Source organism: Euleptes europaea, chromosome 5, assembly GCF_029931775.1.
Source record: "Euleptes europaea isolate rEulEur1 chromosome 5, rEulEur1.hap1, whole genome shotgun sequence".
Lineage (NCBI taxonomy): Eukaryota > Metazoa > Chordata > Lepidosauria > Squamata > Sphaerodactylidae > Euleptes > Euleptes europaea.
The window spans coordinates 102,169,399-102,292,044 of record NC_079316.1 but is presented as its reverse complement, the minus strand read 5'-3'; the positions used below and the strand labels follow the sequence as shown (position 1 = coordinate 102,292,044).

The 122,646-nt window shown below is 45.1% G+C and overlaps 2 protein-coding genes across 2 annotated transcripts; one reads left to right on the top strand and one right to left on the bottom strand.

Moving 5' to 3' along the window:
- The first annotated feature begins 36,693 nt into the window (after positions 1 to 36,693).
- LOC130478385 (synaptotagmin-15-like) lies at positions 36,694 to 62,938 on the top strand. The gene is made up of 8 exons (XM_056850527.1): positions 36,694 to 36,832; positions 49,234 to 49,444; positions 51,511 to 51,653; positions 53,160 to 53,455; positions 54,326 to 54,496; positions 57,009 to 57,129; positions 60,578 to 60,757; positions 62,802 to 62,938. Exons 1-8 carry the CDS (start codon positions 36,694 to 36,696, stop codon positions 62,936 to 62,938), a joined length of 1,398 nt encoding a protein of 465 aa, XP_056706505.1.
- Positions 62,939 to 69,262: 6,324 nt separating this feature from the next.
- SHLD2 (shieldin complex subunit 2) lies at positions 69,263 to 96,974 on the bottom strand. Its single transcript, XM_056849949.1, is given in 9 exon segments — positions 69,263 to 69,507; positions 71,494 to 71,609; positions 80,351 to 80,585; positions 83,317 to 83,523; positions 89,038 to 89,172; positions 90,978 to 91,172; positions 92,163 to 92,270; positions 95,400 to 96,923; positions 96,926 to 96,974. Coding segments are annotated over 9 exon segments (2,742 nt in total). The 3' UTR covers positions 69,263 to 69,334.
- Between the last annotated feature and the right edge of the window lie 25,672 nt (positions 96,975 to 122,646).

Sequence of the window (122,646 nt, the reverse complement as noted above, 5' to 3'; positions counted from 1 at the left end):
GTTGCCAGCTCCGGGTTGGGAAATACCTGGAAATTTTGGGGGGCAGAGCCTGAGGAGGGCAGGGTTTGGGGAGGGGAGGGACTTCAATGCCATAGAGTCCAACTGCCAAAGCGGCCATTTTGTCCAGGTGAACTGATCTCTATTGGATGGAGATCAGTTGTAATACCAGGAGATCTCCAGCTAGTACCTGGAGGTTAAGCAAAACAAACAACCTGTGCTGTAATAGGTAACCTTAGGAAATTGGCAGCACGAAGGCTCCACAAAGAACACTGTGTTCTTTGTGGAGACTTCGTGCTGCCAAGTACCTGGAGGTTGGCAACCCTATGTTTGCTAGACCCAGGTTTATAGGAATGCCAGGTTGTTGGATTTGACAGAGTAGCAGGAACAAATATTGGGGACTGGGGTGCAATTGCATGATATTGTAATGTCACTTCCAGTTGTGCAACACACTCGGATTTCCCCAAATTTTTATGGTTTTTACCGTAGATATAGTAGAATTCCTAGAACATTTGCCCAATGCTGTTATATCACCTCTGGATATGTAACTGGAAGTGATGTCACAGCATCACACAATGCTGGTTCACACAGCCTCCACCCCCACAATGCTCCTGAGGGTTGCCAGCAGAGGGCTAGTAACCCAGGTTTATCACCTTCTTTGTTGAAAGAAATAGTCCATTACTGAATAAGAGAATAACAACAGCAATATTAATTTATACTTAATTAGATCAATTGCAGAGGGGAGCCTTCTGTCTAGAGGAATGCTGCATTGGATCCAAGCCACAATGTTGGCATATGGCTGCCAGAAATGTCCACAGTATTTTATCAAATGCTTTTTCAGCATCAAATGAAAGAATGAAAGGTTATCTTTAAATAACTAAAGATGAGCAATGGAAAAAAGACTGGGTAATCAAAAGTACACATTCTCTATATGTAAAGATGGATATATCATAAATTATATTTCCTCTAACAAGGTCCATCTGTCTGTCTGTCTGTCTGTCTGTCTGTCTGTCTGTCTGTCTATCTATCTATCTATCGCTGCTCATACAACTATAGCCTTTGGCAGAAAATAAAGGAATAAACATGCCTTACTTAGTGTTATTCTTTTTGGTATTTAATTATTGCCCCTATAAATTTTGCCACAGAGAGAATAACAGAATCATTTATATCTGATAATAGCCACGTCACCTGCACCCTCATACTGTCAGAACCCTTGCTGGTAATTTCCATATTTTTAAATAAAGGAGTAATTAAGCTGGCCCTCAGCTCATTAAATATAGGACACTCCATGACCATACGTTTGATAGTTTCAACTTTGTCATGTGAGCAAACATTTATATGTTCTCTTTGAGTATGGCACTTTTTTATATCTGCCCTCCAAAACTGCTGAAGGAAGGGCATTCATTCTTGCCAAAGTAAAAGGTCTTCTGAACTATCTATCAAAAATGGTTGGTGGGTGAAAAGCCAGAAACTAAGTATCAGCAAGTGATAATAGAAGCAAGGTGTTGTTTTTTTAAAAGTAAATAAAAACCTACTAATTAGAGGCCAGTAAAATATGTTAAACGTTTCAAAACTAAGCACATGCTTCCTTCAAATAGAACAGGGGTCTCAAAACTGCGGCTCGAGAGCCGCATGCGGCTCTTTGGTCCATTGAGTGCGGCTCTCCGAACTTGGTTCGGAGCCCCTGCTCTTGCGCCCACTTGCGCCAGCAGCCGGGCTGCGGAGCCGGCGCTCCTGAGAGAGAGAGTGGGCGAGCGGGCGCACTGTCTCTCCCCGCCTGCCGTGTAGAATGGCTGGGTCCCCCTTTCCCTTGCCCTCAATGGTTGGGAGGCTAAAGCCTCCCCTCCCCTCTAGCTGCGCAATTGCTGGGCTGGCGGCTCGGCGGTTCCTGGCCCCCCCCGCCTATCAGCTATTGGGCAAGGCGGGCTTCCTTTGGTAGACCTGGCCTCCGGCTGAGTCCCATTGGGAGGCCATGTCTACCCACTGGCTTTCTTGGCGGTAGACCTGAACTCCGAGGAGGGGGAAAAGTCCCCCTTCAGAGGCCAGGTGTACCAATTGGCTTCTATGGGCCTCCAGAGGCCAGGTCTACTGCCAATAAAGCCAATGGGTAGACCTGGCCTCCCAATGGGACTCAGCCGAAGGCCAGGTCTACCAATATGCTTTTATGGTGGTAGACCAGGCCTCCAGATGAGGACTCCGGACAAGGAGGGGGAAATAGCAGGGACTTACAATTTAATTTTTATCAATAAATAAGATCACTATTAAGTATGATATCAAGTTTTATTCAGTGTACCTATAGTTTAATTAAGACTTAAAACTTTAATTAAAGTTGATTAAGTTAATAAACAGTGTCCCTACCTATATAATTAAAGTTTAAGAAATTTGGCTCTCAAAAGAAATCTCAATCGTTGTACTGTTGATATTTGACTCTTTTGACTAATGAGTTTGCCGACCCCTGAAATAGAAAACTGGTCATGTTTTCAGGAGAAGACAGGAAAGTTTCAGACATGGAGATAGCTCTTAGTTGGGAAATACCTGGAGATTTGGGGAGCAGAGCTGGGGAGGGTGGGGACTTCGTTGGGGACCTCAGCAGGGTACATTTTCTCCAGGGGAACTGATCTCAGTCATCTGGAGATCAATTGTAATAGCAGGAGATCTCCAGGTGCTACCTGGAGGTTGGCAACCCTAGGGAGAAGGCATGACCTTCTAAATACAAGTCAAGGAACCACAGGAAGGGAGAACAACTAGGAAATCCCACAACACCCATAAAAGTCGCTGCCTTCAGAATTCTTTAGGCTCTCAGGGCACTGAAAGGTTGAGTCCTCCCCGTTGTCTTTTAATTGGCACTCGCGTGTTCTCAGCGTTTCACTCCTTTTTGAACCATATTCAGCCTTCTTAGGAGTTTCTTGTATCATCCCTTTATCTTTCAGTTATCTGTCAAGGTTATATTTTTCAACCCAACACAGGCTTGCCAACGCTTGGCTGGGGGAATTTCTGCAGATTTGAGGGCAGAGCCAGGGGGAGAGCAGAGTTTGGGGAGCAGAGGGAGCTAGGGCTGCCAGGTCCCTCTTCGCCACCGGTGGGAGGTTTTGGGGGCGGAGCCTGAGGAGGGCAGGGTTTGGGGAGGGGAGGGACTTCAATGTCATAGAGTCCAATTGCCAAAGCAGCCATACAGTCCACCCTCCAAAGCTGCAATTTTCTCCAGGGGAACTGGTCTCTGTTGTCTGGACTCGGAGATCAGCTGTAATTCTGGGAGATCTCTAGGTTGGCAGCCCTAACCAAACACAGGGAAGAGGTCCTCCAAATGAGAAAAAGGAAACAAAAATTATAATTTTCTACATACTCGAGAAGTCTCCCATGTAGGTAGAGGCATCTATTTTATCCAGTGGCTCCACTGGACTGTTTTCATCATCTGCAGAAAGGCCAGCCACTGGATATACTGATACTAAGGGGGGGGGGAGCTACAGGGGATGGGGGGCATTCCTGGGTATTTATACATGTATCCATGGAACTGAGTGGAGGACTTTTATGGGGGGGGAAAGAAAACAGAAAATGGAGCACACAGTCGAGCGGAGCTGAATCCCGCTCCGTCCCCTCCCTGCCACCTTACTCCACTTCATCATTTTTAAATGTATTTAATTCATTTATAACCCACCTTTCTCCCCAATGGGGGACCCAAGGTGGCTTATCTGATTCTCCTCCCATCCTTTCCCACCTCACAACAACCCTGTGAGGTAGGTTAAGCCGAGAGAGTGTGACCAGCCCAAGGTCACCCAGCGAGCTTCCATGGCCTGAGTGGGGATTCGAACCTGGGTCTCCCAGATACTAGTGAGGCATTTTTCTCCCAGTTTCCCAACAATGGAACACAGTGAGGTGGAGGCAGAGTTTTTCTCCCCCCACCCACAACTTACATGCTCAGTTTCCTATAAAATGAGAACATCCTCTTGTTGTTTTAGACATGAATGAAGCAATAATAAATACAGCCCCCCCCGCAACATGTCTACTTTTACCCTAACTGACCTAAGAAGTATCTTTATGTATTGTTTTTTAGCAGCTTTTGATAGGATTAACTTGAGATATTTAAAGATTTGGAACAGAAATGTTGATAGATGCATGTTTATTTTTATCAAAAGCCTTCGCCTAGAGAGATCCAAGAGAGCAAGAGGGAGAATGGACAGGGGGAGTTCACTGATAATCTCCTCTTCCAGGAGCGTGCTCCAGGGTTTCCTCTTCTTAGTCCTTTCCTGATTTAATTTGAATGTTAATGTTATCCGTCCAGAACATCGATAAGCCGTGCATTTTGCTGAATTGGTTTTATCACTAGGGTTGCCAACCTCCAGGTACTCAATATAAACAAAACAAAAGCACTCCCGTGCCTATACCATATGGTTTGGAAATTAGCACGGGTGACAGGTACACAAATGCACAGAGCCAAGTAGCAAAAATGCAAATGTTAATAAGTGCAAAACATCAAAGACAGCAGTGTGAGACAAATAGACCTAACAGCAGTGACTACACAATGTACACTAACAGCAGTGACTACACAATGTACAATATATACATGGATTATAGAATAACCAGGCAAAAAAGTCCTCTTCTTAAGTCTATCAAAGTTGGTTGGTTCCAATTGTATAATATGTTCATCTGGTATGAATCCAGTGAATATAAATCCAAAGATGGGGGACGGCCGTTTCACCTTGGTTACTTCAGCCCCATATTATCTCCTTATCTTCGTGTTTCATATAAAGCATACGGTAGTTTTCACCCAGTAAGGGCTTCTGTGATAGAGTATATACGGTAACTCAGGAAGGAGATGCACCCTGGAGCCAGAGTTCAACACCTGTTTTGTATTTAATTGGAAGCAAAGATTGAAGGTTTTTACTAAGCTAGTATCCCACTTGGGAACCTGTGGACATTGCTGTGGCTTAATAGTATACCTTTGTTATATTCTGGAATTACCATTACATGGATGTAAGTATATAATAATTTTATATTATATGTACCAATGTGAATATAGATATGATAATATTTTTAATATAAGTATTTATATATAGGAGATAATATGGGGCTGAAGTAACCAAGGTGAAACGGCCGTCCCCCATCTTTGGATTTATATTCACTGGATTCATACCAGATGAACATATTATACAATTGGAACCAACCAACTTTGATAGACTTAAGAAGAGGACTTTTTTGCCTGGTTATTCTATAATCCATGTATATATTGTACATTGTGTAGTCACTGCTGTTAGTGTACATTGTGTAGTCACTGCTGTTAGGTCTATTTGTCTCACACTGCTGTCTTTGATGTTTTGCACTTATTAACATTTGCATTTTTGCTACTTGGCTCTGTGCATTTGTGTACCTGTCACCTGTGCTAATTTCCAAACCTCCAGGTACTAGCTGGAGATCTCCTGCTATTTCAACTGATCTCCAGCCAATCGAGATCAGTTCCCCTGGAGAAAATGGCTGCTTTGCCAATTGGACTCTATGGCATTGGAGTCCCTCCCCTCCCCAAACCCCGCCCTCCTCAGGCTCCACCTCTAAAACGTCCTACCCTGTGGCGAAGAGGGACCTGGCAACCCTATTTTATCACAAAGGTACCATTTTGTTGTTGTTGTTATTGTACACACTCAATGGTGGTGGTAAGTGCCGTCGTGCCACCACCGACTGGTGGCAGCTCCGTTAGAGTGGCCAGCTCCAGAAATACCTGGAAATTTTGGGGGTGCAGCCTGAAGACAGCAAGGTTTGGTGAGGGGAGGGACTTCAATGGGGGTATAATGCCACAGAGTCCTGTCTTCCAAAAGTGGCCATTTTCTCCAGGTGAATCGATCTCTGTTGCCTGGAGATCAGTTGTAATGGCAGGAGATCTCCAATATGGAGGTTGGCAACCATAGACCCCGTAGGGTTTTCAAGGCAAGAGATGTTCAGAGGTGGTTGGCCATTGCCCGCCTCTGTGTAGTGACCCTGAACTTCCTTGGTAGTCGCCCATCCAAGTTCTAACCAGGACCAACCCTGCTTAGCTTCTAAGGTCTGATGAAATTGGGATTGCCTGGGCCATCCAGGTTAGAGAACAAACTCACCCCGTTTACTGTTATCTAAACAAGTGGGTTCAGGTGACCCCCCCCACACACACACACACACACCGGAGGTTTGTGCAACAGCTTGCCAAAAGAATATATTTTAACTTTAAAAAAAGTTTACTGAAATGTTTTTGTTAATATTGTATTATAGGACAAAACTAACAAACCTAGATTAGTACCACCCTTGGATTTTCCCAGCCCCCCAACCCCTAACAAAATTTTCTTTTATTTACTTTGTATATACTCAAAGTGGCTTAAAACATTCTCCCTGTCTCCATTCTATCCTCACAACAACGCTGTGAGGTAGTTCAGGCCATGAGAGCATGGCTGGCTCAAGGACACCCAAGCAAGCTTCCATGGCAGAGTGGGGATTCGAACCTGGGTCTCTCAGATCCTAGAATGACACTCTAATCGCTGCACAACGCTGGCTCCAAAAGCTATCCTAAGATAAAGACAGAGTCAGGGGGCGACCCAGGCAGAGCTCTTAAAATTTTATTCTTTGGAATTTCCTGATGATACCTGGGTTAAACCCCATATTTCTGCTTAGTGAGTAGTTTGTGGAAGCGCTTTGCCTGCATACATGAAGAGGGCGTTAAGATGGCTAGAGCGAGTTTGGCAGTGAATTCATGACGAAGCCTCGAGAACACATTATAGAGCCCAGCTAAGAGCCCACGAAGAGGCTAAGAAATCTTTCTTTTCTGTTTCTATTGCATCCGCTAGCTCACGGCCAGCACAATTATTTAGGGTAGCTCAACAGTTGGGAGAATCTCAAAATAATAGAGATTCGACTATTCGCGGTGACTCTTTTTTTGCGCATCAAATCTCGAATCTCCTCCTGGACCTCTATTCCAACAGTAATGCAAGTAATTCACTGGAGGCTCCATTGCCAGTATCTGGTCCTTTTTTGGACCACGTCTGCTTGCTCTTATTGTCAGATGTGGACAGAGCTCTGAGAGCTGTGAGGGCCACAACCTGCCCCTTGGATCCCTGCCCAGCATGACTGGCGAAATCTTGCTGGGATTATAAATTTCTCTCTCAGGGTAACTTCCCTAGCTCCTTGAAGGAAGGAAGGTTGGCATCCTCCAGAAGGGGCCTGGAGTTCTCCCAGAATTACCACTGATCTCCAGACCACAGAATTCAGTTCCTCTGGAGCATATGGCAGCTCCACAGGGCAGACTCTATGGCAGCTGAGTGCCATCCTCTCCCCAAACTCCATCCTCCCTAAGCACCACCCCAAAATCTCCAGGGATTTCCCAACTCAGAGCTAGGGTTGCCAACTCTGGACTGGGGAACTGCTGGAGATCTAGAGGCACAGCCTGGGTAGGGTGGAGTTTTTGGAAAGGAAGGCAGCTCAGCAGGGATGTGATGCCATAGAGTCCACCCTCTGAAGCTGCCCTGGAACTGATCTTTGTAGTCTGAAGATCAGCTGTAATTCTCAGAAAACTTCGGTCCCCAGCTGTGCTTTGGTACACTGGACTCAGCTTGCACACCTCCCCTGTCCCTAACTGATGGCCCTTTTTGTCACAGTTTCCTTTCCCCCGCCTCTGCATAACGGCCAACAAAATGGCTCTAGCCAAGCTGTACAACTATGGCTTCTTGTAGACAAGAAAGGAACCAAAGACAGGGAAAGCATCCCACCAAAATATCTTAATGCTCTATCATGTCTCCCCTTAACCCCCTTCTTTCCAAGGTAAACAGCCCTTAACGCTTTAACCACTCCTCATAGAGCAGTTCCCAATTGCATGGGGCGGGGAATTACCTAGCTACATTCACAAATTCACTGAGGTCTGAAGAACTGAGTCTTTCTGTTACTGCAGGTGTTTTTCTTGAACGGAAGACATTGGCAGTCTCCCTTTTTATAACACACACACACACACACACACACACAAACCCACTGATTCTGACTGGCTTGTTCTGGGGCTTTTCTGCATTCTCATTTTCCTCGCTTCCAAGTTCCTGTTTCTTAGGGGGTGGGTTTCAGTTCTGTATGCATTTTGCTTCCTCTTGTGGTCGATTTGATATCACACAGGATTAAGCCCAGCATAAATACCTCCAGTTTAAATCTGCAGAGAGATACACTGGATTTAAACCTGTGTTATATGAACATTGACCACTAGAGGGAGCAAAACACAGAACTGAACGTACACACCCCACACCTCGAAGAAACAGGAACATAGAAGTGAGGAAAATGAGAATGCGGAAAAGCCCCTTATTTCCTTTCCCTAGATTTAACAGCCACTAGCTATCCATCAACCACTTCACACTTTAAAAAGGGGAAATTTAATTTAATTTTTCCTTGACACTATAAAGAGAAAAGCTGCCATATCTCTCACGCAATTGACCGATCTACTTGACAGCAGATAACACAGTATCCGCTTCTCAGAAAGCGTCTTTAGCTGTTTTATCCAGGGAGTGATATATTTATTTTGTGCAATATTATTTTGTGGACATGCTAAAACAATGTGGGCTAGGGAGTCTATTTGATCCGGACAAAATGGGCATTTTCGTTCTTCTTCAGTAATTTTAGTGTATCGCCCTTGGGTCTCGGCTGAGTCTAGGGCATTACAGCTCGCCAATAAGAAAGCTCGCCTAAACTTATGAATTTCTAATCAGTGGAAATAGTCTGGCAAGGAGAAAGTTCTGTTGAAGGATATCTGGAAGAAGCGAGGTGAACATTTACGATTTGCGTCCTTAAACACTAAGGACCAATCATCATTTAAGATCTTATTTTGTAATTGTTTACAGCTTGCTTTCTGAGTACTATTCCTTGCAGTTTTCAGTCGCTCTATTGGAAGGGAAAATCTTTTGTCTAACCTACTAGTCTAGGTGGACACAGAGATATCTGAGATTAACACCTGAAACATGTCAGGAGCTGTTGATGGCTCAAAGAGGGAGTATCGAAATTTAATGACAGGTTGATAAATAATAGATTATAGGTTTGGGAGCCCCAGTTCTAACCGTAAAGTGGAGGAGGAGATACCCTTATTGTGGAGCAGCCTCAGAAGTATTTTCAGTCTGGGGCTTCTTGAGTTTTAGGACATTTTCAATCTGGGGATTCTCAAATTTTAGGACATTTTCACACACTCTGAATAATCCACTTTCAATGCACTTTAGTGATCATTTGTGAGTGGATTTTGCCATTTCACACAGTAAAAACCAGTTGCAAAGTGCCCTGAAAGCTTGTTCATAAGAAATACTGCTGTAGAAATACACTTTTGGGGGGGGGGATTATCACTCCCCCACACACTATCATCCACATGATAAACCCCAAAGCTCCCTTTCTTTCATCAATCCCATAGATGAAATTTTGACTTAATCTTTCAATGTAGACATTTAAAGCTACAGTCTTACTTCTTTTTATGCTCACAAATATATATGCAGTGGAGGCAACAGCTGCCGGCACTTGTTATCAGCTAGGTAAATTCTGAAACTGTAGAATACATGAAGTAGCAGTAACCACCTGTGTTGATATTCCACTACTGCGCATCCCAAGAGTCACCTTGATGTAACGGTTAGAACGTTGGCCTAGAATCGGGAAGAGGTGGGTTCGAATCCCCACTCTACCATGGAAACTCACTGGGGGTGATCTCGGGCCAGTCACTCTCTCTCAGCCTAACCAACTTCACAGGGTTGTTATGAAGATAAAATGGAGCAGGGAGAAGAAGAAGAAGAGCTGGTTTTTATATGCCCACTTGCTCTACCTTTTAAGGAGAATCAAACCGTCTTACAATCTCCTTCCTCTCTCCACAACAGACACCTTGTGAGGTAGGTGGGGCTGAGAGAGTTCAGAAAGAACTGTGACTAGCCCAAGGTCACCCAGCTGGCTTCATGTGTAGGAGTGGGGAAACCAACCCGGTTTACCAGATTAGAGTCTGCCGCTCATGTGGAGGAGCAGGGAATCAAACCCAGTTCTCCAGATTAGAGTCCATCGCTCTTAACCATTACACCACGCTGGCTCTCAACGACGACGGGAGAAAAGCGAGGTAAAACTATCTAAATAAATAAAAATAATAAATAAGCGCCATCCTTCCATAGTCACTGTGAGTTCTGGCACTAGAAACTGGTCTGCACTGACAGAAGTACTGTCCATCAGCAATGTGATACCAGCATTCGAAAAAAGCCCTGATTTCCTGGAGCACCTTTCTTAAGAAATTGACATTTTAAGAATGTTAAAAGGCAGGGCTTTTCAAATACTCCATAATGCAAAAGGCTATGCCTATATTAAGATGGCTACGGATAAATATAACAGCAACCTGACATTCTGAGAATATCACTTTCATTGTTTTCTTTAAAGGCAAGTTTCTAGTCCATACTGGATCCAAGAAAAATTTGAAGCCATGTAAGAAATCTCAGAAGCTGGAGGGGAAGGCTCAGAGGGATTTCCAGCAGCCAAGAGGTCAAGGTTGCTTTGCGCTCTTTTCCTTCTCCCGAGATTAGTGGAAGTAGAATAAAAGAATGCAAAACCAGCCACTAAAAGCATGATTATTTAACTAACACAGACTGTAAATTTAGCTTTTCTCAGCAAAGCATTTTGATGACCTGGGTTTAGAACTGGGGGTGAGGGTAGATTAGAGCACATTCAGTCTACCTAGAGCAGTGGTTCCCAACCTTTTTTTGACCAGGGACCACTAGGACTTTTTTGTTCGGTGCAGGGACCCCAAGGTTCAAAATTAAAATTCCGGGAATTTGAAAATAAACTTTAATCATAACTGTTAGTTAAACATTAAACTTAGAATTATATTTGAATATATATATTTTATAATAGAGAACTTTTAATTGGAAATATTAATTTATTATGGGTTTATAACTTTGTTTCGTGGACCTTAATTTAGTTCTCGTGGACCCCTGGGGGTCCATGGACCCCTGGTTGGGAACCAGTGACCTAGAGGCAGATTTGCCCCCACACACACACACACAAACACACTTGAACACATGACACTGCCTTATACTGAATCAGAGTCTTGGTCCATCAAAGTCAGTATTGTCTACGCAGACTAGCAGCAGCTCTCCAGGGTCTCAGGCTGAGGTCTTTCACATTTTCTCCAGGGGAACTGATCTTTATCAGCTGGAGATCATAAGAACATAAGAAAAGCTATGCTGGATCAGACCAAGCAAGGCCCATCAAGTTTAGCAGTCTGTTCACCCAGTTGCTAACCAGGTGCTTCTAGGAAGCCCACGAACAAGACGACTGCAGTAGCATTATCCTGCCTGTGTTCCATAGCACCTAATACAATAGGCATGCTCCTCTAATCCTGGAGAGAATAGGTATGCATCATGACATGACTAGTATCCATTTTTACTAGTAGCTATGAATACCCTTCTCCATCATGAACATGTCCACTTCCCTCTTCAAGCCTTCCAAGTTGGCAGCCATCACCACATCCTGGGGCAGGGAGTTCCACAATTTAACTATGTGTTATGTGAAGAAATACTACCTTTTATCTGTTTAGAATCTCTCACCCTCCATCTTCAGCAGATGACCCCGCATTCTAGTATTATGGGAGAGGGAGAAAAGCTTCTCTCTCTCCATGCCATGCATAATTTTATAGACCTCTATCATGTCTCCCCTTAACCGCCTCATAGGGCAGTTGCTCTAGTCTGCTGATCATTATGGTTGCTCTTTTCTGCACCTTCTCAAGCTCTGCAGGATCCTTTTTTAGGTGTGGTGACCAGTATTCCAAGTGAGATCTCACCATAGATTTATACAAGGGCAATATGATAGCAGCAGTTTTATTCTCTATTCCTCGTCTAATTATGGCCAGCATGGAATTTGCCTTTTTCACAGCAGCAGCACACTGGATTGACATCTTCATCTAGCGATCAGTTGTAATAGCGGGAGCTCTCCAGCTAGTACCTGGAGGCTGGCAACCTGAGATGGGACTGCATTGCAAAAATGAGAATGGTAAACTATAAAGGAATTAAATTACTAAATAAAATACAGCTGAGTGATTGTGTGTATTAAGCGCCATCAAGTCGCTTCTGACTTACGGCCACTGTATGAATTAATGACCTCCAAACATCCTGCGATTAACAGCCTTGCTCAGGGCTTGCAAACTGAAGGCCGTGGCTTCCCTAACTGAGTCAATCCATCCCATGTTGGCTCTTCCTCTTTTCCTGCTGCATTCAGCTTTTCCTAATATTATTGCCTTTTCCGGTGAGTCTTGTCTTTTCATAATGTGACCAAAGTACGATAGTCTCAGTTTAGTCATTTTATCTTCTAGGGAGAATTCAGGCTGGATTTTTTGTAAACTGTGAATGGTGGTTGAAAGTGCTGCCAAGTTGCAGCCGACTTATGGCAACTCTGTTTTCAAGGCAAGAGACGATCTTCCTTGGTGGTCTCCTATTGCCATGGGGCAGTCCCTGGAGAATGGATCCTCCTCAGAGGAGGAACTCTACCAGAAGAATTCAGCCCCAATGGAGCGGCCTCCTACCTCGCAGCCTGAAGTGGGGCCTGACTCAGCACAGCTTGGCGAGGAGGCTGACAGCCCTGAAGCTGGTGACTCTCCAGAGCAGGCACAGGACTTGCAGCCAGAGGTCATGGCAGAACCAACCCTGTCCTGCTCAGAGCCTAAACCCAGTGGCCCAGCTGTGAGCCCTCAAGCTACTAAGGCAGCAAAGGCTGACTGGTGGAGGCAGTAGCAGAGAAAGGCACTGGTGGCTAAAAGACATTGTGCCCGGCTGGAAGCCTACAGCTGGAACAGCAGCAGAATGGTGAGTCCTCACAGGAGGAGGACTGACAGAGAAGCCAGATGCCAGAAAAGCCTCAGCTGAACAGCCCAGGGTTGAGGAAGCAATGCAGTGCATACCTGAGCAACCTGCTGCCTTCCACACCTGAACAACTCTCCGTGCCTTTAGACATTGGACTGGCTATTTGGACCTCTGACTCTCCATGACCCCCGACCTTGGACCGGCTACCTGGACTACGAACTGCAACTCTGATTTGGCAAGTACTGGACTCTGATCTCTGGCTTTGACAAACAGACTTGTTCTTTGGACTCTGCTTTACCCTCCCCCCCCTGTTGCCAACATCCTGGAGCAGTATCTCAGAGACACTGCAAATGGAGACCTGGGCATTGGCAGTTAGCCAGCACACCTATCCAAGTGCTAACCAGGGCTGATCCTGCTTAGCTTACGAAATCTGATGGGATGGGGCTGGCCTGGGCTGCAGCATTTAGAAAAAAACATATAAATTATTTACTTTGGGGGGGGGGTTTATGCAGTGGTGGCCATAGGGAAAAAAAAACCCTGCAGCATCTCATACAGCTTTGCCATAGAATTTTCAGCAGTTCCTAGAGCTACCTATGTCACTTCCTGTAAAGAAACCAGACGTGGCACCAAAGCCACAGATACCCCCCCATATCCCTGCCCGCAACACACACACACCCACTGTTTGCCACACATTGAGTTCGATCTGTCCTGCTTTGTATAAATATCCCCTATCCCTTTAAATTCCCGAGCACCACCTCATTAGTCTCGCTCGTGATTGGATGTCAGATTGCTATAAAATTTCTTTAACTTCCTGTTGTTCTTACCGCCTACATGAAGATATATGTGCTTTTGAATTCCACATAGACGCATTCTCTAGGTAGGCTTATAATTTCTTTATTTCTCTATTTCGCTATCCCCTTCTTCTAAAATAATGAATATCATGTGTGACATATATGACTTTTTGTTTATTTCACAGCTGACGGTCACCGGAACATCCGATTGATTTTGTGTGATGTTATCAAAGCCCACGGGCTAATGGACAATGACTCTTTTTATTTAGAAAACACTTGGAGCTGAAGAAAGCCTTTGAAACGTGAAACAACGACTAGCCACACGTTCTCCCTTTCATTTCTCTCCTTTGGTTGTGTATTCTTTGGACCTTGCTATTTTATTTATTTGGACTTTGCTACATTGGACGGGAGACTTCCGCCCAACTTGAGGACTTATTTGTTTTGTATCTTTTGATGTTGCACGTCAAGAAGTGCTTTGGTGATTTTCACCTGTATTGCTTGCATGACTCAATGCTTTAATTTATTTCCCAACTTGAGGATATATCTGTTCTTTTTGTTATGATTTTTGTGATGACTTTATGTTGTACGTTAAGAAGCACTTGGGTGATGTTTAATTGCCTGCATGAATTTGTGCTTCATTTAAGTTGATTATTCTTGACCTTATTCCAGTGTGGTGTTATATACTTGAGCCTTCGTGCCGCCAACCTCCAGATAGTAGCTGGAGATCTCCCACTATTACAACTGATCTCCAGCTGATAGAGTTCAGTTCCCCTGGAGAAAATGGCTGCTGTGACCGTTGGACTCTATGGCATTGAAGTCCCTCCCCTCCCCACACCCTGCCCTTTCCGCCCCAAAGATATCCAGGTATTTCCCAACCCAGAGCTGGCAACCCTAGCCATGCTGTTCTTGTCAGAGCGAAGTGGGAGACAGGGAAACTCTGAAGCGTCTCTAGATGGCAATGCAGGTGTAAAGTGCTGGATGTGCAAAGTCGTCTAACGGGAGATACTCTTTGATTTGCTGGTGGCAGCAGTTACAACCCGGTTTGTTTTGGGTACCCCCCACCCCCAAGAGAAAGGGGCAGTGGAGAAAATGGCCGCTTTGGCAACTGGACTCCATGGCGCTGAAGTTCCTCCCCTCCTCAAACCCCACCCTCCTCAGGCTCCACCCAAAAAATCTCCAGGTATTTCCCAACCCAGAGCTAGCAACCTTACCCCATGCCCTGTTCCCATGCTAGGGTTGCCAACTCTGGGTTGGGAAGTTCCTGGAGACTTGGGGGTGGAGTCTGGCAAGGGTGGAGTTTGGGGAGGGGGGGACCTCAATGTCATATAATGCCATAGAGTCCACCCTCCAAAGCAAACATTGTCTTCCATGGAACTGATCACTGCAATATGGAGCATGCATAGTCCAACCGAAGACCAGAAGTTATTGGGGGGTGATGGCAAGTGAAACAGGTATGCATAAAAGACCTATGTCACATTCCTTATAATGACATAAAGAGCTCCCACCAGGGGGGCACCATCTCAGTTACCTGGGCCACAGTCCGCTTTAACTGGAATTAAGCAGGCCACCCTGTGAACATATGATGTCATCAGACTCCACCCCCATGATATCATCAGACTCTTCTTCAGTCACATATTGCAGGTCGATACATCCTCAGTTTACCTTGGGGTGGTGCAGGGATGGGAGAGGGGAGTTAACCCTTTAACCTCCACTCAGTTTCAGTATTCAAAACCTCGTTCTGTGTGTTGTTGCTGGCATTTTAAAGGGGAAATGGTACACAGGGTCTACGTCTCTTGCAAGCTTGCCTGAGAGTTGCATCCAATCTCTTGAGGCACTGCTTTATTGACACCCAGATGCCCCGGCAGTACTGAGTCAGCCCTCGCTCACAGCCTGTCAGGGACACAGAGTCCAGTAATATCTGCTGAGTCACCAATTTGATAGGGGGGAGAAGCCAGCATGCATCAGAGGGCCACATACTGTGCATGCCTAGACCACAGTTTGGAACTAGTTAAATCAATATTATGTAAATGTGGTATCAACTCAAATTGCAGTTGGTCCAGATGTGTTCTTTATGGTCATTTATGCATGGGAGCCGAGGGGGATGAGCAACCAGGCCCATCGCGCCCCCTTCCAGCAGGACCAGGCCAGTCCCAAAGCCCCGAGGAGACCCTGGAACGATGGGCTGGCGAACCAACATTTCTGCGGGCTCAGGTGGAGGATGCTTCTCTGGCTGCCTGCCGGAACCTGGTAGCAGTGAGTAATGGGGTCGTCCTCAACTCGCAGGGAGGCTTCCCCAAGGTGCCCAGGGGATGAGGTATGTCACCTGGGTGGGGAACCACTGGAGCTAACGGAGGGGGAGCTGCCCTGGCGGCCTGACCCCGACTCGACTGATCGGCCCCTGGTAGACGAGGGGTTGTCCCCTCAACAGAGACAGCAAATACGAGAGCTGTTGCGGCAACTACCGCTGGTGTTTTCACAACCCCCAGGACAGATGTCCTGGGTGGAACATGCCATCTGGACCTCCCCTGGCCAGGTTGCCCGCACCCCTCGGCATCCTCTCCCAAGACAATGGTGGGAGGTGGTTCAGTGCGAGGTAGTGAAGATGCTGGCCATGGACGTCATATAGCCCTCGCATAGCGCCTGGCGCAGCCCTATAGTGTTGGTGCCCAAGCAAGATCGACATGTGAGATTCTGCGTGGATTACCGGGAAGTCAATAAGATGGCTCAATTCGATGCATATCCCATGCCCCGCGCTGACCTCTTAATCGACCAGCTAGGAGCCACCCAGTACCTATCAGCCATCGACCTAACCAAAGGCTACTGGCAGATTCCCATATAACTGGGGGATGATGAAAAGATGGCTTTTGCGACTCCCACCGTCCTTTTCCAGTTTAAGGTCATGCCTTTCGGGTTGCACAGGGCAGTGGCAACCTTCCAGAGGCTGGTGGACTGGGCCCTAGCACAGTGTCAGGGCTTCTCGTTGGCCTACATTGACGACATAATCATATTTAGCCCCAACTGGGACACAGATTTACAGCATATTAGACAAGTCCACGCCTTGCATGAGGCCGGCCTTAAGGCCAACCCATCCAAAAGCCGCCTAGGGTTTCGCGAGCTAAAATATCTCGGGTATATAGTGGGGAACGGCCAGCTGCGGCTGCTCCCAGAGAAAGTGACCACCTTGGAGGAGGCCCCACAACCCCGGACCAAGAAGCATCTCCAGTGATTCCTGGGGCTTGTGGGATATTATAGCTGGTTCATCCCACACTTCGCCACCCAGGCGAGCCCCTTGATGGACTGCCTGAAAAAGCATCAGCCAAACGTTATCCAGTGGAAAGAACCAACAGAAAGCCTTCCAAGATCTTCAGAGGGCCCTCTCTGAGGATCCAGTCTTATGCCACCCGGATTTCAACTGGCCATTCGTAGTTGAGACAGATGTGTCCGTCTCCGGCCTGGGTGCTGTCCTTGTCCAGGAATTTGAGGGGACTGAACATCCCATTATGTTCCTTAGTCGTAAGCTTCAACCGGCAGAAAGGAAATATGCCACAGTGGAGCGAGAAGCCTTAGCTGTCAAGTGGGCTGTAGGGGCTCTCCAATATTACCTGATTAATAACCCCTTCATTTTGGTGACAAGACCACGCCCCGCTCTTATGGATGTCGTGAATGAAAGATCACAATGCCCGAGCGTTAAGATGGTATATTTCTCTGCTTCCCTTCAGCTTCACCGTCAGACATCGTCCCAGAGCTCAACTGGTCACAGCCGACTACCTGTCGTGGTTCTTCGAGGAGGTCGACGCCTCCGACAACTATCCTCTAAGGGGAGGGGTGTGTCCTGGGTCTGGGCCCAACCCTCCTGCCGACCCAGGCCTCCACATTCCACGGGCACTTACCTCGGCATGGCTGCCGGCCGTGGGAGGCGGGGCCAGCGGGGAGGCGTCAGGGAAAAATGCCAGCGCCCAAGCCAGCGGGGCATGGCTCAGAGGCCCGCCCAGACCAGCTCCAGTCTGCTCCCCGAGCCCCAGCCTCAGGAAGGCTGGCAAAGCCAGGGAGATGCTCCTGGGCAACGGGGACACCCATCAAGTGACTGGCTTGGCTGAGAATGGTGTCACCCTGCCCGGAGGGGTGGGGCAGGAGCAGCTCAGGCGGCAGTGACCAGCAGGCCAGCGGGGAGGCCGGGCAGAGCCGTGGGAAAGCCAGCCGCAGGCGTGACTCTGGCGGCCAGGACGGGCTGCGCAGCTGCACTAACCCCAGCCGCTGCACAGCTGACAGGCGGGGGGGGGGGGCAATGGCATGCTCCCAGGTCAGGAGGCCGGGAGAGCAACGGGAAAAAGGGGGGATGGCCCGACCCGATGGCCCTATATAGGCTTGGGGGAAGGGCCGGGGGGCGGAGCCCATTGATTGGGGGGCGGGACAGGGAAGGCTGGGTGGGGATAAAGGGCGAAGCTGAGCCGAGGCCGAGGAGGAGAGCAGTGGTAGCCACGGGTGCTGGAACAAACAGATGGCAAACTGGCTGCTACCGACGGGGAGGATAGTTCAGACTCCCCGTCCTACTGGTCTGAGGCCGAGAAAGCTCTTCTGAGCCGACCAGGCGTAGGGCCAATGGGCCGGGAAACAGGCCTCAACAAGGCCCCACCCCACACTCATCAAGATCATTTATAAAAAATATTGAAAAAGTACCGGACCCAGAACCGAACCCTGTGGCACCCCACTGGACACCTCTCTCCATTCAGATGAAATGCCATTGACAACCACTCTTTGAGTATGGTTCTCCAACCAGTTCCCTATCCACCTAACAATCCTAAAGTCCAGTCCACAGTCGTCTAGTTTACCCATCAGAATATCATGGGGAACCCTGTCAAAAGCCTTATTGAAATCCAGGTAAACAACATCAACCACATTCCCTTGATCCAGTAAATCTTGTCACTTGGTCAAAGAAGGAAACGAGGTTAAGTCTTGCAGGACCTGTTGGGGACAAATCCATGCTGACTTCCCCAGATCACCAAGTTGTCCTTCAGATGCTCGCAGATTGATCTCTTTAATATCTGCTCCAGTATCTTCCCTGGGATAGAGGTCAAACTGACTGGCCTGTAGTTTCCTGGGTTGTCCCACTTCACTTTTTTGAAAATAGGGATAACATTCGCCCTCCTCCAGTCTTGTGGCACATCTCTCATCCTCCAAGAGGTTTGGAAGATGATGGACAAAGGCTCTGCAAGCTCCCTAGAAAGTTCTTTGAACACTCTCAGGTGCATACCATCTGGCCCGGGGGATTTGTATTTATTTGTTTATTATTTCCATTTGTTACCCCGCTCTTCCCGGCCAAAGCCAGACTCATCCAGTGCAGCCAGGTGCTTCTCAACTGCCTCTCTGTTCATGGCAACCAGCAGCCTGGACTCCGTGCCTTGCCTACTGTTATCTCTAGATGAGTCCGTTCTCTTTTTCAGGGAGAAAACTGGGGCAAAATAGGCATTGAGCCTTTCTGCTTTCTCTCTGTCCTCTGTCAGACTTTCTTCATTTTCACCCAACAGTGGACCCATGGCCTCTTTTCCCTTGTGTTTGCTCTTCACATATCTAAATAAACTTTTTTTGTTGTAGTGAGCCTCCATGGCCAGCCTTAGCTCACTTTGGCCTCTCTGATGGCTATCAATATAAACGAGTAACATTTGATATAGCAGCCAGACAGGAATAACCCTATCTCATTAACAAGCCAAAGAAATATATTTTTGGCTTCATCTATACATGCTAAAAGCTTCATTTGATTGTATTTCTTTCTTTTTTTAACAGCGGGGGAAATTAATTCCACGGTCAATAGAACGAGCAAAAGTATGACTGAGTGAGGTTGCTTATGTTTTCTGTGCTCACTATAGGGTTTCCAGGTCCCCCCGGCCACTGGCAAGGGATGGGAAGGTACAGTTGCCAGATCCTGGTTGGGAAACTCCTGGAGATTTGGGGGTGGAGCCTGGGGAGGACAGGGGCCTCAGTGGGGTACATTGCCACAGAGCCCGCCCTCCAAAGCATCCCTTTTCTCCAGGGGAACTGATCTCTGTCTGGAGATGAGCTGTGATTCCGGGGTATCCCCAGGTCCCCCCTGGAGGCTGGCATCCCTAGTTCCCTAATGGAATGTGATTAATCATGTTTTTATGCAGCAAGGTGGCTACCTAAGCAAATCATTGTGTTAATGCAGCGATCTTGAGCACACAGACTTGGAAATGTTCCACTGAATTCAACTAAATTTGTGTTCGTAAAGGACGGTCAAGTCACAGCCGACTTACTGCGACCCCGGCAAGGGGCTTTCAAGGCAAGCGAGAAGCAGAGGGGGTTTGCCATCGCCTTCCTCTGCAAAGCCTTCCTTGGTGGCCTCCCATCCAAGCACCAACCCTGATTAGCATCCCAGATTTGACAAGATTGGGCTATACCAGGGGTGGGTAACCTTTTTCCTGCCAAGGGCCATTTGCACAGTTATAACATCATTCGGGGGCCATACCAGGTGTAGATCTCCTGGTGGGGGGGAGAGGCTAGGGTTGCCAGGTCTCCGGCCACCACCTGGAGGTTGGCAACCCCAGGGGAGGCCATGCAAAGAAGGCCTGGAGGGTGCCCCGCTTCCCCCCCCCAGGCGGGAGGGCAGCCAGCGGTGGGCCCGAGCAAACAAGGCGCCAGGGGGGCGCAGCCTGCAGTCGATCAGCAAGGGAGGAAGGAAGGAAAACAGAGAAAGAAGAAAAGGGAGAAAGAAATGGAAAGAGGGGGAGAAAGAAAAGGACGGAGGGAGACAGACAAAGAAAGAGACAGAAAGTGAAGGAGAGAGAAAAGCCTCCCCCCCCCCCACACACACACACACGCCAGCCCCACGCGACCTGGCCCCAGGCTCCATGCCCTCCCACCCCCAGAGTCCACAAAAGGTCCCCCGAAGCCTGATCGGCTCCTGCGCACATGCTCTGCCGTGGGCCTCTTTCCCCCCCTCCCGCAGCAAGAGGGGCTTACAGTGTGCCCCGGCTTTCCTGCATGCTGCGGCTATAGGGGGCAGCCCTGGGGGAAGCATCCCTCCCCCTCCTCTCGGCGACCAACAGCCATCAGTCGGCGAGAGGAGGTCCAAAGGGCGCCGCAGCGCCCCTGCAAGCCGTGGCCCCAGGAACACCCTCAGGGAGGGCTGCCCTGTGCTGCGCCTCCGTGGCAGGGCCCTGGAGCTCCTGAGGGCCACAAAAAATGTCCTCGGGGGCTGCATACGGCCCCCGGGCCTGAGGTTCCCCATCCCTGGGCTATACCATGCCACCTTCCCTCCCCAATTCAATTAATTTACAGGTAAATATACTGAGAATCAGAAACATAATACAGAAGCCTGTGTAAGTTTTTTAAATGAATGATGTACATGTTCTAGCAAGGAATGTATAGGAAAATGAGCACGATCTTTTTGCAAGCTGTTGTCGAGTCCAGAAACCATAGCTACAATTCTCCGGAGGGAGAAGCTTCCTATACCTTTAATAGATGTGTAAGAGAAGGAACTTTGGCTGTGTAGCCTAGCCTGATCTCATCAGTTCTCAGAAGCTAAGCAGGGTCAGCCCTTGTTAGTAGTTGGATGGGAGACCAGCAAGGAAGTCCAGGGTTGCCACACAGAGGCAGGCAATGGCACACCACCTCTAAACATCTCTTGCCTTGAAAACTCTACAGGGCCGTCGTACGTTGGATGTAACTTGATGGCACTTTCTATCAAAAGCAGTCCCCACCTCTGTATGCCAAGGTTCAGGAATTGTACACCATTAAAAGATACGGAACTCCTGAACTTCCTGTACTGGGTTGGTCGAATCCTGCCTGGAATAAAGATTCCTGGCAGTAACACATTTACAGAAGATAACGTGTGAAAAAATGCCCTGACCTGGATGTCCCAAGCTAGCCTAACCTTGTCAGATCTCAGAAGTTAAGCAGGGTCGGCCCTGGTTAGTGCTTGGGTTGGAGACCACCAAGGAAGCCCAGTGTTGCTATTCAGAGGAAGGCAATGGCAAACTGACTTCTGAACGTCTCTTGCCTTGAAAAGTCTATGGGGTCGCCCTAAGTCGGCTGCCACTTGCTGGCACTTTATGCGCACACAACGTGTTAAAAGTAGCTATTTAATACATACCCATTCGATTCCCTTTATATAAGCCTTCACTACCAAAAAAACCAAATCAGCGGGTTCTAGATCAAATCAAGCCTGAACTGACCCTAGAAGCTAAAACGACTACACTGAGGCTGTCGTACTTCTGGTCACATTATGAGAAGACAAGAGTCACTGGAAAAGACAGTCATGCTAGGAAAAGTGGAAGGCAGCAGGAAAAGAGGAAGACCCAACAAGAGATGGGTCGGCTCTATAAAGGAAACCACGGCCCTCACTTTGCAAGACCTGAGCAAGGCTGTTAAAGATAGGACATTGATTCATAAGGTTGCCATGAGTCGGAAGAGACTTGACGGCACTTAACACACACACACACACACACACGCAGTGCAAGATCTTCTTAACTATATGCTTGCATAAGCCACATCTCCCAAAACAGTGGCGAGATGTGATGGGGAAATGATTCACACTTCAGTCTCTCTGAAACCTCAGCAGTCTGTTTCCCTGCTGCTTCACCTTGTCACATTTACTACACTTATTCTGCCCTGTCAATCATTGTTTCACCAGGGCCATTTCCCTCAAGAAAATATGCTGATTTTCTCATTAGCCTCTTTTCAATGAGCGTCTCACAGACAGCAGGCTCTTGTTACTATATCTTTATGTGCAAGTCTTCTCACAGCCGCCTGCGGGGTTACCAACCTTTTCCCCACAGCCTGCCCCTGTGCCTTAACAGCAGCCTGATATGAAAATAAAATTAAGCGAGTTTCTACCCACCCCTTAGTTTTATCCCCAAATCAGGGGGGAAAGCGTAATTTCTTCATGTCAGGCTGCTGTTAAAACTAGAGGACCAATCCCAGAAAAGAAAAGAAAAGAAAAGAAAAGAAAAAGTTTGTAACTTTGTATCTGTGAGTGTGTAGATGCATTTCCAGAATTTCAAATTTTCCCTTGAACTCAGTCCCTTGAAATAAGTAACGCCTCTTCAAAATCTATAATGCCCTCAGGTGCAGGGAGTGAGATTTCCAATTATATGCCACAGTGAGTCTTAATTTCGTACAAAAAAAATATACTCAACACCTCCCTTTCCCCACCTATCTAATTTAATAGCAAGGAATAAAACACATGAGGTGAATACTCTCCCCCCCCACCGCAAAAGTTAAGCATATCTAAAACATGACAGAGTAGAAACGTTATTCGGAAATATTTTTAAAACATGCCAGAGGGAAGACTTTCAGCGACAGGCCTCCGAGATCCGCTCCAGAAGGGAACAGCTCAGCCCCGGGGCCTATTTTCAGAACCAGTCCTCTACATAGGAATAACAAAGCACCTCTGAGCTTGTGCAAAGCGCACCTGCCCTCCCTTGCAAACAACAGTTCATTGATCCTACTTCAGGTAAAGCGGCAGGGCTACCAAGGCCAGAGAATGCCGGTCTGCAGAAAATAGCCGCGGCGGCCCCTCTCTTGTTAGAAACCTCTCCCTTTCCCAGACAGGCAGGGAACAAACCTAGCAAAAGCTCACAGGTATCTTGCAAGGGAAAAGGGAAAGACTTTCCGGCCCCAACGGAAGCTGCTGGGTCGCCCAGCACCTTAACAGCTTCCTTTCGGAGCTTTTCCCTGGTGCTTTCTTGGCGGGGATTAAAACCCCGCACCGTTGTGTAGTCACCGGAGGTCTCCCGGCTGTCATTCTCCTCTCTGGATAAGCTCTTTTCCCATCTGTATGAGAGGCGATGGGCGAAAAGGCACGGTCGCTTGAGCCTCCTTTCTTCCCTGTTCCAGCCAGGATTCGGCCAGGATCGAACGCACGGCCGTGCGTTCGATCCTGGCCGAATCCTGGCTGGAACAGGGAAGAAAGGAGGCTCAAGCGACCGTGCTTATTCCCCGGGACGAGCTTCAAAAAATGAAAATGCAAGAGCCAAAGCCAACAGGGCTGGCAGGCGGCGGGTGCCCTCCTTTGGCAGTGCTTACCTTCCCTCCGCGCACGGAAAGAGACTTCTCACCCGGAGGTGCCAGGCCAGGATGCCTTGCAAAGATGCTCAGAGATCAAAGCAGACAGCCAGGTAGCGCCTAAGAGCTTCGCCGCCTCCTGGTCGTGGCCACCAGGTAACGGAGGCTGAGAGCGGAAAGCCCAAACAGCCGCCAAAGCCAGAAGGGGAGAGGGTCTACAGGTGGACCCCCCCCTCCTTGACACTACTAGAGTGCCTTCCTCCCCCCTCCCAAGCCGGAGAGGGAACAAAATGGAGACAGGCAGCGAGGGACAGAGATAATCCGGCTGCTTCATCTGATTAGAGAATCTGGGCCTGTGCAGAGCCAAGGGGATCAAGGGGAGGAGAGAGGGAGGACGCCAGGGAGGAAGGGTCGGAAAGGAGAGAAAAACGGAACAGGGGTGGCTGGCAAAAGAGGGAAGGAGTGCCGGGGTGGGGGGCTCCAGGTGAGAGCAGTGCGGGGAGGAAAGGGAGGGCCAGGTGCAAAGGAGGTCACGGCGTCTGCCCCTGGGACCCATACCTGAGGAAGGGAGCGTTGCCTCTCCAGCGCTTACACCCTGCAGATTTTGTTGGTCTCTAAGGTGCTACTGGACTCGGGGCTAGCTATTCTGCCGCAGACCCACACGGCTACCCTCTGAATCGGTCCCTGCAGGTAGGGTTGCCAGCCTCCAGGTACTAGCGATGTAAAGAAGGTGTACTGATTTATAATTGTGTAACCCTAAGGAAATAATCTCAGGACACTGCCACAAATTGTTCTCTTTTAAATATATATATTTTTAAGTGTTTCCTTCTCCAAGTATCCTCTTTAAATTTTTAACTTGTCATAACCACATGTACAACAACAAAATTATAAGTTCTGAATGCAGTTAATTTTACCATGAAACTTCACTATACATATTACTTATCAGAATCTTTTAACGTTGATGAGAACCCCTCGGGAAAATCCAAACGCCGGCAGCAACGTCCTTTACTCAAAAGTAGGCAGTATTGTGGGGATCGCTGTAGGGGAAGCAAGCGAATAAACCATCAATCACTGACTGGAGAGATAAAATATGGATGTATACGAGGATGGCCAAATTAACGGAATTCCTACATGGAAAAGATATGGAAGAATTTTTAAAAACATGGTCTAAGGCCGCCTCATATTGGGATAATTTGGCAAAAATGGATTTTATATTATCAATTAACGAGATATAGAAATTAGTTTTAATAATACTGTAATTTTTGTATAACAAGTATAATAAATACTGTTCAGACACTTCTTCGGAAGTCGGGTGAAGGGTCACTTTTTCTTTGGTGGGTGGAGGGGGAAGGGGTATCTTTTTGAATATCAATTAAGTAATAATGATTGTAATAATGAATAATCAAGATAAGATACTCTTCTGTATTATGTTTTCTTTTTCTGTATTATTTGTTTTTTATGTTATGTTGTAAAAATCAATAAAAATTTATTTAAAAAAAACAACCTTTCCTCATAGGACTTGGTCTCCAGACCCCTCACCATCTTTGTTGCCCTTCTGTGGACACGTTCCAGCGTGTCTACATCCTTCTTAAATTGTGGTGCCCAAAACTGAACACAGTACACTAGGTGAGGTCTAACCAGAGCAGAGTAAAGTGATTCCATCATTTCATGTGATCTGGACACTATACTTCTGTTGATACAACCCAAGATCGCATTTGCCTTTTTAGCTACCACATCACACTGCTGACTCATGTTCAGTGTTTGGTCTACTAAGACCCCAAGATCCTTTTCACACACACTACTGCTAAGACAAGTCTCCCCCATTCTATAATTATGCATTTGATTTTCCCCACCTAAATACAGAACTTTACATTTATCTCTGTTGAAATGCATTTTATTGGTTTTAGCCCAATTCTCCAGCTTGTCAAGATCATCCTGTATCCTGGCTCTGTCTTCTACCGTATTTGCTACCCCTCCCAGTTTAGTATCATCTGCAATTGTAATAAGCATCCCCTCTATACCCTCCCACAATGCTGAGCAAACCCTGGACGCCAAGTACAGTTACCAACTCTAAGCTGGGAGCTTTCTGCAGATTTAAGGGTAGAGACTGGGGAGTGGAGGGTTTGGGGAGGGGATGGACCTCAGTATGGATGTGATGCCATAGAGTCTACTCTCCAAAGCAACCATTTTCCCCAGGGGAACTGATCTTTGTAATGTGGAGATCAGCTGTACTTCTGGAAGAACCAGGACCCACCCGGAGGATGGTAACTCTAACTGAGGTGAGGCACAGCAAGGTCCTTTTTGCACTTCTGTCGTGACACAATGAAGGGGAACGGGCTGAGGCAGGGTGGTGACACCAGCAAGCAGTGTGGCGACAGGTCGTGTCTGGATGCCCCCAAACTTCTACCCCACTTGCTCTTGTTTTCACAGCTGCGGTGACATTTCCTGCTCATATGTGAGAACAACCTTTCTTAATTTCATGGGGTAACTCTTGGCCTGTGTAAGCTCTAGCCCTGCGGCAAACCCATAAACAGATTTCAGCAGACGGCAAATCCACGAAAGCAGTTTTATTGGTTAGAATCGACAGGTTTCAGAAGCCATATTCAAAAGGACACTAGTAAGGGGCAAAGTCAAGGTACATAGCATATATGGAAAAGCAAAAGGAGATAACTGGAAACCCAGGCAACCCCCCTCCCAGAGGCAGGAAGGAGTGCTTGGCAATTTCCACAGTATGGGAATCTATGAAGACTAAACACGGGGCATAGACTGGCCTTGGGCAGAATAGCACAACAGCACCTGGAAGCAGCACAATCGCACTACCGCATACCATCCTCATGGCCTGCTCCTGACATTTTGCCCCCCAAAGACCCCCCCACCTTCCCACCGTGGGTTTGTGAGGGTAGGCGGCATAATTCTTGTACTAAGCGGGGGGCGGAGACATCACAGGGGCGCACCCATTCATCCTGGGCGGGACTAAAATGTTTCCAGCGGATCAGGTACTGAAGGGCACCGTAGCGAATGCGAGAATCCAGTATTTTAGCCACTTCAAAATGCTCCCCCCCCCACCATTTCAGGCACTTCGGGTTGTGGTTCAGGATGCCATTTTTGGGAAGGAATAAACGGTTTTAAAAGACTGACATGGAACACAGGATGGATTCTTCGTAGGGACTTGGGCAAGGAGAGTTCCACAGCCACTGGATTAATAATCCGGGAAATGGGGAATGGACCCACATACTTGGCACTGAGTTTATCACACGGGCGGGTGGATCGTAGGTTCTTGGTGGACAGATAGATGAGATCCCCCACTTTGCATTCCATACTGGAGCGATGTTTGTCAGCCTGAGCCTTGTAACGCCGTTTGGCCCGCTCTAGATTTTTAACCAGCCATGGCCAGGTTGTTTGAATTGAACATACCCATCCATCCACGTCAGCTCCTCCCTCCTCCTCAGAAACATCAACATGACCAGAGGGGCCAAACTCTTTACCATGGACAACCTGGAAAGGGCTGAACCCTGTGGATTGGTGAACTGCATTATTATAAGCATGTTCAGCAAAAGGCAACAGGTCTACCCGATCATCCTGATGGTAATTAACGTAACAGCATAAATAGCATTCCAACACCGCATTCACCCGTTCGGTTTGACCATCCGTTTGGGGATGGAAGGCACTGGACAGTCCTTGTTCTACTCCGACCAACCTGAGAAAAGCCTTCCAAAATTTGGCCACGAAATTTGAACCCCTGTCCATCACTATTTTGCGCGGAAAGGAATGGAGATGGAAGACATGTGACACAAAGAGGTGGGCCAATTTTGGGGTGGAAGGGATACCTGCACAGGGTACAAGATGCACCTGTTTCGAAAACAAATCAGTAATCACCCAAAGAACTGTCTTTCCCCCACTAGGGGGTAGGTCCGTCATGAAGTCCATTGCAATTACTTCCCATGGTTTCGAGGGAGTCTCTAACGGTTGTAAAAGTCCGGGCGGCTTGCCCTGAGATCGTTTGGCTGCTGCACATATGGGGCAGCTGCGGATGAAGGAGTCCACATCTGACCGCATGCCCGCCCACCAAAACTGTCTCCGTAGCAAATGCAATGTCTTGAGAAATCCGAAATGTCTGGCGGTCTTGGCGCCATGAACCAAACACCAAACCTCCCCCCGCAACACTTTTGGAACATACAATTTAGAATCCTTGAACCAAAACTCTCCGCGTTTAATTAGAGTAGCTGGAAGGGTCTGTGAGGACAGTTCCGCTTGATAACTGCGAAGGAGAGTCTCCTTAAAGCAGTGGTTCCCAACCTTTTTTTTGACCAGGGACCACTAGCACTTTTTTGTTCGGTGCAGGGACCCCAAGGTTCAAAATAAAAATTCAGAGAATTTGAAAATAAACTTTAATCATAACTGTTAGTTAAACATTAGAATAATATTTGAATATATTTTTATTATAGAGAACTTTTAATTGAAAATATTAATTTATTATGGGTTTATAACTTTGTTTCGCGGACCTTAATTTAGTTCTCGCGGACCCCTGGGGGTCCATGGACCCCTGGTTGGGAACCAGTGCCTTAAAGGAATCAGACAGTCCACCCCCTCCGGATAGGAGTCGGCGGGCAGCTTTACCGGGGTCGGAGCCCACGCAGGTGCAGGGAGCGACTGAACGGGGCGCTCGGGCCCCCGCACCTCGGGAACCGTGGCTGTCAGTCGCTCGGGGGGAGGAGGAAGCAAGGCAGGTGGTGCTGCCGGCTCAGCCAGGCATGGGGCTTCCCCCCCATCGAAAGCGGCGGCGGTGGGGATCAGGTCTGAGAACGGGTTTGTACGGCCAAAGTGGGCAACAGACCTCGTTGGGCAGGGGTGAAGAGTGACTCTGTGGGCTGATCAACCTTGGTGGGATATTGGGGGAGTCTGGATAAAGCGTCAGCCAGAAGGTTTTACTTCCCTGGTACATATTTTAGGATGAATCGAAATTGGGCAAAGAAGTCTGCCGAGCATACGTGCTGCGCGGAGAGCTTGCAAGCCCCCGTTAGGGCCTCTAGGTTTTTGTGATCGGACCATACTTCAAAGGGCACCTTGGAACCTTCTAAAAATTGCCTCCACACTGTCAGGGCATGCTTTACCACAGCGGCTTCCTTTTCCCAAACGGCCCAATTGAGTTCGGATTGAGTGAAATTTTAGAAAAATAAGCGCACGGATGCAGGTGCCCATCCTCCCCCCGCTGCAGGAGCGCACCCCCATCACTACGTCGGAAGAGTCTACATGCACTCCCCACAACAGACACCATGTGAGGTAGGTGAGGCTGAGAGAGTTCGGAGAGAACTGTGACTAGCCCAGGGTCACCCAGCAGGCTTCATGTGGAGGAGTGGGGAAACCAACCCGGTTCACCAGATTAGAGTCCACCGCTCTTAACCACTACACCATGCTGGAAACCTCCATCACAGGCTGTCAGGAGCAGGCCATGAGGATGGTGTGCGGTAGTGCGATTGTGCTGCTTCCAGGTGCTGTTTAAGACTATCGAAGGCGGCTTGGCACTGGGGGGTCCACTCCACCCGGGCGTTGGGTAAGGTGAACCTTTCCGGGATCCATCTCAAGCCCCTGTTGCAACACAATATAATCCAAAGTTATAGACGGTTGATGGAAGTCGCACTTGGACACTTTCGCATACAGTTTATGAGCATGCAACCGTTTCAAAACTTCTTTGACCAGGGCCACATGTTCGTCCATAGTTTTCGTGTAAATTAAAATGTCATCTAAAAAAACAATCACTCCTCGGAATAGCAAGTCATGAAACACCTCATTAATCATTTGCATGAACACACTAGGTGCCCCCGTTAATCTGAATGGCATTACTAAGTACTCAAACATCCCAAAACAACTAGAGAAGGCGGTTTTATGTTTGTCCCCCTCCCTAATCCTGATACGATGGTAAGCTTCCTCCAAGTCCAAGTCTATTTAGTTGATATTCTCATTTACTCTAAAACCATGGATGAGCATGTTGCCTTGATTTGAGAAGTGTTGCAACGTCTCAGAGACAATCAGCTGTATGCTGAAGTGTCACCCCTGCCCAACGAGGTCTGTTGCCCACTTTGGCCGTACAAACCCGTTCTCGGACCCGATCCCCACCACTGCCGCTTTTGATGGGGGGGAAGCCCCACGCCCGGCTGAGCCGGCAGCGCCGCCTGCCCCGCTTCCTCCTCCCCCCGAGCGATTGACAGCCACGGTTCCCAAGGTGCGGGGGCCCGAGCGCCCCGTTCAGTCGCTCCCTGCACCTGTGTCGGCTCCCAGTCGGGGGAAAAGGTCGGTAATAAAGTCCATGACAATGACTTCCCAGGGAACAGACAGAACTTCTATAGGCTTGAGGAGTCCAGGGGGCTTCCCCATGAGTTTTTTTGAGGTTGCGCAGGTGGGACAACTGCGCACAAACAGATCCACATCCGCCCTCATTCCCGGCCACCAAAACTGACGCCATCTTGACTCCAGGGTGTGTGTTGGAAAGCTTTTACCATTCATGTTACCGTCCAAAGCCATTTAAGCTAGTTGAATGGCACCCGTGCCCCTTAATGACAGCTTAAAGGCACACTTAAAAATCTGATGAATGCAGCAAAAATAACTCATCCCTCTGGACAAGAGATACTGCTTGGAGGGCAGCGTTCCTCTCACGCTTAAATGCCATCTGCCACAATAAATTTGAATCAAGTCCTAAATGCCCATATTGAAAGGATGGTAAATAAAACACGTTTGCATTATTCTTAAAGGGTTATATTGGCTTGATTTAAAAAAACAAAACACTACAATTTGGGACTTCACGGTACAAGTTAAGGGTGTTTTGAGATGGCTTCACCACGCCCCCCTTCCCGCCCCTGGCATTAACTACATTAACTGAATCTATACGTTTGACATCCATAAAACCACTTGGGGATTCTGCTAATTCTCAAGCTGAAGCTTGTAAATCCTATGCACAGATGGGTGTTGTTGTCTTGTGCCAGTTCATGGCTCACTCCTGCAACGGCTTTAATTAAAGTTTGCCAACCCACACTGAGAGATTCTTTCCCTATTTAAACCTGCCTCTGGCATGTTCCTCTATCCTTTCCAGGAAGACAAAAATATATATGCATTTGTGTACACTCGTCTACGGCATTTAAATTCCACCTTTTGTCCAGGAACTCAAGGGCCCTGCATAGTTCCTCCCTCCATTTTACTCTTTACGACAACCCTGTCAGGTAGGTTAGGCTGAAAGTGTGTGAGTAGCCCATAGTCACCTATGGTTGCCAACCTCCAAGTACTAGCTGGAGATCTTCTGCTATTACACCTGATCTCCAGGCTACAGAGATCAGTTCCCCTGGAGAAAATGGCTGCTTTGGAAGGTGGACTCTATGGCATTATACCCCACTGAAGTCCCTCCCCAAATCCAGCCCTCCTCATATTCCACCCTAGGTTTGCCAACCTCCAGGTGGTGACTGAAGATCTCCTGCTATGACAACTGATCTCCAGCCGATAGAGATCAGTTCCCCTGGAGAAAATGGTCGCTTTGGCAATTGAACTCTACGGCATTGAAGTCTTTCCCTTCCCCAGACCCCTCCCTCCTCAGGCTCCACCCCAAAAACCTACCGCCGATGGCGAAGAGGGACCCGGCAACCCTAAGGATAAGCTCAATGTTTTGCTAGTCAGTCAGTTGGTAGGGAGAAAACCAAAGCTCCATCCGTTCCACCCCCCATGCCATTCAAGACCCCTTGGATTTTATCCGAAAGACTCAAGAAGCAAGTGGAAGCCAGTGTTACAGGAAACTCCTCGGCACTCCTCCTGGGCCACATGTTGCACCAACCGCTACACCAGTCTATAGCAGGGATCTGCAACATGGACACCACGGTGCCAGCCGACACCTTTTTTTAGGAGGTGGGTGGGCCCCATGTGGGGTTTTCCCTAGCAGGGCTTCTGCCTGGCTATTGGAGATTTGATTGGATGTGCAGCTTTTTAAAAAATGTTGCTGCCACCACAGCACAGAGAGTCAGTGAGGTGTACTGGTTAAAAGTGGTGGACTCTAATCTGGAGAACTGGGTTTGATTCCCCCACTCCTCCACATGAATAGCGGACGCTAATCTGGTGAACCGGGTTGGTTTCCCCACTCCTCAATGTGAAACCTGCTGGGTGACCCTGGGCCAGTCACAGTTCTCTCTGAACTCTCTCAGCCCCACCTACCTCATAAGGTGTCTGTTGTGGGGAGTGGGGGGAAGGAGATTGTAAGCCGCTTTGAGACTCCTTAAAAAAGGTAGAGAAAATCGGGGTATAAAAATCAACTCTTCTTCTCCTCCTTCTCCTCCAAGATCTCCACTGTGTTACTAAAGTTAAGCTGTGGCAATCATTTTGTGCTTCTCCTGTATATCCCATCATCTTGTGTGTGTTTATGTGCGTGTATCCCCTACCAACAGTTGTAATTAGCAGGGATATAAGTGTGATTCATAGGGTTGCCAACCTCCAGGCAAAAAAATCCACCAATCACCCTGTATTCTGCAAAGAAAGGATGTACAATTTTTAATAATCCTAACAGGAGCCTTGTCTCCCGATATTAGAACGGTGTGCTGATGAAGCCGCTTGCGCGGCGGTGAAAACGTTAAAGTTAATCCGGACTGCGTTTCACACTATCCGTTTTTTTTTTCTTCCCACCGTCCTTCTTATGGACTTTGCTTGTTGAAGCCTTTTGGACTTTAGTAAGAACTTCAGTGAAGATTGTTGAAGATTCCGTGAGACTCTTTGAGAGCCATGTATTTTTCCTGCTTGTAATGTTTGTTGTTTGTTCACTGGGCACTTTTTCACTGTACTAAACATAGGTTGCATTTACGTTGTGTTGGTACTTATTTTCTCCCAACCTCCAGGTGGTGGCTGGAGATCACCCGCTATTACAATTGATCTCCAGGTAACAGAGATCAGCTCCCCTCGAGAAAATGGCTGCATTGGCAATTGGACTCTATGGCATTGAAGTCCCTTCCACTCTCCAAACCCGGCCTTCCTCAGGCTCCACCCCCAAAATATCCATGTATTTCCCAGCTTGGAGCTGACAACCCTAGTGATTTGTGATGTACTGGAGAGGGATGGACCAAGATGTGGCTAGGGTTGTGTCAGGCTTCAGCAAATGCACGGCGTTTCAGGCAATAGAACTCAAATCCAGGCAGAGCAGCGATTCAAGGATTTATTCCGAAAGTCAGTGATTTCTGTAAAGAGACAAGCAAGGCTGGAATACATGACTGGGGGAGAGAGGATACATATATAGGGCTGATACAATAGGGTTACAGGAACAAAGAGACAATGTAGTCGTTTCCTGCCGGTAACGACTTAAGTAAAACTGAAACAGAAACAATTATGAGCAATCAGTGGAGGAGATGGCCGAGCTCCCGGCTTTGTGTGCGGGACCCGATATCAGATCGGAGATTTACACGGGCGGGTCCCAATACAATTGTAAATCCCTGGCCGGAGCTCGTGTGCAAAACGGGGGTGGGGGGTGGGGGAAGGAGTGCACGGAGAACTCCACCTTGTTCGGGGGGGAAACCATCTTGTTTGGGAACGGAGCTGTCAGAAGTCCTATCTGACAGGTTGCCAGTTCCAGGTTGGGAAATACCTCGGGATTTTGCAGGTGGAGCCTGAGAAGGGTAGTGTTTGGGGATGGGAGGGACTTCAACGGGGTATAATGTCATAGAGTCCACTTTCCAAAGTGGCCATTTTCTCCAGGTTAACTGAACTCTGTTACCTGGAGATCAGTTGTAATAGCGGAAGAGCTCCAGCCACCCACTGGAGGTTGGCAACCCTACAACTAATAATGAAGCTCAAGGCAATGCATTCTCCTGGATTGGATAGGGACCTGGGGTTCCTGCCTCATAACCAATGTTGATTTCTCCATGCCTACTACCCTTCTGCATATCACACCTGATCCAATCATGCCAACTAATGTCATTTCTATTTACATGCCACTGACATTGGTTGTCTGAATTCAATATTCTCTACTTAAGGATAGATGGACTCACATTCTAGCTGTATCTGAGCTGTGAGCTGTGAGCTGTGACTCACGAAAGCTCATACCCTGCCAGAAATAGTGTTAGTCTTTAAGGTGCTACTGGACTCTTGTTTTTTTCTACTGCTACAGACAAACACAGCTACCCATTGCGATCTATACGTCAAGTGAAAGTGGTGCTAGTCTTAGACTCTGCTACATGTGAGAGAAGAGGCAGGTAACAGGGAGACGGCAGGGAGGCAGGTCTCTGCACATTCTTATTTAACTGCAGTTAAAACTGGCCTGAAGGCATCCCCAGCCTTACCTGCCCTTTCCATCATGTGTGTGGAAAGTGACATCCATCCACAGCTGACTCATTGCAATTCCATAGGGTTGACAGGTCCCTCTTCGCCACCGGCAGGAGGTTTTTGGGGTGAAGCCTGAGGAGGGCATGGTTTGGGGAGGGGAGGGACTTCAATGATGAAGAAGAAGAGTTGGTTTTTATATGCCGACTTTCTCTACCACTTAAGGGAGACTCAAACCGGCTTACAATCACCTTCCCCTCCCCACAACAGACACCTTGTGAAGTAGGTGAAGCTGAGATAGCTCTAACAGAGGTGTACATTGCCCAAGGTCACCCAGCTGGCTTCGAGTGTAGGAGTAGGGAAACAAATTCACCAGATTAGCCTCCACCGCTCATGTGGAGGAGTGGGGAATCAAACCCAGTTCTCCAGATCAGAGTCCACCACTCCAAATCACCAGATCAAAGTCCACCGCTCCAAACCACCGCTCTTAACCACTACACCATGCTGGCTCTCATAGAGAGAGTCCAATTGCCAAAGCGGCCATTTTCTCCAGGTGAACCGATCTCTATTGGCTGGAGATCCCTTGTAATAGCAGGAGATCTTCCAGCTAGTACCTGGAGGTTGGCAACCCTACAACTCCAGCTAGGGGCTTTCAAGGCAAGTGAGAAGCAGAGGTGGTTTGCCATCGCCTTCTTTCACGGAGGCTACCTTGGTGAACATAAGAAAGGCCCTACTGGATCAGACCAAGGCCCATCAAGTCCAGCAGTCTGTTCACACAGTGGTGGATTCCCTTCCAAGTACTGGCCCTGCTTAGCTTCTGAGATCTGACAAAACTGGGCTACACCATGTTGCCTTCCTTCCCACCTTCTCTATTGCCACTACAAAATGGTGTTGGTCCAGTTCATAGGGTGGTTGTAAGGATTTCTGAGAAGTGTATGAAGCGCTTTGAAAACTCTAAACGCCACAAATGAAAACGGTCAATTCATACTTTGGCTGTGGACTCACCTGACAGACAAGTTATTTTCTTCCAAGCATAAATAAAATGGGAACAAATTCACTACCTCTTGTGTGGACAAACCTGATAATAAGTTTAAAATCTTTGAAGCATTGTATATATTGGTGTTTTATGCATGGGAATTTTACCTTGGGTTCGACGCTCCCTTAACCCACACTTTTCTGATCTGAATTCTCAAAATCCTATGCATGGAGGTTGTTTGCCCTGAAGAAAGTCCTGGAGTGTATCAGGAGTAGGTTTTTGTGCTGCAATACCATCAATTATCGACAACTCCAATCATCTTCATAGACACCATTAGAACAACATTGCCACCCACTGGCTATTTAGGATACAATCCAGTAAAAACCAGTTGTAAATATGGCCCTCTGACAGCAAGCAATGCATTGGGGCTCTGGCCAGGCTCCCTCGAATCGTGATGATTTTGCATGCCGTGCCTTCCGTGTGTACGCTGAAGATTGTCTTCAGTGCGCATCTGCAAACATAAAGTGTGAATTTAGTTGCTGATTGTGCATTTCCTCCAAAGATCTTAGGCTGGCATACACAACTCTCATTCCCACAACAGCCTTGTGAGGTAGGTTAACTTGGGAGAGAGAATGAATTATTCCCGAGATGACCCACCAAGCATCATGCCTGACAACTATTTCTACTTTTATCTGTTACTTACACAGCAGCAACAACCAATGTATTAATAAAGCGAAATAGGTAAACAAGCAGGAAGCTGCCCCCAGGAGCTTACAATTGAAAAGTGAAGAAGACCAGAGGAGAAAGCCAGAGTCTGAACAAATGTATTTGCATGTATTTAGACTTCATTTCAGTAGGGGATGAAAGCTGATGTCTGACTCACACATTCAGCGGAAGTAGGGTTGCCATCCTCCAGGTACTGGGGAGAAAAATGGCACCTCTGTACTCGTACCAAAAGGTTTAGAAAAACAGTACAGGAAACTATATACACAAAGTGCAAATATTTATAAGCTACTGAGGTGAAACATAGATCATATATGTGACATATACACAACACAATTATATACAATATGTACAGTTCAAACAAAAAATGTAGAGAAATTTCCAAAGGTCTCAACTGAGTACCAAAAATATATAGAGGAAGTTCCAAAGGTCTCAACTGAGTACCAAATGAATGCTAATATTGTAATCCTTGTGTAAAGTTCATATAGAGCCACAATCATCGATGGATAGGGCCGTTTCAGATCCACAGCAATCAATGATTGTGGCTCTATATGAACTTTACACAAGGATTACAATATTAGCATTCATTTGGTACTCAGTTGAGACCTTTGGAACTTCCTCTATATATTTTTGGTACTCAGTTGAGACCTTTGGAAATTTCTCTACATTTTTTGTGCGAACTGTACTTATTGTATATAATTGTGTTGTGTATATGTCATGTATATGGTCTCTATCCTCCAGGTACTAGCTGGAGATCTCCTGCAATTACAACTGATCTCCAGTTGATAGAGATCAGTTCCAATGGAGAAAATGGCGGCTTTGGCAATTGGGCTCTATGGCATTGAAGTCCCTCCCCTCCCCAAACCCCACCTTCCTCAGGCTCCGTCCAAAAACCTCCCGCCGGTGGCAAAGAGGGACCTGGCAACCCTAAGTGGCATAGACCTGAGGTGGCAGAATGGACATCAGACTGAAAGAGGAAGATCATCCTTTTGGATGTTCTCCCTGCAAACCGCAAACTGGCAAACCAAGCCAAAGAGAGGGGATGGAACCTTTCTACTTGCTGGCTTTCTATTGGCATGAACATTTTAACGTGACAGAACATCCAAAGTTGTAATCCACCATGTTCAGTTGGAAGTCGTGTAATCCAATCATCTTCAGCCCTTTCGAGACCTGGGACCTGCTAAGCATAGGAACTGTGGAGCTGCAAGCATGTGGCAGGATGTTATTTGACATCACAGTCATGTGCAAGGAAGAACGAGGTCGGTGTTATGACTTCCCTGGAATCAAGGCCGGGACGATAAGGAGACCCAAGAGAGCTGGGGGCAGGAAGTGGACTGAGTCAAGGGTCTGGACCACAGAGGAATCCTCTCCAGTTACTGAGTGACCTTCCCTTGGGGTTGCAACCACCCAAAAAAGGAAAAGAGAAGAGGTCCTTGCAGCAAGGAAGAAAGAAACACAAAGTCAGGATGCAAGGAGAATATAATGCAAGGAGAATATAAACAAATATACAGTTAATCACGTAATTATTTCTAGTAGGGTTGCCAGGTCCCTCTTCGCCACCAGCAGGAGGTTTTTGGGGTGGAGCCATAGGAGGGCGGGGTTTGGGGAGAGGAGGGACTTCAATGCCATAGAGTCCAATTGCCAAAGCGGCCATTTTCTCCAGGTGAACTAATCTCTATTGGCTGGAGATCAGTGGTAATAGAGGGAGATCTCCAGCTAGTACCTGGAGGTTGGCAACCCTAATTTCTAGTATAGGATAATACTTGTGCCCCCCCCACACACACATACACACATATTAGTATAAAAATACACTTGACACTATAGTTCCAAAAGTAAAAATGTATACTACATATGGCAAAAATCATCTAATTCAAACTATGCAAAAAGCATGAACACTATATCACAGAATTAAAAAAAATAGCAACCTGTGCTATATTTGGCAATGGTATATCCACAGCTGTACAACCTTCTACAAAAGGCATAAATGCCACAAATTGTTCAAAAGTTGTGGCATTTATGCCTTTTGTAGAAGGTACCGCTTCCAGCAATGATTCGTCTTGATGCTAGTTCTTCAGTATGGCGGGAGAAAAGTAAAGTAAAAAAAATCCCTGTCCCCTCAATGGTGTTACATCACTTCTGGGGGAAACCTGGAAGTGATGACACACCTCTCTAGGAATCACCAGAAACTCTATGGCCCTCTGTAATGTCTCGCCCCCCTTCCCTGTCTCCCTGCAGCTCCTCTCATCATGCATGCAAAGATGCAGGAGGAGGGCCGGATGAAGACATGCTGAGGTCCTAAATTCTGTCGAATTACCCCAAAAAAGGAGAGGAATACATGCAAAAAACAGCAGCAGCAGCACAATCTTCCACCTTCTGTCTTTAAAAAAATGCATTCTGAGAACAAAGCATCCATTCTACGGTATGAGGGGAGGCCATAAAGAAGGGATAAGATCTTATTTCTTCTGCGGATTTCATAAAGCCATTAATGACTAAGACGTTCAGCTTCCCCCAGTATAAGACTGTTACACCGGTTGGTTGTTTTTGTTGTTATTGTTACCGTCAATTCACAGCGGACTCATGGCGACTATATAAGGTTTTCAAGGAAAGAGACAATCAGAGGTGGTTTGCCATCGCTCGGTGATAATGTACTTGCATGATGTTCAATTTGCCTCGTTCAGCTTTCACTGGCGGAGCGTTGATTGTTAATGCAACTTCCATTGTGCAATGGATAGGATGGTATTATGATGCTATTTGAAACGCCGTTGTTGACTCTCGCCCGCGATAATCTGCGGGGTCGCCTCTGCAGCAGATTGAAGTGGAGTAATGGCATTTATACAACCAAATCTTGCTGTAATCTATGAGTTTTATATAACTTCCCCTTATGATCATAAAGGGGATTAATATATGAATTTTTTTTTTTAAAAGCGCCTCTTTGCTCTTCTTTACTAAATAAAGTACATCCCTGAGAACTGGAGGGAAGGATAATAATGGATTTAAGGGGTATTAGATCTTACCTCTAATGGAAACAGAAGAGAGATGTAAACTGTAATTGTGCAGTGGATCGCCATTCTTCCCCCTAAACCACTGGTTCCCAACCAGGGGTCCATGGACCCCCAGGGGTCCGCGAGAACTAAATTAAGGTCCGCGAAACAAAGGTATAAACCCATAATAAATTAATATTTTCAATTAAAAGTTCTCTATTATAAAATATATATATTCAAATATAATTCTAAGTTTAATGTTTAACTAACAGTTATGATTAAAGTTTATTTTCAAATTCCTGGAATTTTTATTTTGAACCTTGGGGTCCCTGCACCGAACAAAAAAGTCCTAGTGGTCCCTGGTCAAAAAAAGGTTGGGAACCACTGCCCTAAACGAACCCAGATATTGGATACTGATAAAGTATTCTACCCTGACCTAAATGGCCCAGGCTAGCCTGATCTTGTCTGATGTTGAAAGCTAAGCCGGGTGGTACCTGGTTAGTATTTGGATGGGACATAGGGTTGCCAGCCTCCAGCTACCAGCTGGAGATCTCCTGCCATTACCACTGACCTCCAGCCGCTAGAGATCAGTTCCCCTGGAGAAAATGGCCGCGTTGGCAATTGGACTCTATGGCATTGAAGCCCCTCCCCTCCTCAGGCTCCGCCCCCAAAACCTCCTGCCGGTGGCAAAGAGGGGCCTGGCAACCCTAATGGGACACCGCTAGAGATGTGGCCTGCGAAAACCACCACCCCCCCATTTTTCCTGGGGCCTTCAGGCCTGCACTTTCACCTCATGCAAATATGAGCAGACTGGGCATAAAAAGATTGGTTTCCGTGTAATCTTAAAGCATGCACGGCATTATCCTTCCCCACGCTGGAATAATTCTCATTTAGTTGCAGACAGCAAGGAAGGAGGGCACGCTCCTGTTTTTTTTTAGAGGGTGGTGCAGTATTTCCGTTTGACAGGAGGTGGGGGTCTTGCCGTCTTTTTCTTTCCAAATGTACCTGCCTACTGCAGCACTTTTCAAATGATCCCTCTTAAGGGTGCTCCATACATGCCTTGCCTGTCAAGAAAGCCCCGTCCCTATTTCCTGAGGAACCTCTGTGCATTACTGAGGACTCTGGGGGATGTTCTCAGCAATGCATTTTATTGGAGGCCCGTTTTGCGGAAGGAACATGGTGGTGAAAGGCCAAGGACCTCATTCCCCTCAGAAGTCCCCTCAGTGTCCTTCTGTGACTGGGGGAGTGGAGGGGCACACACTCCCTGATGTAGGGTTCCCAACTTCCAAGGGGAGCCTGGAGATCTCCCACAATTATAAATGATCTCCACGTAGGTGAAGGAAGTGTAGAATTTCAATTTATTTGATTTAATCCTAGCATGTTAGTCATTCACAAGATATATAAAGAATATGGGAGCACCAAAAGTATTATTCTATAAAGGCACAAGTGTATTAAAATAATATTTGTAAGCTGTAGTTATCTATATAAGCCAGTAGGGAGCAGTATAGCCTAACAAATGTTTACTTCTGCTAAAGGTTTTGAACAGGTGTCCACTCTTAAGAATGATGTCAGTGACCGGTGCAGAATCAACAAGTTAGTAAATTGAGCTCATGGGGTGGACACATTATACTGCATCATGAAATCTGAGAGGACAAAAGGCTTTGAAACTGTATAAAAACTGAGATGGGAGGCGTGGACATTTTGAAAGAGTCCTATTTTCCAGCCACGAGGCAAGCTCTTTCCTTGCTAGCAAAATAAATTACCCTCTTGCTTCTAAAAACCCGAGTTGTCTCAGTTCTTGGTTGAATCTGGCCAAAGAACGAGTGGCTTTTTGCATCCTACATAGGGTTGCCAGCTCCGGGTTGGGAAATACCTGGAGATTTTGGGGGTGGAGCCTGAGGAGGGCGGGGTTTGGAGAGGGGAGGGACTTCCGTGCCATAGAGTCCAATTGCCAAAGCAGCCATTTTTTCCAGGGGAACTGATTTCTGTTGCCTGGAGAACAGTTGTAATAGCTGGAGATCTCCAGCCACCACCTGGAGGTTGGCGACCCTATCCCCACACTATAGGGCTCAGTTCCCCTGGAGAAAATGGCTGCTTGGGAAGGTGGGCTCTATAGCATTACCCTCAGCTGAGGTCCCTCCCCTCCTCAAACCCCACCCTCCCTAGCCTCCACCCCCAAATCTCCAGCCCTGGGGTTGGCAACCCTACTAGAGGGCCAGCTTTGGCACAGGAACCACCAGTTCCTGATCGAGGGCCAGAAAATGAGTTGACACAGTGTATTTGCCAGGCCTATTTATCCTCATACCTTCTGGGGACATAAATAAAAAAACTACAGAACAAAGTCAGCATTCTCGGGTTGCTGTGAGAAGTGGGTGGCCCGGGATGCCCGTGATCTTTCTAATGGGTGCTTCCCCCCCACCCCACCCCATTTCCCTCTGTCTTTCTCCCCACACCTCCCATCCCCACTTTGTTGAGGCAAACAAAGAAAATGGTATAAAATAAAATATGTCAGTGAATTTGCGAATTCTACCTCCCCACCCAACTTCCCTCCAAGAAGTTTCATTGTTTGAATGCAAATTACATGCATTTACTGTTGTTCACTTTCAGCTCTCACCCCGCTCAAATTGAGGAAGGCGCTGCGAGAAAGAACCTTGGGGGGGATGGGAAACAGAGGAGACTGGAAAAGAAAGCAGCTTTTCCCACCCTGACTTCTACGCACACAAATCACAAGATGCATCAAGCAAATCCTCGGCCAGTAAATACAGCTCCACACATAAGTGTGGGGGAGGAGAATTGTGAACAGTAGGGTTAAAACATCATAAACTGGAAAAGGTACTGTTTTAGGTTTGCCAACTTCGAGATGGTGGCTGGAGATCTCCCGCTATTGCCACTGATCTCCAGGCGATAAGAGATCAGTTCCCCTGGAGAAAATGGCCACTTTGGCAATTGGACTCTATGGCATTGAAGCCCCACCCCTCCCCAAACCCTGCCTTCCACAGGCTCCACCCCCCAAAATCTCCCTGCCCCAGGATGTAGTGATGGCTGCCAACTTGGAAGGCTTGAAGAGGGGAGTGGACATATTTATGGAGGATAGGGCTATCCATGGCTACTAGTAAAAATGGATACCAGTCATGATGCATACCTATTCTCTCTAGTATCAGAGGATCGTGCCTATTATATTAGGTGCTGTGGAACACAGGCAGGATGGTGCTGCTGCAGTTGTTTTGTTTGTGGGCTTCCTAGAGGCACCTGGTTGGCCCCTGTGTGAACAGACTGCTGGACTTGATGGGCCTGGGTCTGATCCAGCAGGGCTTTTTGTATGTTCTTATGTTCTTATTTTCTTCAAGGGAACAGGTCTCTAGTCTGGAGAGCAGTTGTAATTCTGGGAGCTCTACAGGTAGGGTTGACAGCTCCAGGTTGGGAAATACCTGGATTTGGGGGATGGAGGCTAAGGAGGGTGGGGTTTGGAGAGGGGAGGGACTTCAATGCCATAGAGCCCAACTGCCAAAGCGGCCACTTTCTCCAGGGGAACTGATTTCTATTGCCTGGAGATCAGTTGTAATAGCGGGAGATCTGCAGGCCCCACCTGGAGGTTGGCAGCACTATCTCCAGGCCCCACCTGGAGGTTGGCAACCCTTCTAATGTGGTTCTCACTCCTCTTATACCTATTGCTGATTTTGTACACTCAAAGCTGATGGTGCAAAATCATTCTCTGAGACAGTGTGTTCTTTGCATGCACACACCGCCATTATCCTTAGCAAGAATTTACTCTTGGTTTACCTAAAAAATTGGAATTTCTTTTTGTTTTATGAGATGCCTCCTTTTTTTCTTTCTAAAGCACCAAATTGCAAAAATCTGTATCTGAGACAGGCTTCTCTCGGGGAAGTGAACATGTAGGGTTGCCACTCTCCAGGTAGTGTTGAAGGAAAATAACAAGCACTGATGGCTACTGGAAACATCAATAAGACTTTTTATAACTCAGTCATAAAAATCAAACCTTATACAGTGAAACAGAAGCAAACAAAGTTCCGTGGTGAAAATAAATTCCGCCGGGTGAGGTCTCCCAGTTGCCAAGTTCCAGGTGAAGGCTGGAGATCCGTTCACTGGGGCGGCACTAGCGGCATGCCGAGCTGCAGATGAAACAGGTACTGCAGGCAAAAGTAGTTGCAGATCGATGTTGGCTGTATGTAGCCGAAGAATTTTGAGCCAAAACTTGATTTTAAAGTATATTGTAACAAGAATTGGGGCTAAATTGCCCGTTACTTTGAGGAGAATTTCCTTAGAATATTTTAAGCCCGAAATAGGATTCCGGTATTTTCCTATTTCGCTGATGCTTTGTCCATCGGGCTTAAGGTGGCTTGAGCTAGTATATTTGACTCAAATGCCAGTGAATAATATCACATCTGTCATGAGGAAGGCATGTACCGTTCTTGATCTCCAGGTAGTGGCTGGAGATCTCTCGGAATTACAACTAGTCTCCAGGATACAGAGATCAGTTACCCTGGAGAAAATGGATGCTTTGGAGGGTGGACTTTATGACATTATACCCCACTGAGGTCCCTTCCCTCTTGCCCTTCCCTGGATCCACCCCCCAAAATATCCATGTATTTCCCAACCCAGAGCTGGCAACCATATGAACAGGGAATCTTTTGCATGATGTCTGTTTGCACAAACAATTCCCCACCTGCCTAGGGAAATGCCTGCTTCCACGAGCTCATAATCTGCCCTTAGCTGGCTCCGTTGGGTATTAAAAACAGAAGAACATAAAGCCTTGCTGGATCAGACCAAGGTCCATCACGTCCAGCAGTCTGTTCACACAGGGGCCAACCAGGGGCCTCTGGGAAGCCCACAAACAAAACTACTGCAGCAGCATCCTCCTGCCTGTGTTCCACAGCACCTAATAGAAAAGGCATGCTCCGTTGATCCTGGAGAGAATAGGTATGCATCATGACTAGTATCCATTTTTACTAGTAGCCATGAATAGCCCTCTCCTCCATGCACATGTCCACTTCCCTCTTCAAGCCTTCCATGTTGGCAGCCATCACCATATCTTGGGGCAGGGAGTTCCACAATTTAACTATTTGTTGTGTGAAGAAATACTTCCTTTTATCTGTTTTGAATCTCTCACTGAGCAATCAGAATTTCTCTAGCGAGAAATGTTCTACCGAGCAATCAGAGAAATATTTTGGCTTATTTAATGAAATGAACAATCTTTGCGAAGGCTTTGGAGACTTTACCGTTTGACTCTGTGAGAACAATGCCCCTCCTTCAGGAAATCTCCACACTTGTCAGGAAGGAAAGGGTGGCAACTGGCAAGACCACTTATACTGTTCCTTCCCCAGATTGCCGGAGTTGGCAGGGCCCAGCAGTCTGCGAAGTATTCCAGATCTTGTCTGTGACCAGAAGGAGGAGCCGCTACAGCGGCCAACGGGGAAGACAAGAAAGAGCAGGTAGAAAGGGTTGAACTCCAGCCCTTCCTGCCTCCGTGTGTGTGACCTCGGGCTGTCAGGTACACGAGAGATCCAGGGGGGTGGGAGTTGCCAGCTGGCACCTGAGGTCACCAGGCAAGGAGAAGTCTTGGCTGTTGCTCCCACGCCCGTCGCCCACCCTGAACGCTGGCCGGAGAAAGAGCCAGGGGGGAGAAAGAACAGCTGCTGAGGTGAAAGGAGGCACAGAGCTGGATCCCTGCAGGGGAAAGATGGGGCTGAGGATCTAACAGCACAGCTGGAATATTGGCACAGGCTCCAGTTCTGTATCTCCAGAGGACCCATGCCTGGTAAGGACTTGCGCTTGGAACTGTCGGCAAGAACTGGCGCTATCTGTCGTTTGGGAAAAGCTGCTCTGTCTGTCTGTGCGTGCGACATACATTCCTTTAGTCAGCGCCTACAACCTGTGTGGTCCCAGTTTGGGGCAAAGATGTTATATGGACTTGGAGTAGGGTTGCCAGGTCCCTCCTGGCCACTGGCAGGGGATGTGGGGGTAGGTTTGCTAGATCCAGGCTGGGAAACTCCTGGAGATCTGGGGATGGATCCTGGGGAGCAGAGGGACCTCAGTGGGGTACATTGCCACAGAGCCCGCCCTCCAAAGCGTCCCTTTTCTCCAGAGGAATGGATCTCTGTAGTCTGGAGAAGAGCTGTCATTCCGGGGGATCCCCAGGTCCCACCTGGAGGCTGGCATCCCTAACTTGGAGTGAGTGGGGCAAGGCAGGTGATATCTGTTCTTGTCCACACAATGGGCCTTCCCAAGTGGGCACCCAAGTGCCCCTAATCTCTGCCAATATCTCCACTTTAATGTTCGTCCGGTGGATAAATTGGGTGGGTGGGGATTTCCCACAGCAACTTGCAGCGGAAAGGATATTTCCCTTACACCGGCTACACCCGTGGATGTCGCTTGGTGAAGCCGACTTGTTTTCTCTAACACTGGTGTAGAGTTACTCCAGTCGACGCTCGTTGAAATAGGCTTTGGGACCGGAGCTGTTTTGCATAGGATCGCACTGTAATGGTCCTGTCTAAGCCACATTGTTGAAATAACCTATGTAAGATTTGTGGCAACCACTCTGTCAAGGAAACTGGAGTTCCTCAATCTGGGATAATCAAGTAGAAGGAGGGATTTTGGCTAAGTCATCTTTTCCCCCCACCTTTGTATGAATGCCTGTGATCCCAGGGGGATTTGTGGCTGTTTCTAAGAACATTAACCGAAATCGACACCCTTGGTCTTCAGTATCCATGCTCTGTCTGTTCGGGGATAGGGTGCAGGGGTTGGAATGGGATCTGGGAAGCCAGGCTTCAGCTCTTTTATAGAGCCTCGGTTTCCACATCTGTAAAATGGGAGCATTGACGGCCTACCACAAAGAGGGATGAGGGGCTAGAAGTACTAGAGAGCGAAACCAGACTGCTGAATTTCTGAGCACACCTACTGGGAAACAGGTCCTCTTGCACTCCGCAGGACTTACTTCTGAGTAAACATGCTGAGGGCCAGGCTGAGCCTTTGTGCACACCGTTCATTTCTTCCCACCTCCAGGTAGGGTCACCAACAGACCTGGAGAAAAAATGTTCTGTCCCTTGAACAGAAGGCTTCATGTGTGGATAGGGGCAGCTGAAGGTTTTCATGGATTGGAGGTAAAGAACATCCCCCTGGTACATGACATCCCATTAAGCCTCTATTAAAGGGACTGGTCATTCTCCCGGCACGGGGCAACCCAAGCTCCAGAACCCCAATGAAAATGGGAATGTAGACAACCTTCCTACAGAGCTTGCTGCTAATAATGAGTTAACAGTTTCTCCTTTTGATTACTTATTAGAGGAGGAGGCTCTTGCTTGCATGTAACCAGTTTTATTTGATTTGGATTGCCTGTTGAATACAAGATGTATATCTTTTGAGTGCTAATGTTGCCTGTAGAATGACTGCAGAGTATTTTAAATGTTCTAGTTTCTTCCGTACCTTTGGGGTGGGGTTTGTGTTAAGGACGGGTCATACTTTGTTTATTTAGATTTTTATACCATGCTATTCTCCCCAACGGGGACCCAAAGCAGTTTATATCATTCTCCCCTCTCCTGTGTTATCTTCACAACAACTCTGGGAGGTAGGTTAGGTTAAGGCAGAGTGAATGGCCCAGGGTCACCCAGCAAGCTTCCATGATGGAGTGAGGATTTAAACCTGGTTTAGGGCAACCTTCTGCCACCCCATGGAAGTGACATCACGGTGTCACACAATGTGCTAAGAATTTCCCAAACCTCTATGGTAAAAACCATTGAGATTTGGGAAATTCCTAGAGTGTCACCAATGCTGTGACATCTCTTCCAGGCCTGAAACCAGAAGTTATGTCACAGCGTCTCCAATTTTGAAGTCTCTAGTGCTCCAACTTCTTAGTCAGAAACTCAAACAACTTTGCCACACTGGAGATGTAAATGAAGATATAATATTTCATCCTGTTGTCTTTGAATGGTTGGATAGCAATTGCAGAACATGTTTATTTCAAAATCTAATTCTTTGCCTGGTGGTTGCCGTGAAAAGGAATTCTGAATGTTCTGGGAGGGGTGGAATAAAACTGGACAGGGGAACTCCTCATTAGGGTCTAGTGACTTAGGACCTGAGCCAGGTGAGTAAATTCCCCATGCCCCAGGGTAGAACAATGGGCCTGCAGGACTCAGCATGGCGCACTTTTTTGGTCTTCTGAACAAGGTTTCTTGAGAATTGATTGGCTACGTCATGCTGCTGTGCTTAGACCAGGTATGATGAAACATACTTTTCAAAACCAGTGAACCAAAAAAAGTGGCTTTAATTTCCACCGATCTAAATCCTGACCCGTTCTATTTGAGCTCAGCATAATGATGGGAATTACACCAGCTGGAATGAAAAGGCGGCTTGGCTCCATGCCGGCTGGGGAGGGGCAAATGTGTTTAAGAATGTGATTAAACTGTTGGTGAAGCATTCCTCACGTCGCAGTTGTGTAAATGTCAGCTCTTGATTCTCTTGGGGTGTGCGTGAGCACTTAGCACAAATTGTGGTATGTTACACAGAAGCACCTTTTCAGTTTGATAGGGGAAAAACATACCCATGGAGGAGATGGCCAGGCATGATTCCCAGTTCTACCTATCTTTCCACTTAAGAGACAGCATGAACACATGAACACATGAAACTGCTTTATACTGAATCAGACCCTTGGTCCATCGAAGTCAGTACTGTCTACTCAGACTGGCAGTGGCTCTCCAGGGACTCAGGCAAAGGTCTTTCACATCACCTCCTTGCCTAGTTCCTTTAATTGGAGATGCTGGGGATTGAACCTGGGACCTTCTGCATGCCAAGCAGATGCTCAACCACTGAGCCACGGCCCCTCTGAGCCACGGTGTAGTGGTTAAGAACGGTGGTTTGGAGTGGTGGACTCTGATCTGGAGAACCAGGTTGGTTTCCCCACTCCTACACACGAAGCCAGCTGGGTGACCTTGGGCTAGTCACAGCTCTCTTAGAGCTCTCTCAGCCCCACCTACCTCACAGGGTGTCTGTTGTGGGGAACCTCTAATCCTGGGGAAGCTTGGAGTCAGCAATGGGCTGGATGAGGGTGAATAATGTAGGCCCAGGTCACAGATACTGCCGGGAGGGTGCTTTTTTTACCTTTGCCAAATTAGGCAGCTGGTCCCCTACCTGTCTCGCCCTGATCTAGCCACAGTGTTCCATGCAACGGTCACCTCCAGGCTAGACCGCTGTAACTCACCATATGCAGGGCTACCCTTGAGACTACTCCAGAAGCTACAACTGGTCCAGAATGCGGCGGCGCAGATCTGAAGCGGGTCTGTGCCTTTCAAGTGTCTAGGCTCTTAGAATAGACCACTTCCCAAGAAGTGATATGTTATCCCATTCAGCCAGTCACCTACTAAGCAGGACTCAACTACTTTACCTACTTTAAAAAAGCAAGTCTTTTTATTGATGTACTTCCAGTAAAAATGTATATGTAAGTTACAAAGTCTTCACATTCAGTTACAATGTATTCAGTAAAAGCAAGCAAGTTCTACATACTATTCAGTTTTAAAATCCAACTCTTAAAATATAAGTCAAATAAGTCTGATTTAGTTCAAAGTATCTAATTCACAATATCTAGAATAATACGAAGCCATACATACCGATACACCTTCTTCTGAGACACTCTGAAAGAGGTCTGAAGTCTAGCCCATTCCTTGCCTGTATTTACACTGTTTCAATCACCTTGACAAGGAGTTGAAAAAATCCTAAGAAATTTTTATGAGGGTTACACTGTAGCCCTGTTTTAGGAATGTTCTTAGTTGCTCTATTTTAGAAGACCATATTTGGACATCCACTCCCTTTAGGCTAAGCATAGTATTTCTCAAATAGTCAGTGTTGAGTTTTGTTTATACATTTTATAACCAATTTTATCATCATTCTCATCTTCATAACCATACGATGAGTTTAAATCCATTAATTAACTTCTAGCTTTCTGTTTTCATGTTTAAATAATAAAATGCAATATATTGTTTTCATTACATCATGTCATCATGAGTCAGCATTGAATATCCTTGAAGTTCAGAGGAAAAATATTTCTGCTCCTGAAGTCATTGAAAAGGCAGGAGGGCAGTACATGCTGTTCTGTAGCTGAAAAATTAGGAAAAGGGCTACCAGGGATTCTGCTCTTCTCCACTGAAATGGCTGGGGAAGGTCCGGAAAAAATAGGAAAAGTGCAGCACTGTATACCAGCACTGACACTGAAATATCTGCCAGTATAATTCAGAAACATAAGCCTCTGGTTTAATATATCCAGGCTTTCTTTCCTTTTATAAAGTTAATTAAAACCCCTGCTATATTGTTTGCAGTTTATATATATAGTTTGGGTTTTACAGTGAATATTTCTGCATATGTACAACACAAAAATCATAGTATGTGCTGTAATATATCAGAGCCTATAACAGGTCCTTTCAGGAACCCCGTGTAGAGCGCATATTCAACCTGTGCTCTGCCAGCTGCACTGGCTCCAGGTTGAGTAACGAATCAGTGAAGCCAGTGAGGCTGGTGTGTTGAGGAGGAGGAAGGTGGGAAGGAACCAGAGCTCCTTGCTTAACCTCCACTGGCTTAAAAAAAATATTAAATCAATAATGATGATCATTCCCAAGGACATGAAGAGTAGCCAACTCAGTGTTCACTTATTGGCCAATGTGCTTTTGTGTACTCAGAACAGGTAGCTGCCGTGGTCGGAGGCGTGGTCGGTGGAATTCTCTTATTGGTCCTTATTGGGATTGCAGCCTACCTCTTGTGGAAGAAGGTGTACCTGCGGGCTTCTTACGAAGAACTCATCAGCCCTTCCTCCCCTGTTGAGAAATCACCTGGTCTGCCGGAACCAGCTGTGGCCCTATCATCATCTTCAGTTCAGCCTCAAAATTTAAGGTGAATTGGCGTGAGAGCCAGCGTGGTGTAGTGGTTAAAAGCGGTGGTTTGGAGCGGTGGACTCTGGAGAACCGGGTTTGATTCCCCACTCCTCCACATGAGCGGCGGAGGCTAATCTGGTGAACTGGATTTGTTTCCCCACTCCTACGCATGAAGCCAGTTGGGTGACCTTGGGCAAGTCACACTCTCTCAGCCCCACCTACCTCACAGGGTGTCTGTTGTGGGGAGGGGAAGGGAAGGTGATCGTAAGCCGGTTTGAGTCTCGCTTAAGTGGTAGAGAAAGTCGGCATATAAAAACCAACTCTTCTTCTTCTTCTACACATTATGGTATGGAATGAGGCGGGGGTGGGGTGGAGACCAAAATGTCAGCGTTCTGTGCTGGGCTGCCCTTGAAATACACATGAACAAATAAAGATGCCTTATACTGAACCAGACCCTTGGTCCATTGTGGTGAGAATTTTTATATTAAATATTAGTTTGGCTTAAGAAGAACCATCTTTATACCTTAATATATTCTAACCTGTAGTTTAGAAGCCACATGAAGGCCTGACTAAGGCCTCTAGCTGACCCAAGCTTCCAACTAGGCCCCTGACCTTAAAGGGTACAGGAGATTGCATTTTTAGGAGTTAGTCAACCAAAACACATTAGATGCCCCAAATGATGTTTAGGGATAGCAAGGTCATTTAGGCCGGCAGCAAGTTGTCTGCTTACCGCATGGGGGGAATTGTTTTTGTACACGGGCTGACGGAGGAACAAACAGTTGTCAGGGACCCTGGATATGGGAAACTTATTTTGGAACAGGATATTTTCCAAACAAGATTAGCCATGATTTGTGAAAACCCATCTCCTGAAGAATTTGAAAGGAGGTGTCCGGTTGGGACCCCCTTCTCACGGTTTAACCTATAAAAGGCTAGTCCAGCTGCCCAGTCCTTTGTCCTTTTAAGCTAAATAACAATACGTTTTTAATTTAGGGTTGCCAACCTCCAGGCACTAGCTGGAGATCTCCCGCTATTACAACTGATCTCCAGCCGATAGAGATCAATTCAACTGGAGAAAATGGCCGCTTTGGCCATTGGACTCTGTGGCATTGAAGTCCCTCCCCTCCCCAAACCCCGGCCTCCTCAGGTTCCGCCCCAAAAACCTCCCACCAGTGGCAAAGAGGGAGCTTGCAACACTATTTTAAGTAGACCTTTTCCAGAACACCTTTGTATGAGCTGAATTGTTGATCTGGGGAGGGGCTGTGGCTCAGTGGTAGAGCATAATCTTGGAATGCAGAAGGTCCCAGGTTCAATCCCTGGCATCTCCAGTTTAAGGGACTAGGCAAGTAGGTGATGTGAAAGACCTCTGCCTGAGACCCTGGAGAGCCGCTGCTGGTCTGAGTAGACAATCCTGATTGTGATAGATCAGTGGTCTGATTCAGTATAAGGCAGCTTCATGTGTCCATGTGACTGCATGCAGTGATTTTGGGACTGATTAATAATTTCCACTTCTGGCTCAAGTATCAACTAATAACAATTATGCTGTTATTATTATTAATAATAATACTATAACACTTTCAAGTGTTTAGACCTTCCATATATCGTCTAATCTCCCTAATCATCTGTACGTGAATGATAAATTTAAGCATCCCTTTTATTGTTCCTATAAGGAATGGCTAGCATCCTGGATTGCGGACGGTGGAATAAAAATGTTATAGATAAGTAGGGTTGCCAGGTCCCTCTTCACCAGTGGGAGGTTTTGGGGCGGAGACTGAGGAGGGTGGGATTTGGGGAGGGGAGGGACTTCAATGTCATAGAGTCCAATTGCCAAAGAGGCCATTTTCTCCAGGTGAACAGATATCTATCAGCGGGAGATCAGTTGTAATAGCAGGAGATCTCCAGCCACCACCTGGAGGTTGGCAACCCTATAGATAAGCGATTTTACAGAGCAGTATTATTGCACTATAAATCTCTCCTGCGTTTCAAAGTGCTCAGTTTTAGCTAACTTATTTCTAAAGAAAGTACAACAGTCTCTTGACTCCTTTTTGTGTTCCAAATTTGACTGAAAACTGTGGTTGTCTTTGGCAGAACAGGAAGCGTCCCTTTCATTGTTCCACCAAAATTTCATAAGCAAGCTTGGATTGATATGACAAACGGAGAACAAATTCAAGATGACAGTGATCCTTATGTTACCCCTGACTCTGGGCCTCGGTCTTCTTTCCATTCCTTAGGTAGGTCGACGCTGACCAGATGAGTAAAACTTTTTAGGAACTGGAGTACGTGTTGTATCGACAATATACATTGTTTTAGGGAATCTTCCATGCATCATTTGTATAACAAAGAGGGTTGGTACTTTCTTTTCTTGGTCACACTGGGTTTCCAGTGTTGAATGGAGTGTAGCAAACGCAACAGTGCAATCTTATATTGAGTTTCTCCGCTTTGTTGAAACCAATGTGTTTACCATGGGGTAACTGCATAGGATTGCATAGTAAGGGTGTATATTGTTTTGAAGGAAGGGTTTTCAATTCTCGTGCCACCTGTTGTCCCAGGGGCTTCACCTTGCAATGGTCCCCAGTTGGCCAGAACGGCAGACGGGTCATCTGTGGGATCGTTGAAAGCTCTGATAGCTACACAACTGCATTTACAATGTTCGTATGAGGAATCTTTTTAGAAGAAAAAGCTCCAGTTTTTTCCCTGGGGAAAGTTACTGCTTTCTTCTTCTTCTTCTGGTCACTCTTCTCTTTCCATGGCCTCTTGTTGTGCTTCTGCACTGCCTGTAAATGAAGGTCTGTCCTGAAGGTTGTTTTCTGCTACTGGAATGCCAACATTTATCTCTCTTTTTTTTGGCTGTTGTTGCCATAGACTTCATAGAATGCAACTCAGGATGGGTGGGACTGATTTGGTTTTCTAGCTCTGCTAACCTTACCTACAGTGTGGCAAAGTGCCCTGCCAACGGGCCTTAAGTTCCATAGTCTGCAGAGTAGCCTCTTCACACAGGTATATGTGTCACCTGAAGATCACTCTCTTGATGACCCTCAGTCAATTGTATGAACAGGCTCCACTGAACAGTATTGCTCTTAAGACGTAACGGGAGGTGACGTGAACATTCCCTCGGGCATGCTGGAGATATTTTTGCACATTCACACATGCAAGTTGCCACTGCAGCCATCAAACAGTAAATACACCTATGTGTGATTTTTTTTGTTTTGCTGTCAAGTCACAGCTGATTTATGGCGACTTTGTAGCGTTTTCAAGGCAAGAGATGTTTGGAGGTAGTTTGCCATTGCCTTCCTCCACATCAAGACCCTGGTATTCCTTGGAGGTCTCCCATCCAAATACTTGCCAGGGTCGAGGCTGAGTGTATGTGACTGGCCCAAGGTCACCCAGCAAGTTTCCTTGGCAGAGTGGGGATTTGAACCTGGGTGTTCCAGGTCCTAGTCCTACACCTTAACCACTAAATTTTTATGTTTTTATTTATCTCGCACTTCTGTCCCTAGTGAGAACCCCAAGGGGTTATCACATTCTCTTCCACTCAATCCTCTCGACAACAACTTTACAAGGTAGGTTAGATTAAAAGAACATGATGGGTTCAAAATCTCCCATTAAAGCCTGAAGAACTTCCCTCTGTCTGCCTGCCTGCCTGCCTGCCTGTCTGTTTCTCTCTCTCTCTCTCTCTCTCTCCAGTATGTTTGGTGCATTTGGTAACTTGCTGTGTTGATTTCTTCCCTATTGTGAAGCTGGAGCATACCAGGTAGGAACCATCAACCCAGAGCTGTATAAGTTCCCCGAGGACAAAAGCGAGACAGACTTCCCCGAGGGCTGCATTGGCCGGCTGTGGTTCTCCGTGGAATACGAGCAGGAGTCGGAAAAGCTCCTTGTCTCCTTGACCAAAGCCCGGAAGTTGCAGCCTCCTTCTAACTCCTGTAGCCCCTTTGTGAAAATCTACCTGCTGCCGGACGAGAGACGCTATTTGCAGTCTAAGATCAAGCGCAAAACTCTCAATCCTCAGTTCGATGAGGATTTTATTTTCCAGGTACGCACTTCTTGCAGTGACATGTTGAGTGGATATGTGATGTTGAATTATTTCCTAGGCATCTGATAGGTGAGAATCAAATGACATGTTACAGGCAACTTGTGTGCAGTGGAAGCCTGGTGACCCTTTGGTTTTTTGGCATACCAAGAAATACTTTGGGAGGGGGTGACTGGGGGCGCAGAAGTAGCTGGAAAAATTGGCACTTAACCCTTTCCCTGCCTACCATTTCCCTGCTCCAAATATCCCTCTTTTTGACCCCGAGGCTTTTTTCTCAACTAAAACCAGAGTTTTCATTTTAAAGGGTGTTAAGTAGGGTTGTGCACATCAATATACCCGAATGGAAAATAAACCCGAAATTAGCCATTTCAGCAATATTCAGGTTTGGGTTTTACTGAATACTACAACCTGGAAATCTGCCCGAAGCCAAATAGGTGATTCTTGAAAAAGCCGAATAATTATGCCTCCACAGGAGCTTCAAAAAAATCCCCATAGACTATAATGGACCCGAATTTTTTCGGTAAACCGAGAAATAAAGCCAAAATACCCCTTTACTGTTATGGGTATTTGGCTTAATCTGGGCTTACCCAAAAAAAAATCATGCCCAATAGGCCCGAAATTTACTGATTTTTTTTTGCATGACTAGTATTAAGAGTCAAAATTGCTCACCTCTGATGTTTCAGCATGAGTTATTGCTCTGCACCTGTCTCCTGACTAGAAGGAATTCTTGCCCAGAGCAGTGACTCATACAGTTATGCAGTGTGCATCCTCTTCTGGAGATATGTAATTCCACTGTGGCAACCTTTCCCCAAAAATCTATGTTTAGAAAACTCCTTGTTTTTAACTTGCAATGTTCTGCTTGCTACTCTTCAGGTTTCCAGTAACACCTTATACCAGAGGACACTGAAGTTTTGTGTCTACCATGTGGACAAACAAAAGAAGCACATTCTCTTAGGCCAAGTAATGGTCCCTCTAAAAAATGAAACCTTAAGCGGTGACAACAAAGTTGTCATCTGGAGAGACTTGGAAGCAGAAACCCTGGAGGTAGGCAACTAATTAAAGGTTAAGTTCATTAGAGAAATGCCAGAGTGGTTTGTTTTTCATTCAGAACTCTCCCACCTTGTCAGTGGGTGGTGGAATTCTAGAGAATCCAACACGCATCGTACAATCGGATGAGATGGAAGGAAAGCAAATTCAAAGAATGTATAGTTTAGGATGGTGATCATGTACATAAAGTAGAAGGTATCTGGAATGTATGACTGGGACAATTAGTCATATTATGGAGTAATCTGTTCCCTGTGATTGTATTGTTTCGGTTTGCTCAGAATACAGTTTAAAAAAAAGTTGTTATTTTTGCCATCAAGTCATAGCTGACTTTTGGTAACCCTGTAGGGTTTTCAAGGCAAGAGATGTTCAGAAGTGTTTTTCAAGCACTTGCCTCCACTTCACGCCCCGGGTATTCCTTGGAGGTCTCCCATCCAAATAGTTGCCAGTGTCAAGGCTGAGAGTGTGTGACTGGCCCAAGGTCACCCAGAAAATTTCCATAGCAGAGTGGGGATTTGAACTTGGGTTTCCCAGATACTAGTCCGACACTTTAACCACTACACCACGCTGGCTCTCACAGTTCAAAATACGGACATTGAATAGGTTGGCATGGAGGTAACATGATCCAGCTAAAGTTAAGCAAGCCCAGATCACACCGACAAGCATTCCCCCTTCTGAGGTGCTTCCTGCCTCTCTTCCAGACAACCAGTCTTGACACAGGTACACGTGGTTATTAAGTCCTTTCACTTAACAAATTTGATCCATGGGGTGGGTTGCAGGTGCTGCAAAACCAGTAACATGGAAAAGACTCCTCATAAACCAGAGACTAGTGGCTAGAGGTCATTTGTTTTTTTCTATTCTGACCCATATAGTGTTGTTGTGTGCAGAGGGACACCGCCTTAAGAATGCTGAGACACTGAGGTCATTTATGCATGGGAGCATGAGGTTTGTCGCTTGCTGGACCCACACTTGCCTGTTGGGAATCTATGCACCAGCAGTCTCCATGCTCAAATCAAGTCCCCTTCCCTTTAAATGCTGCTTTGTAATTAGCTTACTTTGTAGAGCTTACAGTGAGAGAAAATCCCCCCCGCCCGAAACCCAATTGATGCATAAAAAACCATTTTAAGAACAAAAAAACAAAAAACAGAGCAGTCTGAAAGGGGTGGGGGGAAGAAATCCAAGTCTCAGTTTTAAAAAAGCCTTTCTTCTGCTCAGAAAGCGCTCCCAGGAAGCATTGGAATCCCCGCCTCTTTACATGCTGCTTTGTAATTGGCTGTGAGAGAAACCAAGCTTGCATGCCCTGCGCTTTGCCTCATGCACAGGGATTTCACCTGGGCTGAGCTCAGAGGAGAGGGGAAAATTGGGTTAACAGAGGGACGGGAAGGTCCAGGATTTGTGAGGGCTGGCAGCGAGGTCATCTCTAATGGACAGAAAACTCATAACTCCAAGGAACAGCCGAGACAGACAGATGGGCAAATTTGAGTCCAAGTACCCATAAATGACCTGAGACGGCAGTGGAAAGACAGGGAACAGAATACATGCCCCTTTGTGTGATTTTGGGGGTGAAGGGCAAGAAAAACACACATACGCCAAGTAGGATAGATGTGCATGCTGATTCTGTCACTGGATCTAGGTATGCTCGAACGCCCGCTGGTTTGGCTCACACCCCGTTTGCCGGTTGTGAACAGGAGGCTGATTTTTCATTGGACTGTTTGTTCGTTGACCCATCTGTGGTTGTTTGGCAGGTTGCTTTACCCTCCTCGTTTCTACCACCGCAGTACAGCACAATTGACTTTTCACATATGCATGTTCTGACCCAATCAATTGACTTCTGCTCTCCCCATCCTCTCTGCTCTGCCGCTCCGCTCAGCGGGAAGTCGTTTTAATGAGACAGTTTAATCAATCACAAATAGTACAAATTAATCATAAATATGTGCAGTTTTTTTTAAAAAATCCTACTGTTCAGTGTTTTCTAAGTAGTCGTAAGGGATGTTAATGGCTGCCAATCTGTTTAAATCCTCAGTGTGTTTTCACATATATGCAGATTTGGAAAAAACAAACTTGTTTGGCAGACATTAAAGTAATTTGGTGCCAGACCAAACAGACCTGGTGGTTGGTTCGCATTTTCACAGTCAAGCACACTAAGTTTGAACGTCAAAACACTCTTCAGCATTCCTTGTTTAGCTGCTATCTGCTCAACGAAGCTAGAGACAGATTGATAAAACCTTTTATCTGGGAATCTGTCTGTGAATTGGATAATTTGAGGGTTCTTTTAGCAGGGGTGGATTTTAATGCTACATTGGCAGTTGCCAAGTCCCCCCCCCCCGGTCAATTAAGATAATAAGATTTATTATTACGGCATTCGCCAGAAAATATACAAACCTTATCAATAAAACCCATTACATGATAAAATAATCACTTTATAAAAATACAGATAAAATTTAATCAATTAAAATTAAAATGAAATAATGTTTTGATGAAGCTATTGACCAATGTTCTTCTCCATATAAAGCCTCCTTCCGAACATGGTGACATACAATTTTCCCTCAGCTATAATGACTACCTGGGCCGCCTCACGGTGGTGGTGCTGAGAGCCAGAGGCCTGAGATTCCAGAACGACAGACAGGCTGCCGGTAAGTGTTGTGAGAAGTTTAAAGATTCATCGTGTTTTTGAGCAACATTTTTTAAAAGGTGATTTTTTGGGTGCTTGCCTCCTTGAACGGCCCTAATTGGGTGGAAAGGTGGCATATGAATTCTTTCAATAAATTAATTAAATGTGGATTTGATTTTGAAAAACAAACCGTAGCGGAGTGCTTTAGAATAATTGCCAAAATTATATATGTGTGTGTGTGTGTGTGTGTGTGTGTGTGTGTGTGTGTGTGTGTAAAGAGCTGTCAAGATGCAGCTGACTTATGGTGACCTCATAGGGTTTTCAAGACAGGTGATTAAGCAGAGATGGTTTGCCATTTCCTTCCTCTGCAGAGTCTTCCTTGGCACTCTCCCATCCAAGTACTGACCCTGCTTAGCTTCTGAGATCTGACAAGATCGAGGGCTATACTATACTATTCCACACCCCCAAAATGATATATATATATGCCTGCTTCCGCCTCTAGTATTGCTTGGAGGTCTCCCATCCAAATACTTGTCAGGGTTGAGGCTGAGAGTGTGTGACCAGCCCAAGGTCACCCAGCAAGTTTCCATGGCAGAGCAGGGATTCGAACCTGGGTTTCCCAGATCCTAGTCCGACACTTTAACCACTACACCTCTCTCTCTCTCTCTCTCTCTCTCTCTCTCTTTCCACACACATACATGTAGCATTATGGGATGTTATGATTTAACTGTCTCTTTATTATCTTATGTACCCCAACTAAAAAAGAAAAAGAAGAGTTGATTTTTATGTGCCGACTTTCTCTGCTTTCTCTTTCTCTTTAAGGAGAATCAAACCGGTTTACAATCTCCTTCCCTTCCACTCCCCACAACAGACACCCTGCGAGGTAGGTGGGGCTGAGAGAGTTCGGAGAGAACTGTGACTAGCCCAAGGTCATCCAGCTGGCTTCATGTAGAGGAGTGGGGAAACCAACCTGGTTCACCAGATTAGAGTCCGCCAGGCTTAACCACTACTCCACACTGGTTCTCATTAGAGTTTGAGGTTGAGCTATATTCTGAGCCAAATGATCTTTTCCAAAGGTCACCAGCTGGTGGGCAGTAGCCCATATGGGGGTGATTTTGTGATCTTTGGTGGGTTGCATCATTGAGTTGCATCCAACCAGCTTTTCTACTTACGAAAAAGGGAGAAGGAGACCCCTTTGACCACTTAAAAGCCCATACTGGGGACCATGGGACCTGCATGGACAAAAGGCAGGTGGGACGGAGGCTGTTGTGCAGAAAGGAATTGGATGAGATTGAGTGAAAAAGCTGGCTGGATCCAACCCATTGAACCATATTTGTTTTTGTTCTACTCTTTTTAAAGAGAAGAGGAAGATGTAATAGTACTAGTACTAGTACAGACCAGCTTGTTCTGCTCTTCTTACATTTTGTGACATTTATTGCATATATACCGATTTAATACTAATACTTCTGAAGCACAGCAATAAAAAGAATTTAACTAATTCAAATAGATTGCCTCATTACTTGGGGTGGCTATTTTTAATAAGGAAACATACCTTTCAATGAGGTATAAATCCTATAATTTTAGTCACTGATAACAGTAATTGAGCGTATTCAGATATGTGTTGGGGGGACAGATATCTATGGTAAAAATCTAATGTGACTCTGCTCACACTATGTAGGACCCAAGCCAGTGATATTTAGGGCACCAGCCAGCCCCTGCTGTGCCCTGGATAGCCCCAGGCTAGCCCGATCTCGTCAAATCTCGGAAACTAAGCAGGGTCGGCCCTGGCAAGAATTTGGATGGGAGACCTCCAAGGATTACCAGAGTCGTGATGCAGAGGCAGGCAATGAGAAACCACCTCTGTTCATCTCTTGCCTTGAAAACCCTATGTGGTCGCCATAAGTAAGCTGTGACTTGAAGGTGCGCGCACACACACAAAAGCTAGCCCCACCATCAGTACAGTGTTGCATGTTCAGAGCATGCAATAGGCTGTTTCAAGGGAAAGGAGGATCAAGGAACAACAATTTGCTGGTGGTCCCTGACCCATGGAGTGTGCGGCTGTCCTTGACAAGGGCCAGGGCTTTTTCGGCCCTGGCCCCAGCCTTGTGAAGCAGTCTACCAAGTAACATCAGGGCCCTGCAGGACCTAAAGGAGTTTCGCAGGGCCTGCAAAACAGAACGTTTCCACCAGGCCTATACTTGAAGGCAGCCACAAGTCTTTCCATTATCATCAACTGCTGGCCTCCCCATTCCCCCCCCCCAACTTGGTTTGGGGGTCCACTACTGACCTGGCCTATCTAGTGCTTAGCTTTGAAATCTGACAAAATTGGGCTATACCAGGCCACCTTCCCTCCCATCATGCCCTTCATATGTTGTGATATTTAGGTTACCTGACAGTGCTTGATGGCTAACATACAATGGGATTCAGTCATCTGACAGCATATAATAGCTAACGACGCATTTCCTCTGTGACAGATGTGCCCAAACTATTAAGAGATGCACATGAATCTTGAACACCTCCAAATTAATATTGTTTGATCATTCTTTTCTTCACATGAAGCAGATAAATACATAAAGCAGTCCAATTGTGAGATAAAAAATTCACATCTGAATTTCAAATTCAAAATCTGAGCGGCAGAATAGGTTAATGTGGGACGTGATGAGTACTTGTGACTATATATGAGGCAGCGTAGTATAGTGTTAAGAGCCGTGGTTTGGAGCGGTGGACTCTGATCTGGAGAACCGGGTTTGATTCCTCACTCCTCCACATGAGTGGTGGAGGCTAATCTGGCGAACTTCCCCACTCCTCCACATGAAGCCAGCTGGGTAGGGTTGCCAACTGCCAGGTAGTAGCAGGAGATCTCCTGCTAATTCAACTGATCTCGAGCTGATAGAGATCAGATCACCTGGAGAAAAATGGCCGCTATGGCATTGAAGTCCCTCCCCTCCCCAAATCCCACCCTCCTCAGGCTCCGCCCCAAAAATCTCCTGCCAGTGGCAAAGAGGGACCTGGCAACCCTACAGCTGGGTGACCTTGGGCTAGTCACACTCTCTCTGTCCCTCTTACCTCACAGGGTGTCTGTTGCGGGGATTGTAAGGTGATTGTAAGCCAGTTTGATTCTTCTTTAAATCGTAGAGAAAGTTGGCATATAAAAACCAACTCATCTTCCTCCTCCTCCTCCTCCTCCTCCTCTTCTTCTTCCTCTTCTTCTTCCTCTTCTTCTTCTTCTTCCATCTCTGTCAACTAGATCGACCTTAGGTTTCATGAAAACAGCCTGCCCATTTGTCTGGGCTTCTGTTTGGCGGTTCAGATAACGGAGGGTGCACTCGACGGTAACGAATGCGCAGCGCAATTCGCCTTCTGGAAAGTGCTGGGGTTCTTAAAAAACAAAATCAAAATGGAAACAAAACATTGTTTTCTATTGAACCCTTCCAGCCTGTTTGGTTTTCAGTCTTACCTTTTCGTTGCAGGCGTGTTTGTCAAAGTGTCACTCATGAACCATAATCAGTTCATCAAAAGCAAGAGGACCTTGACTGTCCTGGGATCCCCCGATCCTTTGTTCAATGAGACGTTCAGCTTCAAGATTGACCAGATGGAGCTGGACACAGCAAGCCTGAGTTTGTTTGCAATCCAGAATGGCGAGGGAAATGGTAAGGTGCAACTTGTAATCCATGGCATTTTGGGGTATCCTGGTCTCTCTTGCTAAATTGTTATCTTTCTAGAAGGATATTAAGTGTGATTTCTAATATTCAGTTTGCAGGATTTATGTCAGGTTTATAGGAAGGTCCCCCTAGGAGACTGTAACAGCAGAATACATGGAGAGCCAGCTTGGTGTGATGGTTAAGAGCAGTGGAGTCTGATCTGCAGAATCGGGTTTGATTCCTCACTCCTCCACAGGAGTGGCGGACTCTAATCTGGTGAATTGGATTTGTATCCCCACTCCTACACATGAAGCCAGCCTGGGCTAGTCACAGCTCTCTCAGCCCCATCTACCTTACAGGGTGTCTGTTGTGGGGAGGGGAGGGGAAGGTGATTGTAAGCTGGTTTGATTCTTCCTTAAGTGGAAGAGAAAGTTGGCATATAAAAACCAACTCCTTCTCTTCTTCTACACCCCCACACACAAATTAACTCTTAATCTATCAAAGAAGCATCCTTTAACCCTTACTAATATTTCCTCGCCATGAAGTCAAGAACGGTGCCCAGTGCTTCTGTAAGATGGAACTCTGTATGGCAGAGTTCCTCAACGTGGTTCCCATGGGTGCCATGGCACCTGCCAACACTTTTTCTGGTGCCCACCAAGTGGGGTGGACTAGGTGGGTCTTTTGCCTATCAGGGGTTCTGATTGGCTGTGCAGATAAAGAGGTATTCTGTTAAACAGAGCTTTTGCTGAGAAATGTTGAAGCATTACTATTCGGGTGGTTCCTTGGAATTATGCATGAGTTTTCCCTCCATCAGAGATGACCTCACTGCCAGCCCTCCCAAATCCCAGGACTTCCCATTCCGCTGTTAATCCGATTCTTCCTTCTCCCCTGAGCTCAGCCCAGGTGAAATCCCCGTGCATAAGGCAAAGTATGGGACACACAAGCAGGGTTTCTCTCACAGCCAATTACAAAGCAGCGTGTAAAGAGGTGGGGATTCAAGTGCTTCGCCAGAGCTCTTTTTGAGCAGAACAAAGGTTTTTTTAAAACAAGGCTTGGATTTCTCTTCCCCCCTCCTTTCAGATTGCTCTGTTTTTTGTTCTTAAAATACTTTTTTATGCAGCAATTGGTTTTGGGGGGGATTTTCTTTCACGGTAAGCTCTTCAAAGTAATCCAGTTACAAAACAGCATTTAAATGGGCGGGGACTTGATTTGAGTTTGGAAACTGCTGGTGCATAGATTCCCATCAGGAAAGTGAGGGTCCAGCAAGAAACGAATCTCAGGTAGAACTCCCATGCATAAGCAACCCTATTGTGTTTTAAATCCACCTGCTTAGAATTGATTCTCACATTTGTTTGTAGTTACATTCCCTACCACTGCTGGAGCATTCCATGTAGGGATTCATACTAGTGTGGGATGTGACCATGCCATCTGCCTGTCCCATGGGCTCTCAGTCTCAAAAGTTCCCCATGCAGAGTGGGATCTGACCCATGCCGAAGGGGCAACAAGCAGGTCTTCAAAGGTAGCACAAGAGTTGGTTGTGGAAGAAAGGTGTTTGAGAGCATCATAAGCTACTGGGCAGGAGGAAGCAGCTTCTTAACCAAGGATGAGGAGGGGCTGAGGCTCAGTGGAAGAACATCTGCGTGGCATGCAGAAGGTCCCAGGTTCAATCCCCGGCATCTCCAGTTAAAGGGACTAGGCAAGCAGGTGACGTGAAAGACCTCTGCCTGAGAACCTGGAGAGCCGCTGCTGCCAGTCTGAGTAGACAATACTGACTTTGATGGACCAAAGGTCTGATTCAGTATAAGGCAGCTTCATGTGTTCATGTGGTGGTGTACTGTGAAAGTGGAGGATGGGAGACAGCTTTAGCAGGAGGTAGAGAACGTGTGTTAAGAAGGGATGGAAACTGCTATGTATATTGTTGGTGTTGGCAGGGGTGTTACACAACTCATGGGGTCAGGAAACTTGTAGGACCATCCTAAGAAGAGTTATGACCCTTCTAAGCCCATTTACTTCAATTGGCCTTGAATCATACTGTTTTCTCACTTCCGTGTAGAAACCTACACACTGGGCCGCGTGGTGGTCGGGCCCTTCATGTACACCCGGGGCAAGGAGCTGGAACACTGGAACGAGATGGTCAGCAAGCCGAAGGAGCTGGTGAAGAGGTGGCACGCGCTTGCTGTGAGCACCTGATGGATCAGGATCTCCTTTGCGAAATAAATGCTTTCTTTCTGTACTGAAATCTGGGAGAGGAGACTTGTCTGCTGTGCTAGAGGCAACTCTGATGGGTCTCTCAGATGTCTTCTCCACTTAAGTTCCTGACGGCGTGGTGGCTTTGTGACTATGTTAGCTAGCAACTATGCTGGATCTCAAATCTGGGAGCCACACAATGGCACAGTGGAGAGTCCCAAATCAGCGAGAGAGGGTGGTGTGGCCACCTCTCTCTCTCTCTGTCATAGACTACTCAAACTGATAGACTTTTACCAAAGGTCTACCTGAATTTGACCAAGTATTGTGAGCTTTCTGACACAGCATTAGGCACCATTGAAGGGAATGGGCTGAAGGTGTTATTTCTTTTAATGCCTGTGGGGTAGTGGTTAAGGTGTCAGACTAGGACCTGGGGAAACCAGGTTCGAATCCCCACTCGTGCCATGGAAGCTTGCTGGGTGACCTTGGGCCAGTCACACACTCTCAGCCCTGACTCTGGCTAATAATTGGATGAAAGACCTCCAAGGAATACCAGGGGCATGACGCTGAGGCAAGCAATGGCAAACCCCCTCCGAATGCCTCTTGCCTTGAAAACCCTATGGGGTCACCCTAAGTCAGCTATGACTTGTGGGGGGGAGTTTATCCTCCCTTAACCCACAGTACGGAAGACAAGACTGTGTGAATAGGTGTACATACAAGCTAGTGTGTCCACCAAGAGGAACAAAGCTGAACTATTTTCCCCAAAGTTCTGATCTGAGGCTAGGGTTTCATTTTTGTTTTTTATGTCACAATAAACTTAGAGACTAGGGGTATGACTTTTTGTTATGTGCACAAATAATATGAAAAGTTGTATAAACAAAATCAGACCAGACGATTCAATTTCAGCTTCCCTTTGGGGATTTGAACCAATGACCTTTTAATTCACCGTCAAGATCAACAGTCATCTATGGAGAGAAATAAAAAAAATGCTTAGTTGAAATAGAACAGGCTTCCTTCTTCAACAGGATGCTGCATTAATTAATTCAGCGCGCCTGGCTTAGAGCTTTCTTGAGAGTGATTTCCTCTTCAGTACACTGTGAGGGTCAAAAGTAGGAAAAAATATACAAAGTAGAAGCACTGAAATATCTGGGATACAGATACAGCTCTAGGGAAGAGGAAATGTAATGTGTGTAAGTGCTGTCAAGTCACCACCGACTTATGGCAACCCCAGCAAGGGCCTTTCAAGACCAATGAGAAGTAGAAGTGATTTGCCATTGCCTTCCTCTGCAGAGTCTTCCTTGGTGGTCTCCCTTCCAAGTACCAATCCTGCTTAGCTTCCGAGATCTGGTGAGATCAGGCTATGCCTTGCCATCTTCTGGAGGAAATGTTTGCCCCTGCAAACATTGATATGCCAGCCGTATGCCAACCATATATCCCTCTCTCATAATACTAGGACGCTGGGTCATCTGCTGAAGTTGGAGGGTGAGAGATTCAAAACAGATAAAAGGAAGTATTTCTTCACACAGTGCATAGTTAAATTGTGGAACTCCCTGCCCCAGGATGTGGTGATGGCTGCCAACTTGAAAGGCTTGAAGAGGGGAGTGGACATGTTTATGGAGGAGAGGGCTATCCATGGCTACTAGTCAAAATGGATACTAGTAATGATGCATACCTATTCTCTCCAGGATCAGATGAGCATGCCTATTATATTAGGTGCTGTGGAACACAGGCAAGATAATGCTGCTGCAGTCATCTTGTTTGGGGGCTTCCTAGAGGCACCTGGTTGGCCACTGTGTGAACAGACTGCTGGACTTGATGGGCCTTGGTCTGATCCAGCATGGCCTTTCTTATGTTCTTATGTTCATACCTCAGTCATGCATGCTCCCTCCCCTCTCTGGTCTGATTTTCTCCTCTCTTTCAGTTTTGTGTTACAAGTCATGGTCAATTAGAGATTACCAAGACATGGTCAATTAGAGATACAAGTCATGTCAATTAGAGATTACCACCATAGTTTTAAGGAAATTTGCACACCTTCATTATAACTAGGGTTTGCACTGGTGCATATACAATTCAAAACCTATGGTTAATGCTAGGGGAGGAGTGAAGAAAAGACGGACTGGGCGCTCCCAAAACTGGCTCCCATTTTGTAAACCCTAACGTTTCATCTGATTTGGGTCATAGGGGTTTCATTGCCCAAGTTCCAGAAGAAATTACTTTGGGTTTCCACAAAATCTGCTGAAATCATACGCTGTTACACAGGTGGTATGTTATACGCAGCTGAATATTGTATCACCACATAGAACTCGGGTTGCCACCTCTGGCTCTGGAAATTCTTGGAGATTTGGGATGATACTTGAGGAGGGACTTCCATTTCTCCTAGACTGTACAGTATTCTGAAGAGACTGGATTCATTATCCCATATGATGTTGGAATGCCCCCAATATAATTCCTATCGCAATCAATGGATTACCCCTATCTTAATCAAATTACCTGCCACCGTAACAAAAGATAAAACAGTCCCCTTTTTGCTGGCGGATAAAGACCCAAGAACAACATTGGCGGTATCCAAGTATCTATCCACATTATTTTCCTTAAGGAAATAAAGGCTCCCCTTTTACTGCTCAAGACCTTTAGATCAAGGGAGCTTGAAAGAAGGAAAGGACTGTACAGTATACCGTAGAGCCCTCCAAAGCCATCGTTTTCTCCTGGGGAACTGATCTCTGTAGTTTGGAGATCAGTTGTCATTCTGGGTGAACTCCAGGCCCAACTTGGGGGCGGACAGCCCTACATAAAACATAGTCAATGCATCATTACATTGATGTGGAAAGAACATGGGCCCTCAGTGCGGCTACACCGTGATTTGACTTAAAATGGCAACCCTGTACAGAGTTACTCTGGTCTAAGCCCATTGAACACAACAAGTTTAAACTGGATTGATTTTGCATAGGATTGCACTGCTGGTCTTTTAAGTGATCTCTAAGGACATGAACAGGAAAACTGTACATAAAGACCACTTCCCATTTCCTTAATTTCCTCAAGCTGTATTTTCACAAACATCTACTCCAGTTGTGTATCTTAGATTTCCTGGAAATGGACCGGTTTCAAGGAGGTAGAACCTACAGAAATAAAATTTAGTCTTTTTGTGATCTGCCCTTAGGAATCTAGCCAAAAATGTGAACATATTTGGGTGTCACTTGAAATAAAGCAGAAGGAATGCTTGTTGTCTCTGTAATATACTGTATTTGTTTTAAAACAAGCAATGTTCAGACCCGGAGTATGGTGGGCTCATCATAGTGATTGTACCTTACTTTGTGTAATGTCTGAAAATGCATTTTATGTGATTAAACAAACCAAGTTGAACCAACACATTATTTGCTCACAAATACATGCCGGGCAGTGATCAACGGTTTGGCCTGAAGTCCGCAGGGTTGCCAACCTCAAGGTGGAGCCTGGCGAACTCCCAGAGTTACGACTGTTTCCTGTTTCTGATGCTGGCAGGCCACGGCACATCCAACTTAGGGGTGAGCCAGTGGCGTTGGGCGGCTGCTTCAGGCAGAGTTCCACATACAGGTGCACAGTGCTATCAAGCCACGACTACTTTAAGTTGACCCTGTTAGGGTTTTCAAGACATGAGATGCTCAGAGGTGGCTTGCCATAGCCTGCTTGTGTAGCAACCCTAGACTTCCTTGGTGTTCTCCCGTCCAAGTACTAACCAGTGTAGTTTAGTGGTTAAGAGTGGTGGACTCTAATCTGAAGAACCGGGTTTGATTCCCCACTCCTCCGCATGAGAGCCGGACGCTAATCTGGTGAACTGGATTTGTTTCCCCCACTCCTCCACATGAAGCCTGCTGGGTGACCTTGGGCTAGTCACAGTTCTCCCCAAACTCTCTCTCAGCCCCATCTGCCTCACAAGGTGTCTGTTGCGGGGAGAGGAAGGGAAGGAGTTTGTAAGCCAGTTTGAGACTCCTTACAGTAGAGAAAATTGGGGTATACAAACCAACTCTTCTTCTAACCAGGGCCAACCCGGCTTAGTTTCCGAGATCAGGCTAGCCGGGGCCATCCAGATCGGGGCACGGCCCTCACACGACTAACCCTTTTTTCAGGCGCATCGGCACCCTGGCTGATGCTGCCATTCGACAGGCTGATGCTCCCGACCAATTGTTAAGCAGCCAAAGAGGTTGGCTGAAAAGCTCCTGTAGGCCAGATTAAGACCACTATTTGCCCACATGTAGCTGCCCTATACTGAATCAGACCACTATTTGCCATCAAAGTCAGTATTGTCTACTTAGACTGGCAGCGGCTCTCCAGGGTCTCAGGCAGAGGTCTTTCACATCACCTACTTGCCTGGTCCCTTTAACTGGAGATGCCGGGGACTGAACCTGGGACCTTCTGCATGCCAAGCAGATGCTCTACCACTGAGCCACAGGCCCACTTCTGGCCTTCCTTCTGCTGGCTCTCTGTCAAGGTATTTGGCTTGAAATATCTACCCATCTGAACTTGGCCAGCTGCCAAGTGGCATAATAAGTGTGAGGCCCACACCCGTCGTTTCGAGCATTTTCAAAACTATGTTGGTCTGGCTGAGGTCCAGCAGCACTCAAGTGTGGATCATTTGGAAAAAGAAAAAGCCCACTGCATGATCAAGTAACCACTCCAGGAGGCTAAAATGGCACCTCAAACACTCAGAGCAGCCCAGCAATTGCTTCTCTTCTGACTGCGCTGATAAAACCCCTCTTAGAAGGGAGCTCCTCACACTCCCTGAAGCAGCAACATTTCCTTGTCTCCTTCAGCCCAGGGGAGTCCAGGGCCAAACTAGGTCAGCGGGCAGGAAAATCTGAGCTTAACTGCACTTGGCTTCCAGCTACTTTCGTCATGGGCACTACAGCGATAGGGTGGTATCTACTAGCTTGGAATTAAATGGAATTTCCATGGTCAGAGGCAGCATATCTTCCTATCAGCTACCAGGGCCGGGGGATCTGGTTGCCCACAGTTGGAGGAGGCGAGGTTTCATCCAGTGATTCTGCCCATATACTATTTGTAGTGCATTCAGATGCAAAGCAGACAGGGCAAACACACCTGCAGTCTCTTATTTCCACCTTCATTAGGGTTGCCAACCTCCAGGTACTCTGCAACGGAGTCTCCAGTACAAAAGTAGCAAAAAATTCTTATTGGTGCTTACACGTGTAACATCAACAATACAAGAGTGAAAGATACATATAAGAACAATCAAAGTTATATACAGTATATACAATCTAAGTAAGGTGCAGTCTCAATGCACCAATTGCCATGTTCTTTCAAGTAAATGTTGTATTTTCTTCAAAAAGTCCAATAGTAGGTACTATCCCAAAAGCACACTTTTTGGGAAAAGGTGGGGGACGGCCGTTTCAAATCTTTTCTTCAGCCCCAAACAGTAAACATATCCAAATCGGCTTCACTTTAGAGTATCCCTCGGGGAACTGAGAACAGAGTGGAAGATTTTACTATTGGGTACGATTTGGATATGTTTACTGTTTTGGTAAACAACTAAGGGTGTCAGGAGACACAATCACATCTCTGGGCCTCAGTCTGTGGTGTAGCTCTGCCTGCCCTGTCCCCTTTCTCAAGAAGCAAGCCTAGTAAGTGGATTTGGTACTTCTTGCATCCGTTTATTTACCAGATTTCCCTTATTTCAATTAACTAAACAGGATAAAGATGCTCTCTTCCTTGGTCTGAACAAAGTTACTATAGAAACAGAATGTTTGCTTTGGAATATATAGAGATATAAATATACGCGCTTCAGTAATGGCTCTTAACTCTCATCCAAGAAGAGGAGAAATGAGTTAGTGGCCTTATTTGATTTGTTAATAAAAGAGCTAAAACAACAGATGAAAGGCTCCAGATGAAAGGCTCTTCAGGGAAAAATGATTAGAATTCCAGTACTTGAAAAGTTCCCAAACACATTGCAAAATGCATGTCCATTTTTCAAAGTAAATGTTAAACATTAAAAAATTTCATACAATGAGACCAAGATAAAGATAAGGATTGACCCAGAGAAGTGGGGCCGGTAGAGCCAGAAAACATTTTGTGGGCAATATGCTAAAAATATCGGCAGTATTTTCAAAATCCTTTAACGTGAATCGACCTTTAGGAAACTTCTGGCGTCTAAAGGATGGGCAAGAGAATTTTCTGGTAATAAAAATTCATTTTATTAATATTTGTTGAGAAGATTATTTATCGAAATAATTACCATTCATAAATACTACAAAGGCCCCCAATAAAAATATAAAAACTGGAAGATGTGATGCAATTATTTAGGAAAATAAAAAATTCTATTTCATTCTTTTTATTTTTAAATATTTTCTGGGGCTTTTCTTTCCTTGGGGGGGGGGGGAGCTGGATTAGCCATCTTGGTCAGAAGCTCTCATTTCACAGATCAATATGAAAATCCAGCAGGTGGAGGTTCTTCTCCAAAGGACAGCTGTTTTCATCCAGAACAAACTTACTCCTCATTTCAAAAATATAGGATGCTTTAGTGTCTGTGACCAGGGAACGGCACAAGTCTGCTACAATCATGCCGTAGGTGGTACCCAAGGACGGCTCTGCAACAGATAAGGAAGGACACAGCCAATATTAGGACACCGTTCTGCTGTATGCTCAAGATGCGTTCTCTTCGGACACACCTCCTCAGAGAAATGCAGGAAGATTACAAACAGGAATACTAGCTCCTCTCCAATTCCTCGCCTGGGAATCTTGCCTGGGAATATGGGGGAATCTTGTGTACATTTCTACACAGGCCGGTTCTTTCACATCTACCATTTTTTTTGCGGTCAAGTCACAGCTGACTTATGGTGACCCCGTAGGGTTTTCAAGGGAAGAGGCGTTCAGAGGTGTCTTGCCATTGCCTGCCTCTGCGTCACAACCATGGTCTTCCTTGGAGGTTGGCTATCCAAATACTAACCAGGGGCAACCGTGCTTAGCTTTTGAGATCTGATGAGATCAAGCTAACCTGGGGCTATCCAGGCCAGTACCCACCAAGGAATACCAGGGTCATTATGCAGAGGAAGGCAATGGCAAGCCACCTTGGTTAGTCTCTTCCCTTGAAACTCTACTGGGTTACCATAAGTCGGCTGCGACTTGACTACACACACACATGGATGAGAGAGTCTCCAACTAGGAACTTAGCCACTATGCTACATTCTACAGATTCTCTTAAACAGAGAACCTGTGTGCTAACCTCTGAAAGTCAGTGTGTGCTCGAGTCCAAAGAATGTCCTGGTATAGAAGAATGGAAAGACAAATTAGCAGAATACGCAGTGATGGCCAAGCTGACAAATCAGGTAAATGACAGTCCCAGCAAAGAGTTTCAAAAGAACTGGAAATTGTGTTATTCATATGAGTCGTGAAAGACGCATAAAAAGTGGCAAAAATGAAATATGTATAAATAGCATGGATATCGGCTTGATATAAAATCATATTGGAAAAGTAATTGACAGAAATTAATGATTATGAATATGCTAGTATCAATGTTAAATTAGAGGAGAATTCAGTAGGCAAGTTTCACTTTGAAATTGTAAAATATCATTTTAGAGAATGCATGAGTAAGCAAAAAGCAGCATATTTAATGATATAAAGCTAGAATAGTATAACAATGGCAAGTTCTTGAAATCGAAACAAAATTATATTTGTTTTACCCAGAGATTATCTGCTTCTCTAAGTTTTTGTATTGTGCTTTGTCAAGTCGACTTTGTTAGTTTGTATTGTATATTTGTTTATGTGTTTATGTTTTTTTTTTTGGGGGGGGAAGACAGTTAGTTGTCTGCTCGTGTTCTAAAGTCTGGTTGGTACGGTCTGGAACCTACAGAGGCACAGCCTGGGATAGGGGTCTGTCCTCTCTGCAGGCAACATCTCAGGATCTCAGGGGTGATCTCCCATTTCTTGTGCGTGCATGTATGTGTGTGTTTGGGGGGTGCCGGAGGTAGTGAATGTGGCCCTTTTGCAGAGTTGCTGGCACTGACAGAGGTTAAAGGGATACATAAAATCTGCCCTGGAGAAAGAGGGCGGGGGAGTGTTTCCAAGTAGGAGGAGGAGGAGGAGGAGGAGAAGAACTGTTTTTTATATGCTGACTTTCTCTACCACTTAAGGAAGAATCAAACCGGCTTACAATCACCTTCCCCACAACAGACACCCTGTGAGGTAGGTGAGGCTGAGAGAGTGTGACTAGCCCAAGGTCACCTAGCTGGCTTCATGTGGAGGAGTGGGGAAACTAATCCAGTTCACCAGATTAGCCTCCGTTGCTCACATGGAGGAGTGGGGAATCAAACCCAGTTCTCCAGATCAGAGTCCACCACTCCAAACCACCTCTCTTAACCACTACCCCACACTGGGAGCCAGCCTTGTGACCGAGGTTACTTTCCCCCATGGGGATAACCCCCCTGTAAGTAACCTCCCTCATTTACTGTTTGATGAAAATTTTAAATGGAGAGCTGAGATGCAGGACAGCTCCCAGTTCACACAATCGCAAGTTAGGCAGTCCTAAGCCCGCAATCCCTTGTTTCGTCTGCCCCAAGACATTCCCAGAGCCTTACCTACGGTCTTGTTCAGCCAGTCTGCTGGAATATTGAGGAACATTTTCTCCATCAGCTCTGGCACCACCCGCACAGAGACTTCATAGCCCCCATCCTCTATAGTCATCAATGCGGATCTAAGGAAGGAAGGAGGACGAGAGCCTTAAGGGAACTTGCATTTATAATGGTTTGGTTTTTCTTATTATTCTAAAACTTGCAGATTAAGATAATTACGGATATTGCCACCTTCAGTCACCTATCGTTATGTGGCAGGGAATTTTGTGGGTTTTTTTGCTTTGGTCTTGACTTAATGACTGCGTGAGAAGTGCCAAGTTTGAACTAGCAGCCAAAATGTGCTTCCAAACAATGGAAATGGAAGCGTATTATTTCCTGATGCCTTTGCTTCAGCTGAAAAGAAAACACAGGGTCACCCGCTTACGAGAATGTTAAAGCACACACAAATCCAGACCTCAAGGACTGCTTTAAAACCAGGGACGTGGGAAATCTACCTCACAGGATCGTTGTGAAGATAAATGGAGGAGAACGATGTAAGGTGCTTTGGGTCACCACTGGGAAGAAAGGTGGGGTACAAATGAATTGATAAATATTTAATGGAAATAAATCATGCAATGGTAACTTCTTCTCTCTTTAGAAGAGTTTCACTTCTAAAAAGAGAGATCCTAAGAGAGATCAAGAGCTTGCTTGAAAGTCACTCTAGAAGGCCTTCCCAGTACTTCCAAAAGAACAAAGGCTCAGGAATGACACTACAGCACACTGCACATGCTCAGATGTACTGCTGCTGCTTTGATCACTACCAGCTGGGTGGGGGCTGTCGGTTTCGGAGACCCCCTGTCTTTGGCCTTCCAGCCTTTTTCCAGATCTCCAAGAGCACTACAGGGTGGAGTGGGAGGAGGGGATGGGAGAAGAGTCTCTCTCCATGTTTCTAAAAGCATTCTTGAGGCCTGCTTCTATTGCTGGTGATTAGGAGGCATAAACATTAACCTCCACACAGGCTTCTGCATGCCTTTTTTTTTTAAACTCTGCAATTTTATGTGGAGCATATTCAAATTCAAATGTGGCTGCTAATCTTATCCACTGCCCCGCAAACCAAATACCACCGGCTGTCCAGAGGAGAGGGGGTGTCCTCATAGGAACCACCTGATGCTTTCTCATAGAAACGAACAACCGGCACTCATTTGTTGAGGTGGATAATCTGATTCTGGAATAAGTAAGAATGTACACTGAAAAGCACCGTGGAGGGGGCGGGCTCATAGAAACCTGCTTCACTTCGCATTTCGTTTGCTGGTGGCATTCTGGAGCGTCACTGCAATATATACTGCCTATACCTAAGTTCCACGAACATGTATGCTGTGCATACTGCTGACCCCTAGCACTGAAAACACGTCCTGGGGATAAGCCCGAGCTAAAAATGAGCCTGGAAAAATAAGAATAAAAACGAAGCATTTCCAGACATGCCTCGGTGTGCAGCTGGACCATCAAGCCGATCCCATGATTCAGAACAAATTAAAGCAAAAAATAAATATACTCAAGCGTATCTCGCCACCGCCAGTCCTCGAGTCAAGGACATTCTTAGCTTTGAAGTCCTGGACACTCGACTCACGGGGGAGTCTAATCAGCCCCCCTCCTCCCTGTGCAAGCAATTAACGTGGGCAGAAGCTACCGGCACACTGGGAGTTTTTTCAGTTCCCCACTATTGCTTCCAGTTCAATGACAACAAAATAGCCCTTTCAAAGAGAAGCAGGTTCACGTGCTTCATTTCGGAACACAATCAATAATTAACGGAGGACTGTCACTTCTAATTATAATCTTCTTGGATCATGTTAATGTCGCCAAGAAAGGTATGCTTTGTAAAAACTGATGCAGCTGTTTGGCGAGAGCAAAACTCAGACCCCACTTTGGTGAATATTCGGGTTTTGCCGCTGCCGCTGCTCTCTCTCAAACCACTCTGTGTCCTTGTCACGCTAGACAAAAGATACCAGGTTGTAACAGGTTCCAGCATCATAAGAACATAAGAAAGGCCCTGCTGGATCAGACCAAGGCCCATCAAGTCCAGCAGTCTGTTCACACAGTGGCCAACCAGGTGCCTCTAGGAAGCCACTAACAAGACGACTGCAGCAGCACCATCCTGCCTGTGTTCCACCGCACCCAAAATAATAGGCATGCTCCTCTGATAGGTTGGTTCCCAACCTTTTTTTGATCAGGGACCACTAGGACTTTTTTGTTCGGTGTAGGGACCCCAAGGTTCAAAATAAAAATTCCGAGAATTTGAAAATAAACTTTAATCATAAGTGTTAGTTAAACATTAAACTTAGAATAATATTTGAATATATATTTTTATAATAGAGAACTTTTAATTGAAAATATTAATGTTTTATGGGTTTATAACTTTGTTTCGCGGACCTTAATTTAGTTCTCTGGTTGGGAACCAGTGTACTAGAGAGAATAGGTAAGCAGCATGACTAGCATCCATTCTAACTAACAGCCATGAATACCCCTCTCCTCCATGAATATGTCCACTCCCCTCTTAAAGCCCTCCAAGCTGGCAGCCATCACCACATCCTGGGGCAGGAAGTTCCACAATTTAACTATGCGTTGTGTGAAAAAATACTTCCTTTTATCTGTTTTGAATCTCTCACCCTCCAGCTTTAGCAGATGACCCCGTGTTCTAGTATTATGGGAGAGGGAGAAAAACATCTCCCTGTCCACTGACTCCAAACCATGCATAATTTTATAGACCTCTATCATGTCTCCCCTCAGCCGCCTTCTTTCCAAGCTAAATAGCCCTAAGCGTCTTAACCGCTCCCCATAGGACAGTTGCTCTAGTCCCCTAATCATTTTGGTTGCTCTTCTCTGCACCTTCTCAAGCTCTGTAATATCCTTTTTTAGGTATGGTGACTAGAACTGTACACAGTACTCCAAGTGTGGTCTCACCATAGATTTGTACAAGGGCAGTAGGATATCAGCAGTTTTATTCTCTATTCCTCGTCTAATTATGGCCAGCATGGAATTTGCCTTTTTTACAGCAGCCGCACACTGGGTTGACATCTTCATTGAGCTATCCACTACCACCCCAAGATCCCTTTCTTGATCTGTTGCTGCCAGCACAGATCCCATCAGTGTATATGTGAAGTTGGGATTTTTTGTCCCACTATGCATCACTTTACACTTACTCACATTGAATCTCATTTGCCATTTTAATGCCCATTCTTCCAGTATGCAGAGATCCTTCTGGAGCTCTTTACAGTCCGATTTTGTTTTAACCACCCTAAATAATTTGGTGTCATCTGCAAGCTTGGCTACTTCACTGTTTAACCCCAACTCCAGAAGTCTAAAGACTTCTCTCTAGCATACTCTTTGTGTGTTGTAGCCAGTGTGGTGTCGTGCTTAAGAGCGGTGGTTTGGAGCGGTGGACTCTGATCTGGAGAACCGGGTTTGATTCCCCACTCCTCCACATGAGCAGCGGAGGCTAATCTGGTGAACTGAGTTTGTTTCCTCACTCCTCCAAATGAAGACAGGTGGGTGACCTTGGGCTGGTCACACTCTCTCAGCCCCATCTGCCTCACAAGGAGTCTGTTGTGGGGAGAGGAAGGGAAGGTGATTGTAAGCCGGTTTGATTCTTCCTTAAGTGGTAGAGAAAGTCGCCATATAAAAACTATACAATATGCTATACAAAAAGGGGGCTTCTTGTAAGTTGAGCCTGAATTGTGTCTAGTTTATTTATTTTATTAAATGTATATCCTTCCCTCCCCAGCAAAAATTGAGCTCAGGGTGGCTGCACCTCCTAAGTGATTTGCTAAAAATTCCCAACTAAGAAATGGCAGAGACTTCATATGTTAGATCTCAAAGAGCAACAGTTTTGCTTGCTGAGCTGATTTTGCGAACTAGGTAACCACAGTCAAAGGACGCTTTGTACTCTGAGGGATCTTGGGACGTGTGGATTGATAGATATGGGTAGATCTCTTTCTTCAGACACCCTGGGCCTGACCCAAGACCCTGGCAATCCACCGGATGTCTGAAACCAGGACCTAAAAAGATAAAGGAGGCATGTGGAAAACACAAGGCTTAGAGACTATCTATCCTGCTAAGCTGTTTTAAACTCAAGCTGTCAATATTACCTTTGTGAACAAAGTCCTTTGACTCTTCTGCTAGAAGGTTGCTTTATTCCATGGTCGGAAGCTACCCCCCTCTCCTGTGTTTATAATGTTTGGTGTGAACTTCTCATTAAGATCCTCCCCATCACAGGAAGGGACCTCTCACAAGGTCTACTGGAGGTATCAGTTGCTAATCTCACAAAAATATGAGGAACTATGCAACAAACAGCTCTGGACATTAACCAGGGTGAGGCTAGGCACCACTGTGAAGCAGCTTGATGCAGAGGAACAAAGAGGGAACGTTTTAGTGGGAATTATCACTCTGCCTCTTTTTGGGGGGCTTACTGATTTATTTATGGACTTTGTTTCTTCTCCGATTTGTCATAGCACTTATCTTGAATCTAGATTTTCAGGTCCAAAGTAGGTGCTATGATGGAGTTGAGCTGCCGCCGCACAAGGACTCCTTATTCTCTGTCTGCCGCAACTTCTGATATAAATGTACAGTGTGATGTCGTTGTGCTGTTTGCCTCATCATGCCCCCCCTCATGTCAGCGCCATGCCATGTATATTAGAGGTTACAATACAGAGAGAGTGAGCAGGTATACAATTATGGCAGCTCTACCTCTGGTGACCTCCTAGCTTGGATCTTGGCTAGGTGGCATTTGAGGAATCAATGGTATCTTTTTGCAAACTAGTGTCATATAAGTGGCTCAATGGTAGAGCATCTGCTTGGCATACAGAAGGTCCCAGGTTCAATCCCTGGCATCTCTGGTTAAAGGGACTAGGCAAGTAGGTGATGTGAAAGCCCCCTGCCTGAGACCCTGGAGAGCAGCTGCCGGTCTGAGTAGACAATACTTACTTTGATGGACCAAAGGTCTGATTCAGTATAAGGCAGCTTCATGTGGTCAGTTCTGGACTTTCCTGCAAAGGCATTTCCCCCCATATACAGACCTTGACATTCTTAAACAAAACGTACACACAGAGCACAGGGAAAATGTCTCAAAACCCTTTGATAGCCAAGAGTATTGAGCAGCAGGAAAATGAGCCTTTAAAATATTTCCAGCACGTAGTTAATAGAAACAAAAACAGGGTTTGTTTCTGAACCAGCCATCTGGTGGTTCACCTCAATCTTTGCTGCAGGAAGTTTCAGTGACAATTAAGCGGAAGGACCAACAAATGTAATGTTAACTTAATTGTTGCATGTGGTTTCCTAGACGAGACACGTATTAATCAACATTAAATGCAAAAAAATCACAGAGTGATTTTAGGGTTGAGAAGGAGAAGGAGAAGGAGAAGGAGAAGGAGAAGGAGAAGAAGAAGGAGGAGGAGGAGGAGGAGGAGGAGAAAGAGGAAGAAGATGAGTTGGTTTTTATATGCCAACTTTCTCTACCATTTAAGGAAGAATCAAACTGGCTTACAATCACCTTCCCTTCCCCTCCCTACAACAGATACCCTGTGAGGTGGGCAAGGCAGAGAGAGTGTGACTAGCCCAAGGTCACCCAGCAGGCTTCCTGTGTGTAGGAGTGGGGAAACAAATCCAGTCCACCAGATTAGGGTCCGCTGCTCATGTGGAGGAGTGGGGAATCAAACCCGGTTCTCAGATTAGAGTCCACCGCTCCAAAGAGCAGCAGTAGTGGCAAAAACTAAATATTCAACAAAGCGGGGTCTGAGTTTTGCTTTTGACAAACAGCTGCATCAATGTTTACGAAGTACACCTTTCTTGGTGACATTAACATGATCCTAAAAAATAGTCTATCAGACCTGCACCTCTATTCGAGAAGAAGGTACACTCTCCTATTTCGTTGATGCCACTCGGCCATTTAAAACTAATTAACATGATCTAATAAGGCTATAATTTAGAAGCGACTGTCCTGGTTAACTATTAAGTGTGTTCCGAAATGAAGCACGTGAGCCTGCAGGCTGCTATACAAAAAGAGGGCTGCAGAAGAGAAACACGTTTCAGGAGTAAACAAACTCTGGCTTTGTTAATTGGCATTTAAATTCTGCTAAGCTGATATTTCAGCCAATCTAGGCAAAAAGGTCTATTGTCTTCAGCCGGGCCAGCTCGACTCATCTGGCCACCGTAACGAAAGCCTGGCATGGGAGGAGGTGTGTATGTGGGGGCCATAAGGGGAGGGGCCACATTTACTCCCTTGGGCTCCCACTGGACCCATGTGGCAGAGAATGAATGGGGAGAGAGTGTGTGCTTTGTCCTCACCCACTCTGTCCAGCTCTTATTGGCTGCTCACTGGAATCCAGAAGAAGGGACCACATACCTCTATGCCCTGTTGGAGCCAGAGGGACCAAGAGGTAATCGCAGACGCAAGGCACCCCTGTTGCATCCTCCCCTGTGCAGACCCTGCCGGTTTGGCACCCCAAGCAAGCACTTGAAAGGCAAACCAGCCCTGAGATTATGACTAAATAGGAAAATCAGACATCATCATCCTCTTGGTGTACAAACGCCTGGTATCTCTGAATACTCTTTCTAAGTGAGTTAAATGCCTTTTACTCAGTTCGCAACACCTATTGCCCTGATATGCCAGTGATAATTATGAAAGAAGGTTTCTGTTACTGCATCTTGTCTATGATATATTTTGGGGACAGAATCAGTGGGTTACATGTAGTCTTGCATGAGCACCTTAGGCCTTTTGAAGAGCCCCTCCAATTAAGCTCCCCACAACTGCTCCTGGAAGTCAGAGGACCTTCCAGAGCAGCACCTGACTCAATTCAAGAAGGTGCAGCCGAAGGAAATATTGGTACATGGAAGCGGGAGACATGTGTGCGCATGCATACATGTGTGTGTGTTAAGTGCCGTCAAGTCGCTTCCGACTCATGCCGACCCTATGAATCAAAGTCCTCCATTTCTTGTTGGGCCTTCCTCTTTTCCTGCTGCCCTCAGCTTTTCCTAGCATGACCGTCTTTTCCAGTGAAACTTCTCCTAGCATGACTGTCTTTTCCACCATGCATGCATACTATCTAAGAAAGTGTCAGAAAACTCAAAACGGTAGGCAATTTAAAAACAAGCACTTTGGTCACACAAATTAAAGCTGGATACGTTTGAAAGGATATGCTTTCTTCACATCCAGATCTCAGTGTAACTTTATCTTCTACTGCCACCTAGTGTTTGCTAGCAATACATTTCATTTCCCAAAATCAGTGCTGAAACAATGCAACAGGATGATGGTTTTCAAAAGTGGGATGCTGTATCTAGAATCATAGAGTTGGAAGGAGCCAAACAGGCCATATAGTCCAACCCCCTGCTCAATGCAGGATCAGCTAGAGCATCCCTGACAAGTGTTCGTCCAGCCACTGCCTGAAGACTGCCAGAGAGGAGGAGCTCACCACCTCCCTAGGAAGCCCGTTCAACTGCTGAATTTCTCTTACCATAATTTTCCCCCTAATGTCCAGCCAGTACCTTTCTGCCTGTAATTTAAACCCATTATTGCGAGTCCTATCCTCTGCTGCCAACAGGAACAGCTCCCTGCCCTCCTGTATGTGACAGCCTTTAAAACACTTAAAGAGAGCAATCATGTCCCCCCTAAACCTCCTCTTCTCCTGACTAAACATTCCCAACTCCCTCAGCCTTTCCTCGTAGGGCTTGGTCTCCAGGCCCCTGATCATCCTCATCGCTCTCCTCTGCACCCGCAGAAAATAAGCCATTCAAACTTTCAATGAAGTGACACTCTTTTTTACTTTCAAACTTAGAACAAACCATGTCATTGTCTAATAGTTTTCCAGAAGCCTTCATATTAGGTTTATATATGGAAAGCTGGACTTTTGCCCCTTCCTACATTGTCATTCACACTAAGAAACATCAAAACAGATTACGACTGCAGTCCTAAGCACAGAACTGGGAAGCAAGTCCCATAGCGCTCAGTGGGATTTACTTCGGAGTATACATGATTAGGATTGCACAGCACACTTTGTAACAAAAGATGTACAGCTTAAAAGAAGTGCTGATATCATTGTTTAACATCAGCCACCTAAAGCTCTTGCTGGACAGTTTCTCTTAGACTGTTTTTTTATTCAGTTGAGCAAGTCACTAAATTTTGTTTGAATGCATTCCACTGTAAAGTAAGAAGAAGAGAAAGAAGAAGAGTTGGTTTTTATACTCCGATTTTCTCTACTTCAAGGAGTCTCAAACCAGCTTACAACCACCTTCCCTTCCCCTCCCAACAGACACCTTGTAGGGTAGGTGGGGCTGAGAGAGTTTGGACAGAACTGTGATTGACCCAAGGTCACCCAGCAGGTTTCACGTGGAGCAGTGGGGAATCGAACCCAGTTCTCCAGATTAGAGTCCGGAGCTCATGCGGAGGAGAGGGGAATCAAGCCCGGTTCTTCAGATTAGAGTCCACTGCTGAACTGGATTTGTTTCCCCACCCCTACATATGAAGCCAGCTGGGTGACCTTGGGCTAGTCACAGCTCTCTTAGAGCTCTCTCAGCCCATTCTACCTCACAGGGTGGGGAGGGGAAGGGAAGGTGATTGTAAGCCGGTTTGATTCTTCCTTAAGTGGTAGAGAAAGTCGGCATATAAAAACCAACTCTTCTTCTTCTTAACCACTACACCATGCTGGCTCTTAACTAGAAAGGTCTCTCTTTCAAAAAAATGATTTAAAATAAACTGCAGTGAGGGGGGAATTTAAAAATATTAAATCAAACTTATTCCTTTCTATGGCAATATTGAAAGAATTGTTTGTATTTAAATGAAAATGCTTCTGCCAGTTAACTCATTTTATTTTCTCACAGTGTTTTTTTTTTTTTTTACCTGTAGAATATTTTCATTTTGTTCAAGGGCAAGCAGCTAAAGCACTGTTGGTAGATTTTGTTGTGATCCATTTGTAGTTCAAGTCCGCATTTTGCACAACCTGTGTAGGTGATCCAAGAAAGAGAACCAAAGATGTGCTGGAGCGAAGTACCCACATTGAAAACAAGCTGTCCGCATGGAAAGGAAGCGATGGTAAATTTCAGTTCTGAGATGTGGGCTCTCACTTGGATGACTCCTATTGAAAACAGAAAAGATCAAATTAGCACACTGTATTTTTCATAGCCTTCCATGACACTGTGGTGCATGCCCTGTTAACATCTAGATTCGATTACTGCAATGTGCTTTGCATGGGGCTGCCCTTGACGACTGTCCAGAAGCTACAACTGGCACAGAATGCTGCGGCCAGAGCGATTTAGTTGTAAGAACCATATCTCTCCATCCTTGTTCCATCTGCACTGGCTCCCAATTTGTTTCTGGGCCCAATTCAAGGTATTGACCGTTAAAGCCCTATACAGCTTAGGGCAAGCATGCCTGAAGGACTGTCTGCTCCCATATGAACCTACCCGACCACTCTGGTCGTCTTGAGAGGCCCTGCTTTGCGTGCCCCTGCCATCTGAGGCTGGATGGATGGCAATCCAAGGAAGGGCCTTCTTGCTCGTGGCACCAAATTTTTTTAATGTGTAATATTGGAAATGTTTTTATGGTCACTGCCTTGCGGACCCTGAATTGGATAGAAAGGCAGCATAGAAATGTTTTAAATAAATAAGGGGGGGGAAACAGTCAAAAGAATAACTTCTAACTAAAACTGCTTGTACCATCACGGCAGTTAAAAACCATTCTGTGCATCTTCCAGGTGGTATATTATCTCCGTGCCCTGCTAGACATGGCAGGCAGTCCTGCAGTTGCGAGCTCCCTAGCAGCAATGCCAAAATCAGAGCCCATTTAGCTGAAACAGCTCCAAAGTTTTCCAGTCAGAGCTGGTATTCCTTTGACAGGACTATGAAGGTAGGGGATAACTTAAGCTCAAAACAGACCAGATGGGTTCAAACTGGGGAAATTCCTGTGGTTTTGCAAATTGAAACCAAGATCTTTACACTGTTACAGCCTGTCAGGATACTCGGGGTTGGTTAACGTAGTTAGGCCTCGGGCACTTGATCCCAAGTACAAGTACAACTCGTTTCTCTTTGGATCCAAACAACTGAATTCTTTAATGATTAACACCAACTTGACTACAATAGAAAAGTGCAGAACCAGGCACAGGAGAATGGCCCTTGTTCTTATTCTATATATTAATTCAGATTTATAATCTCCTGAGGCTTTTCTGCCAGTGTTCTCATGGGGAGGGGAATCTCCTCTTCCCTGCACTTCAGTGTAGCAGCTCCCTTTGTGGACTCCCTTGAGACTGGCTGTAGTCAGGCCGCTGAGGCCGTGCTCTCCCCACAGCTATTCAGCCCTCCCTGCTCTACAGCTCTCAGGCTCCTTCCACCTCCTGGGGGAATTCCCTATTGCAGGTATCTGGATTTCAGCTCTGTCCCTGTCTTCTGAAGTCCTTCAGAGTTCTTCCTCTAATTAGTGGTTGGCTTTTATCAAAGTTTGCTAAAAGGGTCAAAAGGCTTGCTACATTCTCCCTGCTGTTTCATTGGTTCTTCTTTTACCAGGCTAAGGAACCAATACGACAGCTTTCTAATACACATAAATACCTTAAATTCATTCTAATGCGTATACTTGTCTGTTTAGTCATATATGCACAAATATATAGAGACCAGCACAATGTCTCAGGGTATGAACTTTCATGACATAGGATAACAGTATCTCACAAAGTGGACTTTGACTCACAAAAGATTATACCTTGGAAAGTCTTGTTGGTAGATTTTTGTTCTATAGACTATAGAGCTAAAGTACTGTTTTTATTTTTCCAGGCTTAGTTTGAGCTCAGGCTTATCTCCAGAACGTGTTTTCAGTGCCAGGGATCAGCAGTATGCACAGTATACGCGTTCATGGTACGTAGGTGTAGGTGTTACAGATTGTAGAGACACTCCAGAATGTCACCAACAAACTAAATGCGGGGCGAAGCAGGTTTTTAAGAGCCCACGGTGCTTCTCAATGTACATTGTTACTTGTTCTAGAATCAGATTATCCACAACAACAAATGAGTGCTGGTTGTTCACTTCTATGAGAAAGCATCAGGTGGTTCATATGAGGACACCCCCTCTCCGCTGGACAGCCGGTGGTATTTGGTTTGCAGGGTGGTGGATAAGATTAGCAGCCAAGTTTGAATTTGAATATGCTCGATTAAATTGCAAAGTTTTAAAAAAGCAGTACAGAAGCCTGTGCTGTGGTTGATTTTTTATGCCTCCTAATAACCAGCAGAGAGCCAGCATGGTGTAGTGGCTAAGGTGTTGGAGTAGGATCTGGGAAACCCAAGTTTGAATCCCCACTCTACCATGGAAGCTTGCTGGGTGACTTTGGGCCAGTCACACGCTCTCAGCCCTGACGCCGGCTAGTATTTCGATGGGAGACCTCCAAGGAATACCAGGGTCATGACGTAGAGGCAGGCAATGGCAAACCCCCTCTGAACATCTCTTGCCTTGAAAACCTTACACTGTAGCCATAAGTCAGCTGTGACTTGATGGCAAACAAACAAACAAACAAACACTATAGACTAGCAGGAAGGAAGGCAGCATGGTACAGCCTAATCTCATCAGATCTTGGAAGCTAAGCAGGGTTGGTATTTGGAAGGGAGACCACCAAGGAAGACTCTGCAGAGGAAGGCAATGGCAAAACACCTCTGCTTCACTCTGCAGAGGAAGGCAATGGCAAAACACCTCTGTTCTCCCTTGCCTTGAAAGCCTCGTGCTGGGGTTGCCATAAGTCAGCTGTGACTTGATGGCACTTCACACACACACACACACACACACACACACACACTATAACACCCACCTGAAGCCAAAATAGGAGAACCTTACCAGAACGTTTCTCCTCCAGGCATGCAGGAAGGCCGGCCACTCTCCTCAGTGATTTGACACTCTCGTCAAACTTCTCTTTGAACTCAACGGCTCTTTTGTCATCATCAAAGAGACACTCAAAGGATGACCACGGGGTTGTGTGCAATTCCAGTTCACCAGAGACAGGGTTGTGCTTTGCAAACAAATACCTCACTTGCCATATGTGATCTATGGAAAAATGAAATGTATGATTAAGAGTTCCGGCGTGCTGCTTTTATTTGTAGAAAAGCCTTGCTTGCTTTGAAAGAAATCTTTCCCTCTTTGCTAAAAGTAGGCCTGTAGTTAATACTGAATAGGCTAGATAGGGGTGGATGAAAAATGCGTGGGGGGATTTAAGTTTTAAAAGTCTTGATGAATCTTAAAAGGCGATGAGCAAATAATAATGCCACATTATAGTACAGGCATATCTCGTTTTATTGCACTCTGCTTTATCGCACTACAGATAATGCATTTTTGAGCAAGCCTATCGGCGCCATTTTTCCATCAGCATGTGCTCACTTTGTGTCTCTGTGTCACATTTTGGTGATTCTTGCAATATTTCAAACTTTTTCCATTATTATTATAGTGCATTGGGTTTTTTTTTAGACATAATGCTATTGCACACTTAATAGAATACAGTATAGCGTCAAAATAATTTTTAAATGCACTGGGAAACAAAAAAATTCATGTGACTTGCTTTATTGTGGTAGTCTGGAACCGAACCCACAATATCTCTGAGGTATGTTTGTAGAATTTTGAGTATTTAATGTGGTTCACATCTATCAGACTGGGGGAATATTATGCAAGGGTAAGGTGAGATTGTGGCTCTTGTCCTACCGGATGTGTCCATGTAAAGCTTGCATATGGTATATGCCTGTAAAATCAAAAGCTGCACCATTTGAGTCCACCCCACCAGGCAGCTGTTGTTCTCTCAGCCTCAGCTACATCCCATGTAGTTCAGGCTGAGAGAACAGCCACTCAGTGAGTTTGTGTCTGGGGTGAGATATTAATAAGGGATTTTCCAGCTTGTAAATACCACCTTTCCTTTGAAATGTGGTGTTGGAGGAAAGTTTTACGGATACCGTGGACTGCCAAAAAGATAGATCAAATCAAGTCTGAACTCTCCCTAAAAGCTAAAACAACTATCTGAGGTAATCGTACTTTGGTCACATTATGAGAAGACAGGAGTCACTGGGAAAAACACTCATGCTAGGGAAAACTGAAGGCGGCAGGAAAAGAGGAAGACCCAGCATGAGAGGGATTGACTCAGTAAAGGAAGCCACGGTCCTCAGTTTGCAAGACCTGAGCAAGGCTGTTAACAACAGGACGATTTTGAGGTCATTGATTTAAAGGGCTGCTATAAGTCGGTATTGATTTGACGGCACTCAATACATACACAAGTATAGCCTTTATACACCACCTCTATATAAGCCCAGCCACAAATGGCTATCCATTAAAAGATGGCTAGAAGCCCTTCTACAAATGGCTATGCTTTTTCCATTTCACATTTTCTGTGCAATAAGATAACTTCTGAGAGCCAGCGTGGTGTAATGGTTAAGAGTGGGGGTTTGGAGTGGTGGACTCTAATCAGAAGAACCAGGTTTGATTCCCCACTCCTCCACATGAGCGGCGGACACTAATCTGGTGAACCGCGTTGGTTTCCCCACTCCTACACATGAAGCCAGCTGGGTGACCTTGGGCTAGTCATAGCTCTCTTAGAGCTCTCTCATCCCTACCCACCCCACAGGGTGTCTGTTGTGGGGAGGGGAAGGGAAGGTGACTGTAAGCCAGTTTGATTCTTCCTTAAGTGGTAGAGAAAGTCGGCATATAAAAACCAACTCTTCTTCTCTCCCCAATTTTGATACTATGGAATCATTCTGAATGTGTTGCTAGTAATACATCATCTTATTTCTTTATGTTTAGGAGAAATGCTACTACATAAAACAAGGAGGGGCTTGTGGCTTAGTGGTCGAGCATCTGCTTGGCATGCAGAAGGTCCCAGCTATCCCTGGCATCTCCAGTTAAAGGGACTAGGCAAGTAGGTGAGGTGAAAGATCTCTACCTGAGACCCCGGAGAGCCGCTGCCAGTCTGCGTAGACAATACTGACTTTGATGGACCAAGGGTCTGATTCAGTATAAGGCAGCTTCATGTGTTCATGAAGGACTCCCACCCCATCCCATAACGATGCTCTCTCCTATGAAAGGACCCCCTGTGAAAGCTTAAATTTCCAGCAGGGATGGCCATCGCATGCAGAGCGGCTTCCCCCTGCTTGAGGCCACGAACTGCCATCACATGCCGCACAGTTGTCACGACCCAAAGCCCCGGCTGGCATGAACTGAACTCCTGATCCTGGTTGCCCTGACAGGATCAAACATTTAGGCTTATCTCACAGAGAGGGATGTTTCGACAGTTAGGAACACACAGTCTTATCGGGAATTCAGGAGATAGTCTTTTAATGATTAAACATGGATGGTCAGAAACCTGAGGCAGGCAGGTTCTAATTACTCACAAAATTTCAACTTTTGAACAAGGTGCAAGTTTTGTGACAAAGAAAGGAACTGCCACCATTTTAAACACATTGCTGGTATCTTTTTGTCTTAATTTGAAGAAATCAGAATATTGTCAGACTTCAGTACCTCGTTGCGTTTCTTTCATAGGGAACTTCACTTCAGATGTAGTCGCGAGTTTAAAAGTTTTATTAAGAAAGTCAGCGAGTTCAGTAGGTCCATAGGAACATAAGGCCAGAATACAGACATGGGAAACACCGGTACATTTATAGGGTACATACAATAGGATTGATTACGTTCAGGGCATAACACAAAAGGACAAGGTGCAGCAGAGCTGTCTTGATTAGATCGGATACAAGGTTACAATAAATAAAGTATCCGCTGGTAATTACCCATCAAGACACATACAAGAAATTAACGTGTGAATGGCTGGGTGATCTCCAGGGCTCCCAGGCATTGTTCAGTGGCCCCTGTTATCACAACAGCAAATCTCAGGGCGAGTCCCCATTGAGACGCAGATGCCGGGCGTGTGATAGCTTGGACACGGGGTGGTGGTGGGGGGAAATGGAACTAGTCTGGACTCCATTTTGTTCAAGCAAGAAGTCATCTTGTTTAACCCGGGCCCGACTGGATGCCCTCGCTGACAAATATGAAGTATATACTATGAAAAAAGACTTCTGATATGATTTCTTGTTGCCTAAAGTTGTGAGTGTAGCCCTGTGGCGCAGAGTGGTAACTGCAGTACTTCAGTCAAAGCTCTGCTCACAAGTTCAATCCCGACGGAAGTCGGTTTCAGGCAGCCGGCTCAAGGTTGACTCAGCCTTCCATCCTTCCGAGGTCGGTCAAATGAGTACTCGGCTTGCTGGGGGGTAAAGGGAAGATGACTGGGGAAGGCAACGGCAAACCACCCTCAAAACATCATCTGCCTAGTAAACGTGATGTGACATCCCCCCATGGGTCAGTAATGACCCAGTAATGACCCTTTACCTTTTAAAGTTGTTTAAACTAAGAGCAGAAAGCTCAATATTTGTTTCCATTTAACTTACATCATAAATAGCATCTGGTGTTTTATAAAACAATGAAGAATAAAGTTTATACCATTTTCTTTAATTTTTAATAATCTGTCAATAAAATTTATTTTGATTTGCTCAACCCATTAGAATTGACTTCCTACTACATAACATGGGAAAAGGCATTCAGAAAACAGAGATCCAACTTTTTTTTGGGGGGGGGACCCACAATCTCATTGTCCTTCAATGGGTTTTTTTGCCCACACAGAAGGATTATTTTGTTTCATAGAAACACTGCATGATCTGCTTGTCTGCATAATCCAATGTGCAGATACCCTGCACTCATTCAGAAATTATTTTTTATTTAAGTTGTATCCCACCCTTCTCACCAAAGAAGATAATTTCCATTTATTTTCCATTTATCTTCCTTTCCATTTATCTTCTGAACAGCCCTGCGAGGTAGGTAAGGCTGAGAGACACTGATGGGTCCAAGGTCACCCACTGAACTTCATAGTTGACTCAGGATTTGAACCTGGTTCTCTCTGGTCATACTCTAGGCACTATATCCCCCCCCCACTAGCTCAATAACAACATGTCATAGTTAACATGATAAAGCACTGAAGCATGCTGGGATGCACCAAAAGTGTACCCAGAATTCCATCCCACTCTAGCATTACACTGAAAAATGCTCCCACAGCAAGGCTGTGCAGTAGATAGGGGTGGTGTCCATTCCCAGTGGCTTCCATTGAGTTTTATGGAGCAAACAGGCTGTCATTTGGGATACAAATACTGAGGACAGAATGGAGCGGGTGCAGAGGAGAGCGATGAGGATGATCCTAGAGGCCTAGAGACCAAGCCCTACGAGGAAAGGCTGAGGGAGTTGGGAATGTTTAGTCTGGAGAAGAGGAGGTTGAGGATGGCTCTCTTTAAGGACTTGAAGGGCTGTCACACAGAGGAGGGCAGGGAGCTGTTCCTGTTGGCAGCAGAGAATAGGACTTGCAATAATGGGTTTAAATTGTGGGCGGAAAGGAACCAGCTGCATATTAGGATTTTTTTTTTACAGTAAGAGTTGTTCAACAGTGGAATCGGCTACCTAGGGAGGTGGTCAGCTCCCCCCTCACTGGCAGTCTTTAAGAGGATGGACAAGTGCTTGTCAAGGATGCTCTAGGCTGATCCTGCGTTGAGCAGGGGGTTGGACTACATGGCCTGTATGGCCCCTTCCAACTCTACGATTCTAGGTTACCCATCCCAGGGGAGTTTCCAAGTGTATCCATTTAAGTTGAGTAGTGTAGTAGTTAAGAGTCTCAGACTAGGATCTGGGAGACCCTGGTTCAAATCCCCACTCTGGCATGGAAGCTCGCTCGGTGACTTTCGGCCATTCATACACTATCAGCCTAACCTACCTCACACGGCTGTTGTGAGGATAAAAGGAAGGATGATGTAAGGTGCTTCGGATCCCCCACTGGGGAAATGCGCAGGGTAGAAACATAAGACAATAAATCAATAAACATAATAAATAGAGAACAAATTAATAATAATAAAAAAATACATCAATAAGCATAAGAGAATAAATCAATATGCATACAAGAATAAACATAATAAATAGAGAATAAATTGATAATAATAAAACATAAGAGAATAAATCAATAAACATAAGAGAATAAATCAATAAACTTTATTCTTAGGAGGAAAAATGAGCCACATGGGGAAAACAACAGGCTGAAACTCACCCCTTCTAACAAAAAGTAGTGTAGCATTCACCAGTATGGTTACATGATACAAAGATCATGCAAAGCGTGCTCCTGCCACATCTAAGCTTTCCTGCTGCATGTGTGCATGATAACAGGCCCTTTTACTACTTCTAGAATAAGATGAGGTGGCAAGTTGATTTTTTTTTTGCTGAGCATGGTTTACCAGGAAGCCTTGACCTAGAAAATATTTGGACACAAGTGGGAACTCGGTCACAAAGTGATGAGATTACGCTGGCGGAGGTGGCCTGGCACCGGCCCGAAACCCCACGGTTCAAAGAAACCGCATCAAACTAAAAACGGGAGGAAAGGTATCAGGAAAAGGGCCGAACGATGGGCACTGCACACCGCCACCCCCCTTTCTGCTTCCCTTTGCCAATTTAATACGCAAACAAATAACTCATCAAACATTACTAAGATGCCTAGTTACTTTTTACCTTTTTTTCTTTGAAGCTGAGGACGGTAGGCTGCGGTGGTTCCCCATAACACCAAGGCATAGTGCTGTTCTTTGACCTGCTCCACTGTTAGAATAATTTTTGTTTGTTTTGCTCCTCTGTAACTATATGTAGATTCTTAAAAAAAAAAAGAGGTCAACTATTATGTATAACTGCATCAGGTTCAGAAACTGTAAAAGTGGAACAGTCGCTCATCATTTTCCCAAACACACTGGGGAATAATCCTCTTAAATGCCTTGTCTTGGTGTGTTGGTTTGAGCTATGATTTCAAAGGTGGGCAGAAAGGGTTGGTCGTATTCAGTACTATATTTTTACCCCCCCCCCTTTTGAACAGCAGGCCACCACACCAAGTCACGCACAACTTTCCGTCACTCTGTTTCAAAAGTAGTTTGGCTACATGACACATGAACACACGTGAAGCTGCCTTATACCGAATCAAACACTTGGTCCACCAAGGTCATTGTTGTCTACTCAGACTAGCAGCAGCTCTCCAGAGTTTCAGACTTCAGAGGTCTTTCATATCACCTACTGCCTGGTTCCTTTAACTGGAGATGTCGGGATTGAACCTGGGACCTTCTATATGCCAAGCTGACGCTCTCCCATTGAGCCAGGGCCCCTCCCCTAAAGGAGAAGTGTTGCTGTTTGAGAAACCAAAGCCCACAGCCTCCTTGGGAACAAGGGACAATGTGTGGTACACCGGATCCTGGCCAGAGAATTGTGCATTACAAATAGACTGAAGGGATAGAATTATGTTTTACTAACATGTACTAATACATCACACATCTTTCCATGTGTGGCAACAGCCAGATCAGATTTTAAAATTAGCATTTAAGAACATAAGAAAAGCCAAGCTGGATCAGACCAAGGTCCATCAAGTCCAGCAGTCTGTTCACACAGTGGCCAACCAGGTGCCTCTAGGAAGCCCACAAACAAGATGACTGCAGCAGCATTATCCTGCCTGTGTTCCACAGCACCTATTGTAATAGGCATGCTCCTCTGATCCTGGAGAGAATAGGTATGCATCATGACTAGAGTTCATTTTGACTAGTAGCCATGGATAGCCCTCTCCTCCATGAACATGTCCACCCTCCTCTTAAAGTCTTCCAGGTTGGCAGCCATCACCACATCCTGGTGATTAGTTATCCTCAGTCCTCGTAAAATAAAACACCTTGGTCCGTTGTGTGAATCTCACTGCTGGGTAAGGGGATAGGAAAGCTAACGAAAAAAAGAAACCGTTATGCGAGCAGCAAAAGGGGAAGAGGTGAAGAAAACCTGCTACCACATGCTCAAGAATGGTGAAAACCTAAGTGGAGTCACACCCTTCTAAGACTATTGACTTCAACAGATTTAGCTCTGTTTAGGATTACACTGAGAAAGAGCCACCTTATGCCAGTAACTCTGGTCAAACGCTAATTACAGTAAGTCAAGAGCTCTCCCAGCTTTATGTCAATTATTAATGCAGAGGGTTCTAATTCTCTGCTCACGTTCCATGTAAGCCATTTTACTGTTACCACTACATTGTGTACCGGATAAACCATTTGGCCTGGATAAGCACAAAACACAGATCAGAATCAAAACTATTTTGTAAGAAAATATCAGGTGGGCTCAAAATTCAAGCATTTCATGCCCTTTTTCGGTCTCCTCTGAATCAACAGCTCCATCTGAAGAAAATATTTGATACAACTATCTGTGCTGGGACATCTTCCTATCTGTTCCCTTAAGTGTCTTCCTTATTGCTTTCAGTTAAGGGAGATAGAAGGGAAGTTATCTTTCCAAAGTTTAATCTTTTCTTTGTGAAATCGGCCACCAGAGGTCTATATTGATCGACTCTCCTTCTATCTTCTCCCGCCCCCTAGTTTCAACCCCAATGTATAAATTTCAGAACACAAACAGTGAATGATCGTGTTAGAATTTCAACTGACCTGCTAGCACGTTGATGTCGACAATTTTCACTATGGAGTGCACCAACATATCAGCTTGGAGTTGATTTAGGAGAACATTTCGTATGCTGCTGAGTGTCTGTGGCTCTCTTGGGGGGAGAGCTTGAAAACAGGCATGCTTGGAAGACACATACACCAGCAATTCCTGGAGAATATTAATGTCCACTACGTTGGAGACTTGAAAAGAATAAATAAAAACCATCATCCGTATTTGGCCACAGACTGTGACATGCTGTATTAGGCACATAATAAATTTGAGAGCGAACGACCCTTCGCAAGCATAGCCAACGCTCATTGTGAAACACAGATGTACGGGTTTATGCTTTCTTGTATACGAAGATAATCTCAGAAGTCATGAATGCTGCGATCCATATTTTAAAAAGCAACATTTACCAAGGAAAATGCTGAAATTGTATTGCAATCGCATTGGCCTATTCAGACAACTTTTTTCCCCGTCTAGTACTGTGCCCGAGGCATTCCTACTCTCAACACAAGATATTAAAAGATGTATGAACCACTGCAATACTGAATTCATCTGTATGTGTCACCTCTGTGAACGTGATATCCTAAACTTAGTATCACTGAGAGAACAATAAGGATAGTGACTTCAGAAAGATCCTTGGATACAGATGAACCTGGTATTGTGCCAGAGCATGCATTACTGGCGTTGCCAAATGGCCTGGATAAAAATTCCCCATCCCTTTAATAGATACTTAATGCAAGGAAATGGGCAGCTGAAGTTTTTTTCTGGTTTGGAGGTAATGAATATCACCTGGTAAACAACATCCCATTAAGCCTCTATCAAGGGGTCACAACAGTTTGCAGCCATATACATTACTGGGGTGATCAAGGCTGGAAAATGGTGGGGCGACAACTGGGAATCCAGGACTGCATATTTCTCAAACTATAGAGGGGAAATGTTTCAACTGGGCCACAGAAGTGTCATATAGCTTATTAGGCCAACATGCCAGACATATTTTCTATTTTCTGGGGCTCTTCCTACGTACTTTGCTTCATTGATTTAGAGGAGTATGCACATTGCTAGAAAGAGAAGTAATTTGGTACAACCATTTTGATATTGTTTTCGAGAATACTCAATTTAAATTACTAAAGTAAACATTAAATTGGGATGGGAAAATATATCTTTATCCCATTATTAATCCTCACATTCATTTGGATGGATAGTTAAGCAGCTCCCAAGGTTCAATAACTGACTAGTAAATGTTGATTGCAGTATTATCTCCCCAGCCCAGTGATTTTCATACACACCAACATCTGCAACAGAGAGAAAAAAACTGTGATCCAGGTTAAAACAAATACCACAGACATATCCTACTGTAAACTGACTTGGGTTACTTTGAAACCAAATGCAATCATTGAGCCATGCTTACTTAATGAACAACTTTAGGGTTTAGTCTCATAGTCGCTTTCAAGTAAATATTGGTGGTAAAAAGGGCTGTTAAGTGGCAAACAACTTTTGGCAACCCTGTAGAGTTTTCAAGGCAAGAGACTTCAGTGGTGGTTGGCCATTGCCTGCCTCTACATCACGACCCTGGACATCCTTGGTGGCCTCCCATCCAAATACTCACCAGGGCCAACCCTGCTTACCTTCCAAGATCTGAAAAGATCAGGATAGCCTGGGCTATCCAGGTGAGAGCCATGTATACCTTAGCACATGTTATACTATGTAATACAGACAACCACATTTTAGCAATGGGAAAGTAGCTTGCAGCATCAAAATATATTTGTAGAGAACTTTCGCAGTTGCTTATTACTAGGTCAAGAGCAAATCCAGTTCCAAGTAAAAATAAGCACGTAAAAAAGTTTATATTTCTCACAGTGGAACCTTAAGATACAACAAAGACAGAAGAGTATATGTGTGACAAGTAAACAACACACTGTTGTTTAAGATACGGCCTTTTATTCTCTTTGTTACTTTTGTATTCTTTTCATTATATTCTGTTTGATATATATCAATAAAAAAATTAAAACATAAAAAGAGAGAAAACAACACAAAAAGTGCCTGAGTTGATCCCACTCCATTATAACAACTTCTAGCCGGAACTAAGGTTCAGGTGGGGAGTCCCTGTTGGTCTGCAGTAGAAGAGTAAGACTTGAGTCCGGTAGCACCTTATTAAGACCAACAAAATTTCCAGGGTATAAGCTTTTGAGAGTCACAGCTTTGACTCTCAAAGGTTTCTACCCTGGAAATCTTGTTGGTCTTAATAAAGTGATACTGGACTCGAATCCAGCTTGAATTAAAATGTTAAAAACAAATGAAAAAACATGGACTAGATGTATCTTCTAAGCAGAGAAAACTATACCAAAATCACTGCTACTAGGGCGTGGGTAAATTGTAAATGGTTGCCGGCTATTTCATGGATCTAACAAATTCTTCATTGCACAATGGGATGAGAACTTGGGTGCTTTCATACATGCTGAATAATGCACTTTCAATCCACTTTAATAATCCCCTTTAACGATAGATTGCAAGTGCATCTTGCCAATTCAGGGCATTATCGCACCATGTCTGGGAAACGTGTGGAAAACACCTAAAGAGCAATCGTGCTCGAGGCGATTTGCTATTTCCCCCCGCACTTCTGCCCGTTCTAACGTCTCTGAAAAGTTAGCCTTCTGAGTGCACCTCCAATGAAACAGCGCTCCCAAGAGATAAGGGGGCGTAGAGGAGCACTGCCTAATTGTGACGTCGCTTGGGTTCCCCTCCACCCCCCCTCTCGTCATGTCAGGGCGCCTGCGCGGTATCGTCAGTGCATCCAGACGATAGGGCAATGGGCTCACGTTCCCCCCTAGGCAGAGAAACCCTAATCACAACCAATGCAGGCATTCCCCCCCCCCACACACAAATAAACCAAAATGAGTCGTTCCTTGCACAGAGCTGATCACAGAGCTGCGGTCTTTGCAGGCGTTGGTGCAACGATGTTGCATTTTATCGTTGGGAGGAGCGGGAGAAAGATAAAAAACAGGCAGGGAGAAACTTTGTGCCGGCACTGGAGTCTCTCTCCCTTCCTCCTCGTGCTGCTTCCCCCTCCCCCCTCTGCTGCTTGCAGCAATTTTGCTACTTTCCCAGCCCTCGCCCTCCTCTGCACAAGCACTTATGGGGGGGGATTTAGTAGCAGTAAAGGTTGGTGGATGCAAACGGGAGGGGAGGGGTAAGGTGGTGGTAGGAGAAAGGCTTTTCATTGGGTGTTGTGAAAAGAGGCCAGGACAACAGAATAGCTTTTGTAACTGAACGCACCCCTTGGCTTGCCGGTTTTGAAACGACATAAGGAAATACATCGTGGTATAGGCGTTTTCAGAAAAAACAGATGTCTGTCACTTCCAAAGCATTTCCAAGCTGAAACGGGAGGTCTGTGGTGCGTGGGGGAAAGAATGTAACGTTTTTAAAGGGTTTGAGAGACGTTTCCCAGACTGGGTATGATAAGCCTCTCACACAGTAAAATCCAGCTGCAAAGTGCACTGAAAGTGGATTGAAAGTATATTAATCGGCATGTGTGAACGCACCCCTTGACTTCTACTACTTCTCTGGAAACAGTTCTGAGTATATTTTTCTACCTGCCTGTATTGTATGCAGCCGTTCAAGAAAGGGTAATTTAGAAACACAGCTGTACTATCGCTGAAGCTCAGGAATCTCTACATGGGGGAATTTAGACCACACATACGCTGGCCCATAATGCAGATGGGTGGATGCATCATCTATAAAATCTGCCATGTGGTACAGCCCCATAGAATATATTGCATACAAACTGGTACAACAATTGGAAGACACCATTTCCTTGGCAGCTGGACAATGCGATGTTGAGCTCATATGAACCTCCCGTTGGGTAGTAGCCCATACCAGTATGACCATGCTGGGTCAGGTGTTTATTTTCTCATCACAACTGCATCCATAGGGACATTCTGTGGGGACAGTCAAGTTCCCAAAGCAAATGTCTGAGACTCATATTCAGTTTTTCTCAAAGACCGTGACCTGATTTTCTTCAAACAACACAGCGGTGGATCACCAAAGGTCTAAAGTACAGCTCTTGTGGGGGAGAATAAAACATAATATTGTCGAAGGCTTTCACGGTCAGAGTTCATTGGTTCTTGTAGGTTATCCGGGCTGTGTAACCGTGATCTTGGAATTTTCTTTCCTGACGTTTCGCCAGCAGCTGTGGCAGGCATCTTCAGAGTAGTAACACTGAAGGACAGTGTCTCTCAGTGTCAACACTGAGAGACACTGTCCTTTAGTGTTACTACTCTGAAGATGCCTGCCACAGCTGCTGGCGAAACGTCAGGAAAGAAAATTCCAAGACCACAGTTACACAGCCCGGATAACCTACAAGAACCAGAGAATAAAACAGTTTGCAAAACAAATATATTCTGAAAAGAACAAAGACTCCTCACCTGTAAGTAGAACGATATCTCCGGGAAATACTGTAAGTGACCAGAATGCAGCTGCTCTCCACAGTACAACCTTCCGTTGGATTTCTGACTGATCAAACACTACAATAGTAGCTAAGGGGACTTTAGGGGATAATTTAGTTCCTGACTTCAGTTGTATTTCTTTGATATGACATGGATGTAGCACTGTGACTAAGACATTATACTTCTGGCCTTTGTGGTCGCAGTCTTTAAGCAACGATGGATGCCTCTGAACTTTTTTCAATGATGATATTTTCAGTTGCTCCATTTGTCGAACAGAAAAAATGGAAGAATAAACCAGCTTAGTTTTCTTCGGTTGCTGCTGGTCTGCAATTGCAAAGTCAGTTGCAGGTAAGACGTCTTCAGATGCTCGAGATCTTTTAGAGGATTCTTTTGGTGAGTTGCTCCCTTGTGAACACAGTATCCCACTCTTCCATGGCTGAATGTATACCCCATTATCAATATTGTCACCAGGAGAACACAAAAGGCCAACTGATCCCATAGCATTTTTCTGAAAGCTATTTTCTCTTTTCAAATATGTTAGGCTGCCATCTTTTGAAGTACTATCGGAACTGAAGAGTTCAGGAGAGCTTTCGTTGACTTGACTGAGATTTCTCTCAGCCGCAATAGAACATGTGCCAGCTTTCTCATTTAATTGAACTGATGTATCCACAGTTTTTCCACTCTCCTTACAAGATCCAACCAATTCCATTCCCTTAACCTTTGTAGATTCATTTTCCATTTCATTTTGTCCTGCTGCAGGCCTTCTTGAAAGGAGAGTAACTTGACTTGAGGTCAAAATACTAAGAAATTCAGTGTTTGTTGATAAGGCAAGCCTTGGACACGGACCCAGTAGTTTCTTTGCTTCTTTTGTTATGTCAGGGCAACATATCTCCCACAACTTGTCATGTTCACCCTGGAAGTGTGATAACTCATCATCCTGCTGCACAGATGGCAAACCTCTGCTAATCTTTTGGGGACTGGAAACCAGAGGAGAAATATCAAGATGGTTATGTATTTTGGTATCTCCTCCAGCCTCTTCCAATAGTTTGATACATTGATCATCTGTTCTTCCATCACTGGGAAACTGCTGACACCTAACATACTTCACATGGTTGTCTGCATTTGTATCTCCATAGACATGACAAGCACTTCCAGGTGACTCATCTCTCTCCTTAATTTCATTGTTCATACCATCATTCACATGGTCCATCAAAAAACTGTCAACTAACCCACATTTCTTTTCAAAATTTGCTATGAAATTCTTTTTGGTGTAGGAAGCCAACACTGCATCATTGGTTGTAGGATTCTCTGTCTGCTTAGGATCCTTGCATTTTATAGTAGAATGGTTAAAAGTGTCTTCTGTAAATGAAAGATGGAGCTTTCTCCATGGTTCAGAAGCGGAGGATAAAAAACTCTCTTCATTAGCTGCCTCTAGTGAAGTTGAAGGAACAGGTGCACCGAAGAAAATATAGACTTGAGATGCTCCAGCCATGTCTGTCTTCTGGGTATTTGATTATGGAGAAAATATAGCTTTGTGTAATAAATACAATTCATGTTTTTACATGCAGCGCCTATGTTGTCATTGTTCTATTGTTTAATTCTTCTCAAACAATTCATAGGAGATTATTAAAATCCACTAGTTTCGCTAGTTTTAATTCCATTGTTCACTAGTTTAAAATCCATTGCAGGGATCAAAGAAGAGGTAAAACCATTCAATACTTTTCAGCAGCTAACAGATTAGTCAGAATTCACTAGATGGTGAAATCTTACAAGTCTTTATTATTTGCAACAAAATTATTACAAAATGTTCACTTTAATTTTTATGTTGAAAGTTATTTGAAATTTCAGGCATATTGTCTGATGACTTGTGAATCCAGAACAGCAAGGAAGAGCTACAGCTAGTTATAAAAGTTGCTTTGAAAATGAACAGCCTTTAAAAATATTCTGATAGAAATTCATAGTACTTTACTACATAATAGAAACATGACTCCATTATAGGACGTCTGTTTATTTGGCTTGGAAAATAAGCCACATCCGATATGGATGAAGAACAAAAACTTCAGTTTCATTAAATAAAGAAGCAAAAAAAGGATTTAAAAAATCACTGACGGAATTTTCCAAATGGCTGTGCTGTTGTGCAAACCTCGAAGCTTATTATAAAGTGCAAAGGAATACTTGCTCACATCAGATGGTTTTGGAAATGAAGGCAAAAATAAAACTGTAAATAATACCCCCCACCCCCAAAGCCATTGATTGAAATTAGGAGACCGACGTCTCTGGGCAGGAAGGTCACAGTTCTGATCCAGCTATAAAACAAGAAAAAAATAAACACACTGAAGAATGTTACTGCTTATTTAAATCCAGCTGTGCCACAAGAAGAATTCAAAGCAAGTTGCAGTAATAATTCCAGAATCCAATAATTTTAAAATGCTTTCCCTAATTTTATTAAAAACCTTTAATGCAGAGTCGGAGCTGCCCATTAGAGGTCGCCCAACCATTTCAGCAAAGCACATAAGAAGTAAATGTCGAAGCAGTTGTTTACACACTTTATAAATGACTTCAAGCAACCAACAGTGCCAAGCTACGACATTATATAGCTGCAGTGAAGACTTCTAGTGTTCATTCTCACAGGAGAGCGGCTTTAGTATATCAACTTTTCCACTAAAGCTTTAAGTCCCAGAGAAGTGTTTCCCAAACTTCTGATACATTTTTTTCCTGCCTACTCTGGCATCTCAAAACTTTACTTTTAGAAGCTGTAGGAGTAAGAACTTTCATTCCTCGCAGATGCTTATCCTTAGCATTTCTTCATGCATTTATCATACAATTTCAGAACCCCACCCCCAACACAGTCATACTGAATCAGGGAAAATGGCCATGATTCCCGATTGGTAAGAGGGAAGAAGAAGAAGAGTTGGTTTTTATATGCCAACTTTATCACTTAAGGAAGAATCAAACCGGCTTACAATCACCTTCCCTTCCCCTCCCCACAACAGACACCCTGTGAGGTAGGTGAGGCTCTAAGAGAGCTGTGACTAGCCCAAGGTCACCCAGCTGGCTTCATGTGTAGGAGTGGGGAAACCAACCTGGTTCACCAGATTAGCCTCCACCGCTCATGTGGAGGAGTGGGGAATCAAATCCAGTTCTCCAGATCAGAGTCCACCGCTCCAAACCACCACTCTTAACCACTATACCACGCTGGCTCTCATAAAGCAATACAGAGACAAATTATACAGAGACAGATCAATCGGAGCAGGTCATTCTCTCTACTCCCTGAGTGACTGAATGACCCACAAAGTCACAGCCAAATTAACCGCCCCCACCACAGTCACTAAGATGTTTACTGCTGCTTAATTTAGATTGAATTAGATTTTAAGGGCTAGCTGTCCAAGGGCCTAGATTTCAGAATGATTGACTTAATATTCCTTTCAAAAGACTAGTCCTGTCTACCCAATTAGCTAAACATTTGTTTTTCATTTCACAAAGATAAAACCACAACTTCATTAAGTGACGGTAACACAGAGATCCAGAGATCCAGAAATCTCAGAATGGATCTTGGCCGATGCCCATTAATGTTTTAAAAATCTGGAATGGCCCTACTGTTGGCCATCCAAACTGAAAAAAATTTCAACCTTTCATACCAGCCAGGTAGGTATACATTATTACTGTGCTTTATAATCAGAGTAATGAGATTAATAGAACCATAGAGTTGGAAAGGACTACCAGGGTCAATAAGACCTATTCTTAGTTTATTTATTTACTCTGTTTATACCCCACTTTCCCCCCCCCCCGGAAATAATAACATTATCTTCTCCTCCATTTTGATCCTCACAACAACCCTGTGAGGTAGGTTAAGCTGAGAGGGTATGACTGGCCCTAAGGACACCCAGGAAGCTTCCATGGCAGAGTAGGGATTCAACCCTGGTTCTCACAGATCCTAGTCTGACCCACCACACAACACTGGTTCAAATGTTTCTAGATCCTCCCCTCAAATACTTTATGCTTTCTATAAAGACTTTAGAAAATTACCGCATCAGCATTATGACCATTTCAGTCCTATATCTAGATATTAGGGGAAGGAAAGGGACTTAATAGAAATTGGTGGATACAAAGCACTCTGCATGTACCCAGTGGCACACATTCTCAGGCAGCCCATTCCTGAGAGGAAGGGCTGAGCTGGTGGCTGGAGGTAGCACAGCCGCGCCGCCTCCAAAGGAGGGTTCGCACCCCCACACACACACACTGAAGCCGGCACTTTGCTCTTACCTGCGAGCCCCGTGAAACTGCTCCGTAGCGCTCCATGGGGGCCACGCCACCTAAAAAGGTGGCATAACTCCAGGTAAGGGCAAAGGGGGTGTTCCCGGCCCGAAGGGGGGTTAGGAAGCCACCTCAAGGCGCCTCCAGCCCCGGAACGCCCCCTGGGACAACGGCGCATGGAGTTGTGCCGTCAGGATGCTGGCGGGAGGCCGAGCCGGCATCCCAGGGCCACGCTGCTGCAGCAGAGCAGGGAGGCAGGCGAGAACACCGCAACGCTGGCACCCGTGCCTCTCTCGGCAGTGCACCGGCACAAGCGGCCCAGACGCCGGCAGGGGCCCTTGCATGGGCGGTTGGTTGGTCCCCTCCTATCCCCATGACCTCACCTACCTTTGAGGTGAAATCCCGCAGTGATGAAAGGTATGGGGAGCTCCAGCTCTAATCTCCCACCACTGCTCTCATCTGTCATTGACAACATAAAGGGGAAGAGAGAGGACGCAGAACGTCAAGGGAAGGAAAGGAGAGGAGGTTAAGGAACTGGGCACGTGGGAGAGGGCTTGGTCAACAGGAGTTAGCCCACCGGGGGCAGGAGCTGGTGGGCACTTCTGCTTGCCCGCTTAAGCCTGTATATCAACAAGGACTAAAGCTTGAGGGCCCCCGTGGATCCCTAAGGCAGGGGTCCCCAACCTTTCAGAGCCTCTGGGCACCTTTGGAGTTCGGACACAGCACGATGGGAGCAGCCGCAAAGTGGCTGCCACAGCTTACCTTCAGTCACACCAGGCAGGCCCTTGTGCTGTGGCGGCAGCTGCTGCCAAAGCAACATCTTTAAAACTCTGCCCAGCCAATCAAATCTCCAATGGCCAACCAGAAGCCTTGCGGAGCAAAGGCTCCACCTAGCCCCACCCACTTTCTAAAAACACTTGGCGGGCAGCAGGAAAGGTGCTGGGGATTCGGGCCCTAAGGGTTTGCTGTGACTAAGGCTTTGATTAGAAGGTCAGATCAACAACATGCTGAGGGCCGGCATGGAGGCGCTTCCCGATTGGATGCCTTAGGCTCACAAGAGCAATTCACTATATTTTGCTGAAAGCATTCTAGTATGTCCCACCACAAGGCTACAGTATGGCTTAAGAAGCAGCGTTGGCTTTTATATCCCACTTTTCTCTACCTTTAAGGAGTCTCAAAGCGGCTTATAATCTCCTTCCCTTCCTCTCCCCACAACAGGCACCTTGTGAGGTAGGTGGGGCAGAGAGAGAGAGAGAGTTCCGAGAGAACTGTGACTAGCCCAAGGTCACCCAGCTGGCTTTGAGTGTAGGAATAGGGAAACCAACCCAGTTCACCAGATTAGAGTCTGCCGCTCATGTGGAGGAGTGGGGAATCAAACCCAGTTCACCAGATTAGAGTCCGTCACTCTTAACCGCTACGCCACGCTAGTTCCAATTCAAAAGCAGCGTGCTTAACTAATCAATCACATCCAGCTAATGGACTGCTCTCTCTCTCTCTTTTAATGTGTTAAATTCATTTTTAAAAAACCAACAATGAAATCAAGAGACGGAATGACAAGGCTAATGTCAAGGAATTGTGAACAGAGTCAAGGTAACAGAGAGGGAGAAAACCCTGCTCCGAATTAAGGCTAACGTATTCAAATACAATTTGTAAGAGAGGAGTGGGTATTGGAAAAGAGAAAGAGCAGTCAAGGTAATAATGAATCACTATCTCTGGGAAAGATGAAATACTGCAGGAAACTGCAGGGCCAAAGAAAAGATTAAAGGTTGTGCAGTGTTTAAAGAAAGATATGATGAAATTTTAGGCACTGACCTAAACAAGATGGAATTTGTTACCTTTGAGTTCTAGAGTTCCAAAATGGCAAGAGTCAATAATTTGCTCAGGTTCTGCACAGAGAACACATCCCTTTTTTTGGGGGGGGGGTGTCAACTCATTCATGTGTGTGCTACATTTAACACAGACAACAGCCATAGGTCCTTTATGTCTACCTTGCTAAGTGAGCATTTTAAAGAAGCTTAGAAGAACATATACTTCAGATGTTACATTATACTAGGTATAGTCACTAAAGGTGTCAAATTGCTTAACAAAGATAGGTAGACAGAGATCCAACAAAGACAGCGGTTGTGAAGGATCACAGGCTACAATAAACAAAACCTGAGACCAATATTACCTTAAAGACCCACAAAAATTTCCAGGGAATAGGTTTTAATGGGTCAAAGCTCACTTCATAAGACTAATGTGATGGGCATACTTCAGACAACGCCTTAAGGAGTTGTTCATCTTTGCCAGCCTGATCTGAATTTAAGTCATTACATTTGGGCTACAGCAGGGCCCATAATCTTGTGAGTGGAACAAAAAGGCACAGATGTCTCTGCAGGTGGCTTCAAGGATAGAGTGCAACTAAAAAGTAGTTACGTAAAGACAAAATCACAGAAGTCCCTGCCAGCTTCCAACTGCAAATGCTGAGCCTTCACAGAGAGGGAAGAAAGTAGGCCGTCGCCTGTCACTCATGCCATGACCCTGCTTTATTGGGAAAGGGTGATTTTATTTTTTCCTAGAAACAGTAGCAGGAAGATGTTGAGGACTAGGGAAAGCACATAGAAACAACATCTACCTGTTCAACATGTGTGCATGTTGCTAATTTATTGTATTTTTGAGAGATTTTGTAAGCTAGCTAGAGGCCCGATGCTGAACTAATGCTCAAATTAAGTTACAGCCTTTTATGAGCAACGTCTCTACTCAGAGTGCTCTCCATGGTGCTGCAGAACGTATCTTTCACACACTGCTTCCCTGCTGTTATTCACGACTTGCAACTTCAACTACTAACACATTTCATTTTCATGCAATCTTACCCATATTCTGTGGGGAATCAGCCACAATAACCCCCAAGGTTTCCTTATACTCCCTCACTTGTCACCTTTCGTTTGAATTATACTGCCATCTTACAGGAGCTAGAAAAGTCTAAAAATCTTAAGCAAGGTAGTATGACCTCCACTACGTTCAAAATGAATGAAATTAATTAACTAGACTCTTAATATTTCTTTCAGAGTATGAGTTTCTCCTGGAAATATATTAAAAGGAACATTTGCTCAGCACAAATTATGAAGAGGAAGAGGAAAAGGAGGAGGAGGAGTTGGTTTTTATAAGCCAACTTTCTCAACCACTTAAGGAAGAATCAAACCGGCTTACAATCACCTTCCCTTCCCCTCCCCACAACAGACACCCTGTGAGGTAGGTGGGGCTGAGAGAGTGTGACTAGCCTGAGGTCACCCAGCTGGCTTCATTTGGAGGAGTGGGGAATCAAACCCGGTTCTCCAGATTAGAGTCCACCACTCCTAACCACCGCTCTTAACCACACTGGCTCTGAAAGCCAGAAAGATCTACGATGGAGAACATTAAACACTCACTTTTCATTCATTCAAAAACAGCAAGAAATCTAGTAACAAAATTGATCTTACCAAATGTTTTATTTTAATATCTCCAAGTCTTTGATGAAATCCTCTATATAATCAGCTGGTCTACTCAGTTTGTCTCCCACTCCACCTTACCTCAAGTAAAGTGTAACATCTCAATGCCCCAATAAATCTTGATGTGGCCTGCCATGTTTTATCTAATTTGCTGTCCTTAAATCCTGCTAAATTACCATCAGCTTTTACTGAGGGTCATCTTGACAGCTGGTGACCCATTCAAGGCCTGAACATTCTCTGTTGTTCTCTCAAATTCATAATACATAATCTGCTAGAAAGCAGAAAAATCTTGCACGTAAACCGTAAAAATGACATTAAAAATTGCTCATAGTAGAAAAGTACTTCTAACTGCATTTTTTCTGTGCCTGTTGATTTTACCAGAAGATCAAATGCTAAGTTCCTTCCCCGTTGGTACAAGAGAATGGGATGAAAGAGTGCTGTCAGTGAAGACTACGGGAATGCTTAAATAGCTTGTCTTAAAAACATACGTAGGACATTATACTACACAGTAGATATTTAAAATGACTGTCTCAACAAAGTTCCTTTTCCACACCCAGAAGCTCTTTGCAGTCTCAGAATCTTACATGAGCATCTCAGCATGCGTAGCTAGCATTGATTGATCATGCAAAACAAACTATTTGTCAGTGCATGAACACTGGTCCTTTAACATTAGCGCCTTATTCTCAGTGCAACTCAGTGCGAAGGCAAGGAACAAAAGAAATGGCAAAAGGAGCAAGGCTCATTCAACATTTTTTTGTTCCTTGCAGTGCATAGGGCAGGGCAGACTTGAATGGCCATGCAGCTCTCTGCCACAGTTGGAGCTGTGGGGTAGCTGAAAGGCAGGTGAAGCCAAATTACAGCTCCTAGGAAGCCAGGCAATAATGTGCAGGTGCAACTCCATTAATATACATGCACCAGTATTACAAGTTGAGAAATAATTCATGGGAAATGAAGGAATAAATCCAGAGGAGACATTGCTGCAAAAACAAATGGGAGTACTGTGGCACCTTAATGACTGAAGTTTTGATTCTAGAAGAAGAGATGGTTTTTATATGCCGACTTTCTCTACCACTTAAGGAAGACTCAAACCAGCTTACAATCACCTTCCCCTCCCCACAACAGACACCTTGTGAGGTAGGTGAAGCTGAGATAGCTCTAACAGAGGTGTACATTGCCCAAGGTCACCCAGGTGGCTTTGTGTGTAGGAGTAGGGAAACAAATTCACCAGATTAGCCTCCACCACTCATGTGGAGGAGTGGGGAATCAAACCTGGTTCTCCATATCAGAGTCCACAGCTCCACTGCTCTTAACCACTACACCACGCTAGCTTCTAGCACTGGCTCACTGAACGGGGGGGGGGGGCATATAATGGATCCTCACTGGACAAACATCTATATGTGATATGAGCCAAGTCAAAAGACCGTGAAATGTAGGAATTACACAGGGAGCAGGTACAATGCTTCCTCCTAATGCTTGTTAGAAAACTCATACATGTGAGCAGATTTCACTGGAGGTGGGGGGAGCTCCCCCATTAAAAATCTAAAGTTGTCTTTACTGTGAAATGAGCATGTCATCTTTTGATATATTTTTTAAAAGCTACATCTGTTAACAAAAATATAGATACACCCTTAGATGCCACAAACACGTAAGCCCATGGCTACTTTCAGTAAATAACAGGCCCAGCTTCCCATGATATGCTGAAGTCGGTTCTTACAAAAGGTCAATTCAGAAACAGAAAGTCACCTAACTAAGGAAACGAAGTGCTTCTTGCCTACACTGGCAAAATCCTAAAAATCCCAGATTACATTTTAAAAGAGTGAGAGAGAGAACGAGGGGGGGAAATCCAGTTCAGGAATCTAGGGTGTTCAGTCTCCTCTCTCAGCTTAGCCTACACAATCTTGGCATGAATGTCTCGGGTCCGCGTAACAGGGTGGAACACTGTGACATCTGATAAAGTTGCCCGACTGTAACAATTTTTCCGACAACCAGAGAGGAGGGCTTGAATAAGTCTGCATTTCCCCTCAAAATCATGGGTGTCGTTAATAAGTGTAAGCAAGCACCATATCTTGCAAACAGCATAACTGTGAGGTGTGTGTGTGTGTGTGGGGGGGGGTGAATATCGGGAGAACCTCTGAACACCAGCAGTGCCCTCCAGCACCTCACTCTGCAGAGTCCGGGGACCTCAGGCTGGAAAGGGGAGGGGGTTTCTTGGCACCTGTTCTCCTCCTCCTGTTCCCTGGACTTCCCTACTTCAGCAGCAGGAGAGAAGTCTGGCCTGCCCTCGTTGGTCCAACGATGGGCGCTTAATGAGCCAGCACCAAAACGGTGTATGCAGAACTCAAGGTGCTGTTCTTGACCTTCAATCTAGTTTGAGACCAACATATCTGAAGGTGGCCTAATTCCTTCTGACATCCGGCGGGTGGCAACCCAGGAGAGGGCCTTCCATCAGAGCTCTGGAAGTTGGTTCTTACAAAATTCTCCCCAGGGAGATTCACCTGTCCCTTTCTATTGCTGTCTTTATGTTTCGTTTGGCATTCCCTCAATGATCCCTCCTTCCTACCCAATGTTTTAATTGCTGTTTTTGCTTTGTATGCATTTTAACTCTGTTTCTTAATTGTTTTAATGATGTGTTTGGAAGAGGGTTGATTTTAATTCAAAATGTGATTTTATCACATTCATTTATGACTCAGCTCCAGTTAAGTCATAAAAGCCTGCCGAAAACGTTATTTACATTCTACTCTGACCTTTTATTTTCTTTTAGTGTTGGCAACCCCGTAGAGTTTTCAAGGCAACAGACTAACAGAGGTGCTTTGCCAATGCTTGCCTCTACATAGTGGCCCTGGTATTCCTGGGTGCTCTCCCATCCAAATATTAACCAGGACTGACCCTGCCTAGCATCCGAGAACTGACGAGACTTGGCTAGCCTGGACCATCCAGACCAGGGCCAGGTGCTTTTAATACTACATACATTAAGAGAATCCAGAACGCATGGCTTGACATTAAGAAAAAAACAGAACATTATGCCCACCACTCTGTATTTCTCTGGGAATACAGAAATAACATTTTGTAATTTTGAGGCATGGTACAAAAAGAGTTAAATGCCGCTAAAGATAAAACTTGCAACTGGTTATAACTCAAAAGCACATTCCCATTACTTTTGTTAATTATTATACCATTTCTCAATATGTTCTGCTCAGAGTGGCCAATCGAGCCTTAGCTTTTTATCTCCAAAGCGGTCAGAGTCTTACTGATGGGTCAATGATCTATTAAAACGCGACTAACTGCATCAGCAGGATTTGTGATTTGCAATGAGCTGCAACGGTTTGTTGTAACGGCTCTTACCAAACTGTTAGAACACATGGGCGGAGGGGGAGCAGGATTGCACAAGCTACATAATATAACAGTAATAATCTTTTCATGTTCAACCCTATTATGTAGTCTGCAAATATTACTGAATTAATGTAATAATGCCTTGATCCCCTTTTCCTGCTTCTTTTTAAATTATGGATGTGTTGAATTTTATATGCTGGCCAATGGCTGTAAATAAAAGCATCTATCATGCTCAGCGCTTTAGCAAATCATTCAGTGTCATTCTAATCACTTGCCTACACCCATCATTTGGACCATACTTTTATACACACAAAGGCTTTGTGCAGTTTCTATGTGTGGGCATCTGTCACCTGTCACAATGAGGCTCCCATTACCTGGGAAAGATTCTCATTCATTTATTTGTTGCTGTCAAGTTGCAGCTGACTTATGGCAACCTAGCAGGGTTTTGAAGGCAAGAGATGTTCAGAGGTGGTTTGCCATTGCCTGCCTCTGCAGATCAGCCCTGGACTTCTTTGGTGGTCACCCATCCGAGTACTGACCGGGGCCAACCCTGCTTAACTTGCAGGATCCGCCAAAATTGGGCTAGCCTTGGCTATCCAGGTCAGGGCAATTGTCACTTAGATCTAGCAAATTACCTAGAGTCCTTGCTTAGAAACCAGCTTGCAGATACCTAAAAATCAATGAAGTGGTTACATCTTGGTAGAGCAGCTATTTCTGTGAAGAGTTAAATCAATTGTATTCAGTGAGTTCAGATGCACCCATATGAATACAATCAAGCTGGCTTGAGCAAATTAATAGTAATAATATAATATTTATCTCACACGTACAACCCAGAGTGGAATATAAAAAGGTACTGCAATAAAGAGCCAGCATGGTGTAGTGGTTAAGAGAGGTGGACTCTAATCTGGAGAACCGGGTTCGATTCCCCACTCCTCCACATGAAGCCTGCTGGGTGACCTCAGGCCAGTCACAGTTCCCTCCGGACTCTCTCAGCCCATGCGGAGGCAGGCAATGGCAAACCACCTCTGGACGTCTCTTGCCTTGAAAACCTAAGGGGTCACCAAGAATCAGCTGTGACTTGATGGCACTTTCCACCACCAACGAAGGTTTCATTTAGTATGGGTACAAAGCCCGTGAACACATCATAATCTGAAGACAAACTCAATCCTTGGGAAAGTAACCTGAAACCAACTCACACACTGCTTTCTACTCAAACTCACCTATAAATCTCTAACCCCAAAAAGAGATAGATCACGATGGGTAGCCATGTTAGTCTGTCACTAGCAGTAGAAAAGAGTAGGAGTCCAGTAGCACCTTAAAGACTAACAAAATTCCTGGCAGGGTACAAGCTTTCGTATCTGAAGTGAGCTGTGGCTCACGAAAGCTCATACTGTGCTGGAAATTTTGTTAGTCTTTAAGGTGCTACTGGACTCCTACTCTTTTCTTCTCCCAAAAAGAGAGTAAGTGGAGCAGAAAAGGGTAAACTTGATATTCTACAAAATTAATCAATTTCCACTCCCACCTAATCTAGTAAATCACACATCTTGTACAGGAAGGAAATCCCTTGCCCAAGGTGTTGGGGTGGGAGTGGAACCTCGAGTCACAAAGGTTCTTAAATAATCATGGTATGTGCAGGTAAGACAGCTTTATCTCCGAGGGCATTCAGTGAAGGGGAAACTTCTTGGCAAACCCTGTGTATTTTTTTTCCCTTGCAGGCTGTTTTTGTCTTATCAACAGACTATTACATTGTTCTGGGGTTTTTCTGCAATTTATTGTTGCTTTGTCAGCTGCCCTGGGTCTGAGGAGATAAGGTGGGATATAAAGAGTGATATAGACCACTCTGGCTCTTCAGGTGGGCTTGGGAATTCCAGCCCAATCGTTACAGCAACAACAACAAAACGTATGCCAAGATGCCACTGCGGTCACCTTTGGAGGCCTCGCTTTGGGTGCCCCCGCTGTCTGAGGCTAGACAGGTGGCAACCTGAGAAAGGGTCTTCGCTATCATGGCACCAAAACTTTGGAACTTCCTCCACAGGAAGATCTGTCTCCTTCTGTCATTGCCTTCTGCCAGCGGGCAAATACTTTTTTTTTGTTTCATTTGGCATACCCCCCCCCAATAAACTCTTATTGACTCCCCGCCCTGGTTGTGTTGCATTTGTATGTCTATATGTTTTCATTGTATTGTTAAATATTTATACATACATTTTAAATGCTCTTTCAATGTTTTAAATGTTTTAACTCCTTTGGGCCCTACGAAAAAAAATTCTGCTATGCCCATGTGAATTTCTCTGCCCCATATGAACTTCAAACATATGAAGACGGTCTAGTATTTGAAAATGTATGGCAGACTAAACCTGTTAGCCTTCAAAATGCCATAAAATTTTGTTCTTTAGGACGTATTTCTGCTTTTTAAGAAAAATCTGTGGCTCACACCAAGCTTTATGTGTCTTTTAGTTTCCCCTCAAATAAACTTTAAAAAAATGTTTTCTCTTTCAAAATTCATTATTGAACTTTCTGGGCAGCATTTTGTTCACATATAGATTCATTTTAATCATGCTATCCTCACTATTTCTGAGTAGTTCAACACATTTTGCACCAGATCTTGGCACTGCTGAGGCTTAAATGTAAAAATAACTCTCCTCTTGCTGGTTGCAGGGTGATCAGACAGCACCACCATTTGAAAGACTGCCTGTCTCTGTAGAGACCTTCTCCAGACATGGTGTTCTTCACTTCATGCCCTCCTTTGCATCCACCGTCTGAGGTGGGATGGTTGGTCATGAAGACTATAGCTCTTTTTATCATTGCCCGCCAGCTTCATAATGTCTTCTCCCTTTTTCTACGCCTGGCACCTTCCCCAGATGTCTTTTAGAACTAGGGCAAGACTTCCTAAATATTTCAATTACCTTTTCACCGAGCGGTTTCACCCCATTAAAACAAATTTTACATGAGTTATTTAAAATATAAAATACATATAAAATAGTTCAAATATGTACAAAGCATAGAACATTGGTTAGGAAGGAAGGATCATTGAGGGAATGCCAAACGAAACAGAAAAGTCTTCACCCACTGGCCAAAGATGGCAACAGAAGGGGACAGACAAATCTCCCAAGGGACAGAGTTCCAGAGCTTTGGTGTCATGACCGAGAAAGTCCTCTCCCGGGTTGCCACCTGCGTTATCTCAGAAGGTGGGGGCACCTGAAGCAGGGTCTCCGAAGATGATCGTAATGGTCAGGCAGGTTCATGAGGGATTAGGAAGTGCTTCAGGTATGTGGATTGACTCTCTAAAGGAAGCCACGGCTCTCCGTTTGCAAGACTTGAGCAAGGCTGTTAAAGGTAGGACATTTTGGAGGACATTGATTCATAGGGTCACTATGAGTCTGAAGCAACTTGACAGCACTTAACACACACTCGGGTACGTTGGTCCCAAACCATATATGGCTTTGAAGGTCAAGACCAGCACCTTGAATTGTCCCCGGAAACAAATTGGAAGCCAGTGTAGGTAGATCAAGACTGGAGTGATACCATCCTTATGACCCATTCCAGTCAACATCCTGGCTGCAGCACTGATTGAAGTTTCCAAACACTTTTTGAGGGCAGCCCCACACAGAATGCATTGCAATAATCTAATCTAGACGTAACTGGGGCACGCACCACAGTGGTCAGATCTTTTCTTTCCAGGAAAGAGCACAGCTGGCTAACCAGTCAAAACTGGTAGTTTAAAGATAAACTTGCAGAACGCTTACTGGGAGGAAGAGATTTTACATTTCCTAGAAATCTGTGATCTGGGACATTTGCCCTACAAATGTTGGTACAGTCAGGTACCACGTATAGTGCGTCAAGCACTCCCTGTCCAAGAATGACTAATTTGAAGTGCTAATGCCTAGTTAACTGATATTTCATAAAGTGACACATCTCTATTTTGCTCAAAATATTCTCCATTCACAGGGTGTCAAGCATGGTCAGTCCCTGCCACAACAACATTTTTTTTTTAGAAACAATTTGTGGATTGTGTTTGCTGAATTTGAATGTCAACCTGGACACTCAATTTTGAATCATAAAAGAGATCCCCTCAGTGGGGCCAGGATCAAGTGGCTTCTTGGGTAGCAATCAGTAGGGCACCATGAAATGAGAGCATGTTATTTGATTTCATAATTTTGCCCCCCTGGGGGAAGGACAATCGTTTGGATTTTGTCACACGATAGAAAAGACAAAACTGCTTAGTGGTTCTTTGTGTGTTCTCTCTTTCCTTGAGAGATGTGGGTTGGCTCTTTCGCTTGGACCATTTGATTCAATGGGTTGGCTCTTTCGCTTGGACCATTTGATTCAATCTGCTTTGCAGGCATCTTAGTAGATACTTCTTGTGCAATTCACAAACATTTCATCCCCAATTATATGGGCTGACAGAAGGAACTATGCATGGGGGATCCTGCCTTACAACAACAAGGTTGTCAATTATTGCACTTTGTCTGACTTTAGTCCAAGAACTATTTAGCACCGTCTCTCCATAACCCTAACCCAGTTAGTTACAGCGTAGGTATCTGAAATGGAAAGCTACCATCATTCTTAATTGTGGGCCTTGAAGTGGTTTCTTCTGACAGTTGGATGGCAATTAATCTTTAAAACTCTGTATGCTGTCAGGCAAAAAGGGCCATAATAATAAGGGAACCTACAGAATCAAGGTCCTTTCCCCTGTTCTGGCAGAAGGGGAAGAGAAAAGCAAGAAGACAGTGGATAGGCAAAGTGAACAGATACACACCTTGATGTTAGAATATTTTACCCTAATTACTGAACTTACGCATCCAAAGGCTTCTTAGAAGCATGTCCGTTCATGAAATAGAGCGATTCCATAATCTCTGTATGTCTGAACACACCTTGCTTGAATATCTTACTAAGGAAACTCATTTTATTTATTTAACGGGTGGTGTTTTGATCTCTGGAAGTATTCTGTCCAATTCTTTACTAAGCTTGCAGAAATAATTCTAGCAGGCTCAACTGGGCCAACTAGATGTATTCACACTGAATGCCTACTTTTGTTGTTTTATTTTTATTTTTAAACACAAACTAACGTATAAGCATTTAAACATCAACAGTCAAATTATTACAATATATATGAAGCTTACTTTTTGAAATTGAATATCAATCATTAACTTCTTTGAATTACATCTATGTTCTCAATATATTTTCATATCTAATATTTATTCATAAACATGTATTATCTAAATCTTTCTTATTGTTTTAATTTCATTCTATTCTTAATTTTTAGCTACAGTTTAAAAAATTTAATTTTTCTTTAAATTCTGAAATTGACCTATTATTTATGAGATGCCAATTTAGCCATTGTTGCATATTCTGTTATCTTATTCATCTATTCAGTCAAATTTGGTTATTTCTGTTTTCCCCTGTAACATATATCACTCTCGCCGCCGTCAACATGTACTTAAATAGTTTGTATGTATTTTGGGGATACTGCTTGGCAGGATATTTAATAACATATTTTTCAGGTCCAACGCAAACTTAGTTTTAGTACGGTATCTTTTGCGTTTCATCATGTTTCATTATCCAATATTTTCTTGCTTTTTTACATGTCCACCACATTATAAAATGTTGCATTTATGTTCTGTGAATGCCTACTTTCAAGGCAACGGCCGCGTCAAGGAGAAAAAGAACCTGCAAAGATGTTGAAACTGCCCCTTAAACCAAAGCAGTCTGATGTCACTGAGCAGAAAGAATTCTATACAAACTGTGTGCAGCAAGGAAGTTACCATCGTTTTAAGAGGTCAACGTCTGAAGCAAGCCTTCAAGGTCTACAAAAGCAAACAGGTGTGTGCCAGAGAAGGAATACCAGGTCACTGAGCATAGTGCCAGAGAAGAATGCACATACTGAGCAAAGGGTTTGATCACTGAGTTTCATCCACTAGCCTTCTGTTCTTAATCATTTTAGAAGTTTTTATCTCCTTCAGGTTCGTTGCTAGTGGCCAGACCAGACATGGGGCTTGTAGCCATTCATTTGTGGCCTGCTCTCTTTCATCTGGAGGAGCTTGCAGTACAAGCTCAGCATTTTAATGTGAACTTAGAAGTGAAAGGAATCTGCCTTGAGCATACACACACTCACACAATGTTCTGAAGTGTTTCTGATGTGCTTCTCTTGTTTCAACTGCGCCAATCTGTTTTCAGATACAGTGTTTGCCTTCGCTTTCCTGCAAAGGAGTTCCCATGGTTTTCAAAGATCTGATGCATTGAATCACGAGATATACAGAAATCCTTGTGCAGATATAGACCCATGTAAGCCACTGATATCACTTGTTCTGCAATAATGGAGATTGATGAGTTCAGGGCAATTCTCTACAAATCTGCATGCAAGAAAGAACAGATACAAGAAAATATTACTTATAAGTCCAGCAATCTCATTTAATGATGGCCATAACAGCCAATACAGAACCCTGTGGAAAGGAAGAGTTGAACAGCTGTGCCCTGCTTGGTGCTAAAAACAAGAGGATGTTGGCCAAAGCACGGCCCATTCCAACAGCCCTTAGATGGGTCACAAAGAATGGGTGTTGGACCTGACTCCCTCCCTGTTCCAAAAGGGCCCTTGTGCAGTCTTGGTCAATGACTTTGGCAGACAGACGGCACACAGGATCAGAGCAAGAGGATAAGGCAAGCTTTCTTGCAGTGGGGTTTGGTTTGGAGACACAAACCTGTCACCTCTATCATTTGGGATGCATTCATGGGTTCTGCTTGGAGCTAGGATGGAATCCCTCGCACCTACTGTAGTAACAGTGGATATCTGTAAGCTTTTTTCTTTAAGTGAGCAATATGTTCTGTGGACATCCCTCTGAGATGTTCCTCCTTCTCTGCTTGTGGATGGCTGCCATTTACACAAAGAAGCAGGGTTTAAAAAGAGTGGGCCACCCATTGAGAACAGGTAACAAGAATTTTTAAATGTTATCTTTAGGCAACAGGGGCCCTGCTATCTAAGCCATACAGAAATGGACCATCCCTGGGTTACATGCACCAGAGACAAGAACTTGTGTGATATGTTTTGCAGCACCATAACCTGATTTATTTGCTTAGCTTCTTTGGCTGAAATCCAAATGCCAGTAGAAGGCCTCACTACCTTTGACCTCTGCTGTTTCTCATTACCTTTCTGTGGGGATCATGTATGCTACGGGTGTCAAACTCATTTGTTATGAGGGCTGCATATGACATAAATGTCACTCGGTCGGGCCGGGCCATGCCAAGACTGGAGGGGGTGGCTGCCTTGGTTGGCTCATGGGCCAGATAAGAACTCTCAAGGGGCCAGGTCTGGCCTGCAGGCCTTATGTTTGACACCCCTGATGTATGCCATAAGTGGAATGATACACTCTTCAATAACAAAAAGTAGACCCTTCGCTCACTTGTAAGAACTAGTTACAGTACTACAAGCCATGAGATGTTCAACCTAATTACATTTCTTTTGGCTTCGGAAACTTTAGGTGAAACTTTTGGTATGACATTTAAGGGATTCTGAGTTGGTACAATAGGAGAGATGTAAGGAAGAAGGAAAACCCCACTCGTACACACATGAAGCCAGCTGGGTGATATTGGGCTAGTCAAACTCTCTCAGCCCCACATACCTCACAGGGTGTCTGTTGTGGGGAGGGGAAGGGAAGGTGATTGTAAGACGGTTTGAGTCTCCCGTAAGTGGTAGAGAAAGTCGGCACATAAAAAAAACCAACCAACCAACCAACCTGACTGTGCGTCAAGTGTGGTCAAAAACAATTGAGAGCATCTTTTTGTTCTAGAAGACTGGAAGCAGGTAAGTCATCTCCTCACTTCACCATCAAAGAAGTATTTGAACACTATGCCCTGAAGTCAGTGATTTCTGATAAAAAGACTCGTTTAAGGAATCATATTCAAAGTTCAAAGAGAGCTAATTTGAAAATACCCAGGAGAACAAAGTGACAGAAAGAAAAAAAATCCATGCAGAATATTCCTGGATTTCCTCCATAATGCCAATTTATACTAATCCTCTTTTCAGTTCGAGCGAACTTTGTGCAACATACAGTATAAAGAAGTTGGCACCACCTGTATTAATGATCAAGCTTATAATGGCATGAGATTGAACAGCTGATCTTCCACAACAGAGTGTATTTTTCTATTTACAGGTTGACTTTCTCCACAGAAACCAGGGCCAATTACAACTTCTCATAAACGTACAAGCATAAAACAATATTTTTTTAATATTTCTAGATTGCACCTGGTTTTTGTTTTGTTTTGCACAGAAAAAATAGATTGCACCTAGTTTTTGGCTCCCACACCAATGGCACCAAGTAGGAACCATTTTAGACTGCAGTGACCGTTTTTTGAAATGTTTAAGTCTGCTCTAAAGCGTTCCAAAGACTGAACTAGCTGAGCCATTACAAAGGAGTTCCATAACTGAGGTCCAGCTACAGGAGGGGGCGGAATAACACCTTGTAGAGCAAGCACAGGTATGTTCATGGGGAAAGGGCTATCTCTGTCACCTCTAAAAAAGTGTGTTGGTGTGTCTGTTAAGTGCCAACAAGTTTCTTTCGACTTACGGTGCCCCTATGAATTAATAACCTCCAAACCATCTTATCCTTAACAGCCTTGCTCAGGGCTTGCAAATTGAGGGCTGTGGTTTCCTTTACTGAGTCAATCCATCCCATGTCGGACCTTCCTCTTTTCCTGCTGCCTTTACCTTTTCTTAGCATTATTGTCTTTTCATGATGTGACCAAAGCAGGATAGCCTCCATTCAGTTTAGTCATTTTAGCTTCTAGGAAGAGTTCAGGCTTAATTTGATCTAGAATCCACTGATTCATCATTTTAACAGTCTGCAGTATCCCTAAAACCCTCCAACACCAAAAGGACTTTTTTTACTCAGTGAGTAATTACATTGTGGAGCGAAGACCATGACTATAGATGGCTTTAAATGAAGATTAGACAGATCCATGGTCCATCAGTGGCTACTAGGCATCGAGATTAAAAGGAACCCCAACATATAGAAACAGCTAAGCGGGGTAAGCCCTGGTTAGTATTTGGATGGGAGACCACCAAGGAATACCAGGGCTGCTGTGCAGAGGAAGGCACTGGCAAACCACCTCTGTTAGTCTCTTGCCACGAAAACCCCAAAAAGGGGTCGCCATAAGTCGGCTGCGATTTGACGGCACTTTACACACACACAAGCTGCTGAATAACTGTGCTAGAAGGCAAAATCAAGGGAAGGTCTCGACCTCTATGTCCCATCTGTTGGCCCTCCAGTGCAGTTAATTAGCCCCTGTGCAAAACAGGATGTTGGACTAAGGGAGCTACTGGTCTGATCCAGAAGGCTCTTCTTGTATTCTTAAGATCAAGCTGTTAAAAATTCCAAAAGCACTGTTTTCACTATAAATACAAAGAACCCGACTACTTGCATGCTTATCAGAATGTTAAAGGGTCATAGTTTAAACAAAATGGTCCCTGTTTATATAAACAGTTCTGTAGATTGTTAAAACCAGGAAGGAAACTGGTTTGCAGCCACCAATGTCGGGCTGTCATGCTACTTCTGGATCAAATGCCACCGATCTCCAAAATAGTTTGGAGTCACTTAGGCGCCACCCAGACTTTAGTCCTGCATAACTTTCAGAAAGAACAATAAAATACATTTCATGGCTCTTTCTCAAAAAGAGATCCTTTAAAATTCTTTAATGAAACGGGAGAAACAAAAGGATGGTGTTTCGCTGAAAAACTTTTTTATTAGAGGTTATAGAGTTTTATGTATTCTTGTAAATAGCTCTGAATGCTTGGAAAGGATTTATTTAAATAAGTAAAAACAAACTTACCGTTAAGGTCATTAGCTATAAGTTATTTACTCAATATGCCACTCTATTTCATCACAATGACCTACCAGTCATATCTTATGACAGCAGGGGAGGGGCCGTAGCTCAATAGTTAGAGCGTCTGCTGGGCATGCAGAAGGTCCCAGGTTCAATCCCTGGCATCTCCAGGAAAAAGGACTAGGTGGTAGGCAATGTGAAAGACCTCTGCCTAAGACCCTAGAGAGCTGCTACCAGCCTTAGACAATACTGACTTTGATGGACCAAAGGTCTGATTCAGTATGAGGTGGCTTCTTGTGTTCAACAATCCTGTCATCTGCCCTAGAGATGGCATGATTCACAGTTCTCTTATAGTCAAAAGGATGCTTTCCATTGACTTGCATGGCCTTGTGCAAACAGTTTCTTTTCAGGCTCCCTTACGAACTTAAAAAATAGACAGTCAAATAGTGTCTAGAAATGCTGACCTCACTTGGCAGTTGAATTGTATTTGAATTTCCATCAGTTATGCTATTTTCTCACACTGCAAAAGAAACAAGACATCCTTTATGGAGGGAACGCATCAGCTTTGGGGGCTGTAATGAAGGCCACAGCAATCAGCCACGCATTTCATATGTCCTGACACAGATAAACCAAATGGCATTCTGGAAACTGGCCCCAGAAAAGCACACTGATCGCTATACATATGTTTCCTTTAGCCCAGGGTCATCACATTTCAGGCAACTAGCCATATGCGGAGGGCACACAGTGTTTCCCCATGTTCATTGCTGCAGCGCCCTTCAATTCCCTGAGAGATCACTTCCAGGGCCGCAGAATCCCCGCAGGGGAATAGCTGTGAGAATCAGCGGGTTGGTGCATGGAGGGAAAAGGGGATGAAATTGCCACTCCCCTTGGCAGAGCTGCACTTGAGGAACAGGAAGGAGGAGCTGTTTCAACAACGTGCCCTCCTTCAATCCAGGCCCACCCCACCCATGTGGTTGTTCCTTCATGTCTATCCCACAGTCCTGGGACTGATGCCTCCAGGGGTCAGAAAGAGCTGCATCATCAGAGAGGAATGAAGAAGAACTATCCCTTTCGCACACAGTGGTAATAGACTGCCCACCATTTAAAAACTTTTTATATCTTGCACATTCCAGTTCAAATCAAAATAAAGCTGGACACAGTTTCCATTTGCACTTTTCAAAAGCCAGTTGCATGCTATGAAACATATGGAGCATCTGCTTCAACAATACTAAAGAGAACATTTCATCACTAAATACTGTGCCTGCCCCATTGCAGGATGCAGCTCACAGACAAGGTACATGCCAGATCTCCATGTGGTTAGATCTTGGCGTTTTGGCCTTCAGCTGCTCCCCATGACTCCAATAAACCTCCCCAGTGCACACACTAAGCATGGATTAATATCACTGGATTGTGGCCATGAAGCGCTCTCACACATTCTGATCTCTGAGTAAGAGATCCCAGTGTTCCTTCACCCTCTAGCCCAGTTATAAAACAAAATCCAGCAGGGCGCTAGGCAGACTGCGCCGCTGAGCATGCTCTTAGTTAACTTCTCATGGACAGAAGGCAAGATGATGGGCAAGAAAGACCACAGCCTGCTATACAAACAGGGGTGACCAGAACATACAGAAAATCTTTACCTTGCTGGCCCAGTGGTATATTTAAATACATTCGTTTACTTTGAATGGGAGAATGGCTGTTATGTTTCCCATAAGGAAAAATAAAGTACTGAACTTGGGGAAGCCACTGGAATAAGGGCAAGAATACATTCCTGACCCTAACAATAGACCTCCAATGAAAACACCACGTGTCCTGTGTTTCATTATTTCCCCCATCACAAGAGATTCCCAGAATCTACAGATTCCTTTTTGCCCTCCCCATTAAAAGTACAGGCATTTTGCTAGTTCTTAATGCAAGAAACGATTTTTGCTGCCTTTCCTTTAAAACTATATTACAGATCTGCTTATCATCAAGAGGTCTTACAGAAGTTGCATTCAATAGCTTTGAAAGGGAAGAAACAAATGGAACCTCTCGCATTATTCAGTTACCACCACAAACGGGAACAACTGGATAGCAGTTTAATCTGCAAGACACACCACCCTTACCAAGTTACTACAACAGACAAATTTGCGACAGGAAAGATAGAAAAGGGGGAGCAGCGTGGGGGGGGGGGGGAGAACAGATCCATGTACCATCAGCATACTTAGTGGTAAGAACACTAAGCAGACTGATGCTCTAGTATGCACACAGCATGAGAGAAAATGAATTCTTGGAGCTTAGCAGTTACCAGTACAACAACCAGCTGCGCCATCACAGTGAACAAGATTATCCCCTCTTCCTGAATAGAAAACCTCTATTTTGGCCTCAGCTCTAAAATGCAAACTGTGGCAAACTGTATTCCAAGAATTCTCATCTTCCATTCAAACTGCAAATATTTATCTGGATTTCCTAAGAGTATAAATTTATTTCGGCACAAAATAACCAGTGGTTTAACTAAACCTCAACATGTGTTATAGTACTCAGGAGAGATATCTTCGTACTTTACACGAAGACATGCTCCCAGGGTAGCTTGGATCTGGGATACAGGCTAGAAAAGTGGACCAGTTGATTCTTCGTTCCTATTGAGTTCTATCGTCACCTCAACTGGGAAGCCCTGTCTTCTATTCCCAAATGTGCTTTGGGGCAGGAGGAATGTCCATGCCAATTGCTGAAGTGGCAACAAAAATGTATTCCACATATATTCAAACTAGGTACGCTTATTTTAGATTCCAGCAGGGTTACAGCTGAGACCTACATCTCCTACTGAGTATTTGTTAACCTGGTAGTAGGATCTTCAGGGACCAACAGCAAGCTGTGGTGGCAAAAGAGGAAAAATAAAGTCTCCAGCTTCAAACATTCTATATGGAACAAGGTGCCCAGTAAAGTTTTGATAGACAACAACTTCCCCCAAAGCAGCCCCAGTGTGCAGAGCGCCGGTTCAGGCCAAAACACATTCAGATCTGAAATGCAAATCTAGACCCAACGGCAGCATAACAAGGCACCTTGGAGACCAGTTTGCGAAGGTGTGGGCCCAACCCTCTCTCACACAAATTCCCAATCCATGTTTTGAACAAGTTAAGGTTTAAAATAGCACTGGCACAGCATGGACATGGTTAAAAGTAACCCCAATTTCCTTTTCTAACTGTGGTTTCAAGTGGGCTTACAAATCAGGTTCGAACCAATGCAATGTTTAAAAACACAATAGGGACTGGAGAATTCGCAAGTGTGAACCGGCAGCATTGAAAACCACAATACACAAGCCACTCTGTTACATTGTCACTGGGCCTTAGAGGGGGGGAAGAAAACATATAGCGGCCTAACTACTGTAGTTATGCCCTTTTACAGTCTTAAATGTATGGAAGAAATACTCTATTTCATGAACATATCCATGCCTTGGGAACTGCAAAACAAAACATGTCTTCAGACAGACCAATCCTGAGCAGCTAGGCTGTCTGAGACTGTTGTGCAAGGGGAAGAAGGGAAGTCTGCACATGCTCCCGTGCAATTGGCAAGTGCGTAAAAACAATGTATTCATGTTATGTTTTGTTGCCATGCTAGCTTGTAGGACTCAAGCCTGCTTGATAAGCAAGTGGCTGAGAGTTTTGCTCTTCTCTTGCCCCACATATGCTGTGGAAAAGGAGAGAAGTCCTGCTGATCTATAATTGGACTTTATGCTAGGAAGAAGATCATTCTGAGATCACATCTATTTCATGATTTTATCTGTTACTTTTTTGGGTGGGGAGTAAATGAATCATTTTAGGAGTATTGAGCCTTAATTATGATCAGGATAACCAGATATTCCTTTATCCATTGAACATAATTATTCACAATTTGAAACATAATTTAAATAGCTTCAAATGCAACTCCTTCACCGTATAGGGATGATTTGAAACAAAGCTGTGGTTGAATGAGTGAGTATGCGTCCAACCTAATGAAGAGTTTTAGAGAATTTGAAAGCTTGTACAGTGTGTATTATTATTTCGGTTGGTTTTAATAAAAGATACTAGCAGGACTTTGTCTTTGCATTTTGGTATGGACCAAGACAGCTACCTACAATTTAGTCTACTCATATCTTACTTCATTTGTTGAATTCAGCATAAACTCACTTGAAACTCACCATGCATACTCCGAAAATTTTAACAAACAACATAAAACGTCCTTCACACTAACAAACCAAATCATCAAGTTATTTGAAGGGTGGCCTTTGAAAACAGAGCAGTTAATAAACTACATTTCACACTGCTACGGCTCGCTTGAGCTGAAACGACCACGTTCTGGTTCCCCCAAGGTACAGATAAGTACCTGTCACAATACGGTTTTTTTATCTGTCTGATGGTTACTTTATCTCTACAGTGCAATGTGATTCAAGCTGAACGCGTGAAGCTGCATTATACCGAGCCAGGCCGCCGGTCTCTTAAGGTCAGTATTGTCTACTCTGATGGACAGCAGGTCTCCAGGGGCAAAGCAGAGGTCACCTACGTCCTGGTCTTAACTGGATATGCCAGAGATCGATCCTGGAAACTTCAGTGTGCCAAGCAGATGCTCTGCCACTGAGCCACAGCCCTACCTCAAGTTTTTTTTTAAATGAAGAAAATCATCTGCAACTTCTCTATACACTAAAACACACTGCTTTAAAAAGGACCAGAAAACCCCACCTCACTTTTCCTTCTACTAAAAGACAACACTGCCTGCATTTGGAAATGAACGGCTATACCATGCATGCTACAGCCTCATACCCCAACATGCTTTTATTCATATTTTATTCATATAGCTTTCACTTGCTGCAAAGCATATTTTTACTGCTTATCCCAAAATTTTAAAAACTATCCCGCCGAAATATTCATCCACCTGTGTGCACACTGCTCTTTCTGCTGTTTCTAAACCTGTAGACTCTTGATGTTGCAACAATCCAGCACATAGTCCCAAGGACGGGAAAAATCAGGATTCTTGTAAACATCACCTCTCCTGGTGGCCTTAAGGCAACAGCAGACTAGATGCAGTCAGAGGGCACAGAGTGTAGGCAGCTGGTTTATCCTGGCCAACAGATCCCACGTGTGTCATAAAGCAGTGCAGGAACATTGTTCATTACAAACTGCCTGGCACAACATGCGCCGGTAAAATGTCGGAGCTGTAGCAAGGACACTGACAATAACCTTTATCATAAGACTTTCATCCAAAACCTTAGATCTGAAACAAAAGACGTTACAAAAACCACAACCAGTGTGGTGTACTGGCTGAAGTGTCGGACTAGAGATCTGAGAGATCCAGGTTCACATTCCCACTCCTGCCATGGAAGCTCGCCGGGTGATCTTGGGCCAATCACACACTCTCAGTCTAACCTACCTCACAGGGTTGTTTTGAGGATAAAATGGAAGAGAGAAAAACGACGTAAGCTACTTTGGGGAGAAAAGTGGGATATAGATAATTAAATAATAATAATCTAAAAGATGAACCTCACAATCATCATTCTGACACCCACCAATATGACCTATGATCACCACAAGGGTTATGACCTCTATCTTTCAATGTGAGCAAGTGTAAAGTGATGCACATTGGGGCAAAAAATCCCAACTTCACATATACACTGATGGGATCTGTGCTGACAGTGATAGACCAAGAAAGGGATCTTGGAGTGGTTGTGGATCGCTTGACGAAGATGTTAACCCAATGTGTGGCTGCTGTGAAAAAGGCCAATTCCCTATTAGCTATAATTACACAAGGAACAGAGAATAAAACTGCTGCTATCATACTGCGCTTGTACAAATCTATGGTGAGATCACACTTGGAAAACTGTGTGCAGTTCTGGTCACCACACCTAAAAAGGGATATTGCAGAGCTTGAGAAGGTGCAGAAAAGAGCAGCCAAAATGATCAGGGGACTAGAGCAACTGCCCTATGAGGCGGTTAAGGGGAGACATGATAGAGGTCTATAAAATTATGCATGGTTTGGAGAGAGTGGACAGGGAGAAGTTTTTCTTCCTCTCTCATAATACCAGAAGGCAGGTCATCTGCTGAAGCTGGAGGGTGGGAGATTCAAAACAGATAAAAGGGAGCATTTCTTTGCACAATGCATAGTAAAACTGCTGAACTCCCTGCCCCAGGATGTGGTGATGGCTGCCAACTTGGAAGGTTTTAAGAGGGGAGTGGGCATGTTCATGGAGGAGAGGGCTATCCATGGCTACTAGTCAAAATGGATACTAGTTATGATGCATACCTATTCTCTATAGTATCAGAGAAGCATGCCTAGTATATTAGGTGCTGTGGAACATAGGCAGGATAATGCTGCTGCAATTGTCTTGTTTGGGGGCTTCCTAGAGACCTGATTGG

Bases quoted from the DNA above. Each gene is read 5' to 3' on its own strand.
- LOC130478385 (XM_056850527.1), top strand. From the start codon at position 36,694: ATGTTCAGTTGGAAGTCGTGTAATCCAATCATCTTCAGCCCTTTCGAG. The intron at 54,497-57,008 runs GTAGGCAACTAA...CTCCATATAAAG, and splicing joins TGGAAGCAGAAACCCTGGAG to CCTCCTTCCGAACATGGTGA. The intron at 60,758-62,801 runs GTAAGGTGCAAC...ACTTCCGTGTAG, and splicing joins CCAGAATGGCGAGGGAAATG to AAACCTACACACTGGGCCGC.